We start from the raw sequence: 144,179 nt of genomic DNA, 5'->3' as shown, positions 1-144,179 counted from the left end.
GTGTTCAGCTGCATCGTCAATTACAGCCTGATCAGAGGCTTGGTCGCTGGTCTCATTTCAATTAGTGTTAATTGAGTAGGCCTATATATAGGGTACTGAAAGAGTTGTGAGAGCAAGGCTAGTACAGCTCCCTGGTTGTAGGCTACCACTTTTATAGATATGAGGCTTAAACCAAACCAGGGTGTTTTATTTTTGTGTCTCTTATGGCTTTACATTGGCCAAACATGTGGTATAAGCCTTGAAATAGTGCAAAAAGACGAGACACATCATGAGGAAAGGTCTGAGAATATTCAAACTGGGACAATTACTTTCGGCACAGGGAACATTTCACTGGGTCGAAATCTGGAATATGAGAGACGATATGTTGGAGAAAACACTACAGACGATGGCGCCGTTAACGTTCAAGCCGACGATCCAGGCCTGGTGGGTGGACAAAGCAGCACTGATGACTTTAGGGCCTGGTATCGTATGCGACCAAAGTTATTATGTACTAATGACCTCATGAAGTTCTCTGCACAAGGCCCTGGATGTTCTTCACTCCAGTTAGACAGCGGTAAGAAAAGTATTGGATAACTTGTTTTTGTTTTACAGTGTACACAATAACTCGCTGTCGACATTAGTAGCCTAATTCAGCCGATTCCTTGCAGCCCTTTCACTTGCAGTGTTTGCATCAATAGCTTGAGACCAGACATTCTTTTCTTTTTTTCTATTCAACAGGTGGCACACCTCTCTCACTACGCCAGCTACGTCGAGAGTGTGGCTACTCTGTGAAAAGGACTGCGGTGGGCCTCGTGCTTCTCGCCATTTTTGATGGTTGTGATGTTATAAAACAGGTAGGCTATGGTTTTCCTATCACATCAGAGGTTTTTTTTTTTTTATTTTAATTTTCGTCAGAGTAGGAGTAACATTAGCCCATAGAGATGCCATCAATCACTACAAAACAACTCCATATTTTCACACCTTATTAATGCCTTACTTCTGACATTACATTTCATAGTGAATCAACAACTAAACCAAGAGAATGCAAAGTTGAAATAAAATAAAGAAATGTCTCAGCCACTTGAACGTGACAAATTTGTGAAAGCAGGCCTGTTAAAATAATCCTTAGTTTGCTTGTTTATGATTTCTATTTTAACAGAAGGTATTGTTGAATAAAGTTTCCATTGCTATAGCAGGAAGTTTTAGCATTGTCTACATTGAGCAAGCTCATTTAACAGTCTCTTGATGTGTCCTGTTTTAGTATGGGTCTGTTATCCTCTTCAGGCTTTTCTGTTGGCGTACATTTCATGAATTGATTTCAGTAGCTTGAATTTACAGTTAAGCTTTCCTGGGTGACGTCCAATCAACTCACCAGAGGAATGGAGGCTAATCGTGAACATAGTAACAATTACATACAATTTGAATACCATTTGGTCCCTTGCAAACCGATATGTGAGCATAGGAGTGGCCATACTGGTTGTATATGTAAGGCGGTTCAAGAGCCTTACATATACAACCGGTATGGCCACTCCTATGTGAAGTGTTCCTGTAGTCGGGCGAAAGGACCCCCAAGCAATTATGTAGCATTTAAATTCATGTGGGACATGTTTCAGTTTTGAGCTAGTTGTATGACTGCATTATTTTATATCTTCCTCCAGGGCAATAGCCACTTGCTGCGGATGTTGTGGCACGGCAATCCAGTAACCCTCTCCTGCCCTGCATCAAGCTCAGACCAAGCCTCTCTAGTTGTATCCACTACTCCAGCTCCAACTACCAAGGCACCTTCTACAGCTGCTGAGCTTCCTCCACAGAATCAACCGTGGATGAATCCCCTCTTTGGAGGCTACTACCCTGGAATGCCTGTCAAGATTCCCCCTCAAACTACTGTTGCACCAGCTACAGAAGCACCTACCACAGCGGCTGAGCTTCCTCCACAGAATCCGTGGATGCATCCACTCTTTGGAGGCTACTACCCTGGAATGCCTGTGAAGATTCCCCCTCAAACTACTGTTGCACCTACCACAGCTGCTGAGCTTCCTCCACAGAATCAACAGTGGATGCATCCCCTCTTTGGAGGCTACTACCCTGGAATGCCTGTGAAGATTCCCCCTCAAACTACTGTTGCACCTACCACAGCGGCTGAGCTTCCTCCACAGAATCCGTGGATGAATCCCCTCTTTGGAGGCTACTACCCTGGAATGCCTGTGAAGATTCCCCCTCAAACTACTGTTGCACCTACCACAGCTGCTGAGCTTCCTCCACAGAATCAACAGTGGATGCATCCCCTCTTTGGAGGCTACTACCCTGGAATGCCTGTGAAGATTCCCCCTCAAACTACTGTTGCACCTACCACAGCTGCTGAGCTTCCTCCACAGAATCAACAGTGGATGCATCCCCTTTTTGGAGGCTACTACCCTGGAATGCCTGTGAAGATTCCCCCTCAAACTACTGTTGCACCTACCACAGCGGCTGAGCTTCCTCCACAGAATCCGTGGATGAATCCCCTCTTTGGAGGCTACTACCCTGGAATGCCTGTGAAGATTCCCCGTCAAACTACTGTTGCACCTACCACAGCTGCTGAGCTTCCTCCACAGAATCAACAGTGGATGCATCCCCTTTTTGGAGGCTACTACCCTGGAATGCCTGTGAAGATTCCCCCTCAAACTACTGTTGCACCTACCACAGCAGCTGAGCTTCCTCCACAGAATCCGTGGATGAATCCCCTCTTCGGAGGCTACTACCCTGGAATGCCTGTGAAGATTCCCCCTCAAACTACTGTTGCACCTACCACAGCGGCTGAGCTTCCTCCACAGAATCCGTGGATGGATCCCCTCTTTGGAGGCTACTACCCTGGAATGCCTGTGAAGATTCCCCCTCAAACTACTGTTGCACCTACCACAGCGGCTGAGCTTCCTCCACAGAATCCGTGGATGGATCCCCTCTTTGGAGGCTACTACCCTGGAATGCCTGTGAAGATTCCCCCTCAAATTACTGTTGCACCTACCACAGCTCCTGAGCTTCCTCCACAGAAACAGTGGATGCACCGTCCGTCTAATGGCCACTACCTCGTCAAAAATCAATGAACCACTTATTACAGGTACCGTCAGTACCATTTTCAACTGCACCCCAAAACAGTAGATGCCCTACTCCAAACCTTTTATTTTCCAACTCCTCAGTCTCTTTATTCCAATGTGTGTCATTTATTGCGTGTATTAAAAAGTGTATTTGAAATTTAAGTTGTCAGATCATTTATTCAAGCTGCTTGTCATGAGTGCTTTTGCTGAAGATTTGTCTTGATTTAGCCAGAACTGGAAGTTTAAAATTCTACTGCCAAATGACTTGAAGTATAGCCGTAATTTGATTGGTTGGTGCCGTCCGTCGATTGGCTTGATTGGCCGGTGCTGTCTGTCGGTGCAGCAACAGCTGAACTTCTCAATGCGAGCGACGGGTGAAACGCGATGCAACGGACCCACAATTCAGTTTGGCAACGGCTGACGTAAGCCCATGTTAAGTGAAGGGGATGCGTCTCCAGCACTGCAACGCATGTTGCGTGTAGAGGCCGTAAGGGTTTTGGGAGTTTGTACTCATCCTTCAAATTCTGTTTAGCTTAATTTCTCTTGAGAGTAAAAAAAAAACCAAGATGGTTCTGTACTGATGACAAATCTGCAACGCCTAAGCAAGTAAACAAAATATTTTTGTCTTGAGTGTTAGGTTAGCAATTTCTGATTTTACCAAATCTTGCTTTACATAAATTATTTGACAATTATTTAGGAAACAAGTCAATTCATCAAACTTTATATGGATTAATGCAAGGCCAGAAAATGATGACTAGCATCACCTATATGCAGGCAAATGGCTTTGGTAGGATTTTTGTGTTCTGGAAATTGCCACGTTTTGCTGGGAAAGACTAGTCTGGGAATACCTTTCAGCAAATTTGGGATTTGCTCTGCAGGTCAATCTGGCCAGGATGCCATTGAAGCCCATTTCCAATGTCTCAAACACGGGCATGCAAATGGGTGGTTGACATGACATGGCCTTTTTTTGGTCCAATGTGTCAAAAGAGTTTTTGATATATTTTTTTATAATTTACCTATGGTGATATTGTTCAGAAAATGCTGTTTTATATGAACATACAGAGCATTCATGGGATTAATCTTCCATTTTTTCACAATTTTCAGCCAAACCAGAAAAAGCTCATATCCCAGTCACATTTCACAAATTTAGATTTTGAATAAAAACAAGAAAATGAATTCATTTTCTGTTCATTCAATCATATATTGATAACCCAGATGCCTACTTGTGAGTCTGCTTGACTAAAAGTTCAGGCATAATATTGTGAAGCCACTCTTAACTAAAACGCTTTGTCCCAGAAATGGATATATGGTGTGACGCCATTTTACTTTTTTTAAACGGGCAATTGTTTGGAGACCTTCGGGGAGTAGGGGTCCTCCTTCTTTCAGGAGGAAGAACAACACCTCAAAAGGACACTGAAAGTTACAAGGTGAGTTTTCTCTCCATGTTTTCAAAAAAATCAAGTATATCCGGCACTCCTGCTTCAGTTCCCCATTTTGCATTGTCTTTTGGTGTGATGCATTTTACGCAAAAATGCCCAAATAAAATTATTATTATATTTAACATTTATTATTTAAGATGTGCAACTATTGCATGTATTGTGAATCACACACACATAAAACACAGAAATCACCCCCACACACACTCACTCTACAGCCTTGGATACAAAAGATACATATTTGACATTCTAAATATCAATAGTAGTCTGAGAAAATAAATTCTGGTGTTAAAGAAAACAGTAATATTAATGTTGTCTTTAGCACTATAAGTAATTGCAACAATTTAATCTGATTATAATGCAGGAAAACTTTTTAAATTATTTGAATAAATTGTTGAATTTGTCTTTTAACAGATATAAAGAGAATAAACTCAAAGGGGAACTACAAACATTCAGATTGAAGCCCACCATTGAGAAGAGAAACTCAGGGAACCCAAGAGCTATACAATATTTGGTGGCATTCTGTTTTGCATAGCTGTGATTTCTGAAAGTGAACCTTTACATGATCTACCTGTCTTAAACTGTCTTTTGTTGCTTGTGAAATGCATATAATACACATTTTTGTATTAACAGATTGTTTCGTGGTGTTATTTATCATATGGCGTGACACCATATCATTTGGTGTGACATCAAGAAATTATGAAAATAAAAAGGCTTTTGGGTTCTAAATCATACAAATCTCAATGGAACAGATAGAAAATAGGGTCAGCAAAAGTCACAAGCATTTTCCTTTCTTTTATATCAAGGTATGTTAAAATGAATATGACGTTTATTGAAAGATTGAGGACATATGCCTTACTCTGTGTATTGCTGAAGAAATATACTGTAAAATGTAATAAATTTGCACAAGGAAATGCTAGATCTTGATGAAGTAATGATAGAAGATTATAATACATTGCCCACATTAAAAACAAAATACCCCATTATAATTTTACAAACAATAACTTTCATGTCACACCATATGACAATTTTAGTCACTACCACAACTAATTAGTGAATAAATATGAATTTCAACACAAAATCTAAAAGACCATACATATTTTTGGGAATGGAAGGGTCAGTACAACAGGACTAAGTGATTTCCATGCCTAATATCTGAATTTGTTTTCAAAAACTTTTTTTCGGCCTAAAACGTCAACCACCCAGTGACTACAGTCACTAATCCGGCATGGCCGTGTATTTCATTGGAATGGAGTAAACGACTGCATTTGTCTACAAGATTGCTACACGTTTGAAACGATTTGCTAAGAGTTTAATGTACCAAGTTTAATTTCTCTGCTAGTTACGCCCCTGCTGGATATTGTAAGTCAATGAAGCTTTTCCAGGCTCACTCCCAATTGTAAGGTCTGGGTGTTCCCAGGCTAGGGAAAGACTAAAATGCAAACAATGGTTAAGAAAACTGGTGTTAATGGAATTTGGCAACATGTTCATAAGCAAATACAGTTTTCATCTAAATTATTTTCTTTGCAAACACCGCGCTCTCCCGTTTGTTCACAGACCCGATTTGTTCACAGAATGGTCGCACTCCAAAAATCTTTCTTTCTTGCTTTTATTCCATTTACAGTAGCAACAGGGGTCAACGAACAAACGTTTCGGCCTGATGGCCTTTGTCAGTGTGTGTTGGAATAAAAGCAAGAAGGAAACATCTAAATAATTCTGAAAGATTATCAGTGGTCTATCAGTCTAGGATCTCACAGTACCAGAGGTATTAAAATAGTGAGGCGTGTCACTGTTAATGATACTGTAAGTTTTTCCTGTCTAATATTTGTGTCTTTTTGAAAGTATGTGAAACAAGGGAGAACCGTGGAATAAATAATGTCAGATCAAAATAAAAATCAATGATTCCGTGTCATCCTTGAGGTTATCTGCCCACCAAGTTTTGTGATGTCTGGTCTTTCGGTGTCCCGGAAATCGTTGACACACAAAATGACTAAAAAAATAAAATGAATAAATCCTGAAGAAAAAAAACTCTGACTAAACCTATATGTAAATAAATAATAAACAAATTGACCTAGTTTAAATTAAAATGTACACGGAAGTAGGAGACTTTTTGTGTGTCTTAAGTCAGTTTGGGGGTTAAGAGATACTCTAGAGAGTTTAAGCATACTCCCCACAGAATGCAATAAGGCTGCTGGATGTCCTTGGGCCTTAAGTAGGAATGGGTGAAGTGTACCAACAACTATCGCTGATCACCAATCCCTCACTACCTCTGTGGTATTATCGGTTGGATGTCAGTGGTTCTGAGTTCACATTTTCAATATATTTGTTAAACAGATCCATGTGCTTAATGTAGTTGCATGGGGAGAGGTCTGACAAAATACTTAAAATAGCTCACTCTGCCTTCGTGTGCTGGGCCCTTGATAAAGAACAGGCAGCTGCAAGCCTCACCACAATGTGAAATATAGCCACACTGTAAAACATCACATATGTAATTAGCCATACCTGAACATGTACTGTAGGTTTTCCAGTGTTCTCTGAAATACACCATGAAGACATGGATAGTGCTGACTTTGCACACAGCAAAAATAATGCTATTTGTTTTCTACAGGATAAATCGGATACAACCAAATGCGCCTGTGTTTTTGTGTCATGCCCCTCTGTGTTACTCTATGGCAAAAAGTGGCATTGTTCTTTATCTAGTATACTTAGCCTACTTTTTAGAAATTCTGTTGTCAGTTGCAAATGCATGTAAAGAGCCCTCTGTTGGTAGTTTCATGTATTTCATGTTAAATCCAGTAAGATTTGAAGACCAGTAGCCTCCTACTCAAACTCTTTGAAATGAATAGGACTTCTTAGCTTCTAGTATGCAGACTTGTTACATCTACTCACACATACAGATGCCTAAACACACACACAGATATTCACAAGTACGTGCACACACACATATGCACAAGAACATGCACACATACATGCACTCACACACAAACACCTCTGCATGAAGTAAGCCCGGATCGACCATTGAGAGGCCATATAAGGCGCCTATACCCATTCACAGTTACACAGCCTGAATGTCTGATCAAACCATATCAAAATTTAGCCTATACTCCTTCACAAAAATTTTACTGAGACAGCTTGTCCACTTGTCCAGCGTAATTGATGTAGCCTTCCTAAAACCATTAGGCCAGCTGTATCTGTTCAACTGTTAATGAAATTAAAGAGTAGGCCCAGAGCCCTATAGGCCTGGACTATTTAGGTGTTCAGCTGCATCGTCAATTACAGCCTGATCAGAGGCTTGGTCGCTGGTCTCATTTCAATTAGTGTTAATTGAGTAGGCCTATATATAGGGTACTGAAAGAGTTGTGAGAGCAAGGCTAGTACAGCTCCCTGGTTGTAGGCTACCACTTTTATAGATATGAGGCTTAAACCAAACCAGGGTGTTTTATTTTTGTGTCTCTTATGGCTTTACATTGGCCAAACATGTGGTATAAGCCTTGAAATAGTGCAAAAAGACGAGACACATCATGAGGAAAGGTCTGAGAATATTCAAACTGGGACAATTACTTTCGGCACAGGGAACATTTCACTGGGTCGAAATCTGGAATATGAGAGACGATATGTTGGAGAAAACACTACAGACGATGGCGCCGTTAACGTTCAAGCCGACGATCCAGGCCTGGTGGGTGGACAAAGCAGCACTGATGACTTTAGGGCCTGGTATCGTATGCGACCAAAGTTATTATGTACTAATGACCTCATGAAGTTCTCTGCACAAGGCCCTGGATGTTCTTCACTCCAGTTAGACAGCGGTAAGAAAAGTATTGGATAACTTGTTTTTGTTTTACAGTGTACACAATAACTCGCTGTCGACATTAGTAGCCTAATTCAGCCGATTCCTTGCAGCCCTTTCACTTGCAGTGTTTGCATCAATAGCTTGAGACCAGACATTCTTTTCTTTTTTTCTATTCAACAGGTGGCACACCTCTCTCACTACGCCAGCTACGTCGAGAGTGTGGCTACTCTGTGAAAAGGACTGCGGTGGGCCTCGTGCTTCTCGCCATTTTTGATGGTTGTGATGTTATAAAACAGGTAGGCTATGGTTTTCCTATCACATCAGAGTTTTTTTTTTTTTTTTTTTTTTTTTAATTTTCGTCAGAGTAGGAGTAACATTAGCCCATAGAGATGCCATCAATCACTACAAAACAACTCCATATTTTCACACCTTATTAATGCCTTACTTCTGACATTACATTTCATAGTGAATCAACAACTAAACCAAGAGAATGCAAAGTTGAAATAAAATAAAGAAATGTCTCAGCCACTTGAACGTGACAAATTTGTGAAAGCAGGCCTGTTAAAATAATCCTTAGTTTGCTTGTTTATGATATCTATTTTAACAGAAGGTATTGTTGAATAAAGTTTCCATTGCTATAGCAGGAAGTTTTAGCATTGTCTACATTGAGCAAGCTCATTTAACAGTCTCTTGATGTGTCCTGTTTTAGTATGGGTCTGTTATCCTCTTCAGGCTTTTCTGTTGGCGTACATTTCATGAATTGATTTCAGTAGCTTGAATTTACAGTTAAGCTTTCCTGGGTGACGTCCAATCAACTCACCAGAGGAATGGAGGCTAATCGTGAACATAGTAACAATTACATACAATTTGAATACCATTTGGTCCCTTGCAAACCGATATGTGAGCATAGGAGTGGCCATACTGGTTGTATATGTAAGGCGGTTCAAGAGCCTTACATATACAACCGGTATGGCCACTCCTATGTGAAGTGTTCCTGTAGTCGGGCGAAAGGACCCCCAAGCAATTATGTAGCATTTAAATTCATGTGGGACATGTTTCAGTTTTGAGCTAGTTGTATGACTGCATTATTTTATATCTTCCTCCAGGGCAATAGCCACTTGCTGCGGATGTTGTGGCACGGCAATCCAGTAACCCTCTCCTGCCCTGCATCAAGCTCAGACCAAGCCTCTCTAGTTGTATCCACTACTCCAGCTCCAACTACCAAGGCACCTTCTACAGCTGCTGAGCTTCCTCCACAGAATCAACCGTGGATGAATCCCCTTTTTGGAGGCTACTACCCTGGAATGCCTGTCAAGATTCCCCCTCAAACTACTGTTGCACCAGCTACAGAAGCACCTACCACAGCGGCTGAGCTTCCTCCACAGAATCCGTGGATGCATCCACTCTTTGGAGGCTACTACCCTGGAATGCCTGTGAAGATTCCCCCTCAAACTACTGTTGCACCTACCACAGCTGCTGAGCTTCCTCCACAGAATCAACAGTGGATGCATCCCCTCTTTGGAGGCTACTACCCTGGAATGCCTGTGAAGATTCCCCCTCAAACTACTGTTGCACCTACCACAGCGGCTGAGCTTCCTCCACAGAATCCGTGGATGAATCCCCTCTTTGGAGGCTACTACCCTGGAATGCCTGTGAAGATTCCCCCTCAAACTACTGTTGCACCTACCACAGCTGCTGAGCTTCCTCCACAGAATCAACAGTGGATGCATCCCCTCTTTGGAGGCTACTACCCTGGAATGCCTGTGAAGATTCCCCCTCAAACTACTGTTGCACCTACCACAGCTGCTGAGCTTCCTCCACAGAATCAACAGTGGATGCATCCCCTCTTTGGAGGCTACTACCCTGGAATGCCTGTGAAGATTCCCCCTCAAACTACTGTTGCACCTACCACAGCGGCTGAGCTTCCTCCACAGAATCCGTGGATGAATCCCCTCTTTGGAGGCTACTACCCTGGAATGCCTGTGAAGATTCCCCCTCAAACTACTGTTGCACCTACCACAGCTGCTGAGCTTCCTCCACAGAATCAACAGTGGATGCATCCCCTCTTTGGAGGCTACTACCCTGGAATGCCTGTGAAGATTCCCCCTCAAACTACTGTTGCACCTACCACAGCTGCTGAGCTTCCTCCACAGAATCAACAGTGGATGCATCCCCTTTTTGGAGGCTACTACCCTGGAATGCCTGTGAAGATTCCCCCTCAAACTACTGTTGCACCTACCACAGCGGCTGAGCTTCCTCCACAGAATCCGTGGATGAATCCCCTCTTTGGAGGCTACTACCCTGGAATGCCTGTGAAGATTCCCCGTCAAACTACTGTTGCACCTACCACAGCTGCTGAGCTTCCTCCACAGAATCAACAGTGGATGCATCCCCTTTTTGGAGGCTACTACCCTGGAATGCCTGTGAAGATTCCCCCTCAAACTACTGTTGCACCTACCACAGCAGCTGAGCTTCCTCCACAGAATCCGTGGATGAATCCCCTCTTCGGAGGCTACTACCCTGGAATGCCTGTGAAGATTCCCCCTCAAACTACTGTTGCACCAACTACAGAAGCACCTACCACAGCGGCTGAGCTTCCTCCACAGAATCCGTGGATGGATCCCCTCTTTGGAGGCTACTACCCTGGAATGCCTGTGAAGATTCCCCCTCAAACTACTGTTGCACCTACCACAGCGGCTGAGCTTCCTCCACAGAATCCGTGGATGGATCCCCTCTTTGGAGGCTACTACCCTGGAATGCCTGTGAAGATTCCCCCTCAAATTACTGTTGCACCTACCACAGCTCCTGAGCTTCCTCCACAGAAACAGTGGATGCACCGTCCGTCTAATGGCCACTACCTCGTCAAAAATCAATGAACCACTTATTACAGGTACCGTCAGTACCATTTTCAACTGCACCCCAAAACAGTAGATGCCCTACTCCAAACCTTTTATTTTCCAACTCCTCAGTCTCTTTATTCCAATGTGTGTCATTTATTGCGTGTATTAAAAAGTGTATTTGAAATTTAAGTTGTCAGATCATTTATTCAAGCTGCTTGTCATGAGTGCTTTTGCTGAAGATTTGTCTTGATTTAGCCAGAACTGGAAGTTTAAAATTCTACTGCCAAATGACTTGAAGTATAGCCGTAATTTGATTGGTTGGTGCCGTCCGTCGATTGGCTTGATTGGCCGGTGCTGTCTGTCGGTGCAGCAACAGCTGAACTTCTCAATGCGAGCGACGGGTGAAACGCGATGCAACGGACCCACAATTCAGTTTGGCAACGGCTGACGTAAGCCCATGTTAAGTGAAGGGGATGCGTCTCCAGCACTGCAACGCATGTTGCGTGTAGAGGCCGTAAGGGTTTTGGGAGTTTGTACTCATCCTTCAAATTCTGTTTAGCTTAATTTCTCTTGAGAGTAAAAAAAAAACCAAGATGGTTCTGTACTGATGACAAATCTGCAACGCCTAAGCAAGTAAACAAAATATTTTTGTCTTGAGTGTTAGGTTAGCAATTTCTGATTTTACCAAATCTTGCTTTACATAAATTATTTGACAATTATTTAGGAAACAAGTCAATTCATCAAACTTTATATGGATTAATGCAAGGCCAGAAAATGATGACTAGCATCACCTATATGCAGGCAAATGGCTTTGGTAGGATTTTTGTGTTCTGGAAATTGCCACGTTTTGCTGGGAAAGACTAGTCTGGGAATACCTTTCAGCAAATTTGGGATTTGCTCTGCAGGTCAATCTGGCCAGGATGCCATTGAAGCCCATTTCCAATGTCTCAAACACGGGCATGCAAATGGGTGGTTGACATGACATGGCCTTTTTTTGGTCCAATGTGTCAAAAGAGTTTTTGATATATTTTTTTATAATTTACCTATGGTGATATTGTTCAGAAAATGCTGTTTTATATGAACATACAGAGCATTCATGGGATTAATCTTCCATTTTTTCACAATTTTCAGCCAAACCAGAAAAAGCTCATATCCCAGTCACATTTCACAAATTTAGATTTTGAATAAAAACAAGAAAATGAATTCATTTTCTGTTCATTCAATCATATATTGATAACCCAGATGCCTACTTGTGAGTCTGCTTGACTAAAAGTTCAGGCATAATATTGTGAAGCCACTCTTAACTAAAACGCTTTGTCCCAGAAATGGATATATGGTGTGACGCCATTTTACTTTTTTTAAACGGGCAATTGTTTGGAGACCTTCGGGGAGTAGGGGTCCTCCTTCTTTCAGGAGGAAGAACAACACCTCAAAAGGACACTGAAAGTTACAAGGTGAGTTTTCTCTCCATGTTTTCAAAAAAATCAAGTATATCCGGCACTCCTGCTTCAGTTCCCCATTTTGCATTGTCTTTTGGTGTGATGCATTTTACGCAAAAATGCCCAAATAAAATTATTATTATATTTAACATTTATTATTTAAGATGTGCAACTATTGCATGTATTGTGAATCACACACACATAAAACACAGAAATCACCCCCACACACACTCACTCTACAGCCTTGGATACAAAAGATACATATTTGACATTCTAAATATCAATAGTAGTCTGAGAAAATAAATTCTGGTGTTAAAGAAAACAGTAATATTAATGTTGTCTTTAGCACTATAAGTAATTGCAACAATTTAATCTGATTATAATGCAGGAAAACTTTTTAAATTATTTGAATAAATTGTTGAATTTGTCTTTTAACAGATATAAAGAGAATAAACTCAAAGGGGAACTACAAACATTCAGATTGAAGCCCACCATTGAGAAGAGAAACTCAGGGAACCCAAGAGCTATACAATATTTGGTGGCATTCTGTTTTGCATAGCTGTGATTTCTGAAAGTGAACCTTTACATGATCTACCTGTCTTAAACTGTCTTTTGTTGCTTGTGAAATGCATATAATACACATTTTTGTATTAACAGATTGTTTCGTGGTGTTATTTATCATATGGCGTGACACCATATCATTTGGTGTGACATCAAGAAATTATGAAAATAAAAAGGCTTTTGGGTTCTAAATCATACAAATCTCAATGGAACAGATAGAAAATAGGGTCAGCAAAAGTCACAAGCATTTTCCTTTCTTTTATATCAAGGTATGTTAAAATGAATATGACGTTTATTGAAAGATTGAGGACATATGCCTTACTCTGTGTATTGCTGAAGAAATATACTGTAAAATGTAATAAATTTGCACAAGGAAATGCTAGATCTTGATGAAGTAATGATAGAAGATTATAATACATTGCCCACATTAAAAACAAAATACCCCATTATAATTTTACAAACAATAACTTTCATGTCACACCATATGACAATTTTAGTCACTACCACAACTAATTAGTGAATAAATATGAATTTCAACACAAAATCTAAAAGACCATACATATTTTTGGGAATGGAAGGGTCAGTACAACAGGACTAAGTGATTTCCATGCCTAATATCTGAATTTGTTTTCAAAAACTTTTTTTCGGCCTAAAACGTCAACCACCCAGTGACTACAGTCACTAATCCGGCATGGCCGTGTATTTCATTGGAATGGAGTAAACGACTGCATTTGTCTACAAGATTGCTACACGTTTGAAACGATTTGCTAAGAGTTTAATGTACCAAGTTTAATTTCTCTGCTAGTTACGCCCCTGCTGGATATTGTAAGTCAATGAAGCTTTTCCAGGCTCACTCCCAATTGTAAGGTCTGGGTGTTCCCAGGCTAGGGAAAGACTAAAATGCAAACAATGGTTAAGAAAACTGGTGTTAATGGAATTTGGCAACATGTTAATAAGCAAATACAGTTTTCATCTAAATTATTTTCTTTGCAAACACCGCGCTCTCCCGTTTGTTCACAGACCCGATTTGTTCACAGAATGGTCGCACTCCAAAAATCTTTCTTTCTTGCTTTTATTCCATTTACAGTAGCAACAGGGGTCAACGAACAAACGTTTCGGCCTGATGGCCTTTGTCAGTGTGTGTTGGAATAAAAGCAAGAAGGAAACATCTAAATAATTCTGAAAGATTATCAGTGGTCTATCAGTCTAGGATCTCACAGTACCAGAGGTATTAAAATAGTGAGGCGTGTCACTGTTAATGATACTGTAAGTTTTTCCTGTCTAATATTTGTGTCTTTTTGAAAGTATGTGAAACAAGGGAGAACCGGGGAATAAATAATGTCAGATCAAAATAAAAATCAATGATTCCGTGTCATCCTTGAGGTTATCTGCCCACCAAGTTTTGTGATGTCTGGTCTTTCGGTGTCCCGGAAATCGTTGACACACAAAATGACTAAAAAAATAAAATGAATAAATCCTGAAGAAAAAAAACTCTGACTAAACCTATATGTAAATAAATAATAAACAAATTGACCTAGTTTAAATTAAAATGTACACGGAAGTAGGAGACTTTTTGAGTGTCTTAAGTCAGTTTGGGGGTTAAGGGATACTCTAGAGAGTTTAAGCATACTCCCCACAGAATGCAATAAGGCTGCTGGATGTCCTTGGGCCTTAAGTAGGAATGGGTGAAGTGTACCAACAACTATCGCTGATCACCAATCCCTCACTACCTCTGTGGTATTATCGGTTGGATGTCAGTGGTTCTGAGTTCACATTTTCAATATATTTGTTAAACAGATCCATGTGCTTAATGTAGTTGCATGGGGAGAGGTCTGACAAAATACTTAAAATAGCTCACTCTGCCTTCGTGTGCTGGGCCCTTGATAAAGAACAGGCAGCTGCAAGCCTCACCACAATGTGAAATATAGCCACACTGTAAAACATCACATATGTAATTAGCCATACCTGAACATGTACTGTAGGTTTTCCAGTGTTCTCTGAAATACACCATGAAGACATGGATAGTGCTGACTTTGCACACAGCAAAAATAATGCTATTTGTTTTCTACAGGATAAATCGGATACAACCAAATGCGCCTGTGTTTTTGTGTCATGCCCCTCTGTGTTACTCTATGGCAAAAAGTGGCATTGTTCTTTATCTAGTATACTTAGCCTACTTTTTAGAAATTCTGTTGTCAGTTGCAAATGCATGTAAAGAGCCCTCTGTTGGTAGTTTCATGTATTTCATGTTAAATCCAGTAAGATTTGAAGACCAGTAGCCTCCTACTCAAACTCTTTGAAATGAATAGGACTTCTTAGCTTCTAGTATGCAGACTTGTTACATCTACTCACACATACAGATGCCTAAACACACACACAGATATTCACAAGTACGTGCACACACACATATGCACAAGAACATGCACACATACATGCACTCACACACAAACACCTCTGCATGAAGTAAGCCCGGATCGACCATTGAGAGGCCATATAAGGCGCCTATACCCATTCACAGTTACACAGCCTGAATGTCTGATCAAACCATATCAAAATTTAGCCTATACTCCTTCACAAAAATTTTACTGAGACAGCTTGTCCACTTGTCCAGCGTAATTGATGTAGCCTTCCTAAAACCATTAGGCCAGCTGTATCTGTTCAACTGTTAATGAAATTAAGGAGTAGGCCCAGAGCCCTATAGGCCTAGACTATTTAGGTGTTCAGCTGCATCGTCAATTACAGCCTGATCAGAGGCTTGGTCGCTGGTCTCATTTCAATTAGTGTTAATTGAGTAGGCCTATATATAGGGTACTGAAAGAGTTGTGAGAGCAAGGCTAGTACAGCTCCCTGGTTGTAGGCTACCACTTTTATAGATATGAGGTTTAAACCAAACCAGGGTGTTTTATTTTTGTGTCTCTTATGGCTTTACATTGGCCAAACATGTGGTATGAGCCTTGAAATAGTGCAAAAAAACGAGACACATCATGAGGAAAGGTCTGAGAATATTCAAACTGGGACAATTACTTTCGGCACAGGGAACATTTCACTGGGTCGAAATCTGGAATATGAGAGACGATATGTTGGAGAAAACACTACAGACGATGGCGTCGTTAACGTTCAAGCCGACGATCCAGGCCTGGTGGGTGGACAAAGCAGCACTGATGACTTTAGGGCCTGGTATCGTATGCGACCAAAGTTATTATGTACTAATGACCTCATGAAGTTCTCTGCACAAGGCCCTGGATGATCACTCCAGTTAAACAGCGGTAAGAAAAGTATTGGATAACTTTTTTTTGTTTTACAGTGTACACAATAACTTGCTGTCGACATTAGTAGCCTAATTCAGCCGATTCCTTGCAGCCCTTTCACTTGCAGTGTTTGCATCAATAGCTTGAGACCAGACATTCTTCTTTTTTTCTATTCAACAGGTGGCACACCTCTCTCACTACGCCAGCTACGTCGAGAGTGTGGCTACTCTGTGAAAAGGACTGCGGTGGGCCTCGTGCTTCTTGCCATTTTTGATGGTTGTGATGTTATAAAACAGGTAGGCTATGGTTTTCCTGTCACATCAGAGGATTTTTTTTTATATTAATTTTTGTCAGAGTAGGAGTAACATTAGCCCATAGATTGATGCCATCAATCACTACAAAACAAAACCCCATATTTTCACACCTTATTAATGCCTTACTTCTGACATTACATTTCATAGTGTATCAACAACAAAACCAAGAGAATGCAAAGTTTAAATGAAATAAAGAAATGTCTTTCAGCCACTTGAACGTGACAAATTTGTGAAAGCAGGCCTGTTAAAATAATCCGTAGTTTGCTTGTTTATGATATCTATTTTAACAGAAGGTATTGTTGAATAAAGTTTCCATTGCTATAGCAGGAAGTTTTAGCATTGTCTGCATGGAGCAAGCTCATTTTAAGTCTCTTGATGTGTTCTGTTTTAGTATGGGTCTGTTATCCTCTTCAGGCTTTTCTGTTGGTGTACATTTCATGAATTGATTTCAGTAGCTTGAATTTACAGTTAAGCTTTCCTGGTGACGTCCCATCAACTCACCAGAGGAATGGAGGCTAATTGTGAACATAGTAACAATTACATACAATTTGAATACCATTTGGTCTCTTGCAAACCGATATGTGAGCATAGGAGTGGCCATACTGGTGGGTCATTCCACGTCAGTTCAACCAGGGCCCACGCACTTAGGTCTCAAAAAATTCTGAAAAAATTACCAGGTGTACCTATGTTACCCAGGAGACGCACTGTAAAATTACTCTTATATAAGATCAATACTTTCCAAGATACAGCCAGTTTGGGGGGTGTCGATGTTCGGCCTCTTTTTTTTTTTTTGTCAAAGTTCACAAGCCCACAGCGCAAGAACTAAACCATGTAGGAGGCCATAGCTGTCCCTCAAAGTTGATACAAATTTTATTGGAGTTTTTGGCTGGGCTTTGTTTAAGCCTTCAGAAGACATATTTGTACTCAACATAGGCTCTTGATTTTATTTTCCTTACGGAGATAAGTAGAAACACTCACAAAGCAATGAACAGAAAACAAATCCCTTCAGGGCCTGAACAGCAGACCTCACAAGTCTGGAATCATTTTGGTTATCATTTTCAGAGCACCCAAACACCTTGTGGGAATATACAAAGATTTTTTAAATATGTTTTTCTTTATTCTCCATGATTCCTTCTTTTTGAAAACACCAATTTGACTTGTCTTATGCAAATCTTTCTTTTTTATTTTCCACCCTGAACATGGGCAAAATGCCCCATTGACATCAATATGTTTTACCACACTGCCACCTGGTGGTTGTATAGAGTAACCTGTGGTAGCTCTATACAAAACATATTGATGTCAATGGTGCATTTTGCCCATGTTCAGGGTGGAAAGTGAAAAAGAAAGATTTGCATAAGACAAGTCAAATTGGTGTTTTAAAAAAGAAAAGATCATGGAGAATAAAGAGAGAAATATTTTAAAAATCTTTGTATATTCCCACAAGGTGTTTGGGTGCTCTAAAAATGAGAACAAATTATTTTTTTGACTTGTAAAGTCTGCTGTTCAGACCCTGAAGGAATTTGTTTTCTGTTCATTGTTTTTTGTGAGTTTCTACTTATCTCAGGCTCTTGATTTATTTCCCTTACTATGTTGAGTACATATGTCTTCTGAAGGCTTAAACAAAGCCCAGCCAAAAACTCCAATAAAATTTGTATCAACTTTGAGGGACAGCTATGGCCATGCAGGATTATTCAGACCAAACGTGACTATTTTGCTACATACTATTCCTATTTATGTACCAGCATGCAAAATTTGAGCCTCCCACATGGTTTAGTTCTTGCGCTGTGGGATTGTGAACTTTGACAAAAAAAAGAGGCCGAACAAAATCGACACCCCCCTCCCCCTGTAAAACTGGCCGTATCTTGGAAAGTATTGATCTTACATAAGAGTAATTTTACAGTGTGTCTCCTGGATAACATGGGTACACCTGGTAATTTTTTGAGACCTAAGTGCGTGGGCCCTGGTTGAATTGACGTGGAATGACCCTGGTTGTATATGTAAGGCGGTTCAAGAGCCTTACATATACAACCGGTATGGCCACTCCTATGTGAAGTCTTCCTGTAGTCGGGCGAAAGGACCCCCAAGCAATTATGTAGCATTTAAATTCCTGTGGGACATGTTTCAGTTTTGAGCTAGTATGACTGCATTATTTTATATCTTCCTCCAGGGCAATAGCCACTTGCTGCAGATGTTGTGGCACGGCAATCCAGTAACCCTCTCCTGCCCTGCATCAAGCTCAGACCAAGCCTCTCTAGTTGTATCCACTACTCCAGCTCCAACTACCAAGGCACCCTCTACAGCTGCTGAGCTTCCTCCACAGAATCAACAGTGGATGCATCTCCTCTTTGGCGGCTACTACCCTGTTATGCCTGTGAATATTCCCCCTCAAACTACTGTTGCACCAACTACAGAAGCACCTACCACAGCGACTGAGCTTCCTCCACAGAATCGACAGTGGATGCATCCCCTCTTTGGAGGCTACTACCCTGGAATGCCTGAAGATTCCCCCTCAAACTACTGTTGCACCTACCACAGCGGCTGAGCTTCCTCCACAGAATCCGTGGATGCATCCCCTCTTTGGAGGCTACTACCCTGGAATGCCTGAAGATTCCCCCTCAAACTACTGTTGCACCTACCACAGCTGCTGAGCTTCCTCCACAGAAACAGTGGATGCACTGTCAGTCTAGAGGCCACTGGGGTCATCCTTAAGGTCAGTGAAGAATCCCTCAAACTACTGCTCCAACTACAGAAGCACCTTCTACAGCTGCCCAACTTCGACAAAAATCAATGAACCACTTATTACAGGTACCGTCAGTACCATTTTCAACTGCACCCCAAAACAGTAGATGCCCTACTCCAAACCTTTTATTTTCCAACTCCTCAGTCTCTTTATTCCAATGTGTGTCATTTATTGCGTGTATTAAAAAGTGTATTTGAAATTTAAGTTGTCAGATCATTTATTCAAGCTGCTTGTCATGAGTGGTTTTGCTGAAGATTTGTCTTGATTTAGCCAGAACTGGAAGTTTAAAATTCTACTGCCATATTGCTGATATGAGCACAATAATGGAGATCAAGTTTTTAACACAATCCAAGTGGAAGTCTGTTTCCACTCAAAATGTGCCACAGGTGGGGGTAACTGCTTCTACACACAGTTGCGTTCCGTCAATGCATGCCAGTGGGTGTTCCTGACGGTCGCTATGCAAATGACTTGAAGTATAACCGTAATCTGATTGGTTGGTGCCGTCTGTCAATTGGCTTGATTGGCCGGTGCCGTCTGTCGGTGCAGCAACAGCTGAACTTCTCAATGCGAGCGACGGGGGAAACGCGATGCAATGGACCCACAATTCAGTTCGGCAACGGATGACTCAAGCCCATGTTAAGTGAATGGGATGCGTCTCCAGCACTGCAACGCATGTTGCGTGTAGAGGCCGTAAGGGTTTTGGGAGTTTGTACTCATCCTTCAAATTCTGTTTAGCTTAATTTCTCTTCAGAGTAAAAACAAAATAAGATGGTTCTGTACCAGGGGGTCAGGATTTGAAGGGTTAGCATCAGCCAGTCAGCATGGCATTTGGCCGCCGACATTTTTGAAAACATGGCGTTACATGGTTGCAACTTCCGGCACCAGTTTGCACATGCTGATTGGTAGATGACAGCTCATGCACGAGTTTAGTGTTGGGCACAAGCGTCCTCGCACATCCATGAAGATGACGAATAAAACAACTAACTACTTGGATTAAGCTACTGATATTTGACTTAATGCCTACATGGTTTAGTTTGTATTATACTGGACTTTGTTGTTAATAAAAGAAAAATGTAAATGTTGTCATATTAGGCTATTATTTGCCTTATGTGTGGGTTGACAAGGTAACTGACTGACCATACGTTTTAGCAGATGCAATGACCTATATCCAATTATTAGCCTACTCATTGCGTTTTGCATGAAAACTATTTTAAAACGCACAGGCTGTAGTTCCTACCTGTAGTCCATGACAACACAACATCTGGATGTAACCTATGTCTCCCCAAGTGATTTAAAACGAAACAAATGTCAATGACTTATTATAGTGGATGGAATCCACTATCTTGATCTCCTGGCTTCTTCTTCTTATTACAGTGCATGAAAATGCACTGTACTGTTCTTCCAAGGCTTTTTCTTCTAACGCATTTAATGCAGCTTCAACCGTTTAACGTAGAAACTTCATTCAAACATTGCCGCGTAGGTCTTAATTAGGACATGGGTGCTATGTATTTTTCAGCTTTGTAACTTTTATACTTTTTAAACTATTAATTAATAACTGTTCAAAATGTCCCCATAGACTTAACATGGGCTGATGACATCACAATAGAGCCGTTAAGCAATTAGAATCCTATGCCAGGTGTTCGGGCTACCTGGATCTCAACTGCCAGTCTCAGGCTTTAAGCATACAAACTGGCCCTATTAAGACTACACATCCTGTTCAACTGCTTCTTCTGCCAAAAACTGTTTCAAAATAAAAGTCCTCACTACAATATTTCACTGTTAAACAATTTAAGCCTTTAAACTACTGAACTTTTTAACTGTTCAGCCATTGTAACTGTTACTTGTCATAAACTATGACTCCTACCCACTGTAGCTAGTTAGCATGGTTAGCATAGCTAAACAAGACATACCTAGGCCTAGCCAAATTTATCCTGGCTGTAGATAAAGCAGGATATGAATTTCCCAATATTTTGCCAGATTAGGCTAATAGTGGTTTACTGAGGTTTAATATCAATTGAAATACCACTGAAATCACGTTGATCTTTAGTTTGGTTGTAATTTCAACATTGTTTCAATATTCATTTTAGTGGAAATACCATTGAAATCCCATTGATCTGTAGTTAGAATTTCAACGTTGCTTTAATATTAATGAAGGGTGCAAAAGTGATATAGAATAAATGTGGCAGTGCGACGTTGATTCAATTATTTTAACGTTGACAAAGTAATTGTTAGCTGGCTGCAGAATGAGCAGTCATCAACACCAACTGAAAGCCCCGTTTTGCAGGTACAGTAGTCTTGCATTGCATACTCTGAATGGCCAGCTTTCATGCTTGTGTCACAACTTCAGAACGGCTTGACGCACATGCTTTAAATTTGGTGTGAACATTTGTATGGATTGTATGGAATGATTAAGTCAAATGTCAAGGCCAAACCCACCTTGAGTGTGATATCTCAAGAATGCCTGATGCACAAGGTTTTTTGGTACAAGGGTTTGTATGAACTCAAAGATTAAGTGATTCAATGTTTTTTTTTTCAGGAATCTCCCCACCAACATTAACCCAGCAGCTTTCCATCCACTATTGTAATTCCTCTGGCATTACATTCTAGTTTAGTTTGCTTTCTTGCAACATTGACATGATTAGGCTATGCATTTGATTTAAATGACCAGGCTGCCAGTCGAGGCAAAAGCCAAATATCCAACAACAGTTGCAGACTCTTTGCCTGCTCGAACCACAATACCCGAGGGATGTGCGCTTATCGGTAAGTCCAACTTGCGTTGGCTTCATTTTGTCTGCCTGCAAATGTAGCCTAGGTTTAACCGGGTTTAACAAGCTGCAAATGGACACTGGGTGCAGCAAATATTTCAGCTATCCACAAGTTTCTTACATCCCATATGTCTACTTAATTTTAGTCATTTTCGTTGGCTAGCCTATTGCGTAATACAACCTGTCCAAATATAGCATTTAGGGTTCATTATTTGTGTAGCCTAAAGTGACTCAATATTGATTCGCATTGTTTATCACATATGAACATCACATTAACTAGATGTACCGCAGAGCGGTACAAAATATGACCGCCGCCCAGTCCAGCACATTTTTTCCACAAAAAGAAATCACGCTGAAAGGCCTATATGATTCTAACTGTCTCACTAAATTGCATTATCCACACTCAATTCTCACTGGTATCTGCTAGACAACAAGTACCAAAACATGATTAGTTCATAGATTTCACTAGAGCCCGACCGATAAAGGATTTTGAAGGCTGATACCGATACAAATATTTGTTGATTTAAAAACCCGATATTCCGATATATCGGCCGATATATTTTTTTTTTTTCAGAAACGCGAAACAAAACATTAACAGATTTCCCTAACATTAGTTATTTGTAGTTATTTATGAGTATTGACTAAAATAATATGATAATGCATTTTAAAAACAAACTTGTTTATTTTTAAATAATATTGTCACAGTGGAACATCGAAATATATTAAAGTTCTGATAAATAAAATGTATAAAATTAGAAACTTAAGATATTAGTCTTTTGAACAAAAACACAATAACAACAACAACCAAATCAAAGTTACCAGTATTAAAAGACTTGGTAAGCTTCATAAATATAACTTTGAACTAAGACTTAATTACAAAAAATAATGATGACATTATTACTATCATCATCATTTGTATTATCATTAAACAAGATAAAGGTCACTCCTAAATGTTTGCGTGTGTAATAATTAGTCCCTATTGCCTTATAAGCTACCTTATAATTACAATGTCAGCTTGCTTATCCCTTTACCTGCACTTTTAAAATTATTTCCATCAAGCTACATCAAACCATTTTCAATCATCAGTTGCTGCCTGCCTTCTAAAACCTACTATTTAGTGATCGAAATCCATTATGTAACTTGTTAATGCTGCGGCTGAACGACAGTCTGAAACGCACACTTGGCGTCACTGGATTTCACACACGTTTAAAAGAAAAGCTAACTTTTATGCACAAGCTACGTTTGATACTTTTTCTCTATGTCTAAATGTTCACTCCTCGCACGTCTAACTTACATTTTACAATGCAGGGACTGTAACTACAGATATACTAGTTATAAATACAGCCAGAATAAGTTCGTTGTGGTTTCCAAGCTCATTAATGTTAACGTTAGCGGTCTTCCACTGATATTCATGGCATTAGCTAGCTTGTGGTTAGCTAGTCTATGATGAGCCATAATTTAGCAATGGATAACGTCATACTGCAAATTGTAAAACATACGCTTTCAAAATAACAGGCCGGGGAGAGATGATACGTCTCACTGCTATAACTGTCACGCTATTAAAGAAATAGAGTCATATTCAGTCACATTGTCAAAAGTTAAAAGGACAGACAGTCAACTACACTGTAACAACGTAACTTAATTACTAGCTAATTCCGCTTCACTCGGCTTATTTAACAGCAGCAAAACTGGACATTGTTTTCACGAATTTTGTCATGCTTACTTGAGTTAAGAGAACTGATGGGGATGTTCTTTTCAATTGTTATACCAAATCACCATGAACACACTTAACTGATGATCTCACTCGCGGATAACTGGTTCTCTCTGCCCGACTCTGGCTGGATCAGCAGGTTGCAGGATGTGTGGCGCGTTATAAACGAGTGTTGCCAGCAGGGACGGTGTAGAGTGCCCTCTGGTGGACAAACTATACAACGCCTACACTCATGACATTGTTGAAGGGTGTTTCGTCCGTTTTTATTTTATTTTTAAAATAGTCATTTATCGGCCATTATAAATGCCGATACCGATAGTTTGGAAAATGCCTAATATCAGCCGATAATATCGGCTCGCCGATAAATCGGTCGGGCTCTAGATTTCACATGTAAAATTCATTTTATACAACCCCACCTCCATCTTGCCTGTTCATAATTCTGAGAAATTCTTGATTGTTTGTGTTATGTTTATGTTATGTGTGTGGGTGTGTGAGTGTGTGTGTGTGTGCGTGCTTGTGTCTGTGCATGGAAGCGTACATATGTCTACTGTGTGAGTATGTGTCATACGTATGACTACTGTGTGTGTGTGTGTGTGTATCTGTTTGTGCACATGTACGCACATGAAATGGGTTAACATGACCCCTGGAGGCAAATATACGGAAAAAAATGGTCATCCTAGGCCCTACAGTTCTCAAGATATTCACAGAGAACTGTGTCTGGCCTACCCTCCTTTCGGGGGGTCCAGTCCAGCGGGGGGGCTACAGATCAAAACGAAAAATGACGGTTCCATGTGGGGGTACATGCCCACCAAGTTTTGTGTACCCCGGTCTTTCAGTGTCCCGGGAATCCTTGTTGGTGTACGTCACTAAATGTACACATAAATTGTTTTATTGTAAGGCCCCCCATGAACGAAAGTACACAAAATTTGGCATGCATTCGGAGGGTGTCATAATAATCCTACACTTTCAATTTCGTGCAGTTTTGACCATGTCAGCCAGAGATATTGTGATGAAAACACCTAATTTTTTGCTTTTTAATTTTTTAACTAGGTGGCGCTATACATGAAATAAGTGGTAATGGGATGGGTTGACATGGCCCCTTGAGATCAACATACAAAAAAAAGGTGGACCTCCTAGGCCCTACGGTTCTCGAGATATTCACAGAAAACTGTCTCCGGCCACCTACAGGCCAGTTGGTGTATAGTAACATAAATTAATTTATTGTGTGGCCCCCCATGAACGGAATTCCACGAAACTTGGCGTGCATTCAGAGGGTGTCATAATGATCCTACACTTCCAATTTCGTGCAGTTCTGACTAAGTTAGGTCACAGATACCTGCGATTACAACACCTCATTTTTACTTTTTTGTGTTTAACTAGGTGGCGCTATACATGAAATGAGTGGTTATGGAATGGGTTGACATGGCCCCTTGAGATCAACATACAAAAAAAATGGTCCTCCTAAACCTTACGGTTCTCGAGATATTCACAGAAAACTGTGTCTGCCCTACCCTCCTTTCGGGGGGTGCAGTCCAGCGGGGGGGCTACAGATCAAAACGAAAAACGATGGTTCCATGCTATCCATATGGGGTTACATGCCCACCAAGTTTCGTCTACCCCGGTCTTTCAGTGTCCCGGGAATCATTGACGGAAATTTGGACATGCGAAAAATAAAAAAAAAATAAAAAAATTAAAAATCTGACTAAACCTATGACCGCCGCTTCGCTGCGCGGCGGTCATAAATAACCTAGGACTTCAGAGACAGGGCAAACTTCTACCACCATTCCCAAAATGTTATCCCAACCAATTTAATAAATTTGCGCTTATAACGAGGTGAAGCGCGTTCCCGAACAACTTCTTTTCCTCTGAGGGAATGTCCAACCTTCATCAACGACATACCGTTGTACCTTACGTTGTCTCCGTCTGTAATGTGGAATCTAATAGGCTAATTCTAGCTGGAGCCGGAAATGAACACCCATGAAACGCCATTTTTGTAAAGATGGCTGCGATCAATTTCAAACTTTTTTGGCTGAAGTAGCTAGCCTAGCATGGTCCATTGAAAGGAATGGGGGTGGGATTTAGTCACTCTCTCCAGTTATATATAATACCTCCATGTTCTGTACTGATGACAAATCTGCAACGCCTAAGCAAGTAAAAAAAATATTTTTGGCTTTTAAGTGTTAGGTTAGCATTTTCTGATTTTACCAAATCTTGCTTTACATAAAATATTTGACAATTATTTAGGAAACAAGTCAATTCATCAAACTTTATATGGATTAATGCAAGGCCAGAAAATGATGACTAGCATCACCTATATGCAGGCAAATGGCTTTGGTAGGATTTTTGCGTTCTGGAAATTGCCATGTTTTGCTGGGAAAGACTAGTCTGGGAATACCTTTCAGCAAATTTGGGATTTGCTCTGCAGGTCAATCTGGCCAGGATGCCATTGAAGCCCATTTCCAATGTCTCAAACACAGGCATGCAAATACAGTCACTAATCCGGCATGGCTGTGTATTTCATTGGAATGGAGTAAACGACTGCATTTGTCTACAAGATTGCTACACGTTTGAAATGATTTGCTAAGAGTTTAATGTACCAAGTTTAATTTCTCTGCTAGTTACGCCCCTGCTGGATATTGTAAGTCAATGAACCTTTTCCAGGCTCACTCCCAATTGTAAGGTCTGGGTGTTCCCCATATATACAACTAAAATGCAAACAATGGTTAAAAAAAATGGTATTAATGGAATTTGGCAACATGTTCATAAGCAAATACAGTTTTCATCTAAATTATTTTCTTTGCAAACACCGCACTCTCCCAGACCTGATTTGTTCACAGAATGGTCGCACTCCAAAAATCTTTTTTTCTTGCTTTTATTCCATTTAGCAACAGGGGTCAACAAACAAACGTTTCGGCCTGATGGCCTTCGTCAGTGTGTGTTGGAATAAAAGCAAGAAGGAAACATCTAAATACTTCTGAAAGATTATCAGTGGTCTATCAGTCTAGGATCTCACAGTACCAGAGGTATTAAAATAGTGAGGCGCGCCACTGTTAATGATACTGTAAGTTTTTCCTGTCTAATATTTGTGTCTTTTTGAAATTATGTGAAACAAGGGAGAACCAGGGAATAAATAATTTCAGATCAAAACAAAAATCAATGATTCCGTGTCATCCTTGAGGTTATCTGCCCACCAAGTTTTGTGATGTCCGGCCTTTCGGTGTCCCGGAAAACGTTGACACACAAAATTACTAAAAAAATAAAATGAATAAATCCTGAAGAAAAAAACTCTGACTAAACCTATATGTAAATAAATAAACATTGACCTAGTTTAAATTAAAATGTACCTGGAAGTAGGAGACTTTTTGAGTGTCTTAAGTCAGTTTGGGGGTTAAGGGATACTCTATAGAGAGTTTAAGCATACTCCCCACAGAATGCAATAAGGCTGCTGGATGTCTTGATAAAGAACAGGCAGCTGCAAGCCTCAACACAATGTGAAATATAGCCACACTGTAAAACATCACATATGTAATTAGCCATACCTGAACATATGCTGTAGGTTTTCCAGTGTTCTCTGAAATACACCATGAAGACATGGATAGTGCTGACTTTGCACACAGCAAAAATAATGCTATTTGTTTTCTACAGGATAAATCGGATACAACCAAATGCACCTGTGTTTTTGTGTCATGCCCCTCTGTGTTACTCTATGGCAGGGATTCCCAAACTGTGGTACGCGAGTTTACATTAGGGGGTACGCGAGATGAAAAGGGCAATGTCTGAAAGGTGTTGAAAATTATTATTTTTTATTCTTATAGGCTTAAAAGCCTATGTTCTCTTTGCTCTTTGAGTTTCATAATGTTGTTCTCCACACTGTTTTAGTGTGAGAGCTCATAGACCAGTTTCACGTTTTGATTTTGTTATTTGTATCATGTAGGGTGGCTAATTAAACATGATGCCTGGAATATGTCAGTAGAATGTGTTAAGTTTAATTATGTGTCGGATGGTGCGGGTACGCAAGCCAAGTCAGGATGTAGGTGGTGGGTCCATGTAACGCTTTGCAGTGCTTTGTTCTATTTGCTCCATCCATCTGATCTAAATAAAAAATGTGTTCAATAATCCAATTTTCTATTTTTTTAACTGGTCAGCAAATAGATAATTGCTGTTATTTTCTAAATGTGTCATTAGTCACGCAAGATAAAGAAAAAAAACAGAAACTGGATTGGAAACAAAAGTAAAATTCAGCGATTGATAATGTCAGCTCGAGATCAGAACTTGCAGAGGGATACATTGCTGCATCCTGACACTTATGAGTAGGCCCTACGTGTGTAGAATGTTCATGTTCTGGGAGGCTTTGGAGAGCTACATGAGCATTACCATGGACTTGAGCCGTAGCCTATAGCAATGTAGGTTATTTGCTGTTGAAATTAATAAATGGATAAACTGATAAATTAGGCATACTCATTGTTGTGTCTTCGTTTAGCCTAATGATAGTCTAGCCTTGGGTAGCCTGTATAGCCTAGACCAGCGGTTCCCAAACTTTTTTCCCCGCGGACCACCTTCTACATCCTGACTCGGCTCGCGTACCCCCACCATCCAACACATAAAAAAGTAACTCATTCTATTGACGCATTCCAGGCATCGTTGTTTAATTAGCCACCCTACATGATAACATAATCAAAATGTGCAACTGGTCTATAAGTTCAGGGCTGCCAACTTTTCAAAAAACCTTGGAGTGAGATTTGGTGGGGCCAACCCAAATTTTGCTGCTGAAATTTTTGCTTGGCTCATTCAGCATTATACCTCCCCCAGAAAATTTTTAATTTGTTTGATGTGATTTCCTGTATTCTGGTGCATTTTGGGGATGGCCAATACTAAATTAAATCAGATTCATAGCCTACATCCTGATGTGTTGATATTGAGTCAATGATTCCATGCAAAGGCTTGGGCTTCAGGGCCCCCTGACACCTTGGGCCCCTGTGTCTGGGCCCGGAAGGCCCGTGCAGTAATCCATCCCTGGGACCAGGGTCCCAGAGTTAAATTAACATTGCTATCTAAGGGATCTAGCCTACTACTAGGACCATGGGCGTCGGAGGCATTCTGAAAGTGGGTGGGACATTTTAGCAGGGGGTATGGGGGTCCTCCCCCAGAAACATTTTTTTGGACTAGATGCAATTTCCTGAATTCTGGTACATTTTAACAGGTTATTTAGATACTTCTATAACAAAATAAAGCCAGCCTACTAAATTAATAAAAAGTAAATCATGCATAATTTAAAAATAACTCAATATATAGGCTACTTGGCTACGCAATAAGGTTTCCATTATAGCACCGCGGACCTTCAATGAACGCATGGAAAGTATGCCGCTCCAAAAAACGCATGTCTCAAAATAAAACTCGCATAAGAAATAAAGGGCTGTCTCGAATACAATCCTGCCCCTAAAGGCCTGTAGTTTGTCTTAAGACCCCGGCCATAATTTGAGGATTTACACTTACAGTATCTAAGTAGACAAACTGGCTTTAGATATCCAACAGAGTGAATACGAGATTGTGCAGTCGCTGTGGTTAGTGACGTGATGCTGTTAATGGAGAGTTTTACATAGCCTAGCGTAAACCTATAGGTTATTATTTATTTGGCATACCTATAAGGCTTTTTACCTTATCAAAAGTCAGGGGGATGACTGATCTCTTCAACACTGCGGGGGATTTGGCGCTTGTCACTGTGTGTGTGACAGAAGAGGAATGGTAGAATGCGTGTAACAAAAAAAAATGTTTATGAGCGATTTGCGCGCAAATGGGAGAATCCAATGAAAATTACAATGAAGCACTAAACAGATGCTAAAAACAGCACTGGTATTTCACACGGCAAAAGTGGGGGGGGGGTCCAAACTAACAACTTTAAAAAGTGGGTGGGTGTTTTGTAAGAATTTAAGAAATGTTTGTATATTTTAACTTTTAAATGCATCAATCAGGTGCACTTTCAAAATAAATTTAGAGGTCAGACTTGCTTATTTTTATGGAAATATTTGTGCTGTAGCCTAAGCTATTTTGCACTTCAGAATTATAACCATGCACACACAGGTGGAATAGTTATGGTGATATTGCAATAAGTTCACAACCACAAAAACATATGCTACATTTCACAGTTCAGAAATGTTCAAAAATGTGTGTACATTTCCGCACTCCATAAAATTATGCAGAAGTGGTCACCTGTGTTATTCAGCTAGTTTATTTAAGATAATATATTGGTCATTGTAATGGCCATAGCCTATAGCCTACATGCTATTCCTTTTTCAGGATGTACCCATATCTGCATGATGTTAATGTTTGCATATGGCTTATGTCAGGCTTTATATCAATATTTGTGTCTCGTTATTTGATTTTCTTCATATTTTTGCATTAATGTCACTAGGAAGCATGCCAATATAAATATGTTCATTTATCTGTAATGGGATTGGCTGGAACCAGACAATATAAGAACCATAATAGTGGGATAATCTATGGCTGAGCAATTTACAAAAATGTATGTACAGTAGGCCTACTGACAAATAGTTTACATTAGAATACATTATAATTTCGCCCCAATGAGTCTATGTAGAAATGTGTTGCAATTTCAAAACCGGATTACGCAGGAACCACTTATTGCACAGAGGCATGCTTTATATCCTCATATTCGGTACGGTTTGCTGTTTATTGTGATTTGTGGTTTGCCACGTGTTGTGTGAAGGGTTAGTGAAATATTAAACAGAGAGTAATGGGTGTGCACTGTGTGCAAAATGCAAATATGATTAGCCTAAATTGCACGTCGGTTCAATGTGAATTTTCTCGCGAACCATTTATCACAGCAACTTTATAACAGTAGGCTAACAGAGATTTGCTAAATTGTGACGTTTGATTCGGTTGATATCTGTTGTATTGTGACGTTTCATGTGTAGGCTATAGGCCTACTATAAAAGGGTTTCCTGCATTTACTAGGCTACTCATTGTCGCCAATCCCAAAAAGGGTAGCCCGTTTTTCGTTGCCAAACAAAAAATATAACCTACCAGGGTATTGGTTATAACGTAGGTTATGGATTATCCCAATAGGGATGACCGGCACTGTAAACCCAGTGCTACCCTACCCCCGTCGTCCCCGGAGGAACAGGAAGAAAACACCTCCCAATCCCATGAGGAAACAACGACCCCGTCCGAAGAGGTAAGGGTAGGCCTGCCTGAGGAGCGAGAGCCTGCATCCCTAACGGAAATCTTTGTAAGGGCATCTTCATCAGATGCCACATGTGAGGGTTTGGAAAAGAAACAAGTGTCCGCACTGGAGATACAGACTGAAGCCAGTGTTGATGAGAGGTCCGCTGTTGAAAACTCTGCTTTAAATGAACCCTCGAATCCGACTAGATCTGAGAATCTTTCCATTGGGTAAGGATTTAAAGTTTCACAAACTTGTCAGTGTGTTCATTATGTGATAAACATGCACCACTAAATTAGTTTTAATTGCTGCTTTCTTTTCCAATTGAAAGGGATCATGCCAAGTGGTGGGACTGGTACCAAAATAAGTATGGATATCTCTTTAAGGATGACTATGCTGTCCAGTCTCTTGAGGTTAGGCTCCCTTCCTAGCTATGCTGATTATCTTGCCCTATTTTGACGAACAGAAACGCAGCGCATAGCATATTGTTATTAAGACGCGAAGTTTATTCCTATCTTGCACTCAAATGTTTCGCCATGCGCTTTTCTTTTATTAAACAATGCGCCCAGGGGTGTGGCAATTAACACCTAACGCGTGGCCTGGCGCACTATCTAAATTACTATCTTACACCATCTAAAAAGCGTCACACAACTGACCAAGAAAAACCTGGTCTATAGTGAAAGGTGAATGAAGCACAGCTGAAGACGCACTGTCATGAGATGTAAGCAGCAACTCCTCTGCAGAATGTCCTTAGGTTTTTTATTCAGTTATTCGGACATTATTGTGTTGCTTTTTTCAGTCTATGTTTTCAACGGTAACCCCTTGTCAGTCAATAGTGAAAGTAACTAACTGTATATAACTGTTTTGTGGTTGACTATGACACCACGGTGAAGTTAGTTTCAATTTCCTATGAGTTAAAATAATAGACTAGTGTAGATGTAAACTATACTCTGCTAGGTTTTAGTAAAGCATGGTTTAGTGGAATACCTCTTCCATATGGTCTCGCGTGCAAGCAGATTCCTTCAAATGTTCCCAAAATACCGATGTTTGAAGTTGTGCTGCTCGCTCTTAAAGGGAATGACAGATGTAATTTTCATTGGTTTAAAGGCTGTTACGTTGATGTTAAAGGATGTTATAAGAACCACCTTTCTGTGCCAAGCGCCCAACGTTTGATAACAAAACCACCCCGAATGTGGACTGGACAAACTCCTAAATGTATTTAATCTATTCGCCAGTGACCATGCGTTTAAGATCACCAAAATAGAGCCCAAGGACGTTAACATTGACAACCTACACAGCTGTTGAGAGTGACATTACTGTCCTGTGGATCTTTCAGTGGGGTGACCTGGAGTCGGAATCATCAAATGATCTCTCGGATGACAGTGATAGTGACGAGGTGGAGGATGAGTCGGTGAGTGCTGAGAGGATCACCGGATTGCACATTTTTAACAATCTCAGTTTGATTCATTTTCACACTGGTTGTCTTCATTGGATATATTTTCGTAAAAGAGAAGATTTCTTTCAGTCAGTAACAATAACACCAGTTAAAACAAGAAAGGGTACGGGGAAGTCATTTGTATAAGGTTGTTCAAAGCCTATAAGTAAAGTAAAGGTTTTTTTTTCATTCACCGGGACTATGAGCAGCAGGCCAGTGAAGAGAGCATGGTTGTGGACATCCCTGGAACTTTTGTGCCATGAGTTGTGAAACCCCTTTGTTATGGTCTTGTTTTGTCATATCCTCACTTAGTTCTATCAGTGGTGTTTTACCCAAATGCTATTGCAGCTGCAACCCTGTCGTGATGGAGGTGTATTATGTGGCCATCTTGGAGTGGAGGCGTTGTCTCCTGACGGAGAGGGTTCCAGAGAGGGACGGGCCTGGACTGAGCTGGGGGCTCCTTGCTTTAGTCTGCAAGATGGGCGGAGTAAGTCTGCTTCTCCAGAAATGCATACAGTCTTTCATGTCATTGTGTGTGTGTGTGTGTGTGTGTGGATATGGAAGGGTGTGACTAAGGAAAATATGCAATGCCATACTTATATACTTATTCAATCACAGCAATTCCATTACTTTATTCAAATAGATCATATTTCCCCACAATGTCTTTTCACATTCAACAGTACACAAAAGAGAACATTTGTAAGAAGATAATTTAAAGAATTTGATAATTTCGTTAAAAATGCATATTATTCCAGGTGGTCAGTGGCAGAGTCATTGCCGAGTTGCTGCTGCAGAAAATGAAAACCTTTGACAAGGCAGCTTCCAGAGCCACGGCAGACACCACCACCATTGCTATGGCCCTTATTGCTGGCAAGGCTGAAGTATGCCCCTAGTCCTCTATATCATAAATATACATATCACAGACCATATGTATACACATCAAGCTCAGACGTATAGTTTTTTATGTTATATATATATATATATATATTTGAGACAGAGCAGATATCATGCCTGTCTACTGTCCATATTGTATAAGTTGTCAAAGTAAACCATTACCTGTTTTATAGGAAGCTCTGGATCTAGCTATGAGCCGAGGCTTAATGCACCATGCCTTCATTCTCAGGAGCTTTATTGGAAAACAACCATCCCTTTGGGTGAAAAAGTAAGAACACTTCCACAGCATAAAACTGATCAAAACACAATCAAAAGACATTTCTGTACCTCACCTTAATGTTCCCTTTGTTGTTTTTTTTTATTTTTATTTTTTTAATAAATGCTGTATCATTTATGGTTCCTTTTCCAGATTCTTTGATAGTGTTGAGAATGCGGATCCCCTGAAGACGTACTATCAAGTCCGGTTGGGAGAGATCCCCTCTGTTGCCACTGTGAGTGGTGATATGAACTTACTCATGGACTTGGAGCACACTAAACACTGTTACTGTGGGACTGCTGTTATTCACTGTGCATACTGCAATGATTGAGATTTTCAGATAGGGTTATACATGGTTTACCAATAATTTGAACTTTTCATATTTGTTTTACCCATTTTTAATTTGTTTTACTATGTATTTCTATTTGTTATCCTTGAATATTATTATTGAATTGTACATAAAGTGAAGTGATTCAGATCTTGATGACCTGAGGTTTCAAACCTTCAAAACTGAGGTTTTGGTGTATGGATTCTTAAAGGCCTGTGGCAACGAGAGCATGGGAGACTGGCGTCTTCACCTTGCCATGGTTTTGACATCTCCACCTTGCCATGGTTTTCACGCCTCATTTGGATGTCGCCAGGAGACTGTTGCGAAGATGGGAGAAACTTTTGGTACACCCTACCTATACAAATCAAACAAAAAAACAAACAAAAAAATACAGCATTGATCTAGAAATGTGTTTTTTCTCAAATGTTTTAATTTCAGTTACATCTGTTGTCTTCCGCTGTTTCTCCTCCTCCCTCTCACCCCACAGCATCTAAAGGGCTGACACACGCTGCTCGCTTCTGTCAAATGTTGCTCGAGTTGCAGTCTGAGTACCCGGACACGATTTCTCTGATTAATCGTGTAACAGACTGGATGAACATCCTGAGGGGGACGAATGGAGAAGGAATGGTTGGGAATGTGTGCGGTGGTCAACGGGATGAACGGTCCTTTCGTGGTGATGCAGAGAGGTTCTACCAGATGCCCTCCACTGCTGCTACACTGAACTCACGCTTCACCATGACGAACACAGTTTCCTTTGATGCAACGATCCCTCGGTCTACTCGTGAGGAAAGGCTTGAACAACGTCTGCCAACTTTGGATCCAGGGATGAGGCAGCAGTTAAATGCTGCTGTGATCCCTGCAAACTCCCAGCAGTCAATGGTTGAAGAGAAGGATCGAGCAAATACTCAGACCAAGACCAAGAAGAAATCTTCCAAGAAGGTTTGCATCTACAACATTTTGCATCATAGCGTCATAATTCATCTCTAAATGTTGATGTGAGATCACTGAAAGGATTTTATTTGTCTGTTTTAGAAATCGTGGTTTAGGTGTTTTGGATGCTTTGCATGTTTTGGCAGAAAAGAGATGGACTAGGTCTATTTTTACCATTTAACATTTGAGCAGGTATGGATGTTGTTGTAAATATTAATGCAGTCTCTGATTTTCCTTTGGTGTTGTTTTGTTCTCATCATTCTCTCTGTCTCTCCCTGCAGAACCGAATTAACTTATGTCCCATCACCTCAACAATCCAACAGACTTCCTGTTTTGAAAACCAAAACAAATAAAATATTTTATTATATAAAATAAACAACCACTTGGTTTTTGTATTGTAGTCTTCTGGACACTGAAAATAGGATTATATACAGAATGTATAATTTCCTTCTGAGCGATCTGTCACCATAGTGGCAGTATGACTATGTGCTCTGACTACCATGCCAATGCCTCTCTCTTGTGCTGTAAACATGGTGCAGGTATTGAAGAGAAAACCAGAGGTCCATTTCAAAAAGAATTATGAAAATCAACATAAGAGATAAAGTGAGGCTTGACCTGTCTGAGCATTCTAGGTCAACACATTTCTGGAATACCAAGCCAGGAAGAATGGGCAACTACGTTAAGTCAGGTGTAAGTCATTTGTGGCCCACATTTGCTTTGTCGCTTTTAAAACGCGAGTTGCAGAATGTTTTCATAAAATGAATGACTCAATGCGCTTTTCCGCTTTTGAGTTCCAACTTTTTTTTTAATTTGAGGGGCAGGGACAACGGCATGATGTTTTAGGACGTTGCTGAATTATATGGGCAGGAACAGCCCTGTTCCTGTGTGAGCACAGGTGTTTCTAATTAAGTGGCAGATTCAGCCACAGTTACTTCAACCAGAGGCCTCGTTAATGTTTTAAGGAACACCTGTGGTTTGCCTGCCAACAGGAAAGTGAACAGCCCTGCTTCAGCTGCCCGTGGGCTGCCGTGATAAAGGCCTATTAGCAGGGAGGAATTTTTGTATGTGTAGGGTGTGGGGATTTCCCTCCTTCTTGGTCTTGATACACCCTATGAAGTAACATTGATTAATGCTTCATCTAAGTAAAGTGCTACAACATGAGAACAGTCTAGTAAATAATTATCTGACATCAGAAACCAGTGTTTCCCACTGAATTGAATTCTATTTGTGGTGGTAGGTTTGCAGAATTAACTTGAATGCAACAGTTTTTAACAAATTAGTGCAGCGTGGTTATGATTCTAACCAGCTTTAAGCGCAATTTAGTACAACCTGGAAAATCAATGTGTGGTGGTCAATGTTGATATTGTGGTGGGCCGCCACAAATAAGTCAATGTATGGGAAACACTTGAAACACAGAAACTGGGTCACTCTCAGCCCTCGCAGTGCTGACACAGTGGCTTCTGCGTGATGACTGGTTGGCCTTGACATAGCACGATATTTCCGGCTTTATAACCCAATCATAAATGGCTCGTTTCAGTGGTAAAGCTAGTTGGACAAATGAAAGAAAACAAAGTGCCCTCAAAAGTATTCTATTGATTTTTGTTGTACAAAATGTTTCGGTGCCCTCTATAGTGGCACTTCAAATAATACATTTGAAGAACGTGTCTTAATGAGTGCCCTTCTAGGGGTGTAAATGAAATGCAACAACCTATAAGGTGTCCCTTAAAATGGTCTATACTTGGCATTCCCTATGTGTGCTGTTATGGAGTGCCCTATACTGCCCCTACATGACAGTGTCCCAGAGGCGCACCTTGTCAACAGGTAGGGCAGGCAACTGCTTGGAGCCCCGAGCCGCTAGGGGCCCCCCCGAGACCTGGTCTCAGCGCGTTTGCCGGTGGGAGAATTTCGTCCAGATCGAATTATTGAGTCATTTTGTGTGCTCCTGTCCTGTTGTACAAACAGTGCATCTGTGAATGTATGCTATGGCCTTATAAACAGAGGATCTGTGTTCAAAAGACTACTGTGGTAAACGTCAATTGAGGGTGCAAAGTGATGACGGATAAACATCAGAGTTTGGTTATGGTAGGATAATGTTAATTGGCAGAAAGATTGAACATGGTTTGCTAAGTCTATATGACAATAAACTTGAGCTAGCTAGCTACAGTTACAACTAGTTAAACTAACGCTGCTGACTTATGCCAGCAACCATTTCACTTTGATAATAAACTACATTTTGGTATAACATATATAGAGCAGGAATAACAGAATTTTGCTTAAGCAGTGAGGAGAATTTTTATGTAAAGTGTCACTCCCTAAGACTGTGCCCATTGCCTAAATTTGTGGTCGTTTAATGTTGAATGTCGGAGTAAAAAGAAAAACACAATATATCAGATGGATTACACAAATAATTGACAAGAATGTAAGATTCGACGGTCGCTTCTTTTCTAATACAATGGGCTACATTACATATTTCAGGCCACAGATGGCGGCATTTCACTGCACTTCGGGCCTGCACTTTTTTGGATGTAAAAGCAAGCAGTGAAATGGCGTTATCTGGTGGCCGTACAGCGCAATAGCGCCATGAAATATTTAATTTAACAGGACATTACGGTAGAAATCCTGTTTATTCTTACTAATTATTCGTGTAATCCCTCTGATATAGCCTATTGTGTTTTTCTTTTTAACTTCGTTCATTTATAAATTGTAATGTAATATGAAGGTATGTTTTTGAATGTAATTAGGCTAGCTCTAAAAAGTAAGGATAACGGCCGCCAAGGTAACCTGTAACGTGACTCATGGACAAGGGGAAATGCAAAGCACTCCCCGTCACGCAGCGTCAATTTTCTTCCTCCCGAGAATTCTCCACGTTGCTTGATCCAAATTCTAAAGTGAAATGGTTGCTGGCATAAGTCAGAGGCGTTAGTTTGAGCACATAATTGAGTCGAAGCTGGGAGAAATATATAGCTGGGCCTATAAAGAGAAATGGAAAGAAAATGTTGCATTCATCTCACCCGGTTTCACAAAGGCAAAGCCTGTGTACAGTATCTGATATGCAACAACGCTGTCGCTGTTTGAAAAGAACCGCACTACGAAACGCAGCGGCACCTTCAAGGTGGCCTGTCTGCTCCAAACAGAAGCACAAAAGCGCAATATTGAAGCGCTGGCAGAGGACTTAGTGCAGGATCCAGTGCGTTCTGGTGTTCTTTCTCATATTTGTTTAAGCATCCACTCGCAGTCTGATTGAATAGCCTAGGCTATGTAAATCGATATTGTAAAATAAAAGATTTTAAAAAATTGGACTGCCAGAATAATTTGGCTGGGCCAAATGATTTCAGTGGCGCACCGCTGTCACGCTATCCGGAAAAATATTCTTTGGTCATCGCTATTTACCGATTTGCGGCTCCCATTGACTTCCATTGAACACATGTATTTCATGTAATACTTGAATTTCCCCTGGGGATCAATAAAGTATCTATCTATCTATCTATCTATGTAAACAAAACGTCAACTATGTGCTCAAACTAGCTGTTTCAATATTGCGCTTTTGCGCTCAGGGCCGGCCCAAGGCATAAGCGACCTAAGCGGCTTCTTGGGTCCCCGATCGAGTTTTTTTTTTTTTTTTGAATGAATGAATGAATGAATGAATAATTCAAGACAAGAACATTCTGACTTCATGATCTGGGCAGCCGTGGCCTACTGGTTAGCGCTTCGGACTTGTAATCGGAGGGTTCGAACCCCGACCAGGAACGGCTGAAGTGCCTTTGAGCAAGGCACCTAACCCTTCACACCTAACCCCTCACTGCTCCCAGAGCGCCGCTGTAGCAGGCAGCTCACTGCGCCGGGATTAGTGTGTGCTTCACCTCACTGTGTGCTGAGTGTGTTTCACTAATTCACGGATTGGGATAAATGCAGAGACCAAATTTCCCTCACGGGATCAAAAGAGTATATATACTTATACTATGAAGTGAGTGAGTCTGGTTAACCAGGCTAGATGAACACAAAGGCTATGACACTTTGTTAGCTTCTGCCGAAGGAGAGAGAAATCGGTAAGGACAGGAGTTCTCTTGCTGGCTGTTTAGACTTGATACCTGATATCAGGTTTAGGCCCATAGACTGATATGCAGCAGGCTAGAGTTCCATGAGTTCCTTTACAGTAACAATGAGTTGTCGGTTACTGTCAGTAATGAGTCTTTCTCTTTCTCTCTCTCACCCTTTCTCGCTCTCTCTCTCTCTCTCTCTCTCACACACACACACACACACACAGAAAACACACACACACACACACACATTCACAGGAACTCACTTGCAATAAAATTTGAATACCACAGATGATTACCATAGAGGAAACAAACATGCCATTATGTGGACCAACCATTAAACTTGTGTCCCTCTCCATCCTTTAAACAGCACCTGCAATACTCACAAAGCCCATTGAATTCATCAAGCCAGCAATGGATAAGGCTATTCTCTAGAAATACGTCATATATAATCATAATGTGGTGAGTTGGGCTTTTGCATGGATTCATTACATTTGTTTACATTTTAGTCTTATTTTCAATACCCTGTTCAAGAGTACTATGAGCCTGTTTACATTTGTTTTTAGAACGTGTCTTGGGTGATTGGATCACAAGTGGTCAGCCAAGACACATCACTGTTTACACATGTATCCAATGGGTACAGCTTGACTTGAGATGTTGCTGACTTTTGTTTAGATTTAGTTACTGCTAACTTTAGCATTAGTGAGTCATTAGTGCGTTTACACTACAAAAGATATGTTCAAATGTGTCTCAAACGAGGCAAGTGGTTTGAGTGATTGGATCACAATGCATCTTGGAGATTGTTCACACTTGTATTTAGAACTGACTTCTTGTGATCGAATAAGACACAAGTAGATGTTTTCATCAATAATTTAATTCTAACACTACATATTTCAATATGAATCTCTTAATGATCTCTTAACAGTGGTGAACTGACTTCTAAGTTCAATATGTAACATTATTTAAAGTTTACTAATATTTTAACAAAGACAGATTCATTTAGGGGCAGGGGTATTTAATAAAAAAATTATACTGCATTATTTCAGGTTAACAAATCCTAGAACATTCAACATGGAGGATGGCATTATTTACCAGTATGCTTAACAACTGGATTGTGAACTGCAAATAAACCACATTTCTGGAGAACAAATCACCATGATACAGTAACTAGGGTAGGGGAGAGCCGGGAGGAATGAAACATTCCAGTTTTCTCCGAGTGTATTGATGATAGACAGATGTCCTTTGGTCAAAACATAAACATAAAGAATGTATAATATCTTCCTGCTTCCTTTATCACTGAGTTACAGGCGATAAACGAGTTTTGATTGTCAAAAGTAAACTTCATTAGTTACATTGTGTTACATGAGTGTTTTTCATTTAAAGGTTTGACTTAATGCTTATTCAGTAGACCATTTAGTGTTCTCCACAATCCCAGACTTTCATATTGCATGCTTGTTTAAATGGGAAGCAAAACCAGCTATAGTGACATATACCAGGCTGTAACTCCATGTATTTTAAGTAAATGCACAAATATCTGTGTTTAAACAATCATTTATGGAGGTCAGACATGGAAAAACAGTTTTAGGAAGATGAAATATTTGGGCCCACCAGGTAGGGGGTCGAGTTTTCCCATGTTATCCTATGGAGACTGACGGCCTGTGGGTCGTTAAGGGTACTTATTGAGATGTGCAGTGGCCTAACCCATGTAAAAACCTGAAACGACATTTAACAATAGAAACATGATATAAACAGGAAAGTATAAATAGGAATCATCCACAGGGTATGATATTTCAAAAGCCGCTTCATACACATTTCACGATGATGGCAATGAGTTGTTAACAGACATGCACGAAGACGTATAGCCCTGCAACAATCTATCTAAAATAACACCTTTTGGGAGTACCATTCATGATATGTAGTAAAATTTTGAAGTTGTGGGAAGTTTATATGGCTTAAACTCTATGTTTCATTCGTCCCCTTATGGTGTTTCAACTGTCCCGACCAAGAAGGACGAATGAAACATTACGCATGTCCCACTTTTGCTATAATAATTCCTGAACGGTTTTGTTCAAAGCTGAAAATGCATTTGTATTTGACAGAGGACAGAAGTTGTTAGTGACCAAATATTAGCTTTCTTTGTGGTATGATGGCTTTGTAAATTATGTTTAATTAAAAAGTGTTTCAACTGTCCCGGCTCTCCCCTACTGTAGTTGTAAAACTAGTTCAGCAGAAAATATCTGCATATCCTTTCCTGTTGTACTGGTTTTACAAGTAGTTACTGCATAACATTCTGATATTTACAGTACATGCCTCAATATTCTTATTTCACTGAGGACTAATTTGCATTGAGCCATCTTTGGAAAAGAAGGTAATGTGAAGAAAAAATAAGAAAATATGTAACAATGATATTATCTCTCAGGTTAAATGGTTAATGTATGGAGTATAAAACTCATCAAAACTCTAGGCCTTCTGTCAAATAGATCTGATATACAGAAGGCTGCAATATGTGTCCTGGTTGTTTTGCATGTTTTGTTATCTGTACAGAAAGAATGCAAAATTCCATATCAGTAAAATGCAGTATCATTTGAATTACTTTATGCTGTGCACGTCCACTAGTCAAAATATGTGTGTACAGCAGGATTGGCGCAGCACCCTAGGGTGCAGTTCAGGGGTGCCACGGAAGTATTCGATTATGTTTTTAATTAACCAGTATCACTTTGAAAAAAATAATTTTATATCAGTTTTAATGTCAAGTCAATTGGTTTTAACTGAAAGAGATAGTTTTCCTTTTGTTTTCGGTTTAGTTTAAGTTAACATGGCCATGTCCTGATAATACCACTATAGGACTATGAGAAAATAGGCTCATATTCTGCTATGCTAAATGTCAAAGTAGTATTGTAAAAGATGGTAGATAAATAAGACGTACTACATAAGACGAGTGAAAAGGAAGAATTTAACTTAGGGGTGCCGTGGATAAACCAAAATATGTTATGGTTATGGTTATGAAATTTAGCAGACGCTTTTGTCCAAAGTGACTTACAGAATAAAACAATACAAAAGTTAAAACTGAACAGTAAACAGTTTTAAAAAGTTGGTAAGACTACATTAAGGAATATAGCAATAACAACAATAATGTCAATGCAATATCAATGTCTCAATATGCAATATTAAAATAAACAAATACCATATACAAACCATAACTCATAAGAACCACTTAATTAATTAAGTGTAAGCTGAACAGATGCATCTTTAGTCCCAAAACTATCGCAGGAATGCAGAGCTCTGGGTAACTCATTCCATCAACGAGGAACCACTAAGAGTCTTGAATTTGACTTAGCGTTTATGGCTGGTCGACACAACAGACGCTCATCAGAAGACCGCAGTCGGCAGTTGGGAATGTAGAGCTGGATCATAGAATCGAAATAGCAGATCCTATCCTATAGATCCTAAGTGTCCTATAGGCCAAGGTGAGAGATTTAAATTTGATGCTGGCCACTATATGAAGCCAATGAAGAGTAACTAGAGGAAGGAAGGACTATCAATGTAGCCCTCCTTTATAACTGCTATAAAAGCAAGTAATCAAGTTTTGTTCAGGCAAGTCAAGAGCCCTGATGTTCCTGCTCATTGCTTACAAAATTATGTATTACTGGGCTATGATGAGTATGAGATCATATGTTGTGATATTAGCTTCTCACAAACAATACATAATGTTTATTTCCAGTTCAAAGAAATATATTTTGTATTTTTGTGTAGAGTATATTACAACCCCAAAACAGAAAAGGTTGAGACGTTCTGTAAAATGTGAATAAAAACATTTGTTTTACTTTCATGGAAAATATATGTTGATTTTGAATTTGATACTAGCAACATGTTTCAAAAATGTTGGGACAGGGATAACAAAATGCTGGAAAAGTTGTGTAATGATAAAGAAGAGGAATGTTTGACAACTAATTAGGGTAACTGGCACTACAATTGGGTATGAAAAAGAGCATCCCAGAGATGCAGGGTCTCTTAGAAGTAAAGATGTAGGGGAGTTCATCATCATCTTCATTATCTTTTAGGTCTGCAATGATGTGTGTAGAGTTTCTTTTAGGCACATCTGGCCTGTTAACATCGGCCCATGGACAACAGATGCAAATTAGCCATTTTGACTAATTGGTGCATTTACATTTTTATGTTCATTAATGTGCACTGTCCATGTCTAAATAAACCTTAAATACAGGACATAATAATATTAAAACATTCAGAGAATCCAGAAATCTTTCCAAACAAGGGAAAGAGCTGAAAAACACATTGGATGGCCGTGGTCTTTTGGACCTCAGATGGCACTGCATAAACACGGGCTCAGGAAAACCTCTGATATTGTCTATGTGCACAGTTTGATATCCAATTCAAAAAGTGCAGCCAAAATTGTAACATCCAAAACAGCCAAAATTGTATTGAGACATGATACAGAAAATACCACCGTCTTATCTGGGTCTGAGCTTGTTTAAAAATGGACTGAGGTAACATGGAAAAAGGTCCTGTGGTTAGACCAATCAAAATGTGCAATTCTTTTTGGAAATCATGGACTCGTCTTGGATAAAGAGGAGAGGGCCTATCCAAGTATCGAACCTTTCCAACTTGTTTTAGTGCTCAGTTCCAAACCCAACATCTATGATGGTGTGGATGTACATTAGTGCCTACAGCATGGGCATCTTGCACATTTGGCAAAGCACAATCAATTCTGAATGATGTATACAGGTTTTGAGCAACACATACAGCCATCCAGACAATGTCTTTTTCAGGGACGACCTTGAATATTTCAGGGAAAATGCCAAAATGAATTCTGCACATATTTAAATAGTATTTCTCCATTGAGGAAGAGTCCAGGTGCTAACATGGCCTGTCTACAGTCCAGGTTTGTCAAATTAGGTGCATAATGGAATGTAAAACATGACTGTTGAACAAATTAAATCCTGTATCCGGGAGTAATGGGACAACATTTCATTCTCAAAACTCTAGCAACTTGTCTCTCAGTTCCTAAGCATTTACAGAATTTTGTTAAATGAAGAGGTGAAGCAGTACAGTGGTAAACATTCCCTGTCCCAACTTTTTTTAAAAACATGTTGCTGACATCATATCCGAAATTAACATATATTTTCATTTTTAACATTTGATATGTTGTCTATGTCATTTTTGCTGCTAAATATGGGTTTACAAGACTTGTATATTATCACATTCTGTTTTTATTTGCATTTTACACAACGTCCCAACTTTTTCTGTTTTGGGGTTGTACTTGGCCCTTAGGTATCCACAGTTGTGTAATCTAGATGTATATTGAGACTAGTTGTACTTTATCTCTCCAGCAGGGTCATAATGTCCTCAATGTTTGCCCCAATGTTCTACTGTCTGCTCTTCTTCCATGTACAAGTAAGGAACATGCCAAATTTATGAACCTTTAATTAAAATGTTGTTGACCTTCATCAGTAGATTAATTTGACCTTCATCAGTTGATCTTCATCAGTAGACTAATTTCTCCCTCTCTTGCAGGCAACAGTGTTTGGTAAGACACACAACCTGCTGTTGGAACTGATGCAGTTTTTTTCCATTTGTTATGGGCAGTGGTGCCTCTCATTAAATTTCTGGTTGTCTGAGCTGACTAACCAAAAACTACTTATTTATTTCTACTTAAAGGAGAATTCCGGTGTGATTTTGACCTAAAGTGTGTTGAAACATGATACCGAGTGTGAACGTATGTCTCATAGCTCACCTCAGCTTGTCTCCTGCACTCAGAAATCTGGCGCTAGTTAGCCAATGCTACCAACAGTTTTTCATTGCGGTGCCTCGGGCATCGGCCTAGCCATGCAAATAAATCACTGTTTTACACCATTTACAAGGCTCAAAGTAGCTCCATACTTCATTGGTAGACTTCTGAGGGCCTTGACATTTAAAACGAGACATTGAGAACTTTGAAAAAGCACTGGTAGTTTATTTACAAGACGATTTATACAGACAGTACCTTAAGGAATTTTACCGTTCGACACCATCTTGAATTTAGTCACGATAAGTCGAGCAACGAGTATGAACGAACAGGTATGATAAGGGATCAGATTCCAAAAATAATTCAGTGGAAATGCATGGATTCCAGTTGCTGCTACTGGAAGCAACTGAATCCATGCATTTCCACTGAATTATTTTTGGAATCTGATCCCTTATCATACCCGTTCGTACTCGTCGCTCGATGCACCGCAACGAAAAACTGTTGGTAGCATTGGCTAACTAGCGCCAGATTTCTGAGTGCAGGGCAGGGCCGTAGTCACAGGGGCGCAACTACCCATTTTTGAGGGGTATGCAACAACAATATTGGCGCCCCCCCCCCCAAAAAAAAAAAAAAAAAAAAAACACAAACTAAAGCAAAACAAAAGACCAATAATTTACACTATTACTGTGTATTAGTGTCTATTGAATATGTTTTTAAAGAAATGCTGCCAATTTGATGTTTAACTTGATGTTATACTTGATAAGTAATTTATAAATGGTGCATTGCCACTTTAAGAGAGTCTAAACGGTTCTCATAACATCCTTTTGCCAGCTAATGCTCACGTGTCCCCCCCAATATTCAAATATGACCAAAATGTCCCCCCCAATATTTGGACATAGAAAAATAAATAAAGAATAAAGCGCTATACTAGGAAACCAACACGTATCTGAAATGTAATCAAACGTAAATAACGCACAAATTAGTGACCTATGGTTCCAGAGTAACACCCCTGAGTGGTTTGTCTTTTCCATTTTTCGTTAGTGGCGTGCGCTATCAAAAGCTTCCATTTACTGCACCCTACTGTGGTAGGGCTGTCAACAATATCGTAAAAGCTACCGGTACAATTTTCACAAAACTTCTTGGAAAGGTGTAGCACAGGCTAAAGAAATCCCATACATGTCTGGACCCGATCAGACTGAAAGGGAACATTTTCCATATTATCTGCCTATTCTCGCAATGATAGCGAAAGTGAAACGTTTTATTTTAAATGATGAATTTGTGCAAGCCTGTGTCATTTCTTTCACGTCTTTCAACATAAATAATGCATTCATATGCTAGTAGTAATGCCAGAAATTACCGTGTATAGGCCTCTTAAAAATGATTGTTGCATCTTGCATATTATTTAGATGCGCACTCAATCGCGCATCCATGCAGGCAAAACGTGATCAAATGTGGCGACGTTTACAATACGTGATAGCCTACAGTTAATGTGAATCGCGGACAATAACCAAAGAAAGGAATTTGCACCTCCATTCACCAATTAAAGGCTGTAGTAGGCCTAGTGTTTCTACATGTTGGCACAAAACGTAATTTCTATCAGAAGGCAGTCTTTAATGCATACAGGGGTAACATGAGGTGAGTCAGACAGAAGAGTGGCCTGTCTTAGTAGCCTATTCCTGAATCCTGTCCCTTTCAAAATACGTTAAAATCTAAATTAAAAGACAAAATCTTATTAGGCACCAAACCTATGAGTCTAAGCCTTAGTTTAAAAAAATCTTCAGGTGTAAGTAATAAGTTAAAGAACCACATTCTGTGTAATATAGAGGTTATCATAAGATACTCTAGTTTGTAATTTCTTTTAAAGTATACATTTTGAACACAAATGGAGTCACGGGTCCAGGGATGGACCAGTGAAGTTGCTTCTTCTCCCCCCTTCTCTTTTCACAAAACTCACCAGGGGGGGGGGGGGGCATCTGTGTCCAGGGGTTCATAATCCATCCATGCCATGCCTATATCCGTCAAAAGTTTGGAATAACCTAATTGACTGACCTAACTAACGACTTGTTTGTGATTTTTAATAATAGTTTTGCATGGTAGGAAATGTATTGAAATTCTGTTTGGGGGTCCCCCCCAATGTTGACATCATGACTACGGCCTTGGTGCAGGGGACAAGCCGAGGTGAGCTATGAGACATATGTTCACACTCGGTATCATGTTTCAACACACTTTAGGTCAATATCACACCGGAATTCTCCTTTAACAACAACAACAACAATAATACAATATTTGTAATTATGACTGTATTTGTAAGTGCTGAATATCAACTTGAATGTGATTTTCAGGGTCAACTGACATTTATATTGGAGGCTTCATTGCTGAGGGTACATTTGAACCGAATATAACTTTACATAACATAGAAGACGCATATGACAATGGAACTGAAATTAAGGAAGCGGTACTTCTTGCAGGTGAGGAGAACCAAAACCAGGTTTCTGAAAGCAAACAGACCAGTACTGTCACTTGTCGCCTGCTATCACTATCACCAAACCAGTTGTCAACTTGTCAATGTTGAACATTGGTATAACAATGGTAAATAATTTGACATGAAGATGGGGAGATGTGACTTTATGCTGGCATAATAATCTGTCACACCAGGTCACAAGGTGATAATGTGTTATTCTTGGAATCAAAATCATCATGGCCCTTAACCATCACCCACTAATCTTTGCTAAATGTACTATATCCAACATCTTTTTAAAATGCAGAGTGTGAGACATTTGAAAATAAATCAACATGCCAATGCAAGGAGAGTGGGGGTGTCTGGAGTGGACAGATGTGTCAGGACTACCGATGTTGCATCCTAGCAGTCAATGGTAGGTATCATTTTTGTCTTTAGTCTTTATGCATACCTTACAAAATGTTGTGTTCATCACTGTTATGATTGTACGATTGTTGTAGGACGATAACCTTACCACACTCTTAAAATGAATCTGTTGGAAACAACACAAGTTGTATTGTTTTCAATGCATAATAGGCCTATTTACACAAACGGATAACAAACGCAATGTGTTGGAAACAACACAAACTGTTGTAAGTTGTATTGTTTTCAACGCATACTAGGCCTAATTACACAAACGGATTACAAACGCAATGTGTTGGAAACAACACAAACTGTGTTGTCGCTATCTGGACATAGATACGTGTTAAAAACAGTGCAAGTTGTGTTGTTTTCAACACATTCGTTTTAAGAGTGCATGTTGTGAAATATTTTTTTTCTGATTTTCAGGATCTGCTGTTGTTAGTGGAGAGTTTAAAATTGATAATATTACATCCAATGCAGATCTGCACAATTTGATAAACATGTATTTGTATCATTTAATGGAGCCAACTGGAAAAATTACAGATGTGGTGGAAGTGGCAGGTGAGTACAAATGAAATAAAGAAGTTCCTGGATCTCAAAATGCACCTACCTGCTCTTTAGTAGTTGTATGCATAGAATCTTGTCTGAACCCTCAAATGATTTTCAATATCTAGGCACATTGATAGGGGTAATGATAGCGTAGTGTTTAAGGAGCTGGGCTAGCATGTAGTATTCACAAAAGTTGTGGGTTCAATTCCTGGCTTCCACTTATGTGCCCTTGAGCAAAGTACTTAACCCCAAGTTGCCCCAGGGACAATGGCTCCTGCAATATAATACAAGTAAGTTGCTTTGGATAGAAGTTATGGAATGTTTTGTTTGACAAAATTAGATAAATAAATGAAATATGAAAGAAAGAAAGAAAATATTAAATAAATCAATAAAACATTATATGTAATACCACATTGACATTGACATTGGCATTGGCATTGACATTCCATATGCACGGTCTTGCAATGCGCCATGAAATACGTCAGTCACCCATCAAGGCGGGACCTAGGTGAGACCTAGCAGCTGATTGGTGGCTGCCTAAAAAACACATAGCTCTGGAAGTGTTCCAGCGCCTACTGGCTATCTGTGAACATCCCTGGACAGACTAAGGACACAGGTCAGACATACAACAACAAGGATTTCATTGTAAATTCATACTTTTGGGAAGATATCAGGCGTGAAAATGTTCTGTCATTTGATAGGACTGTTTGCTGTGAATCCCTAAGGGTTGATAGGCACAAGCTTTAGCTAGTTAGAAAGCAAACTTCTATCTATGCCAAACAACTTTTCTGTAGTTGTTATTGCTTCTGTTTATGGTTGGGTACCCAGACATCCCAGTTCACTTCACTGAGCTGAATTCACCTCATTTGTTATATGATACATAAACAATAAAACTTGGGATGCCCATGAACTCTTATTATGTGAGTGTCAGTGCCAGCTTGTATCCACAACTTTCCAGAGACTTTTTAGTTCTTAATATGAGGGTATAACTCAGCAGCCGACAAGGGTTTTCGACAGCACTAGCTATTACGTCCCAACATCTTACAGCTGAGAGTAAGCAACAGAATCTTTCTGAATGAAAATGTCTAGGTTCTCGCTGTTAGCACTAGCTTTTTGCTTCTGTCAATGTATACTTTATATGTATTTTCCAATCATAGCAACCGGCCATCACGCCTACCAAGTTTGATGTTTTTCAGGCAGCAACAAATCAGCGGCTAGGTCCCGCCTTGATGGGTGACTGACGTATTTATTTATTTCATGGTGCATTGCAAGTTTGTATGGAATGTCAATATAAAGTATTTATACTTAATCTTTTATTTATTTATTTATTTATTTATTTATTCATTCTTTTGTATTCATTTAATATTTATTTATGTATTTAATTTTGTCACAAAAAACATTCCATAAGAAGTGTGTGCTAAATTAATAAATGTAAATGTTAATATGATGGTATATTAGATTAGAGTTGGCTCTAATTTGATGATCAAAAAGGCAGTGCATAGCGTATTCTTATCACAACACAAAGTTTATTTCTATCTTACACTCAAATATTTCGCCATGCGCTTCTCTTTTATTACACAATGCGCCCAGGTGTGTGGCAATTAATGACATAAGGTGTGGTCTGGCGTGTGATCTAAAAATCGCTATCTTACACAATCTAAAAAGCACTACGCCACTGACCAAGAAAAACCTGGTCTATAGCGAAAGGCACATATAAAGCACAGCTGAACACACATTGTCACGGGATGTAAGCAGCAACTCCTCTTCAGGATAAATGTCCTTAGGGACCGTTCGTTATTTATAAACGGGGTCACCGGAGGGATTTTGAGTGCTTCAATCGAAAGTTGCATGACCCTCCCCAGCCTGCAAGAAAATTTTCAACGACCCTCCAGCAGTCTTTTTAAAAAAGCCATGACCCTCCCCGGCCAATTGTCGATATCTTCCGCCCACCCTGTAAAGCGCTATGAAAAGACATTGACTTAAGCAATCTTTCTAAACTCACCCTCTGCTTTCTGATCTTACACATCACACTTCACCAAGATGGTGGCCATTTCAGTAGATTTACTCACTAACATTGTTGTGGAAACACAATAAGCATGGAAACTAAATGCACACTTCCTGCAACTGCATTAGCCTACTTGAAATAAGTTACTCCTCTAGTAAGTATTCACATGAAATAAAACAATAAAACATTGAGACCATTCAACAAAGCACACTGGGTAATAACAAATTCCACACATGAACTTGTTGCTATGGACTCGTCTCTAGGCTTCCTCAGTCATTGTAAAGCTGCCGAAGCTGAACATTGTCCAAAACTCAATTTGGCGTCAATTTGGGAGCTTGCTACACTCCTTCCTTCTCAAATGACTTGAAAAGGCCGTTTGCACAATTTCACAAATAATCACAGGGACCGAAAAATACCAAACATGCCAACTTTTTCCGGGTTTAGGCCTATCATTTTAACTTTTCCCCGCTGTCTTGCCGTTGTAATATTTTCCCGTAGAATATCCCATATTACTGTAATAGGCCTACTCTCATAACATTAGTCCTGCATTCTGGCCTGTGTGTTGTCCTGTTGTTACCCCTTGCCCTTCCAGAGAAACAGATGTATTCAAATCATCGTTTTGCTTGCTTGAATGCGAACTCAGAGTGATGTTAACTTAGAGTAGGCCTATTTAAGTTAACGACGTGGTTGTCGTGAGAGCACGATTCATTGGCGCTTGCCAAGGTCAATTGGTAGAAATGCTTGTCAAAACGTTAGGAGCTGGATGTGTGGATGAATAAAGCACAAGTATGCTTTATAAGCATGCACACTGTTTAAAGTTAGGCTAGGCTACACGGTAAACTACAAGTAAACCAAAGTTAAATTTAGCTTTTTTAGGGCTGGATAAAGTTGACCAAATGGATATGGCTGTTAGGCGTGAATAAAGTAGGCTACTTTGTTGCACCAACCCTTCCAACGTTAATGGGGACGGATGTTGACATTTTCCGTATTTTGCGTGAGAAACCCGGGAAATCACCCTTATTTTCATTGTTCAATGTTGACAGAGCTATGGAACGAAAGAGAACGTTATATGGCGACAGAAATCAACAATCAAACAAGCCACTTTGATTTTTTGCTGTTTTCATTAGGCCTAATACAAAAGATGGGTGACCCCCCCTCCTAGACAAAAAAAAGTTTTAAAAAGAATAAAAAGACATGACCCTCCCCTATTTTCCTCCGGTGGCCCCGTTTATAAATAACGAACGGTCCCTTAGGTTTTTTATTCAGTCATTCGAACATTATTGGGGTAAGTATCTCGACGTGTCGACATTAAACTCAACATTTTGAGAATAAAGTTAGAGAGAACGACCGCTCGGGACGATTGAAAGGGAGGACGAATGAAACATTCCAGTTTTCTTCAAGTGCAACAATGATTAGACATAGGCCTATATCATGTGGACAACATATTAACCTCCATTGCTCAGCCAAATACTTTCCTGTTAGGTCCTTATCACGGAGTTACAGGCGAGTTACTTTAAAGTCAACATGTCGAGTTTAATCTCGCCATGGCAAAAATATTTTTTTTCTTAAAAGGTAGGTCTTTAACTTGGTTTTAAAACAATCTGTTGAGGGTGCAGTCTTTATGTGTTCAGGAAGCTAATTCCAGGGTTTGACTGCATCTGAGCTAAAGGCGGCTTCACCACATTTAGTTCTAGTAGTTGGTGGAAGCAGGAGTAGTCTCTGTTGCGACCTGAGTGACCTATGGGGTGTGTAGTGGTGAAGCAAATCTTTTAGATAGATGGGGCCACTGCCATTCAAAGTTTTAAAAACAAGAAGCAGTGTTTTAAAATCGATTCTGTGACTCACAGGGAGCCAGTGTAAACGTTTGAGTAGTGGTGTGATGTGATCTGTTCTTTTGGCTCTCATCAGAATCCTTGCTGCTGCATTCTGGATTAATTGGAGTTGCTTGATTGTTTTCTTGGGAAGGCCTGTAAAGAGACTATTACAGTAGTCCAGTCTGCTCGATATAAAGGCGTGAATATGTTTTTTAAGTGATAGAAACCGATTTAACTGATTTAGTAACCGTTAATGTGACTGCTGAAGGAGAGATCGCTGTCGATTTGAACGCCTAGGTTTTTTACCGTTGTTTTTACTTGAAAACCTTTGGTGTTGAGAAGTGAGGAGATGTAATGCCTCATGTCTTTATTCTCAAAGACAATCTCTTCAGTTTTGTCCTTATTCAGCTGGAGAAAATTCTGCATCCAGAACATCCAGTTGTTAAGATCACTAAGTACAGTGCCTGAGAACCCAACCCAGTGCTCTAATCTATTTAAAAGTATGGTATGGTCTACCGTATCAAATGCAGCACTGAGGTCCAAAGGGACTAGGACTGATGCCTTGCCTGCATCCAGATTGAGGCGTATATCATTTAAAACTTTATTCAGTGCCGTCTCAGTACTGTGATGAGCCCGGAAGCCTGACTGGAGACAGTGAAGACAATGATGTGATGTTAAGAAGTTAAGAAGCTGGGCGAAGACTATTTTCTCAATGATTTTGCCAGGAAAAGGCAGGTTTGAGATTGGCCTATAATTGTTATAAGCGGAGGAATCAAGGGTTCTCTTTTTTAATATGGGCTTTACTAGTGCGGTTTTTAGGGACTAAGGGAATACTCCAGACTGCAAGGATGAATTTATAATTGTGAGCAGATCTGAAGCAAGAGGTGAGGACAGATTTTAAAAAAAGTTGGTGGGAAGAGTATCAGCAGGTGGCGGAGTTAAATTTGTTTTACGGTCTAGACAGCTGATGGGCTGATCGGCTACCACGCTGATTTTCCGATGGCTGATGTCCCTTCTCCTAGCCCGGAGAACTGGCTTGGCACTATATATTTGCCTCTGAAATTCTCATTGGTGTGAGGGAGAAATCCGAACGTCTGGTTACATCATTGGAGCTTGCAGGGAACAGACATGTCATACCCAGCATCATTTCTGCCTGTTGAGCACATTGCTGGGAGTTGTGTGGTTAACACATCCACTGTGCATTTAAGCAAGACCAAAGAAAAGGTCACAGTCATACTTTTTATTAAATAAATCAATTCAAGCTAAAATTTAATAAGAGTCTATAATTAGGCTATACTGAGCTTGATCTATGTATACCAGAGCTTTTCTTAAAATGAAGTTAATACCTTTTAGAAAAATATAACCTGGGGTAAAGCTCCCCCTGCTACCCTGATTTGCATTTTCATTTACATGTTAAAGCCTTCCCTAGAATTAGGAGGAGGGGGATGACTGCCAATCAAGGCCCATGTCAATTTCCGACAATTCACAGCAGATTTAGGTTTTGCCTGCCGTATACAGTCGTATACCTGAACTTCGACAATCTACAGTGCTGCATACTGACGAAAATCCCACTTTTCATGCAGTGTGTTGTATAGAGTTTCTATGTCTACTGGAAGGAATTGGGATATTGTGCTCTTAGGACCCTTCGGTGTAGGTTATGAGTCTAGCCCGGGTTGTGAGTGAATAGGGTAAGATGTTAGATCTGATTTGTTCAATTTTGGCTTTAAAGAAAGAGGCAAACTCATTGCATGCATTAATCGAGAGAAAGTGAGATGGGAGTTTTGAGGGAGGACTTGTCAGTTTCTCAACTGTTGAGAATAGTACCCAGGGATTGTTGATGTTTCTACTGATGATGTTGGAGAAAAAGGATTGTCTTGACTTGCGGATCTCACTATTGTATGCATAGAGTTTTTCTTAATAATCAGTATAGTCAGATGGAAGTTTGTGTTTACGCCATTTTCTCTCTTTCTTTCTACAGTCCTGCTTAAGGACTTTAACAGAGGGGTTAAGTAGCCAGGGAGACCTGTTTTTGCTGGTGGGCGCCTTAGTCTTTAGGGGAGCAATGCCATCCATAATGCAGGCCACTTTAGCATTGAAATGGTCAAGTAGGTCATCTGCTGTACAGGATGACTGTTTGGTGGTGGGTGGGAGTAGTGCAGGGGAAGATATGAGGGCCTGCTTGAATTGGGTAATGGTACTGGCGTTAATCATGCGCCTCTTGGTCACCATGCGCCCATTTTGAAGTGGTGGGAGGATAGAAACAGACAATCCTGAACAATTGTTGAAATATTAAGACCTTTTGTTATTATTAGGTCAAGAGTATGGCCATGGGTATGTGTCGGCTGTGTAACATGCTGGGTTAGAGCAAAGGTGTCAAGTAAGGTAATGAAGTCTTTGGTGTAATTGTTTTTTGCTCGGGAAGTCAAAGTGGAGATTAAAGTCACCAGTTATAATGAGACAATCATATTCAGTGCAGATGACTGATAGGAGATCACTGAGTTCATCCAAGAAGATGTGAATTGACTGCTTGATGTTCTATAAATAGTCAGTAGTAGGATGTGAGGAGGGCCCCTTGATGACGATACCAAGATATTCGAAAGAGGAGACTAGGTCTAGATGCGTAAGTGAAAACAAAGTCACTCTCATTGGTTTAAAGCAGCGGTTGTCAAACTGGGGTACGCGTACCCCCAGGGGTACGTGGACTGATTTCAGGGGGTACGCGAAAAAAGATCTAAGTCATAGCCTATGCCTTTTCAAACATTTTCTCTATCCCACGTTGGTAACTTAACTTCCGCATTTGCACTGCACATTAAAAACTTATTTTCTACGCATTAACAAAATATTCGAGTGGAGACAGAGAGGGTAAAGCAGCGTTTCTCAAACTGTGGGTCGCAACCCACTACTGGGTCGCGGAGACATGCCAGGTGGGGCGCGAACTGACGTGAAAAACAGGCCCAGGTTGCACCCGATCCGCAATGGACGCACTGTGTTATTCATAGGGAAGCGCTCGTGTCAAGGCAGCTTAGTTAGTCCCGACCTGAATGAGATTTTGAACGAGGTTGTGAGAATGGTGAATTTCATCAAGACCCGGCCCTTAAAAGCGTGTCTATTCTCCGCACTTTGAGAGGAGATGGGAGCTGACCAAAAGGCTGTACTGTTTCACAGCGAGGCAAGGTGGCTTTCCCGAGGTAAAGTGCTGTCGCGTGTTTGAGCTCCGAGTCGCCTCTTCTTGGAGGAAGAGCGCATGTTTGAATCTGCAAGCACGTTCACTAATGAACATTTCTTGACGAAGCTGGCCTATCTTAGCTATATTTTTGGAAAGCTCAATGAGTTAAATCTCCAGTTACAAGGCAAAGACAAGCACCAGATAAGATCACTGCATTCAACAAGACGATTGTGTGTGAGATTAGGTGCAGATCTATTTAAAATCATTATATTCAGCACATTTGTAGGCCTATCATATGTTGACTATTGATGAGATTTGTATCATATGTTTATGATCCTATTCACTATTCTCGACAAAATTTGATAAAAAAAAATATTAATAAAACAATTAAAAAAAAACTTGTTAACAATTGGTGGTGTTGGGGGTACTCCGGAAGATCATAATGTCTCAGGGGGTACATGCCTGTTAAAAGTTTGGGAACCACTGGTTTAAAGGATGTTACACCCTAAACACACCCATGGCTGATTAAAAAACATAAGAACCGCCTTTTTGCGCCAGGCACCCGACATTTGATAACAAAACCACCCCCATTGTGGACTGGACAAACCCCTAAATTTAAGCTATTCGCCAGTGACTATGTGTTTTAGATTGCCAAGATAGGGCCCAGTATGTTATAAATGTTTGATACCGGGACCAAATACCCAAACTTTATTTTATAATGCTGACCTCCACCCTATTCTATAGTTAAGGGAATCTTTCTTTATGGAACTCTTCTGGTAACCTGAAACCTAAAACTAATACATGTTTAGAAATTATGCTAGATATATAGTTTTGATGCGAAGTGATACTTAGGGTGAGCCCAATCATGATGTGAATTCAGAAGGTGACCTGTAACAAATCCAAATCCATTTCAAAGTCACCTATCATCTGGGCAAGTATCCATGGCAAAGCATCTGGCTAATCATATTCACCATGCAAAGGTATAGGTACATCTCAAAGAATTGGACTGTCGTGGAAAAGTCCATTGCCCTGCCCAGACGGACAGATTAACTCATTGAGTGCCAAAAACGTAACATTAAGTTTTTAGCTTTTTTTAATTAGAAACTAGACACTCTAACACACCCTATATGTGATTTTGGGAACTCTGTGATGAATGGAAATGAAATATATGACGATCGAAAACTCATGAAAACGCACAATCTGGACATTTAATCTTAAAACTCTGCTTTTGATGGTTGCAGCTTTGGGTTGAATCAGTGACACATGCACGTCAGGTCAAAACCAGGCCATTTTCGTGGGTTTATCACTAGGTGGCTCGCCAGGTAGTGAGCCAGGTCTCGCCAGGTCTCGCTAGGTCACTTCCCGGAAACTTTACAGGCAACACTTCATATTTCATCAAAGACGCTACATCTCCATTTCTAGAAATAAAACAGGGATTTTGATGAAAACTAGCCACTGTTTAGCTTGGGATTTCTTAAGAACAGAGGCATGTAGAAATAAACGGTTTGTACCCACTGAGAGCTTAAAGTCTCACCTTTCAAACAAGCCATAGTATGTGTCTATAGCTATAACATAGAATACGCTGTGGCTCTACAAAAATCGTCAACAATGATCAAGATTGCTGGCACTCTGGGCCAAAGCTTCTGAAAACAGCGCGGCATTCAAAGTGTTAAAGGCTCAGGAAATCTTTGCCACTATTTTTACCTAATTAACGGATTAGAGCTCTTCTCAAGTCGACATTTCTATACTGGATTTTTGATTTCCACAATTACCTTGATTTGTAAACTGTAATAATAAAGATTAGAATAAATAAGATTAAAATAAAAAAAATAAGGCTTGAAATATTTCACTTTGGGTGTAATGAATCTAGAGCAGTGTTTCCCAAACTTTTTTTCTGGCGACCCACTTTTTAAAAATGACAGACCATCGCGACCCATTTCACTTCAAATCTACCCTGCAACCACCAACATTGTTTTAGGCCACAGGTTCTCCAACTTTTCTATGCCTCCCCCAACCATACATTGCTATAGGATCTAAATAGATAGATCCTGCTTTGAACACGGTAGTGTTGCATTTTGAGCACCATCAGCGTGAAAAGTTGGAAATGACTACTGAAAAGATACGTTTTAATGCGCATCCGAGAGTTTGGGGAAATTCTCGCATGTTTCGCATTCGTCAGCATAGTAAAGCTGTTTCTGTATTTCTAAAACAAATGTTGTAGGCTACGTTGCGTTGCAGACAAATGGGTCCATAACACTGTGGACGTCAATTCCGATGTAAACAGCAAATAACTCAAGTCGTTATATTGTATTGTTGTATTACATTATATAGTCGCTATATCAGAACAAGAGGCTTTTGGGCAATAACCGGAAGAATGCGCCTTTACTTTGGAGTTCGCGAGGTAGAAAACGAGAGAAATAGGCCTAGCCTAGTGTTTAAAATGTCTATTTAAATTGTAGCCTAATATAATGCACTGTTGTGCATTTTAAATCAGAAATAAGAATGTGAGGAGGTTGCTATTAACTTTAAAGATTGCATCTACAATCGAAACTATCTACATGCAAATTGAATATCCTTATCCGGTCTATGGATGTCTGCTTAGTTGACAGCACGGTCACTAGATTTTAATCGGTAAAGTTGAGGAACTGGTATCTGTTAATGTTCGTGCAAATAGATTAATGTCCCTTGCAGTTTGCAACTGCGAGGTACAGGTCATGGCAGGCGCCCCACAGAACGGTTTCATTTTGAGAGGTAGATGCTCTGGCTCCCCCTCTGCGATGCGTCCCCAGTTTCATGCGCCAGTTTCATGAGCTTTTATGACAAAACCGTAACTGTGGTAGTTAACAAACTACATCCTAATAGAAAACTGTTAACTTTCCTGGTATCAAATGACAAATGGTATCAGTTAGACCTATAACACAACATAAATTGTGCTGGGCTGGCGACCCAAAAAAATTATCCTGCGACCCACCCGTGGGTCGCGACCCAGACTTTGGGAAACACTGATCTAGAGTATATGAAAGTTTAACTTTTTGAAACAAAAATAGGACAATAACTTTTCCATGACACTAATTTTTTGAGATGCACCTGTATGTCCATAGAATGCGTGGGCAGCGGGAATGAAACAAAATGTGGATGCAAGTCCGATCATATCTGGAATAGCACTGTGTGTGCAGACCACCCACAATGCTGTAACAATGCCGAGTGCCAGGCAGACGTCTCGAACTACACACCTTTGTGCCTCCCCAAAGTAAACGGTAAGCATCCTTGCTCCACTGACCCAGCCACAGACTGTTTCACCTTGAAAAAGCAAAAAAGTCAAACTGTGATTTTTACCATATTCTGTGACACAGTTGAACTGACAGGGAAAATAAAATCCAAATCCAAATCCAAAAAGAGAGCAATTTCGGGATTAGACAGCAGCCTTGAAAACACGGTAGGCCCAAGTTCCTTCACCAAAATTCCAAGTACAACTTTTTTTGTGCAATGCTTGTTGAGCTCATTAACGCTAGAGTGGTTTGCTCTATTTTATATTTTAATTTTAGCTAAATAGCACCTTTCAAAAAATGAGTGGATATGGTGGTGATGTGTCCGTAAATGTGAGGTAAGAGATAACCACTACCATAACATTCATCACTGTAACTAATTATTTGACTCAAAGGTAATGGCCCCTAATGGAATTTCAATCTTTTCTATTTTTTTACATAAACATTCATGATGATGGAAGCTCTGACCGTCTGAGTGCTGTATTCAGTGTGACACTCAACGCAGTGTTTAACACTGCTCAACTTCAAAAGCTGATTTATGACCTGCAGGTCAAATTGACTGCCGACATAACGGTTGAATCAGAAGGTGAGGCTCCAACTCAAAAGCATGGCACAGATCTTTTGAGATTTGTAGAGTGTTTAGGATAAGAACATATTCCATATGCACTGTGTTACCAGTTGTAGACACGTTTGAGAATGTCAGCATTATTTAATCTGTGATTATTGCTGTATTGCTCATTATTTATTATAAAAAATATTTATAATAAAAAATATGTATTATTATTGGAATATTATTGGACAGGAATCGCTAACATATTCATATCTGAGGAAGAACCTTATCAATTGAGCTGTGATCTAGAGGACGACATGAAAGTGTGCAGCTGGTCTTTGAAGAATAAAAACAATAAGGAAATTGTTGTTGTGGAGGGAACCGAAACCAAAGTCAGATGTAGTCTCACTCAATACTCAAGCACCACCACGCTTGTGCTGGAAAAAAATGCTAGGGCAGGTACGTTCACATTTCTGCCCAAAAATTCAGACAGAGAAATGACTGCATGGCATATCTGAATGGCTTACGATGAAGTACAAGAATCCTAAATTCCATAGATCAAATATTGTGGCCATTGGCTGGGAGTGTTGTTTTTTTGTTTTCATTTTCTTTTTTTGCTGCCGACATGATTACAATAGCAAGACTTGACATGGTGCGATAGGATTTGAAATTTCTACTGTAACATGGAAGTAATGGCAGTCTTTTTCTGTAGGTTTGTACACTTGCCGTTTAATCAGTGACTCAATTTTACATAAGGCCTCTGTAAAATTGAACATATCAGAGCCCCCTGATATCATCATGGAAAGTAAACCACAGACGGCGGACTGCACAGAAGGCCTAAAGAGCATCAATGTCAGTTGTAAAATGGCAAATGATTTCAACTTTACTTTATCCTGTCCTGATAATAATGTAACAGGTAAGTAGATCTACAGTAGATGCTGCTGCTAAATGTTTAATATAGAGTAGGCTATTTAAAGAATTCCTTGTACAACCCCAAATCAGAAAAGGTTGTAATTTTAATGCTTCTTAACATGAAATTGTGAAGTATTTAGGGAGTTCATCATCTACAGGACATAATATTATGAAAACATTCAGAGAATCCATGCAAAATGAATTCTGCACATATTTAAACAGTATTTCTCCATAGAGGAAAAGTCCAGGTGCTAAAGTGCTAAATGCATCATAGAATAAAAAATATGACTAAGAATACCCCATACTGTTGAGCAACTGAAATCCTATATCGGACAGTAATGGGGCAACATTTAATTCTCAAAACTCTAGCAACTGGTCGTGGCGTAACAACTTAACACTGGGCCCAGGTGCGACGTGTCAACAGGCCCTATACCCACGTCATTTCACATGACACTATTCCTAAACCTATTAGATTACTGTAAACATACGTGACCACACAGTATTGTTTTTGTTACGATAATTGTCTCATGGTGCACATTCCTTACCGTCATAAACTGCATGCAACCATTAAAGTGAACACTGAGTTATATAATTTATTGAGGTTTACAACATTCTTTAAATGAACCGTATGTAAGAAATTTATTTCAATTAATCATAAAATGGCCCTGATATGTCACTAGACAAGTGTTGTTGTATGGCAGTGCTTCACAGTACCACCTAGCCACCTGGCATGCATACTATTTCACACACTTTTGCGTCACCGTGTGCATGCAGATTTCCACCCAAAGACGCTCGTCTAAATGCTAAATAAAAAGTGGGAACGCAACGCCAATTTTGCGGATTGTGTTCAGATCGTTGCCGTGTAAAGCTAGCCTAATTTTTCCCTACATGATTCAAATCCTATTTAGGCTTAGGCTTTTAAGACCTATTTTCTAGGCGTTTTAAACATTTGAGTCCTTAACAAAGGTTGTTAGGGACCTGAAACCGGTAGTGCTAGTTAGCCTTATAAGCTAGCCATTTCTGACTTGGGACTACTCTCACCCTCAGGGATGGATTACTGCACGGGCCTACTGGGCCCAGGCCCAGGGGCCCAAGGGGTCAGGGGGCCCTGAAGCCCAAGTCTTTGCATGGAATCATTGCCTCAATATCAACATGTAGGATGTAGGCTATGAATCTGATTCAATTAAAGTATTGGCCATCCCCAAATAGAGCAGAATACAGGAAATCACATCAAACAAATTAAACATTTTCTGGGGGAGGACCCCCAAACCCCACATACAGTATGTGACAAACATTAGGCTGACAAACATAAAGGCCGTGTTGCAGGGTTCATTTTCCAACGAATTTGCACAATTTGCTTGTTGATAATAAACATTTAAACTGTTATCCATTGTATTTGATGTTGTTGGGTATCACAAAACGGAATATAATACGAAAAAGCAGCTACTATTTCACAGCATTTGAAGTGATTTTCCTTTCCCCCACAATGCATTGCATTACATCACCTTGGGGAGACTACAGACCAAAGCCCACCTTGAGACCCTTGAGAGTAACGAGAGAGGAGTAAAGAGAGACGAGTAAGGGATTGTTCAGCAGTAGATAAGATTATAGATAAATAGATAGGCTATAGATAGCCTAGATATGTATATAGACAGGTAGCTAGATAGATCATGTCATATGCTGGTCACAGGGGAGCTCCTCGACCAGCGGCCAAAATGCACTCGCTTCCCTAGTTACTGCAGCTCTCCACCACAGTTTCCATCGGGACGGCACAGCCCACACAAGCACCTGCAAAACTGCGACTTGCCCATATTATCTCCCTCTTTGGTAAACCGTACCCTGACGATGTCAATGGCAATCAATCACGAGCAGTAGTTTTCGAAAATATTCATGCTGAAGACACGACCAGCCTAATCGGCGGCGGCTAGAAGCTAAGTAACTGGGGTGGCTCAATGCTGGGACTAAAAAGTTAGCCCAGCTAGCTATCATGATGCTTCATATTCTGATCTTCTGACTAAGTTTGCCTGGTAGCCTACTTATCTGAACTAACGACATGATCACTATCACTAGATATAAAGAAAATGTTGACTTTCATTCGGTGCTGTTCACTGACAGTAACAAAAAAAGTGTCGTAATGTTATAAGCATGTATAAGCATACATTGAACTGAATAGGTGCATTAAATGTAGCCTCATAACGAGGCCTCTCAAATTCAGAAAATTGCATTAAACTAAAATCGGAAGATATTGTTATCTTTGTTAGACCATAGGGTCGTTGTCATATAAATGCTGTAACGAAATTCGAAGTGTAAATATACAAACTTTATGTTGAAAGTGTAACCGCGACCGTTTCCTATAGGAATGAATGTAAAACATACCCTCCAAAACGAGACCTCCCGAAATTCAGAAAAATTACTAAATTGATATCAGGCACCGTTATTACCATTGGTAGATCATAGTGTAGCTGTGAAATAAATGCTGTGACGAAATTCGAAGTGTAACTATACAAACTTTATGTTGAAAGTGTAACCGCGGCCGTTTCCCATATGTAAAGCATACCATCCAAAACGAGACCTCCCGAAATTCAGAAAAAAATACTAAATTGATATCAGGCACCGTTATTACCATTGGTAGATCATAGTGTAGCTGTGATATAAATGCTGTGACGAAATTCGAAGTGTAAATATACAAACTTTATGTTGAAAGTGTAACCGCGGCCGTTTCCCATATGTAAAACATACCCTCCAAAACGAGACCTCCCGAAATTCAGAAAAAAATACTAAATTGATATCAGGCACCGTTATTACCATTGGTAGATCATAGGGTAGCTGTGATATAAATGCTGTGACGAAATTCGAAGTGTAAATATACAAACTTTATGTTGAAAGTGTAACCGCGATGTCCATTGAAATGCATTGAAATGAATGAAGCCCAGATCAAGTAGTCCCCAAAGTGACGTCATCACCGAATTGCGTACAAAAACCCTGCTAATGCTAAAAACAACAAAAACTGGCATTTAACACCATTTGGAGACATTTTTAAAAATGATATACATAGATTGAGTGCTTTATGTACCCATTAATCAACAGTGGTGGTTAACCTGCAACACAGGCTTTAAGTTCAGCAGTGCTAACGTTAGCTAGCTAATGTTAACACATTATTCAATTAGTGAATCCAAGTTAATGTTACCACCAAGAACCACCCAGTAAGTTACATGGCTATGAGGCTACCCTGAATGATTTAATACGATGTTGTTTGGCATGATTATTATCATAAGTTACGTGTTGTGAAGAGACTACTTCGACTGTGTTAGCTAGTTGACAAACGTTAGCCACGAAGCATAGCAGCTATTTAATTAGCATAACCGTTTCCAAGTCTGCTAACGTTACCAACCAGCTTCTGGTATGCTAATTGTAGTTCAGCAGTTCCTACCCAGTGAATACAGAACTATGTTTTTATGAGTCTGTATTTGTGTAGATTTAACATTAAGAGTAGCTAATATTAGTGGAATGACACCTGCTAACCTGCTTGAAGCTGAAGGAAATGGCAGGCAGAATATTCCTTGATATCACGAAGGGTAACGTTATGTCTCTGGGTGGACTTTTTAAATCTGTCTGGATAAAAAAAAAAAAATAAAAGCAGATACATAACTTCCGAAATCACCTGATTTCCATTGAATGTTATCAACCGTCTCTGGTCCCGTATTTGCAAGGAAAAAGATGTGTTCCGTATTGAACTGATACGGAACGCATTTTGTTCCGTATTATTGAGAATCAACTCGTGCAAATCCATGACAGATCAGTATTATAAGTTAGACTGAATGAAAAATTCACGATTTGTATGAGATGAAGGAAAACTTTGCTGCTGTCCTTTATCCCTCTCAGTTTGTCTGTCATCACTATCCCAACAGAGAATGCACTTTTCGTTTGAGCCACTGTGAGTCAGTCACGTATATTACGCTGATAGCCTAGGAGCATGAGATGACATGTCTTGCTCAGAGTTTTACAGTGCATCTGTGCAAGATAAACAAATAGGCTAGCCTACTTGCTGCAGAGACAGAAAAAAGCCAGAAATAAAATAAGGCTTCACCAAATTCAGAGCTTCTACAGCTGCTTGTGATGTTCAAAATTTATTTTTTTCTATGACAGCATATCTGCCAGTTCAGTTTTCAGAGTTGTTTGGTTTGAGTATAATAGGCTACAAACAGTTATTTTTTATCAAGTGTTTTAGCATCGAAATTATTCTTGTTTTGCACCAGATAGAAAATGAGTAGGCTAGTAGGTTACATTAATTCAATATGGAGCCCTGGAGGCGTCATTGCAAGATTTTTTTTTTAAATATATTATGAGAATGTGCGCTCATTTGACCAAATTGTGCACTTGTTTTACTCAATTATGATCTCATTTTACTAGATTGTGGATAAAATGTAGTGTATTATGTACGCATTTTAGTAAATAATGGCTCACAATTTTGTAAAATGATGCACTATTTAGTACAATAATACATACATAATTTCAATACCCCCCCCCCCACTAACTGAAGTAGATGCCGGTGTACTGAAGGGGGTTACCACCCCCCCCCCCCCCCCCCGTTCCTTATTTTCATATCAGAAAGTTGGTAACCCTAGCCTCAACCCAGCGTTTGTGTTGAAAAAATAACCCAGCATTTTTTAGAGTGTGTTCGAAGCGTCATCCGTAACGTTAGTCGCGTCTGCGCCCCTTACTATAAAGCCAAATGCCGCTAATTTCAGCAGCTCTGCCACCCTTTCCTCCTGCTCCCTGCGCTCTTGACGCCTTTTGCTGCCACTTTTATGTTGGTAAGGTGTTGTTCATTCAAATCGACATCGGCAGGCCATAAACCGCCCTTCGCACTCGTCAGATTTTCAGTCAGCCGTTGACAATCAACCTTTATACAGTCTATGGAACCAACACGCGCAACTAACATAAGTTATGGAATCAACAACAAACATATTACCCAGAAATCTTTGCTCCACCTCACTCACAGTATGGCCAAAGAAAATAAGAAAATATTCATTTAATTTAGTGTTTATTTTCTATTTGAGAGCTAAATTATTTAATTCTTTAAGGCTATAGTTTTGTTGAAAGTCACTAATGCCTGATGATGAAAATCAGTATGTGAGACTGAGAAGTGTTCATTATATGTTGGAATACCGGAGAAACACGTTAGGAAGCATTGCGGTCAAATACATATATTTTTAATATATTTCTGCAACATAGTTTCTTAGCGGTTTAAATTTGAGTACAATCGCACCCCCTGCATCTCCCACAGTTACGCCAGTGAGTCTCCTCAGTTCCTTAACATTTACAGAAATTTGTTAAAGGAAGAGGTGAAGCTTCACAGTCGTAAACATTCCCTGTCCCAACTTTTTTTGAAACACGAACATATTATTTTCTAAATAGTCCAACTTTTCAGTTTCAACATTTGATATGTTGTCTATGTCCTTTCTGTTGCTAAATATGGGTTTACAAGACTTGTATATTATCACATTCTGTTTTTATTCGCATTTTACAACAACTTTTTTTGATTTGTGGTTGTAAATTGTGGTATTCTGTTACTGAACCCCACAGGAAATGCAGAGGAATCCCTGATTGTGGACATCCCCTGTAAAGATAAACTTGATTCTCTTAAATGTACCTGTAATGTCACCCATTATGATGAAACATATTCTCAAAATCTAGAAGTCCCCGTCTTAAAATGTAAGTGACACTTTAGCAACCATTGTTTTTTTCATCCTCTCATCCTTGATTGAAGACTAACATTTTTTAATCAATAACAAAACCTTTCATGTATCAAGCTGGGGACAGTTTCTGTGTGAGTGAGAATGGATGGCCAAAAACAAAGGCAGGTTCGACAGCCACTCAAAGCTGTGGTCCAAAAAGAGTTGGGAAAAAAAGCCGCACATGTGATGAAAATGAAGACTGGGGGAGCGTGTTCAACTACTGTGTTAGGAAGGATGTAGATAATCTGCTCAAATCAGCAATGGTATGTCTTTGATCACATATTAAATCAAGAATATTCAATGAGTACAAAATCCTCATTATCCAGTGTGGTTATGTGCTGTGTTTGTCTGTATCTGTGTGTGTGTGTGTGTGTGTGTGTGTGTGTGTGTGTGTGTGTGTGTGTTCACTCAGGACATTGCCAAGGGATATGGAAACACCCCTGAGGAAGTTGGCAACATTTTTTCTGTTATGACTAATGTCACCAATCTTGAGAATGAAGCAACGCTGGCGGATGTGGAAGCCTTTATCAACACTCTGGGTGCATTGAACACTGCAACGTCCAACATTGAAGTAATAGGTGATTCAGTTATGACTGTAAGTATTTTCAGAAATCTGGTGCTGTTTTATAGTCTCTCTTTGATCAGACAAAAAGCATTAGTTGGTTGTAGTAGCATAGTACAAATGAAATAGATTAGTCTTAAAGGCACACTCTGTAACTCTTGTCATTTCTTTGCCAATTTCTCACTTTTGTTGTTGCATTTCTCTACTGAGCTCCCCTTGCAACGTTGGGGTGCATATTTCACAACCGTCTGGTCTTTTCGCTGGCTCTGCCATGATAAAAATCTAAAAAATGAAGCCATCGCTGCTTGTTCTTATAGCTAGCCTGCATGGCTAACTGGAACTTGAGGGGGGGTGTGTGTATGTCCAGAGAATTTTAAGCATTTTGTGTTTCTCACTCTTTCTCACTTCCCACAAGACTTACCTGAAAGCCGCCATTTTCGCCTCAACAGGTCATTTAACCATCACAATGATTTCCAAACTGTTTTATTAAGTTGAAAATGTTGCATAGGGGGCCTTTAATGAAAGAAAACAAAAAGGAGGGGGGGGGGGCGCTATGACACAACTGGTGCTTGCTTCCTGTCACTCTCTTAACTGTCCTTTCAAAATAAAGGCATACAAGGCCAAAACATTTTTTTTTAAAGAAAACAAAATTAATTCACTGCAATCTCTTTCAGGATTTTATAGAGTCAGCAACCAATGTTTTGTCTATGGATTGGAGTGGTGGCAATAAAACATACAAAGAGAATCTGTCTGCAAACTACCTGCAATCTGTTGAGGGACTGCTGCAAAACATCCAAGTGAACCAGAGCTCAGGATACAACACCACACTCATGCAATTCCAAGTTCGACAAAAAGACATCAACCACCGTAGAACCATCTTTAATGTCAGTCTGCGGCTGTCCACTTCAGCAAGCCAGGCCAAAATTTTGGCAATTAAGAACCTGAGTGAACTGCTACCCAATCGTTTTCCGGACACAGAGAGCAGTAGTATAGTGGTGACCGTTGCTCTGCAAAGCAACAAGAGCGAACCCTCAGGCATCAACCTGGAGTTTCCTCTGAAGAGGAAAAAGCCACGAAACCATGAGATAATCTGCGCGCGGTGGCAGAACAGCATGTGGGACAAAGAAGGCTGTGAGTGGAAGCCAAGGAATAACTCTCATGCAACGTGTGAGTGTTCCCTCAAGGGAGGGGAGACCGAGACTGGGGTGAACTCCAATGTGCGCACCAGGGTGAGAATGTCCCTTTCGACGCTCATGTCCAAGTCCCCCATTGAGCTGCCCGGCCTTGAAGAGATCACCTTAGCTGGGCTCGGTGCCTCAATCTGTTCCCTAGTCATCTTCGTGTTTGTGGAGTGTCTCGTATGGAAGGCTGTCACCAAGACAAACATTGCATTTTTCCGTCACACGGCACTGGTCAACATAGCCACGTTCCTTCTCCTGGCCAACGTCAGCTTCCTTGTGACCTCCTTGATACAGGATCTCACTCAGCAGCACCCAACCATGTGCCTTGTCTTGGCGTTGGCCAAGCATTTATTCTACCTGGTCATGTTCTTCTGGATGTTTTGCCTGAGCATGATACTTCTCCATCAGCTGATGTTCGTCTTCTCTCCTGTGATGAAAAAGACATTCTTCTTCGTGTCCATCTTCACTGGCTACATCTGCCCCATGGTGACTGTGTCAGTCACATACATGTATTACCATCTGACCCATGATGGCTCCTACTATGACCCACACACATGCTGGCTGAAGTACGACGCGGTGCTTCAAGGCTCGATCCACGCGTTTCTGTTACCGGTGGGAGTCATCGTTCTGATGAACCTGTTCACCATGGTGAAGGTGATTGTGACACACCTGAGGCCCCAGGTTTCGGCAGGCACAGTGGATGAGAGGGAGATAGCGAAAAGCATCCTCAAAGTGATTGCAATTCTGACCCCTGTCTTTGGCGTGTCTTGGGCCCTGGGATTTTTAGTGTTCGTGTTGGATGTCACTGATGGAATTTTACCAAAGATGGTGTCCTATGCTTTCACCATCACAACCTCACTGCAGGTGAGAACATTTTCTGCTATGTGTTCTATGGTCATTTAAATACTGATTGCATGTCACAATACAGTAGCATACTCATTGGTCATTTTGTGTGTTTATGTGCATGTTTTGACAGGGGCTCTTCATTTTGCTCACTGGAATACTAGGGGAGAGAAAGGTCATTTTGTTTTACCTAAGAATTCCAGTTTTGTCATGTAGCTTTTGTCCTACATCAATCCCTCAGTAACATTTCCTACTTATTTCATTCCTCAGGTTCAAAATGAAGTTTCGAAATGTGTCAGTTGCGTGGTGAGTTCTTCCCATTATCAGTATTCAAATCTCTCCTGTACCCAATATGTACTTGCTTCACTGTTGTAATGTTACTTCTTTTCTTTAGAAACCAGAGAGAAGTGAGAGCACAAGGAATTTTACATCATCCATCAAGAAGAATTCATCCCTGTTCTGACCAGGTGTTATGATTTTCTCTTAATTCAGTTACATCAAATGCTGCTCTATTAGGGACAACGATATTTACCATACCTCCTTTCCTCTTTCCTGTTCTTTCTATCCTCTCATCCTCCTCTTCCTCTGTCCTGCCCATGACGTCCCTCTCTCTCTCGACTCAAGGTTCGGAGGCGTTCCACAGTTGCAATACAGCAAAGCAGGAGCTGAGTCAGCTTAATTAGCAAGTTCAGCAGACACACTTTTCAAGTTAAAGAAATTGTATCTTTTTAAACTTAAATTTAATCATTTAATAATTTACTCACAATGTAGTTATTGTACTGTAGCTTGATGTGTACTTCCATGTGTTTCCTATTTGAATAAATTAATGGACAACTTTATTGATGTGCTTTTTCACATGACTACATGAGGTATGGTACCCAGCAGTGGAGTAACATTCTGTACAAAACATTGTAGAATATTTTGAGAGGTTTATCCATTTCTATATTCTACTTCTGAAAACAGGGGAATTATATAATCAGAATTATTTTTGTAAATATGGAAATTTTAGAAATGTGTAAATATTTCACACAAAAATCTTTGATTAATACAAATTGTACAATAAACATTATGGAGATATAAATATAATTTTTAATGTATCCTTCGAAGAACAGCAACACAGCATAGTTGGTAGTCATAACATTTACTGCCTGTGAGAAATAATTTGTTGGGAAATAACGTGTGACTCAATGTGAATGATAGACTGAAGTTAAGAAACACGTCTGGCATCTCCGTTTTATGTCCTCTGACGAATAACTGCAAGAATGGCCATAACTAGGGCCATGGAGCCCACTACTCCTCCAACCAGAACCCCCACAACAGATCCTGCAACTTGCCGAGTTTCACACATGTCACCTGAATAGAATGTGGACCGTCCAGATGCACACCTATGAAAGGGCAGATAGGGAGAAAGAGTGGGAACATATTTTCCATTTATGCTGCCAAGTTATTTCCATAACTAAACAAAGAGAGAGTGTCACAAAAAGCAAAGTACATCTGACAGAGTACATCTGACTGCATGCAAATGTGAGAGGTTGAGAGGACAAACACAGAAAGCAGGAAGGGAAAGGCAGGAAAAAGAAAAGGAAGAGACCATGGGAATCCATGTTTGTAATATGGATAAAGCTGACGTGTGGCCAGCACAGACGGTGACCCATGACATGTGTAGCTGTGTAGAAGACAGTACAGCACCACACAGTAGTATAATATTCTGCATATGATTGTGACCCATGACATGTGTAGCTGTGTAGAAGACAGTACAGCACCACACAGTAGTATAATATTCTGCATATGATTGTGACCCATGACATGTGTAGCTGTGTAGAAGACAGTACAGCACCACACAGTAGTATAATATTCTGCATATGATTGTGACCCATGACATGTGTAGCTGTGTAGAAGACAGTACAGCACCACACAGTAGTATAATATTCTGCATATGATTGTGACCCATGACATGTGTAGCTGTGTAGAAGACAGTACAGCACCACACAGTAGTATAATATTCTGCATATGATTGTGACCCATGACATGTGTAGCTGTGTAGAGGACAGTACAGCACCACACAGTAGTATAATATTCTGCATATGATTGCATAAGCTTGATATAGACATTTTACAGGGTGTTATAAAATGAAATAATGATTTAATGATGACAGCAATGGGTGTGTGACTGGTATAGGTGTGTGTTTGTGTCAGTGTGTTTACCTCCCTCTGGTGGTAAAATCATCATATTTGTATTGCGTGTGTGTGTGTGTGTATGTGCGTGTGTGCTGACCTGCATGTGGCCTGGCCCTGTTTCTCCACACACACTCCTCCATTTAGACAGGGGTTAGGGGAGCAGGGCTGAGTGACGGCGCGGGCCTCCCTTGGTCGGGCATCTTGGGCTGCGAGCTCATTGGGCGGGAGTGGCTCCTTCTTGTCCAGCGGTCTCTCCTCCTTGGCTGAGGCCACCACCGGCACCTCGGTCTTCAGCAAGTGGGTCAGGTCTGCAGACACACAGGAGTGACACTACTACAGACAGCAGATGACTCTTTTGCCAGGTCAGGACTTGAGGTGCGTTCAAATTCGGCCAACAGTGGCGAACGTTCGTGGCAAATAAAATGTTTTCCCTGATCAGTTAAATTTGAACGCCCCATCTAGCTCACGTCTAGCTCCACCATACGTTTGTGGGAAAACTACCTCCTCAGGCTGCGAGTTTTTGCAAATGTTCACCAAAAACTCAATGCAAACAAAAATCTGTTTGCAAACATTAGAGTATGTTTGTGAATTTGGATGCAGATCCTGTCAGTCTGGTCATTGTTACGTCTAGTCAGTCTCAACTGGATATGGCTGTTTTTCATGATACCAACAAAGGAAGGAAGTGTGTCAGGGAAGAAAACATCTCTCCAAAAACACCACATTTTCGTACAAATTTTACTCATTTTAAATGTAAATTTAATTTAGCTTTTTACTGATATCTATAGCTCTAGGAGGTGATCCTTTATGGCCAGAAAACATTCATGGAACATAAACATGCTGTCTTTTTTCTTTGACGTTTCATATTTCCCTCTGCTATTCTTTAATTCTCAATCACAAAGAACCATGCGAGCAAAGCATGTAAACGTTTCTGTAGCTCCTAATCAAAGTACCATCAAAGTCAGCCATGATGATGAGGTCGTCGTTCTTCAGGAAGCTCCTCCTCTGCAGCTGCAGGTGGGAGGTGAAGGTGCCCCAGCCCATCTCCGGTCCCCTATAGCAGGAGCAGTTTGTGTCCCACGTACCGTGCCCATCCACTGGCCTGTTCCACCTGTAGTTGGAGTCTAGAGGGAAGAAACACAAAGACACAAGCCAAGACACAGCCCAAGGGCCACAGGAGTTAATGCTGTTGTGCATCTAAACTGATAGCCAGAAGAAAAGGAGAGCAGAAACAGGGAACAGAACAGTTATGATGAGGATCATTCTGTGCGTTTTTGACTGACCAAAAGGCAGCCACACTCTTAAAACGGATGTGTTGACATGGTTGACACACAACACAACTTGCTGTTTTTTAACACATTTCTGTGTCCAGATAGGGACAACACATTCGTTTTAAGAGTGTAGACATTTTTTGAGCAGAAAACCAGGGTTGTAACCCCTGATCCCTGATGTGTTTTTGCAACCTTTAACACAGCAAGTCAGGATCTCAGTTTTACATCTTGTAAAGGTTGGTACCTACCTATCATAAAATAATCCTGTAGGGTAAGGAGAACTCAAAGATTTTAAATTAACGGTTTATTATGCAGGTTCAGGTATTGTTGGTGACTGTACAGCTCCCTCTAGAGTCGCGATACAGTATAGCCTATTTTACTCTGCCATTGTAAATAGCCTGCTTCTCATGGCTTGTTCCCCCTGTACATGATGAAAATGTTTTAGTTGTGGAGGTGAAGGATTAACAACAGGCAAAAACTCCAAAGAGCTATATCTACTGAAGGTAATGTTTCACAATTCTCACGAAAATTTCTTCGGGCCGCTGTTTTTGAAGTTACAGTACATGGCTGGTTCTCTCGTTAGCGACTCGCTATGGCTGTGTTGTATGGTGTTGTATGGGTAATACAAGTTCATTTACCATCAAATTGGCTTCGTAAAGGTTATATTAGTTGGCCATCTTGCATAGTGTACCTCAGGACAAATTTAGGACAAATTTGTATGAAATCTGATGTTTACAAGTGTTGTTAGGACAGATGAGCATTTTTTAAGGAATTGTGGCATTTGAGGCAGATTGGAGATATAGTAGGCCCTACTCCATAAAAAAAATAAACTCCATATAAATGCACACATTGAGTTAACCCACTCACCAGTGGTGAAGCTGCGGCTGTTGGACATTCGCAACGTGGCATCTGGGTCTTGGTCCATGGCAGTGATGGTGACCTGTCTGTTCATGGCTGGCCACTCCAACACGCCATCATTCTCACCACTGTAAAGGTGAAAGGTCACTCCAAGGTACTCAGCAGAGTCTGCATCTCGGCCTTTGGGGTAAACGGTGAACCCGTACCCATAGCCCTCAGAGTTGTAGAAGCGGCCGCTGTGGATGCCGGTGCCAACTGGCGTGGAGGCGAGAATGCTGCTGAAGCCGCTGATCTGCCATACGGCACCGGGGCAGGCCGTCTCTGACAGAGTGATGTCGTCGATGGAGATGCCACTCGAAGCCTGGTTCTCAACTCCCGCCATTCCCTGGAAAAAGTAACGGAACTTCTCCCCAGTGTTCAGAGGCACATGAGCGATCTTCCAGGAAGCATTTCCATCACCTAAGGCATGAAGGAATGTGAAACAAAACGTTTTTTTTTTTCAAAAGCACTGCTCCTTCAAAAGATCAGTACATCTGGAACACAGTAAATATACGTATATACATATACTATACAGTAAACTACATAATAAACTATATATAAATATAATTTGACAAAAGTGCCTCTGAAGACAACAAAACAAAATGGCTACCTGTGATGGTGTGCACTTTTATCACTTTGCGGGGGGTCCCTGTACTGTCGTCCATCCGCAGCCAGATGACAAGGCGGTCTCCAGCAGCCCCTGTCATCCTGTAGAAGAACTGCAGGCACTGGTGGCTCCTCCGGGGATACAGGATCCGAGACTCCAGCAGAGCACTGTTCCCTACTGTTGACTTTGACGTGTCGAAGTGCATAAATAGGCCAGCATCTATTACAGAAGAACGGGGGGGAAAGGTACATTTTTTTAAACCAAATATTTGTGAGCTTTTGGTTAAAACCCTGCTTTCTCAATTTTTAAGCTATAATCACACACGTTAAAATGACAACATAACATACTCTATTATTACTCTACTATTATTTGGGAATAATAGAAAGTGAGTATTTATTTATCCATGAGTGTTTCATTTAATTAAATAAACAAATAGACCATAGACAATAAATACTAGCCCCAGAGAATGTCAGTATCAAAACACTGACAAAATGTCAGTGATTGTCTTTGCCTTTGGCGTTATGTGACATCCTTTCCAAAAGCAAAGTATGTGATGAGCCCCTTTCCTTTTGCTGTATATAACATATAACATATAGATGCACTGCTGTGCTTGTTTACCTCTGCACTGGCCTCCCAGGGTGTGGTCATTACTGCCAGTGGTGCTGGGGGTCTGTACCCAGTCCCCGTTGTCCTGCTCGTTCTGAATCATCCCACAGATGTTGATCTGCTCAAAGGAGCACTGGTCCAGCAGAGTCAGAGGAGCAGCTAGAATGGCACAGGTACGCATGTTTACTAATAGTGTAACTAGGGATGTCCGATATTGGCTTTTTTGCCGATATCCGATATGCCGATATTGTCCAACTCTCAATTTTCGATTCCGATATCAGCCGATACCGATGTCGATATGTGGGTTATTTTTCCTCAAAACTAATTTAGGTAACATCACATATCTCCTGTTGTGGAATTAACACAACATTCTTAATGTTATTGTGATGCCCCACTGGATGCATTCTTGAATGCAACAAGGGATACCTTCTTATACGTGATTTCTGCAACAATGGTAGGCTAGCCTACTGAAAACGTTTGGATATTCTGTTGTTTTCTGCTGTTGGTTAAATAGATAGACACACATATAGGGAAAACACTAGATATTGAATTTATGTGCTACAATGCAGGGCCCACTTCCCCGAAAGCATCTTAAGCCTAAGAGCGTCGTAAAGTCCCTTTTAAGATTTGCCGACTGTTTCCCGAAACCATTGTAGCTTAAGAGCATCGTGAAAACACTCGTAGATCTACGAGTGCTCCAGAGTACTCGTTACCGGCTAAGAGCGTCTTAACAGTACTTCTCACTGAGGTCACCAACAGGACATACAGAGGAATTACAACTTAGAATACATAATCCAATTTACGTTCCCATTCTTTATTGTGTTTACCTGTGATGAATCAGATTTTAGCGTGCAAAATAGCCTACATTTAATGGTCATAATAATGTGATGAAAAGCGGACAAAAATGCAATCAAGTTATGAAACGAGACGTTGCCAGAATAGTTTGACATTATCTTTGCTAAGTGAATATTTTATTAGGCCTATGAGGTAAAAAGCAGAAAAAGTAACATGTGGTTTAGTCTGTAGCCTACTGCATCAAAATCTAAGCCTACACATTTCCTCTCTTTCTTACTCGACTTCTTTCTTATGTTCAAACGTTTTCATAAGTGGCACCGCGAAAAATTATTGCATGGTGCAACAATCTAATCTTAAAATAATTACAATTATTTATGTCTCTGTGTGGTATATAACCTACTTGGGATGCTTACATGCAGATGTCAAAGTGTTTCTATTTTCGTATTGATGTGAATTAATGTGTAGATCCGAAGTTTAAATGGTAGGCCTATAGCTGTGACGTGCAGTCACCTGACATCACCGTCAAATCAGAGGATATTTCAGAACTATTAACGTGGACAGCTCCCCTTAAGAGCATCTTAAGAGCAGTGCACGCGCGTTCGCTACGAGCATGTTCGGGAAACAGTCGGAAAAATCAAACGAACGATCGTAAGATGAATCGTAGAAAACCCTCTTAAGAGCGTGTCTCATTCGTTATCGGGGAAGTGGGAATCGGTGGGCTGATATTATCGGACATCTCTAAGTGTAACACATGGCTAGAATGGCACACCTACGCATGTTTACTAATAGTGTAATACATGGCTAGAATGGCACACGTACGCATGTTTACTAATAGTGTAACACATGGCTAGAATGGCACACGTACGCATGTTTACTAATAGTGTAACACATGGCTAGAATGGCACACGTACGCATGTTTACTAATAGTGTAACACATGGCTAGAATGACACACGTACGCATGTTTACTAATAGTGTAACACATGGCTAGAATGACACACGTACGCATGTTTACTAATAGTGTAACACATGGCTAGAATGACACACGTACGCATGTTTACTAATAGTGTAACACATGGCTAGAATGACACACGTACGCATGTTTACTAATAGTGTAACACATGGCTAGAATGGCACACGTACGCATGTTTACTAATAGTGTAACACATGGCTAGAATGGCACACGTACGCAGTGTAATACATGGCTAGAATGGCACACGTACGCATGTTTACTAATAGTGTAACACATGGCTAGAATGGCACACGTACGCATGTTTACTAATAGTGTAATACATGTCTAGAATGACACACATACGCATGTTTACTAATAGTGTAATACATGGATAGAATGGCACACGTACGCATGTTTTCAGACTTAGCACTTTTTTCTGACAAAAGAAGTTATGCAGACCACTTTTTCAGTTTGAAAAAAAATCTGCCAGCGTTCTTGTTCCAAAAAGCACCCGGAAGCATTTTTTTTGCGATAGGCAAAGTGACTAACGTTACGTGTGGATACAATATTTTGCAGAAGAAAAAATTGGTGTTGGCTATTGCTTTTGGTATGTTATGGTAAAGTTGTGAAGTCATGTCAAACAATTCCCTATACTCAGACACTAAAACGAGTATGCATGTTTACTAATAGTGTAAAAACATGGTAATGCTAATTTATGTTGTTTGATTTACAGGTGCATCTCAAAAAATTAGAATATCCTGGAAAAGTATTTTTTTCCCCCGTAATTTATTTCAAAAAGTTGAACTTTCATATAGTCTAGATTCATTACACATACAGAGAAATATTTCAAGCCTTTTTTTTAGTTTGTTTTAATCTTGATTATTCTAATATACGGTTACGGTTTACAGCCCAGAAAAACCCAGAATCTCAAAATATTACAATAAAGAATTTATAATACAGAAATGTCGGCCTGAGATGAGCTCTAATCACACAATTATGTCAAAACACCTGCAGCTTTTAATCTCAGTCTGTGCAGGGCAATGGACTTTTCCATAATATTCAAAAAATGTTTAGACGCTGTACTCTGATTTTATTTGATTTGACATGACTTGACATGGCAGATAATCTGGCATAATATGTGCTGAAATAATTGTTGTTAAGACCTGGTGACTTTGTTCCAATTCAATAGCACTTACCGCATTCATACTTGCGGTTCAGTCTCTCCAGGTCGACTGCACTGAAGTCTAGCCGCTGGCCAATAACATTGTTGAAAGCAGGGATCGCCGTGGTGATGGTGGGGATGTTGGGATCCTTGTTGAAGGAGAGGGGCCGGTAGTGCATGATGGACTCATAGTCGTACGGTGTGTTCAAGTCCGTGATGAAGTCATCCTCATACTTGTTAAAATTGTGCTCTTTCCCTGTGGACCCATATATATATAAGTGACAAATTTATATTGGAACACAAATCAACCACATTTTAATCAATCCCTACATTGAGAGTATGTACTGTATGCTTCCAAGATACTGACAACATGATAGCAGTCCCTACAGTATGTTTGTTACTTTTACCCTGTTTTGTACACGATAGGCCTAGTAATCTTGTTGCCAGTAGTCTTGATTAAGTTTAAATTAATTAATTAGGTCTTGATTTAATCCTTTTTGCTAAGCATGAACATTATACACTTAAACCATATGGGTTTGGAACAGGGATAGATATAAGGACTTTGTGGGGTTTGCATGGCATGCAGGCTTGAGAACCTGAGGTCTAATAAGGGACTTGGATCTGTGTGCTGGCAGCTCACCCTCCAGGATTTGGTCCCAGTGGATTTTGACGTAATCGTCACGGTCAGACCGCGACTGCTCATGGTAGAAGCCGAGGGCGTGGAGGAGCTCATGCTCAACGATGGCTCTGGTGTCACACCTGGCCCCGATGGACAGATTTTGGCCTGTCCCAAAGTCGCCCACAAAAGACCAGCACCTGCATCCAAGAGGAAAGAAAAAACAGGGCTGTCGGATTGTCACAGTAAAGAAGTGACATTGGGAAACGTTGGCACTTATTGATAAAAAATTATCTTTCAAGGCCTGGTGCTGCCATACTATATCCACGGCATTTACTACTATACATTCCAACATTTTGACATCAAGCTAGTACTATACAGCATAAAGTGACTGTTCCTCAAACAAGTGCACATTTTAAAACAGATCGTCCTCCTATTCTAATCATATCGATCTTGTTATATCCCCCTCATTATGTTGTCACCAGTGTTCACTTGCCCTCATCACAGTCATTACTGCTTTTTATCTGTTCTCCTTGAGAGACCTTGTAATTTGATGCAGTGATAAAAGATGGTCATAAAAATTGCGCAAACAGACAGCCACACGATGATCATGCAAGTTTGCTCACCCGTCCAACTTAGTGAAAGAGAGGTAAGTGCTCTCGCCCTCATAAGGCTTGAAGTCAACACAGGACTTGAGCCGATACATCTCAAATGCCTGCAGGATCACACCCTTGGCATTCAACTCTGGAAACCAGCAGACATTCGGTTTTGTACAACAAATGTTTAGTAAACTTCATAATCAGTGCTGGAGTAAATTAAGTTGAGAGAAGAAAAAGATCCCAAATACCCAAAGAATCTGTCAGGATGTAAGGGATAGGGAACTTCCAGTTGCCGTCCAGAATGGCATTTCTTCTGGGCTGAAACAAAAACGGAGATGAAAATGGAACAGGTCGACATCCCTGAACTGTTTAAAATAGATAACAGATTTCTCTTGATTAGACTGCAATACTTACATCTACGGCAATATCTCCCTGAAAGAGATCTCTTGATGATTCTGCAATATAAAAAAACACTTCAGTACTAAACTACTTCTACAATATAACAACTACTTTACTTTGTGCATGCTGATTTATTAACACATGCTTTAATTGAACATGAAAATGGCAAAGCACAGGAGAATGTGTGAGTGCAATTTCAGCCTTGCATAAGGGCTATATGTTTGTGCAATGAACTTGCAATGAGCTTGCAATGTGAAAACTCGCTGTTTGTTAAACAATATATTGCAATTATTTACAGCTTATGTCAATGATTAAAGAGTACCAAACAATGTAAAAGTATAAAACTGTTGCAAAGGTTGAAAACAGAGTTAGATTTAGGAATATTGTATTAGAGCATAATATGAAGTACATTTAGGAGCTCATAGACAAATATAAATGGCTTAGGTAACACCTACCTAAATTAATTTCGGGAATGTCTTCTCTCAACTCCCCTGCATCCACATCGCTCCCTGTTAAAAATAATTGTATAGTTATTTTAGTGTAAATCAGTGTCATACACATATACATCTGCTGGAATCAAAATATATTTATGGTAATTTAGTAAATTAAAGAAACATATACCATCATTATAATATGTCGGCACTGCTTCAGCCTGGTTGGGTGCAGAAACAGAACAACCATAATTCAACATAACATCTCAATCATATTCAACATAATATTTACTTGGTTGGTAACAATTAAAGTTAAGCAATTCTAGTTGAAAATTATCATTTTCTTTACCTTAAGAACCAACAGAAATGCTGTTAAAATTTTGACTTTCCACCTTGTATTCAAGGAGCCCATGTTAAGTCCTGTGCAATTCTGACATGTATTACTCGACTGGTGTAAACATTACAATAAAGCCGGAGCACCTGGTGGTACTTTGATCGGGGGAGGCAAGACAGTGGAGTTCTCCGTGCTCACACGTGTGACAGCTCATGGACGGCTTTCACAGAGATAGCAGCACAAATGACCCGAATGGGTCAGCACTTTGTTTTATTGCTCACACTTTTTATATTCCACACATTATGACCAAAGGCAATGCTGGTGTAAAGACAACTGCAAGGAGAAGGTTTATGATATTCAGCTGATATGAATATCTTTCAGTCACTCTCAACTATTTCTAGAGCATGTGAGTTCTGCATAGTTCTGTAACATTTCATTGAATATAATTTATCATATTTCAAACAACTTGATCGAAATACTACCACATGAAGCCACATACAATTTCATGTATTCTCTATCATGCAGTATTCAGTTCAAAAGTGCTTTTGCACACCTCTTTTTTGGGACAGGTGCGTCGGAAAAGGTAAAGGTCACCAGTGATGCGTGTTGAAAATGTGACCGAAACGTTGTGTGAAATAAAGTATTTGCATGCGTAAGGGACCGTGTGCAGGATTTCTTCAACACGTTACCATGCAGTATACCAGGGTCAGATGACTAATATTTCGAATGGTATTCTCAGGACTATAACTTGATAAATGTGAACTATGAATTGTCACACAAGCCAAAAAATAAGGATAGCAGTTCAGTAGGCCTAGGATTTGTATAATGACCAGTGTTGTCTTTATTAATATCTAAAATTTCATTCAATATTTCATTCAGTATTTTGTCATTTAGGGCCATCAGGTAACTAATAAGAAAATGTTTTACGTGTATGCTGTGTAGGTGTGGGATAATGGTTGTAAGTAAGACATGACATGTTTCATTCAGTAGATAGCACTTTAATGAGTAATGGGAGCAGTTTATACAACAGTTCATTCTCAATGGGGGGCAAGTAACATACAAACAAAGTAGAGGCAGTGATTACATTTCAACTTACATTTCATGAGATTGGGAGAAAATCAGTAATGGAGGGGATAACTGGGTTATGCTTTAACTTACACACTGTTTACATGAGTGTTAAGGACAAATCCAGGGAATTGTTCGAGACACATCCACTAATGTGTAGTAAAAGTGCCAGCTCTCTTGGTGTTAACATGTGACTACAGAATGGTGCAGTGTTTCCTTGCATCAGGAAGACTAGAGTTGGGGAGAGTTTTAGTTGGGGTGGGACTGCATGGTTACACACCTATTTATTTATGAATGTTTACTTCTAAAAGTGCAAGACATTTGGTAATGAGAGCCTAAAACACTGATTATTTACTGTGAAAGTTTCTTCTCAATCTTCTCAGACATTGCCTGCTCTTGGCTGAACAAGATTATCCAGAGGGGTGAGATCTGCAAAATGTGATCATGGTTGTTAGAGCAAAAACTAATCCAAGTGCATCCCACACACACACACACACTTTACTTCTTTATCCACAATTCAGAATAAAAAGGCTCAAGGCTCAATTGCTCAAGGTTCAGTCATGTGACACGCGCGCGCGCGCACACACACACACACACACACACACACACACACACACACACACACACACACACACACACACACACACACACACACACACACACACACACACACACACACACACACACACACACACACACACACACACACACACACACACAAAATACAAATATGACAATTTTACCACCACAGAGATGGCGAGCAAAGTAACATCGTCTGACCCGATCCCAAATCAAGTGACTTTTGCTGCTGCTGCTCATCATCAGTGCTCACCTTCAAACTCGATGAAGAGAATGAGATCATCATTTTTCAAGTAGCTCCTCCGCTGCAGCTCATAATGGGAGAAGAAACCGTTCCAACCCCAGGTCGGGCCGCGGTAGCAATCGCAGGAAGGGTCGTACGTCCCCACTAACTCAGGCTTGCCCCAGAAGTTCAGATTGGTACCTAACCATTAGAGCAACAGAACAGTTGTTGTTGTTATCAATACTCAACACAATACAATCCTGTATAGAGAAGAGACAGAAAACCAACCAAGTTCTTGATATTCTTGACTGTATTCTTATGCTAACTCCGGTCTGGTCCTGATGTCAATCTAAATCTCAGAGCAGGACTCGTTGACCTACCAGGTATGAGCTGCATGCGTTGTGTGGTGAAGCTGTAGGAGAAGGACTGGCGGCGTGTCACGTCGGGGTGCTGGTCCAGTACCGTTATGGTGACCTGTCGGTTTCCCGCTGGCCACTGAAGCACGCCGTCGTTCACCCAGCTGGTGAGGTGGAGGAAGGCGCCCATCCAGCCGGAGTACACCTCCGAGTTGGGGACGAGTTGGATGCCGAAGCCGTAGCCCTCTGGGCTGTGGAAGCGCGGGCTCTGGAGATACTCGCCCGGGGCCATGTTGGCGATGTGCTGGCTGAAGTTGGCGATGCGCCAAACGCCACTCGGGCACCGCGTCTCAGCCAAAGTGATGTCGTCGATCACGATGCCACCCCGGGAGCTAGACGGGTCTCCGCGGAGACCCTGGAAGGCATAGCGGAATTTGCCATCCATGTTGAAAGGCACGTGTGCAATTTTCCAGGAGTGGTCATCATCACCTTGAGAACCAGGAAAGTAATGAGAGACTTCATTATTTGACTTGAAAATATCAATACTGCAACCATGCCTTGTGAGATTCATTATGATCATCCTCTTTTCATCACTGTAATACAGTTTATACTGCCATTTTATATGATCAACCGTTCAAACAATATAACCCATTTAAAATGGCATTATTCAAATAAGAAAACAAAAACAGAAAGAAAATAAAGCTTCAAAACTCTGAAATCTCCCTTTCTCACCGATGAAAGTGGCAGCTGCTGTAGTGGAAAGGGTCTTCCCCTTTGAGTCCTCCTTCTTGGCCCAAATCACAAGTTTGTCCTTCGGGCTTCCAGTCATCTTGTAGAAGAACTGCAGACATTGGAGCTTCCTTTTGGGGTACAGGATCCTGGACTCTAAAAATGCTGAGTCATCAGGAAGCCCCATGTTTGTGGGAAAGTGCATGAAGAATCCAGCATCTAAGGTTGACAAGACAAATTGTTAGTATGACCAGTCAGTCATTACACATAAGAATTCACTATTGGCAACTTGAAACCAACATGGCACAGATGATGTGTTTCACACAACACAAGATGCAAGTCACATTTCATTCAACCTATAAGATCCATTTCATGCCGTTAGGCTATGTAAGGGATAATGAGCATGGATGTACAGAATTAATGGACGAGGCAGAGGCAAAGAACTCATTGTTTACATCTCAGATTCCGTGATGTCATAACACTATTCACGCCACTGTTGCTGTGCTTTCTAGTGGAGATCAAATAGGCCAATTTCTGCCAGACTTGAACAGCGATTAAATCACATTCTTTTTGCTTTTCTTTACTTTGACAGTTTTAAGGGAGTACCCACTGTTGCACTGTCCCACCAGAGTGTGGTCATGTTCCGCTGGAGAGCTGCGTGTGAGGGTCCAGTCTGCGTTGTCTTTGGCATTCTGAATCATTCCACACACACTGTTGGACTCAAAAGCACACTGGTCCAGCAGAGTCAGTGGAGCAGCTGGAGGGAATGCAGAGTTACAAGTCAAGTCCACAAGCAATCATTTGGTCAAACAAGTGAATTTAACAGTTACACAACACAATACAATCAATCAATCAATCAATCAATCAATCTATCTATCTATCTATCTATCTATCTATCTATCTATCTATCTATCTATCTATCTATCTATCTATCTATCTATCTATCTATCTATCTATCTATCTACCTATCAATCAATCAATCAATCAATCAATCAATCTATCTATCTATCTATCTATCTATCTATCTATCTATCTATCTATCTATCTATCTATCTATCTATCTATCTACCTACCTACCTACCTACCTACCTACCTACCTACCAATCAATCAATCAATCAATCAATCAATCAATCAATCTATCTATCTATCTATCTATCTATCTATCTATCTATCTATCTATCTATCTATCTATCCATCCATCCATCCATCCATCCATCCATCCCTCCCTCCCTCCATGAAGGTCTGAAGAATGCACTGTAATATTTACTAATTCAAATGCAAAATTACAATGTAAAAACAAAGAACCTTGATCACTAACTGCTTCAACCCTCTCTGGTAAAAGCCTTTATCAAAAACACTTCCTACTATCAACATTGAACACTTACAACAGTTGTACATCCTATTCAGCCTCAGCAGGTCCATATCACTGAAGTCATTGTACTGGCCGAGCAACTTGGTCATCTCAGGGTCCTTGGCTGTGATGGTGGGGTAATTTGGGTCCTTATTGAAGGAGTAGGGGCCGTAATGCATGATGGACTCATAGTCATACGGTGTGTTCTGGTCTGTTATGTAGGTGTCGACGTAATAGTCAAAGTTATGCTCCATACCTGTAAGGGACATACAGTTCAAAAGGTACATAAATACATTAGGAAGACAGACAGAACGGACATACAGTTCAAAAGGTACATAAATACATTAGGAAGACAGACAGAACGAAACACAGATAGACAGAAAGACTGACTGACATTATATTGATGCTTTTTGGGAATTATTCTTTTTGAAGGTCAAAGACAGACACAGAACACTGCAAATGTTGAAATCCAGATTAAATGGTAAAGCATAATTTTTACCTACTCAGCGGGAATGAAGCTGCATTGTGGACAGAGGTTCTCTTATGGCCTAACCAGAATTCTAGTATCCCTTTCCCGATAGCCCATGAGATCAGTGGCATTGCTATTCTTTGCCACCCTCATTTCTGTTATGATAAGAGCTCACCGGGCAGGACTTGATCCCACCAGATGTTGACATAGTCGTTCCTGTCAGTGCGGGACTGTTCATGATAGAAGCCGAGGGCATGGAGGAGTTCATGCATGATGGTGCCTTTGTAGTCACAACCCTCGCCCAGGGAGAGCTGCTGGCCCTCCTTCAAGTCTCCAACCATCGACCAGCAGCTGGGAAAACAAATGAAAGGAAGATCCAGTTGCTGCCATCATGCATAAAAAAGGCGAAACAAGACCTCAGATACCGAAATTAAAAATATTTATCTACGTGTTCCCGTCTAGAAAAAACTGAAGTGAATACACCAAGATATTTGTATTCACCACTCACACAACCCAGGGCCGTAGTCATCATAGATATTCAAATATGACCAAAATGTCCTGTCCCCCCCAATATACGGACAAAGAAAAGAAAGAAAAAAGGCTGTACTACAGGAAACCAACAAGCACCACCATCTGAAATGTAATCAAACGTAAATAACACACAAATTAGTAGCCTAGTGGTGGTTCCAGAGGGTACACCCCTGAGGGGTTTGTCCTGGTGATTTTGCATTTTTTGTTAGTGGCGTGCAAAAGCTTCCATCTGCACCATAGGCCTACTGCGGTGCGATAGGCTTGTCAACACATTGTAGCCTATTTTCTTGCAATGATAGAGAAAGTGAAACTTTGTGCCCTTTTAGTTTAAATGATGAATTTGTGCATGCATGTGTCATTAATTTCTTTCACATGTCTTACAACATAAATAATGTATTCATATGTTAGTAATAATGTCAGAAATTAACCTGTTTATAGGCCTGGTTGTTGCATCTTGCAGGTTACATTTAGATGCGCACTCAATCGCACATCCATGCAGACAAAACGTAGTACTCAAATGTGGCGACGGCACACAACTTGGGGAAAAAACGTTCATAATGCACTGGCAATGATAGCCTACATTTAATTTGAATAGCGGACAATAACCAAAGAAAGGAATTTGCATCTCCATTCACCAAATAAAGGTTGTAGTGTTTCTACATGTTGAAACAAAACGTAATTTCTGTCAGAAACCAGGCTATGCATGGGTTAATGTGAGGTGAGTCAGACAGAAGAGGGGCCTTAGTAGCCTATTCCTGAATCCTGTCCCTTTCAAACTATGTTAAAGTTGTGTGATTAACCGCCAGCACAATAAAATACAATAAAATACAGTAAAAATACAAATACAAATCATATAGGCTACAGGTTTGTAATTTATTTTAAAATATACATTTTGGAGACAAATGGAGTCAGGGCCCCCTAAGCCCAAGACTCATGAAGACATGCATGAAGATGCTTCTTCTCCACTCTTCTCTTCTCTTTCCACAAAACTCACCAGAAGTCATAATTTAAAGGGTCATTTAAAACAAAAAAATCTTACATCTTAACTTGGGGGCCTTTGTGCATCTGTGCCCATTCTTAATCCATCCATGTCTACGGGCCATATTTTGCACCCTGGCGCATGGCACAAAACTCGTTTTCCACCCAGCGCAAAGTAAATTTTCTTATTTTGAACGTTTATTTTTTAAACAATGCGCCCAGGGGTGTGGCAATTAACAACTTAGGAGTGGCTTAGCGCATTGTCTAAAATCACTCTTATACACCTGGTCAGAAGTCTATGGCGAGTTTTTTCTATGTTATTTTAAGAGCGCATTGTCAACAGTCATATTGGCGGGTGCACAACACATCCTTCTATCATCCATGAACGCACACCAGCGCACGTCCATGCAAAACATTACAAATTGACATCATGACTATGGCCTTGACACAACTAATAAACGGTGACATACCCATCCAGCTTTTCAAATTTGATGAAGCTCGCCTCTCCTTCATGAGGTTTAAAGTCCACACAGGACTTGAGTCTGTAGGTTTCAAACGCCTGATGGATCACCCCCTTAGCATTCAGATCTGAAACACCAAGGGCATTGAAGGTCAACTGATTTAGCCATCTTGGCTTAGCTCTGGGCTTACTGATGTTATGTATTCTTTCTGGGATAGCGAAGAACTCAAAGTTAGCAAAAAAAAAAAAAAAAAACCTTACCAAGGGAGTCGGTCAGGATGTATGGTATGGGGAATGTCCATCTGTAGGCCTTGTCAATCAGTGCATTGCGACCAGGCTAAAACAGCAAACATGTGAGAGTTTGAGACAGGCTACTCTCAAAAAGTGGCAACCAGAAGTGCACAACTTCCTGAATTATTCATATATAAATATTTAGATTATACAGTATATAGATACAACATAAAAACAATGTTGAGGGCACACAAATGTTTGCCCATGAGGGGAAAAATAAATGATGAGACGGTGTGGAAGTGGACATTGTCATTCACAACCTTTGCTTGATAGTTAGCAAAGAAAGACTAGGCCTACTCTACACAACCTCCCAAAGCGCTCATCACACATTGGTGATTATGGTCAAAAAGAAGGAAGCCTGCTGTGGTCGTGCACAGAGCTAAATGTGTGTTGAGGTTTCCTGATGTGTGTGTGACAGTGAGATTCATTCTACACAGTTGCATAGGGTGAGAGCATTACATGAGTGAGCATCCTGCCTACACCGTAACATGGGGGGGGGCATACTGCATATGTATTACATACAGATGAATGAAGGTCCAACTAATACGCTGTGGGTTGAGACTTTAACATCAAAATAACAAGAATTTATTTTTATTGTACAGTAGGTGAGGGGTGCCCCATGTCTATATTTTGAGAATTATTTTGAGAATTTTTCTCAATACTATAAACATATAAATAGTTTATTACCCTGAATGAGTTTAGTGCAAAACTTTGACCTTTGAGTTGGTAACCATCCAACCATTAATAAATCTGATCAATATCACTGTCGGTTCTAGTGATGTTATTTTATCATTAAAATCACCATGAGTAGCTAAAGGCAAAGTTCAGTTTTTTACATTCCAAATTGCTATTAGTAATTTTAAGCCGACTCAGCTTTTCATTTTCTCTCCTTTATGACTGAGTGTGTCTTTGGTGCAGGTATACTCACAGGTAGGGCAATGTCCCCATGCACAACCGGAGTTTTCAATCCTTTGCCAAACAAGAGAAACATTTATTAATGATAGAATTTCTGTTATTTCTGACAAGAATTTCTGTCAATATTTACCTAGTCAAAGTACTGTAAATTAATGAAGGTGATTTCATATAGAAGTACTGCATACACATATTAACCACAGTTGTTTTGTTAATTTGCACACAGTGATGATATACTGTATGTGAACATAACTGATGAACAGTCATACATAGTACAGCATACCTTTATTGATGAATGGGATATCTCTCCTGATAAGACCATCTTCATCAATGGCATGAGCTGTGATCCATGATGACATAACATTAAAACCATAGCCGCACCAGATTTATAAAAGCAGAGTATTCATCACTTCACTTAATTCATTTTTGTATAAACTAAATGAATGTAATCGTTGTCATGATATTTATCAATACACAATATTTACAATTTCTCAGCATTAAAGATTAAGCATTTATTCTTTCATCTTACATTTCTGTTTGTCCAGCCTCCTTGCCTGTGATGGAAAGAAACATTTTTTTTAATAAAAACTTGAAAACACAGTATGGAATTTTGGATGAATACTAGAAATTTGTCTCCTAACGCATAGCCTAGCCAGCTAAGTGGAACAAAAGCAATTATCGCATGTCCATATGCCATGACAAATATATCTGAAAATACTCATATGAGTTGTCAAAAAACATGCTTAAAAATGTTTGCAAATGAATGCAAAACTTGTTGCATACTGCCTCATTAAGAACTGATAATCAAATCAATTGAGCAATATAAGGACTTGCATGGATGCAGACACGGACAACAAAGGGAGAGTGAGGACAAAGACAGTCAAAGAGACAAACAGACAGACAGAGAGAGGGTTTGCTGAAAGACAATGATGAACCAACACAGACACAAGGGCAATGCCACTGATTGACTTACCCAGAGACAGACAGACAGACAGACAGAGAGAGAGAGTTTGATGAAAGACAATGATAAACAAACATAGAACAAAGGGGAAGCCACTGACTGACACAACCAGAGACAGACAGAGAGAGGGTTTGACGAAAGACAATGATAAACAAACACAGACACAAAGGGAAAGCCACTGACTGACACTCTCAGAGACAGACATAGAGACAAAGAGCAGCCCTACGGTGAAGGAGGAGGACAGGCTGAGAAGAGCCAGGCTGCAGACGATGCCCAGGAGCCTCATGTTGAAGGAGCAGACAGATCACCACACACTGGACACTGGTCTCCCAGCCTCTATCAACACCCCTCTTATTCTATCAGTGCTTTATCAGAACCTTGATCAGAACTTTGAGCCATGGTTCCAAAGCCAGGGATTTAAGAGAGTCTTTTGGAATATATGCAAGTCCTGATATGAGGACTTCGGTTAATTGTTACACAACCATATCATGGAAATTTACACACTATATGATTGTAGATAAGATTTCGGGAAATGCAAGGGTAAACAGACATTATGAGGGTACAGAAAATAGGCTTTCCTATGCCCAGCACTATTTTGTATATTGAATAGCACACTGAGTACTAATTACTAGTAATTATTAGCACAGACAATACAGTGACATATCATACGCATGTTTTACTTTCCAATAAACACAGACCACAAACCACAAGGACTCAAACATTTTTCTCAAATCTTTAATTAACATTCAAAAAACATTTAGGGAGACAACATTAATGGGCAACATAAAAACATGTGCATTAGGACGGTCATCAAAATGTGGTGTTCAGACTTCTTCAGCACTGCCTCCTGTTTTGACATAATGCAAATCTGTCATGCAAAACAGAGTAGGACAACAACAGTATGTATCCATTGACTGTATATATAGAACTACAGCTCTGGAAAAAATTGAGACCACTGCACATTTTTCTGACGTTATTCTATGGTTGCTGAGTGACATTCGAATGAGTTGACGGTCATATTCAAATTTGCAGTGGTCTCTTAACAACTCATTCGAATGTCAAATTCAGCAACCATAGGATGACATCAAAAAAATGTGCAGCGGTCTCTTCATTTTTTCTAGAGCTGTATAGTATTCAATCAATCATCTAACTTGATACTCACCTATAACATTATGGATTAGGTACAACAGGCACCTCTGTCTTAATCAACGGTGTTAGATCTAGAAATACAAAGAAAAAAATGTCAATATATTTACAAGACTATGGCAAGCTCCTTCTTAGCATGTCACAGAATTCATATTGGCATAGGCATGTAACAGCTTCACACATTTCTTCACATTAATGTCTTATTTGAGACATTAATTCAAACTCAAATATTTTGCAGTGGTGGCATTTCTGGGTCAAGACAAACAGATCGGACAAGGGCCATTGTTTTATTTGCCAAGCAACTTACCCTCAAAGTCCACAAAGATGATGAGGTCATCGTTTTTCAGATAGTTCCGTCGTTTAAGGTCAAAGTGTTTCACCATGTTTCGCCAACCCCTGGACTCACTGCGGAACCATTTGTTTTTTGCGTCCCAGGTTCCCACCGTTGAGGGGTTGTCCCACCAAACTTTGCCATCAGGCGCTGATAAAGACATTGACAGCACCAGCATTATATAAGCGTGAGTGGCAAGAGAGTCTGAATACTGCAGCATAGTGATCCTCTGTTACTACATGGCCTGCTATTGAAAACAGCCGAATTATTAGATGACAAAAAATCACACATACTCTTGATCAAGTCGGTGGTGAGGCTGCGTGCCGTGGACATGCGCAGCTTCACGTCAGGGTCCTGGTCCATCACCACCAGAGTGGCCTGACGGTTGACGGCGGGCCACTGCATCACCACGTCGTTCTCTCCGCTGAGCAGGTGGAAGTAGAGCCCTGTGTAGTTGCCTGTGTAGTCCGTGTAGTCGGACAACGGCTTGACGCGGACGCCATATGCGTAGCCCTCGGGACTGTAGAAGCGAGGACTGTCCAGGGTCGTGCTGGCGGTGGCTGTCGCCATGATCTGAGAGAAGTTCGGGATGCGCCACACGCCGGCGGGGCACCGCGTCTCGGTCAGGGTGATGTCGTCGATGAAGATACCACCGCCTGCTGCTGGATTGCCCCGCACGGCCTGGAAGGCGTAGCGGAACTTGACATTAACTTCCACTGGCACGTGCACAATTTTCCAGGAATGGTCAGCATCAGCTGCAAGAGGCACACACATACACACAATTGTCAAAACTCTAAAAACTGTTGGTAACTGTAAAATTACAGTTGCCTATACTGGGCTCCTCAGATTAGAAAGTCATATATGGTTCACATCTCTCATATTGATCTACTTTTAGCCACATACAATTAAAAAATGCATTTTTTTCTTTGTACCCACCCCAAAAAAAAAAATCATAAACATGATCAACCTGATGAACAAAAAAAGTATTAATTACTACTTGATATCATCAAGTGACTGCACAGAAATAAATTAGAATTACCATAAATTGTATGCACTTTCTTCAGCTTGCGCACTGTCCCTGTACCGTCGTCCATCTTAAGCCAGACCACCAGCCTGTCCTTCACACTGCCGGTCATCTTGTAGAAGAACTGTAGGCACTGTTGCTTCCTCTTCGGGTAGAGCAAACGAGACTGAAGCAGGGCCGAGTCCTCTGCCTTTCCAATCGAGGTGTTCACATGCATGAAGTATCCAGCATCTGAAATCCACAGATCCTTTCTTGAAACTCACTATAGATTTTAAACCCGATTGAAAAGATAATATTTGTCTATAGTTGTTTCTGCAATGCCTTACTTTTTTAACAAGTTCACTTTCAGGTCTACTAACAGCACAGGTGCTCAGGTTTGTTTAGAATCTGAACATTCAAATTTCACTTATTTCGATTGATTTGAACTTTGACCTCTGCATTGTCCAGCGAGGGTGTGGTCCTCAAAGCCCGGGCTGCTCAGCGTCTGGGTCCAGTCTGCTTCCTCTGTGGCGCTCTGGATCATCCCACAGATGTTGGTGTACTCGAAGGAGCACTGGTCCAGCAGTGTCAGAGAGGAGGCTACAGAAGAACACTCTCATGAAAAAAACACTAAAGGCATAACGAGGTGTCGAGGTGCACCATGCAAAGTTACTGGTCTGGACAAAGTCCAGTCTTTAGTTAGTCTTAGAAATGTCACAGTGACACACACGGAAAACTAAAGGTAAACATGCTGTATATTGAAAACAGCAAATAAAGCACAACTAGGGTAAATCAGCAGAAAGCTGCAGTAATACTGTATGTTGTGTAAGACAATTTTAACTCTGTAGGATACACAGTTACCACTATCTGCTATAACCGGCTGCTACCAGCTGTTAAGATACCTCAGGATCAAAGCAGGATAAAACAGGAGACAAAACGATCGTTCAGTTACAGCTAAAATACAAACACCTTTAAACATACTATTGTTTAACTAAAAGCACATACACTGCCAGTCCTTTGTATAAGATCAACATGGCCTGGCAAGCACTTTCAGGAACATGAGAAATACATCTTAGTCAACTGTCTCCATAGTAGCAAGTGTAATAGAACACATTCCCGGCAGAAACAACTATACTGACTGAGGCTTTGCTTACGGCATTTATACATCCTGTTCATCCGTAACACATCCAGTTTACTGAAGTCCAGGTACTGGCCAATGACGTTGTAGAAATCGGGAATCTTGGTGGTGATTGTGGGAATGTTGGGGTCTTTGTTAAAGGAGAAGGGACGGTAGTGCATGACAGATTCATAGTCGTAAGCCGTGTTCTGGTCGGTGATGAAGCTGTCATCGTACTTATTGAAGTTATGCTGTAACCCTGTGTGCAAAAACAAATCAGATTGTTTTGTATCGTAAGATAAAACAATTAGTTGTTATTACAAAGGAAAATCCCTATTAATAGTCTGTGCAGAAATGCTCCTCTAAAACTGAACAAACCATCAATGACTTGAGTGAGATCGATGTTGATATAGTCGTCTCGGTCCTGGCGGGACTGCTCATGGTAGAAACCTAGAGCGTGCAGCATCTCATGTTCAATCACAGCCTTATGGTCACAACCAGGACCCAGAGAGAGCAACTGACCATCCTGCTGGTCACCAACCATGGACCAACAACTGTAAAAAATATAACTCACTGTTAAAGGAGGTGTTAATTTCACATTTATAATTTTACATAATTGATGTATGTGAACTGCATATAAATGCAACATTCTCCCATTTTTTATTAGTTTAAGTAAAGGATCAGTTGTAGTAAAAAATCAGTACTAGTGAGAACTTGACAAGCAACCGTTCTGGTAGATATTCCTGCAGACAATAGACCCTTTCAAGAGAGTTCCATTATCAGCATCATAGTTGGCCCCACAAGACTTCCTTTTTAACATTCCATATGTTATCTTAATGCAGAGGAAGTAGATTGGGGCCCAAATAGAATGTTCAAGCATTGTTTTTGTTATTATTGTTGAAAGGGTCTGCAAGTTGCACGGTCCCTAAAGACTTGTGACATCAGTGGCATTGGGTTGTGTGATAAAACTACATATTCTAGAGTGCCATTTTATTGTGACAAGTCCAAGGAACATCTATGCAGTGCTTTTTAATCAGAATGCAACATGCATGTCACACGTGTCGGGTGGATAAATTATCTTGGTGACGGGGAAGTGCTAACTAACACATTTGTGAACATAATTTGAGAGAAAGCATTTTGAGTGTACAGAAGAAAAATCTTTTACTTCAAATCACGTAAAATGGAAAACAAATGTGCTGCATTTAAATTTTTGTTTAGAGGACTCACTGATGATTACAAATGAACAATTCACCTGACTGGATTAGGTTTGTGGCCTAATACAGAAGTCTATCAAGGAAGCAACAAGTAGGTATTACTATAGTCTATACAGAAGGTGACATCAAAATGACATAAATAACACTGAAGGTGCTGAGCAGTAAAAGAGTACTACCAAGCCATACCCATCTTGTTTCACAAATTTAATATAGCTCTTTTCCCCTTCATAAGGCTTGAAGTCAACACAGGATTTGAGGCGATACATCTCAAAAGCCTGGAAGATGCAGCCTTTGGCATTCAGATCTAAAAGACAATGTGAATGAATCAACACACATCATTATCATCAATGCTTACATAAATCCAAAGAAAATGTTGTCAGTCATGGTGCAATCTACCACAATCATCTCCTAAGAAAATACTTTTGTGGCATTTAAAACTTTGCAAAGGTTATTCTGGAATTACTGATACAGCACAAAACTGCTATGAGAATAACAAAGCTTAATTACAGCCATGACTTGTAGCATTAAAATAGTTATAAACTTACCAAGGTCGTCAGATAAGATATAAGGGATAGGAAATGTCCATCTGTATGTTGTGTTTAGGAGAGCATTACGGCCAAGCTGTGAATGAAAAAATAAATAAAAATAAAACAAATAATGATTAGGACTTGGAATGGTATGCTGCGGAGTCACAGGACTAACACAACGACACACAGTAACAGTGCCTTTGAAAGAGACTCACTGGTATGGCCATATCTCCTTCCATCAGAGGAGTTTTAGCTCCTGAAATGGACATAAGCCACAAAAACAATGTAATGGTGCAGCACGGTTGTCAGTTATATATATAGTATAAAATATGCATTACTATAAAATATCCATTACTATAACGTCAAAAGATCATAACTCACCATGGTTAAGATAAGGGTTCTCATTGGGCTCACTTTCCACCTCTGTAAGGGAAATTCTCATAGTAAATCTTAACTTAAAAGTCAAAATCATGTCATCTCTCTTTCAACTTGTAACATAACTTACCATGCACATCAGATGTTGCATGAACCTTCACAGCAGACAGAAAGAGAATGTACAAATCAATATAAACATCTACATCCATCGAAAAACAGCTATAATTGTCAACATAAATAATCCATAAAAAGAGAATAAGACTCAACTCACAGCAGGCAAGCAGGACACTGCGAGCAGCCCCGTTATGAGGAGAAGCCTAGAAGAGGACATAGTGGCAAATGGCTCGAACAAAAGTTAATTTGGGTTTAAATGGTAAGCAAGTCCCATAGAACTTTAGCCTTTGATCAAGATAGTCAGTTATGGGCTCACGTGTCAAAACAGGGAGGCCTTGTGGTTAAGCATTGATGACATATGTATAGTTTTACAATCTTAGGGACATGTGCATGCCCTCTTGCTCCCCCTGTCTTTCAAACACATACACACACAGTCTTAGAGCACTTGTTTATAATAGCATACTATTAGCTACATATATCTAAATGTGATGAATCAATCTAGGAATGTCATGTCAGATACATCATCAAACAGAGAAAAACGTAGACTTCAAGAGTTAGACAACACATTTCTGAAGTGCACAAGGTTTTTTAGGACAGACAGCAGCATGCTCACCAGTGTTGGTGGCAAGACCATAGACTGACTTGCAAGAAAATGGACATACAGTAGCCCTCTTTGTCACTAGAGGGCACAATAAACGAGTCTTAAAAAAGGCTGCCATTCCAGAAAACAGGTTGTTGCCAACTGCCATAAAACACAAAAGAAGAAAGCAGGTTGTGTCATGCCAGGGTTGTATCCCTACAGAAAGGAAATGTGTCCCAGGAAAATGTGACTCAGACTTTGGTGACTGAGCTGAGACTGTACAGTTCTGTTTTCAGCTGACATTTTTAAAGTTAACCTTTCAATATTTATTTGATGCCATCCTTTGAGCTGGTTAATCAGCTGAAATATACAAATCGTGTGTTACGCAGCTGTACTGTCTAGGAAGAGAAAACACTGACCCTGGAACAGTGAAGGTAAGGAATGTTGCCCTACACATGGCACGTAATAGTTCTAGCCACTCCCGAGATGAACTGAACCAGTCGGCAGGGTCATGCTGTTGTGTACGGGGCTAAGCTAACACTAGTTTGAGGCTAGTCAGTGTTGACTGCCAAACACCTTCAATGTTCACCTTTACTGGATTTGTACAGCTGGCGTTAGTCAAAAAAATATATGACTTGTCTAAATCAACAGCAGGTGAGTTGTAACAAGTGTGAGAAGATTTGCACGTTCGCACGGATTAACTGCTGTAAATTACTACTAGCTGTCAGCTTGTTATGCGAATGCAGTACGCTAATATACAGTACAGCCAGTGAGTATTGCTCAATGACAGTGAGTTAACACTTTTCCTAAGCTCTGCCAACGCATGGACGTGTCAAACAGCCGTTTTTAATTGCTAGTCACCCTAATTTATCGGATGACATTGTTTTGGTAAATGGAGTTAAGCCGAGTAGTAGACCTTGATCTTTTGCTTTAGTGCAACCATCTTGTTTACAATTCACTTGGCCATGAAATACAAATAGGCGTTAACGTTAGTAGATAATTTCTCCGTAAAAGGGCTCTGGTACTTCTTAATTGGGCGTGAACGTCAACGTTACTAGTTGACTTTAACGAGTTCACTACATTGCGTCTCTGATTTGACTGAACTGAAGCTGATGTTCGTTTGTAGATGTACATACGTGCATTAACATTTTGTTAGCCCCTGTGTGTGCTACTTTGTTGAGTTTGTTTTCGCTGTTGTCCCCTTTTGCTCTATTGTTACCGAGAATAATGTGGTACCATCAGCCACTTGATGTGTGGCGATGCTGCCGTCACTGCACAAGACTAGCAATATGTTAAACTTTGTAGAATAGAACGCTAGGGATCGACCCATCACATGACAATCAGTCAAGGTAAGAAGTGGTTTACTTCAGTTCTGCTTTTTTGTTATTTTAGTGACCAAGATTTCTGCAAAACAGAAATGGTCTCGTGCTGCGGGACTGGAGTCAGCTTATTGTTATGTACCGTTTCTGTGTATGTGTTGTTTGATTAGGCGTGATCACAGCCTCGAGGCACAAGTGGAGCTGGGCAGCGCTTGCCATGGGGAATACCGGTGGCCATACCGGCAGCATGCGCATCCCCCCGGGGAATGGCCCCCACCAGGTGGGCTGTACGGATCTCATGGTGGGCTATACCACAGAGGTAAGATATTGTGTGTGAGTAAGCGAGAGATAAATACAATGACTAGCTGAAAAATGACATGACCCTCTCCATGGAGTCCTGTCATTAGTATTACTATTTTGAGGTATGACATGAAATGTGACAGTCAATGGTGTGGCTAAAGTATCTTTCTTATTGTCTAATACTTGCCTGCAGCTCTCCTTAATTTTGCCTTTGAGTTTCAGCATGGCGCATAGCTGACATAATTATTTTATTTGAATGTTGGTGTACTACAGTACATCTTCCTGGTCAAAAATAGGAACACAAACACATTGTTTTAAAAAACAATGAATATGTATTATTACAATGTTCTGTTTGCTGTATCCAAGGGTACTTTCCTCAGGCTGTTCTATCCATGCAATACTCACGAGGACTCGGAAAGACCAGAGTGGATCCCCAGTCAGGAATATTTTAACGGCCTGGCCGACTTCATGAAGATCAACCGCTCCATCAGTGAAAGAATCTTTAACTACCTCTTTGGTGAGTACTGTGGGTACATTTGGTACCATCAGAAAGGTTTTTGCGGTCTACAGATTATATCCAATGAGATTCATTTGAGAATATGATACGGTATAACTGGTTGATATGATCATGATTATTAGAGGTGTAGCAGTACACAAAAATCACAATTTGGTACGTAACCAGATGTTTAAGTGACGGTTCGGTTAATTTTTGGTACAGTAAGCCACAGCTAGCCCAACATTCACTGGCAATATTGCTTATGCTCAACCCATGAGCTGGAATAGTATTTTGAGAAGGTGTCAAATGTTTTTTGCTGTTAATTAAGTAAACTTGACATATGGACTGCCACCTGATATGTTTGTGTGGAAACTTGAAACATGGTCTGCATGCAGAAAAAGCCTACTGTTGATTAAGGCATTTGTTAACATCTGTATTGAACCGAACGTCCTGTACCTAAGCAGTTCGGTATGAATATGTGTACTTCTACACCCCCAATGATTATGGTCTTGTAACTTTGTAAAAAATGTATGGAACTACAAGCTAGCTTCTTAGTGATGACTTGTTACTTGTTGATTCTTCTCCGGTTAATCAGGGGCATGTAAAATCCCAGCTTTTTGGAATGCTTCTTTCAAACCATGTGGAAAGTGTCCAGTGGTTGTCTTCTCACATGGACTGGGTGCTTTTAGGTAACCTCTAACTTCAGAGTATCTTAACTTGCAGACATACTGTATGTTGATATGCAGAGATGAACTGAATGAAGTCTAAAGATCTAAAAAAAGAAATAAATAAACGTCTTCTCATTTCCATAGGACTTTGTACTCAGCCATATGTTGCGAGCTGGCCTCCCAAGGGTTCATTGTTGCGGCTGTGGAGCATAGGTAATATTTCAAAGTTATCTTTGAGGGAAAAGAATCAAGTGTGGTAAATTACAAGAATGTGTGTGTATAGTGGTGATGTGATGGAGCGGACACTAAAATCACTTCCGCCCTCAATCAGTAAAAAACATTGTCATGAATACCAGACTACACACAGACGCATAGAGGAACACCCACCCTTTCCTCTAAGCTCCATGTGGTGTTTATGTTCCTGTACATATGTAGACGAGGCTGCACACAATGAGACAAACTAGGTCATCACATTTTCATTGGAGGGGGTGGTGGGGGGCAACAGAGCCTCTCTGGCAAACATAAAGGTCAGCGTGGGAATGTGTTCACTGTATATGTGTCTATAGACCGCCTAGAACACATTAGTCTAGTCTCTGAAGGGCCCCAATGCCTGAAAGTAAAGTGAAAGGTCATTTTAGGTCAAACAGAAAATTGCTATACTGGATTTGCTAAATGTTTGTTTAGGTTGACACAGCACAGAGAATGTATACATTTTATCTTGTGGTCGGGAGAGAGCTTTTTTGCTTTTGATTTTTTTGCATTAAGAATGTCTTGTGCCATGGGCCTGTATGTTTACCTCCTTGTTTAGAGTTGGGTGAAAAAAAAAAAACCTTTTCAGACATAATTTAGTTGATTGTCTATGAGTCACCAAGGGGACTTGTGATAGTTTTTCCATGGTCCAGAGAGTGGAAGACAGTAAGTAGTATCTCAGTGACTGCTGGTGATTTAACTTTTTTTTTTTCTTTTGTAAAAAAAAAAAAGGGACGAATCTGCATCTGCGACATTCTATTTCACGGAGAACGCAGAAGCAGAGCAGCAGAAGGAGCAGGCTTCGTGTAAACCGCCGAGTGTGAACCCCCCGCACCTCAACCAGCAGTGGATGTACCATAGACCTATAAAACCGGGGGAGAGTGAGTTCCCCCTCAGAAACAAACAGGTGCCATTTACACTCACCCAAGGCCACAGACAGAATAGCAAGCAGTAATCAGATACAAAGTTGCTATGATAATTTCTCTGATGCGATTTTATGTGATTATCTACCGTACAACTACAGGATGTGTACTTGTTCCAAAACCAAAAGGAAATGTATTATGACTTGTAACTATTATGTCAATACAAGGAGTAATTTAGGTTCAGATAGTTGGACTCTCGTGGTCCTGCAGTATTTTTGTTTTTCTGTAAGACCGTATTGGATAAGCCTAAAGAGCACCAAGAAAGTTTTACCAAGTAAATTTGTAAATATGTGCTTGTTTAGAGCTTTGTATCTGTTGTCGAATTATGCTCAAAAGGTCAAGCAAAGGGCAGATGAGTGCATACGGGCTTTGGACCTGCTCATCGAAATCAACTCTGGTAGCCCAGTGGAAAATGTTCTGCGCACGCAGTTCGACTTCACAACATTAGAGGCAAGTGTCACCAAAGAACGTCCTGTATGTTTATTCTGAAAAGTAATGCCTCAGAAGTGTTTTGAATTTAATTTGTACTTTCTTTGCCCCTTTCTGGACAGAACTGTATGGACCTATGTAAGATTGCCATTATGGGCCATTCATTTGGAGGAGCCACTGTCATTGAAGGTCTGTGTAAGGAAGGCAAATTCAAGTAAGCACCATACAAATTCATAAACTTTTTTGGATTGTGAAATTGGATATCTGAACAGGCCCAATTATATGGGACATGCCATTTGTGATGGTATCCAGGATGTGGCTATTAGAATCTTAAGTTGGTGACACTTACTAAGCAGTAATCAAGGATTTTTGGGGTCATATTACTCTGAAATCTGGGCAAAACAAATTGTCTGTGTATGCCAAACAAGTGTAAGTGTAGAAAATATGTACTTCGACTTAAAAGGTGTGGCGTTGCACTGGACGCGTGGATGTTCCCAATAGATGAGGAGATCTTCCCACGAGTCAAGCAACCCATCTTCTTCATAAACTCAGAGAAATTCCAGTGGGTCGGCAATATCTTACGCATCAAGAAGCTGGATTCTGCATTCATTCCCCGTAAAATGATTACGATCAGGTTTGCTAACTATATCTGTTGGTTGTGCTTAAAGATTTTCTGCGGTCCATCAATAATGTAATGGTCATCCAAATGGCTGCACCAAAAGAGGGTATTGATCAGTAAATGGGGTAATGTTTATGATTTTATTTGGATCCCATCAGCAGAAAACATCAGCTACTCTTCCTGGGGTCCACACACACACAACATATAACAAACAAGAAACCAACATACAAGACAACAGATATAAAAGCAGGAAAAGAATAGATACTTTTCCTGGGGTCCTCACTACATATAACAAACAAAACATCAACATACAAGACAACAGACATGTTACTGATTAATTGGATAAACTGACAACAGAAACTTTTCACAGAAACAAAAATTCTCTTTCGAAGAAAAACATGCCACATATCTTTAAAACTTAAGATGCGTGTTGTCTTTCGAAAATTCCAAATGCCTGCTGTGGAATTGCTGTTAATTTGATCATTGTGTTGAAATGATGCAACATCAAGAGAAAAATAATCTAACATTTATATTTGTAACGGCATGCATTTTCAAACACTGCATGTAGCATGACTGGCTCTTGTGCTCCAACAGGGGTACAGTGCATCAAAGTTTTCCTGACTTCACCTTCCTGACGGGAAATTGGCTGGGCAAGCTGCTGAAGTTGAAAGGGGACATTAACCCAAATGTGGCGATGGACCTGTGCAACAAAGCCTCTTTGGCATTCTTGCAGAGACACCTGTGTGAGTTGATTTAGAAGACGCATTCTTTGCACATTGCTAATAAATACAAAATAATGCCATACATTCCAGATCATTTAATTACTAATCAGGAGCTTAGTTCAGTTTTTGCATGCTTTATGTAGTTATGATCGAAGATGATAATTTATTAAATTAAAATGTGAAGTCTTTTTATTTTTATTTTTTTACTGCAGCTCTTGAGAGAGACTTTAATCAGTGGGACCCACTGATTGATGGGAAGGATGACAACTTAATTCAAGGCACCAACATTACTATACCACAGTCGTCTATATGAGCTGTATCCTCCAGAGGGAGATAAGAGCCTTTTGCTCGAAAAGTTGTTTCGTATTCCCAGTGGAACTGGAAATTAATGGGGAGCAAAAAAAGGCCAGCTACATCCACCCTTACTCCACTCCGTGGAATATTAACGGTCCAGCCCAAAATGTGTGATTTTTATGATCAGGATAACGTGTGATGCTTTTTACATGGATGAGTTTTAAATTACATGTATATCAGTACCACTATTTTTGTTTCTACAATTTTCAATCATACTCAAGTTTTTTTTCTAGGAAGAAAAGTATGTATTTGATGTGTACTTATATGTATATTGTGTACAATAAGGCTGAGCCAATGCTGGGAAAACGGTTGGTTTATTGCCCCGAATTACAGCCGTGCAGGTTTACCATCACGGACTGCAATATACACCTTTATAAACTGGGCCGAGAACACTGGAATATTCTGCTCATTAGTATTTCTGCTGTAATAAATGATTCATATTAATTCATTCATTTATAGAATGTGGATGAAATGTTCTGTGGGTTGAAGTGGGTTAAGGTTTTGTAAAAACATTTCACGACAGCCCTCCTTAAAAAAGGATGCAGTCTTCATAAGACAGCTAAACAAATTCAAGACGAGTCTTTAGAAAGATATCAATTTCACCAAGATTGTGATCAGTATTCACTAACCTACAACTGTGCCTTACTCTGGTTCCTCACCTTAATTCCAACCTATTTTCCATTATCATAAACATTATGCCAAATCCTATTTTAATAGTATTGTATCAGTAATCATGCGTTGTGCTATAAATACATAAACACATCTGTAGCACTTTTTCAGCTAATTGAATTCCATGTGATGAGACCTCAGATGCCATCCATATCCTTTTCCTCAATGATTACTATAACAAAACATTCACTTGTGATGCTTTTAAATAAGACATTCATTATATGTTTTCATTGTACTTTGCCATTATTGATTAAAATAAAATATTATATCTTGACTCATTTATTTGTGCATCAGAATCAAATCAAATGGATGTATTTGTAGATTGAGTTATAAACAGTTATTGTTTTGTTTATCTACATGGCTTCAAGTGACTTAAAAGTATGCAACACAAATGCAGTTAAATTTATAAACTTGCTTATTTATTTATTTATTTATTTATTTAGCCTCAAAAAGTAAATTACTCTATTATTCTATTAAACATTTCTGAATTTTCTTTAAGTTACCAAGAACAAGGCATCGTAGGAGACCTGAGTCATGCTTTGGTTCAAAATTGACATCAAAGAAGATAAAGAACAAGAAACCTTTGTACAGTAAATCACACTATATCAAAGTTAACATATTTTTTTAAGAATTAAGCACTAATTATTGTCCTTTTAAACATCCCACCAAAACATAATGTGTACTTACTTCACACATATTACTAAATTGCTGAGATATTGAAAGAAACAAAAACATTCACCATTTGCATCAGTAAAACAAATAATAATAATAATAATAAAAAAATAACGCAATCTGCGGAACTTGCAAATTTCTTCCACATCCAAAGGCGGCCCATTAATTAATTTTTTAAGAGGACTGATAAAGAAAAATCAAACTTCTGTTTGGACAGTACAGTCTCCTCCTGTTAGTCACCTCTCTGATGGCTTTATGGCAAGGGAGCCTTCAGCTCACCCACAAATATGACACTGTCATCACTGTCATCACCAGACTCTGCTCGCAGGCTGAGATGTGTTACTTCACTTAAAATGTCATCTGACAAAAGAGAAATTACAAGTTTGTTATGATGCATATTTTAACAATATCTGACAGAATATCTGACTTCTGACAGAACCATAATCCTGTAATCCACCATTTGCACATTTTCAAGAAACATATTCTCCTGGTACAGGAGAGATGGTGTTCTATATAGACCCATCACTTGAGTATTAGATATCTTAGCCTGTTAATTAAAATGTGTGCACAGGCATCAAGACCAGTTGTCAATCAGAAATCAAAAATGTTAGTTTAAACCAGTGGTTCTTAACTGGTCTGGCTTTGTGACCCACAATTTCCCATGTCCATTTAGTCACGACCCATATATTTTTTTTAGCTTTCAAGCCAATGGATATGGTGAGCTACATGGTATGACAGGCCTGTAAGCCTACTTGTTTGGAACATGCTGATGTTTTGCAGTACATTTGTGAAGTATAATCTATCTAATCTAATAAATTATCTATCCATCTTGCTTTTGACAGGGGAACTTAGTTTCCATACAGAATTTTTGTTTTGATGGTTTCATGATCTCATGTGCCAGCAATTCATTGCACACCACACACTGGGGTTTCAGTCCCATTTTGACCTCAATTTAAGTGAATCCATGTCCCACTTAAAATATTCAGGATCGTAGCCTACTTGCGTATACCACTAAACTGATGTATATCATGACCTGTCACATTAACATTGTTTATGTCCATGGCAAAAACTGATATACGAATAAAGTCTATCAAAATAAAGGTCTGAGATTAGATCTGATATAGTAGTACTTAAAATGGCATTTTTTTTTAAACCCACAAGCTCCGTGACACACCCAGAACGGTTCGGGGACCCACTTTTGGGTCCCTACCCACCAGTTAAGAAATACTGGTTTAAAACCACCTTAAAGGGGAAATCTGGTGTAAAATATGCTTAGCATGATGAGTTTGAACGTTCACTGGGGAGCAAAAAAAACACTAATCCGATGCATTCTAAACTAGCCTGTTTTTAGCCGATTATTAGAGTAAGTACTTCCGTCAAAAACACGCGAGATCTGTGATGTAGTGACTTAATTTTAAGATGCCGCCGACCGGCAAACGAATCAAGATACAGGCTAGTTTAGAATGCATCGGATTAGCAGAACTGCCAACCTTGAAGATTTTTTTTGAGTAGCATCTCGAGCCGAGAAAAAAAAAAATGCCTTCATGCATGCAGCCAAAAACAGACATAGCCATACTCGCAAGACACGTTTTGGATAGCGACCCATCTTTAATGTTGAATATCTATCTAAACGGGATCCAATTTGTTCCTGAAAGTGCAAACTGAATCTTTTACAGTAGCTCTATAATGTTGACAATCTGTTTCAGAGCCTAATAATCCTGACCTATGAAAACCACACGTTTGGATAGGCACTGATGTGGTATGTTGTCCATTTTCTTTTATGTGGGCCCTATTCGATCATGCCTGGTATTATACCTCTTTTCAATCCATTATTATTAAAGATTTATTTTTTAAAGAAATACATCTATCGTCCATGTTATGCCAACATATCTAACTCACCTGGATGTAGGCTACAGTAGAGGCTTGGACATCTGCTATTGTCAGTGTGTAGTCTATCCCTTTACTCACAATAACCTACTTTTTTTTTTTACAAATTAACAAAACATTAATTGTTCAATTATTACCTGCTGACTAATGCAAACTACTGATTGCTTTTAAAGAATTTCACTTGCATGTGCACTCAAGTTTTTTTTAGGTCGCGGTGTCTTTCTGCCATCTGTGAGGCTGCAATGATTAGGCCTACATTATCCCAACTACAGTGGTAGGTGCGCGAATTCCGTCTTAAGCATTTTATTTGTTCTCACTTGTTTTCACGCTAATAATCAAGGATCCATATGCTCCAAAGAAAAAAACTAATTGAACACTCATTAATGAGCAGCTCAAAATATTTCGCCTTGGTCCACTTGCAGACTCGTTGTTAACTCGTTGCATTTTGCCTCGGAAAGGTCCACGCTCCATTAGCGCCTTAGTTATGAAAACTTTAACCATCAGCGACACATTGAAAATATGCTAACTGAAACAACTCGTGAGCAACCAAGACATAGTCAAACTATTAGGCCTAGGTGAATTTACAATCACACTCAGTGGAACATTTTTAGTTTCACAGCAAAACGGTAGCTAGGGGAACGGGAATTTGCGAGTGAACATTTGTTAAACTCACCTCATCAAGTCTTTCATTTAACCCACCCTTGGCTGAAGAAAAAATAACATAAAGAGAGGCCACTATGCTTTGCCTCTCATTCTCACTTGTCACTTTCTCTCTGTATCTCATCCTCGCATGAAATATATTAGCGGGAGATTTACATGCTCAAGAAGTTTTCCGGAGAATTGGATGTCTGCTCGTTTTGCGTAGTTTTAAGTAAAAAATCGTAGCGGCGTATTTTGATGTGAAAATGCGTTGTTGCTACGCAAAATGCGTACAGGTTGGCAGGTCTGGATTAGCGTTTTTTTGCTCCCCAATGAACGTTCAAACTCGTTATCATGCTAAGCATATACAAAATTCATTTTACATCGGATTTCCCCTTTAATCCATGTTCAGGTCAAGGGAACTCACCTACTATTCTTTGAGTATTTCCAATTATAAAACCACAGTGCAAATTGTGATTAAATACTGAAACACTTAAATAGGCACTAAAAATGAAGTGACCGGTTATTACCTAAGGTGTGGCCTTCTTCAGCACTCCTCCTCTCTAACTCTTCACTGCGGTCTTTCACCTGTAAGGACACCAGCACCGACTTATTTTGAAAATATTTAGATTTTTTTGTTTATGGATTGAATTTCCCCCCTGCTATGGCTATATGCAAGCCTGTGGGGAATGTCCAGTATGGTTATCTGTGATACATTTTTCTTGTTTTTCTTATTTTATATTTCATATGGAGTATTTCTCAAAACATGTCATTAAACATGCATAAGTTACTTTAGGTTTCCTTATAAATAATGACAAAGAAGTGATGATAAATGCAAGTTACCGTATCATCTGAAGCAGTGTCTGAGTCTTCAGTATCAGAGGTTAGGTCAATCAGATCCACCTCCACAGGAAGATCTGTTCAGGACAAAGGCCATTAAGAAAACATTACATACTCTGATAGAAAATGCTAAAAACAGTAATTCTTCTGAACACTCCCAACAACTTCCATGGAGTAACTATATAACAGAATCATGGACTGGATTAATGCATTACTGTATAAATGATTTGCTTTGGAGGGATGCTGGTTATCTGTTGGCCTTTTTTTTTTTTTTTTGTGAAAGCACGTTAACGACAACCAGTTAGACAGCAGACAGCAGTTACAAGTCTGCATTTCAGGCTGACTTACCATCTGATTTCTCGATAACATCTGCATCCCCAGTCTGATTATCACAGTCACCATCACTTTCAACTGTTGTCTGCCGAGAACAACAACACATCTTCAACTTAGCTCCGATATGTGTCGCATGGCTGAACTAAGTATAAGTATATATACACTCTTTTGATCCCGTGAGGGAAATTTGGTCTCTGAGTGTGTTTCACTAATTCACGGATTGGAATAAATGCAGAGACAGTTAACACACAGTGAGGTGAAGCACACACTAATCCCGGCGCAGTGAGCTGCCTACACAACAGCGGCGCTCGGGGAGCAGTGAGGGGTTAGGTGCCTTGCTCAAGGGCACTTCAGCCATGCCTACTGGTCGGGGTTCGAACCGGAAACCCTCCGGTTACAAGTCCAAAGCGCTAACCAGTAGGCCACGGCTGCCCCAGGTCAACTACAGGTCATTTGTGCTTTTCAAAAGAACACAAGGGACATTGCATCTTCTCTCAGGTACCTTCTCATTCGAAGAAAAGTTTAAAAGTTCCAATACTGCAGTGGCTCTCTCTTGGAATTCTGGACTCTGCTCTGTAATCAAACAGTGTCAGACTGTTGACACCATGCAAAACAAAACAACAGTTTTGCTGTAACAAATAATCAGTTGTAGTAGACGTTCTGTTGTGATTGCTGACCAGTGCTTCCAGTCTCTTTGGCTGAAGAACTCTCTGACTGGACTTCCTGCTGTAGGACCTGTGGGTAAATTGTGAGTATTGAAATCAGAACACATGTTTAATAATGCTTTCTATATTGATAGGTGGATTATGTTGTTTTGCTTCCTACAGTCAGAATTATGATTGAAGAACTCAACCAAGTCAGTTGTTTACCTGTTGTGTTCTTCTACATCATCTACTTTGACTTTTACATATCCTGTTTCTGTACTGGCCCCGAGTACATAATTATAATTGTGTGACCATGTCTTTAGCAATAAGGGAGAACAATATGCTTTTTACAGTATGTCACTCTTCTGCATGAGCGCATCCTCATCATCAGTAGCTGCTCTGAATTGCCAAGTTGGTACTAACCTCGCTATAAACCTGTACAAGAATGCTTTGTTTGTAAAATGTAGCTGATCTTCCCATTCATATCGAAACATTAACATTTAGGTTAACTAAAGGTGCTCTAAGTGATGTTGGATTACGTCACTTCTGTTGACATTCAAACAAAACAGAAAGCTAGCTAGTCCCCTCCCACCCCCTCCCTCCCATGCAACTGAAACTCTCCTGAACGTGCATCTCGTTGGTGATTGGCTGGAACAGTTTATGTTTCATGTTCCAGGCCGGACCAGGCTGTGTTTGTAGCCTGGGCTGTCCACATAAGCCGAGTTTGTTTTACAGTGTATGTGCCGTATGTGACAAAAAATGTTTTAGCTGAGAAACCACGTAACTGGACTTGGATAAGAGCCTTTCCCCATGGGCCTGTGCTACAATTACTTAAAGCCTTGTAAATGTTGAGCAAATAAATTACATAATTTCTGTCACCTGGACAAATAGAAAAGATTGATAAACATTTATGCACGCCCTAGATATTGAATGACATGAATTACTCATTACACTAAGGTAGCCTATATTAAAGAGGTCTAAACCACATCTGTGCAAAGAATTATGATATATTTGAAATACAGTTCAAGTTGTTACCCAATGTTTCAGTATGTGAGTGGTGAAACCACATTGCATGGTTTGCTCAACACATACCTCTTCCTCTAAAGTAGATCCTTGGAGATTAGCATGCAAAGCATTTTCATGATGTTGTTCCTGGTCCTGCTCTGCTGGCAAGTAGATAAAAACAACTAGGCTTGATCACACCATATATATTCAAACTTTATTTTGAGACTTTGGGAGTGAAATTAAATTACTAATTGGATAATTAAACCTGAGCATTACCACTGGCTATTCAACAAGCATCAAAATTGACTAAAAAGTAGTCGTACCTGCCAGAAACGATTTGTAACTGCAGGTTAGAGTTGTATGTGATACTGATTTGTAAGATGTTGTAAGATTTCTTTAATTGTAAGTCCTGTGAGTGTAGGATAAATGCTTTGTAGATTTAGGATAGATCTGTACCCGCAGAATAAATTTTTTTGTGTGCAAATGATTTTCAGTTACAAATAATTTCTACAGTTTCAATTTGTGATAACACGCATACAAAACTTAGACTGAATAGAACAGAACTCTATAAAGTAACAAAATCACAGCTACATATCTCATAACTTGAATAACCAACCAGCAGTCTCAGGCTCTTCCAGGGGGGCCCCCTCAACTGCAAGAGGAACCACTTCACCTGGAGCTTCCAAAGCAGTTAGGCACTCCTCAATCTACAGCAAGTTGACAAACACACACACATACAATATGTTGGCAAAACACACACACACACACGTATAATATGTTGGCAAAACGGCAAATATTTTCTTTGGGACTCTCCATCCAGGAGGGGTCCACGACCATGGCAGTGATCATCCTCAGCTGCACACTGAATTAGTCTTAGTCCCTGGCTTAGTCCCTGCCCTGTCATGCTTGATCATCCTTAAGCACACCATGTTGATATTTGATATATTTGATTTAGTTTATATAGTATTTTAGTATCATGTTTATCTTCTACTGTCTATTGTACAGTGGAGTTTTGTTATATGTATATTTCTTTTTTGCTGTAAGTGCATGTTGAGTGTGATGTCTGTATGCTACTGAGACCTTGAATTTCCCCATCTATCCATCTATGATTCTATCTATCTATCTATGATTCACAAATTCACCTGTTCCTCAGCAACAGGTGGATCCACTGCATCGCCAACACCATGAGGGTCCTCATCCAGATCTATAAAACAATAAAAGTATTCATTCAATACTTAAATTTCAAAACTACTACTTAATCTGAAAACTAAGCAGACAAAATCTAAACTGCTGTCCAAATCTGATTAATGACTACAGAAAATTCTCGGGATGTTTGAACATGGACTGAGGCCCAGATGTACTAAGAAATACCACCTGTTTCTGATGCTGTTTGCGCCTCAAAACATGGTTGAGGGGAAAGTGGGAGTATCACACAGAAACATGGGAGGAGTGTTAACCCTTTAGCCGCCAGGGTTTAAAAAACCAACATTGGATTTTCACATAAAAAATTTCAAATGGCCATGGCTTGAAAGTGGTCAGAGATAAAGTCCTACTGTAAATGTGAAAATCATTGAGTATGAATGAGTTGAGTTTATGAACGTGGTAAATTTACTAATCTAATTTGCATATTATGACGTCACTGGATAGCAACCACCTCAAATTATGCACATTTCAGTAAATACTAGATGTTGGAACATATTTAGGTAGTTTTACTTAATTTCTTTGTCATTTCACCCACATAACAAATGAACAGGAAAACAGTCACATAGGGCTGAACGATTTATTGCATTTGCGATGATATCGCGATATGATGAAACACGATTTTCAAAAAGCAAAGGCTGCGATTTGTAATATGTGACGTCACCAAAACGCATTTATACTTGCGCTTGCCGACGCGCCACCGTCTCTTCTCACCGACCACTGAAGAAGCAAAAAACGTAAACAAGAGGACCAGCTAACAGTGTCAAGAAAGGTCTGATCAGTAGAGCTACTTTGGTTAAACATAAACCTCTTCATTAACTTTTTGCTCGAACCTGCCATGTCCCTGGTTCTAGTTCATAATTCCCCTGTGCTGCTACTCTGGCTGGTAACTTCGTTCACTTGTCCAGCTGACGATTAAAACTCCACGACTGTTTAGGCTGCACAGCAGCCATTCACCTGTGCACTGGGGGGGCATTTGCGATATCCAAGGGGGTTGGTGGCACAAACATTTCATCTCACAGGTAATGAATTGATGCATACTGTTATCCGCAAGTAGTTGACACAGCTAACCACCAAAAACCCAGCTGTTCTAACATTAGCTTACCAGCCTAGGCTCTAGGCTACATACATGCTGCTAACTGCTGATAACTTTGCCTGTTTAAAGAGTTTTGTCTCCGCGATTGGCTTTGTTGTGATATGAACAAACTAGTTAATTTGCATGCATGTATTGCGCTGCGGTGTTGATGATGCTAACCTTTAGTTAACACCGAGCCGAACGGTCATTCGGCCGCATTTATTTGCGCTACAACAATCTACAATAGTTTGTTCCGATTCACGTGCAAGTAGCCTACAGAGGAGAGGAGCGGGTCTGTGTGTGTGTGTGTGTGCGTGTGTATGGAGAGCACAGGACAAGGAGAAGCCGTGTCAGTGCCACTACATGTAGACCTATTTGTTAACTAACGAAAGGTCATATCTACATGAAATAGAAACAAAATAGAAACGAATCAGAATCATTAAATGTTTACAAGGCTGGAAGTTCAACAAATATATGTCTACTAATGTGATTAAAATAGTTAAATAAAAAAATATTTCATTCATCAATCTTATTCAATGACCTAATGCCATCATAACATAGGCCTGGGCTCCAGGAAAGAACAGTTTATGTTTAACTTATCTAATTTTGTGTTGGTCATACTATAGAATAATAAGACAGAAGATAAAGAGCTTAAAAATAATCGCATATCGCATCGCAATCGCAATATTGGTGAGAAAAATTGCAATTAGATTTTTTTCCAAAATCGTTCACCCCTACAGTCACATTTAAACCAACAATAGTACTATTACTACTACTAAAAACCCTATGCTACTATCCAGAAAGCAACCTGGCCAAATCAGTTCCTATCCCGGGTGACTTTGTAGTTCTTCAGAGCCCTATTTTTACAATCCCTGCTGTCTATACCACGTCAATTACGGACACTACTGCGTTACGGAGGAAATGCACGTCTTCACGTGTTTCTCGCGTACTTCCTAAAAAACCTTCACAAACAAATCTGAGCTTGAATCGAAGCTCTGGATGTCTGCCAACTAGTGGTAAAGAGTACACACCCTTCCAGTGGACACGCGCGATTCAGCCTGCACAATCCAAATACAACATTCACAATCGTGAAAGCAAGGACGCATAAAAAAATGACTAGCTAAATTACTATTAAATCCGCTTGGCCTCATTAGCATGCTGCACATATTTGTTTAAAACTCTTTGCATTCAAGTTGACTGATCATCCCAATACCAATGTTTCCCAAAAGTGCCTGTCCCAAGGAGAACAAGTATTACCTTGAAACACACATGGGGAAACTGAACAGTCTAATCAATAGACTATGATAAGCTAGCCAACTATGCTACTTTATTTACAATATTTCCCGGCTTCAACCAGACAGCTGAATTAAAGAGGTAGAGTTGTAATAGAAATAGTAAGCCTAGGCTATAGACTAATCTGCATAAAGTGTGCGGTCATATCAGAAATTCATTCATATATTATAATCCTCTGGTGTTCCAATGTAGTAGCCTAGAAATCTAGACGCACCCTAGCGGCAGCAAATTACATTAAAAAATACATATTTATGTAATATGCACTTTCATGGCTAAGCTACGAAACTTATATAATTGACCATATGTGCAAACTGGTCAGTCTGTTTGCCAATATTGTGATGGAAATACACAAACAAACTGAAGATTTCTGAAGGCATGATTTCTGCTAGGTTAACTACTTGGGGGTGAAATGTCACTCAGCTAGCCTAATCTCCCCTACAATTAACAAGGATGTGATTTAGTTAAGTGTATTGATATTGATGCATAACCTCAAATCACCTCCAAATGTGATCAACAATCACATCAGCCAGATCCTTTGGAATATAACAATAACAGAATAGAATCCGAATAAGTACTAAGAAATACCTGCTGTTCCTGATACGTCATCTAAGGCAACATCATCCTGGCATTCGGGCAACTGATCCTGAAATATAGCATAAATTATACTGTCAAAGGGTTGGACATGCAGTAAGCGTTCTTCAGGAAGATCAGGATGTCTTTCTCCAACCTTAGATGTTTTCAGTTTATCCCTGAGTTGCTTTACCTACCTCTTCCACTTGGGGAGGAGGCACAGAATCTGCTTGTTCTGATACGACGACTGTAACATCTAGATCAATCTGGCATTTATGCAACAGATCCTGAAATAAAGTGCAAGTTATATTTTCAAAAGGTAGGACATGCAGTAAGCATTCTTCAGGAGGAGTAGGATGATATAATTTCAACCATTCATTTCATAAAGTTGCCATGCCTTTCTTTCAAGTTTATACGTTTTTAGTTTATTGCCGAGTTGCTTCACATACCTCTTCCTGTTGGGGTGAAGGCACAGAATCTGTCTGCACATCATACGACGGAAGTGCCTCCACAAAGGAACTGTGTTCCTCTGTCATAACAATTTAAACACCGATTAAACAATCCCCCATCAGATGAGACTTCAGTTGCCCAGCATTACATCTTAACTAGAGATAATTACAACCAACCAACATGCCTATGATCATCAGATGAAGAGTCTTCTAATTCCCCAGTCTATGGACATTCATGTAATTTATTTAGGTAATCAAAAATGTTTGGATACTGAAGTATATCTATACATGTCTTAAACATCTGAAATGCACCTCAAATTGCCTCCAATCTGTCCATCCCTAAGGGTAGTATGGGTCATAATAACAACAGAATAGTATACAAATAACTACTAACCTGCTGTTCCTGATAAGACGACTGTAGCATCTACATCAGCCTGGCATTTATGCAACAGATCCTGAAATATAGTGCAAGTTATATTTTCATATACATGCAGTAAGCGTTCTTCAGGAGGAGCAGGATAATCTAAATTCAATGTTATTCATTTCTAAAGGCTACCACGTCTTTCTTTCAAGTTTAGATGTTTTCAGTTTATTGTCAAGTTACTTCACATACCTGTTCCTGTTGGGGTGAAGGCAAAGAATCTATCTGCACATCATAAGACTCAAGTCCCTCCCCAATGGAACTGGGTTCCTCTGTCATAACAATTCAAACATAGATTAAACACACAGCCCTCCCTCCATCAGGTAACTTCAGCTGCCGAGCACTACATCTGAACTACAGAGAAAATTATAACCAACCGATAGACCTACGATCATCAGATGAAGTATCTTCTGATCCTCCAGTTTATGGACATTGATGCAATTTATTTAGGTAATCAAAAACGTTTGGATACTGAAGAATGTCTTAAACATCTGAAATGCACCTCAAACCTCCTCCAATCTGTCCGTACCTAAGTAAGAGTAGTATGGGTCATAATAACAGTAGAATAATATCCAAATAACTACTAACCTTCTGTTCCTGATACCACAAATGTAGCCTCTGCATCAGCCTGGCATTCATGCAACAGATCCTGAAATATAGTGCAAGTTATATTTTCAATAAGGCATGCATTAAGCGTTCTTCAGGAAGAGCAGGATAATCTAATTTCAACATTATTAATTTCTAAAAGCTGCTATGTCTTTCTTTCAAGTTTAGATGTTTATTGCAGAGTTGCTTCACCTACAGTACCTGTTTCTGTTGGGGTGAAGGCACATCATAAGACGCAACTGCCTCCCCAATGGAACTGGGTTCCTCTGTCATAACAATTCAAACACAGATGAAACACACAGTTCAGCTGCCCAGCACTACATCTGAACTACAGAAATAATTACAACCAGCTACCAGGCCTATGATCATCAGATGCAGTATCTTCTGATGCCCCAGTCTATGGACATTGATGTCATTTATTTAGGTTATCAGAAATATTTGAATTTCTTAAACATCTGAAATGCACCTCTACCCATCTCCAAATGTGATTTCAACAATATCACAGCAATCTGTTCAAACCTAAATGTTCATTTCTGATTATGATAATTAAGACCATATTTTGCATCCTTCAAAAAGTGCTTGTACAAGGCTCATATTATACTAGTATCTCATGCTAATAGGATATTAATTGTTCTTTATTAAAGGTACTCTAAGCGATGCCACACGTTTTTTAGGCTAAAACATTTTATGTCACTTACTGCAAACATCACCTAAACAACCGCTAGCTGTCTGTGTCCTACACTGTAAAAAAAATGTGATCTCTGGACAGCCCAGGCTCCAAAGACAGCAACAAAAACAACCTGGGCAAACCTAGCCCATAAAAACATAAACTGTTCCAGCAAATCACAGACGAGATGCGCATTTAGGAGAGTTTCAATTGCATGGGAGCAGCACGGGAGGGAGGGGGAGGGAGGAAGTAGCGAGCTAGCTCTCTGTTTTGTTTGAAAGTCAACAGAAGTGCCGTTACCCAGCATCGCTTAGAGCACCTTTAATTATATTAATGGAAACAATTTATTTATGATATACAGGTCAATTAATACTTCAAACTGACGTATTCAAGTAAAAAAAAAAAGGAAAACACTTCACCACCAGTGCAAGTAATAATCAATGCTCAGAGTTACGTTGATTCTGTCTGAATTTCACAGAACATACTCCCCCCATAACCCACAATTGTCGCTATTTGAACAAGATGGCGAGCAGGGTATTGAGGAGCAATGTGCGGCGGTCACTGTTGAGCTCTATAGGGATCCAGCAGCTTCACTGTTTGGACCCCTAAAGAATTACCAACCTGCTGTTCCTGATTCATCAGCTGTGGCATCCACATCGGTCTGGCATTCATGCAAGAGACCCTAAAATACAGCGTAAATTACAGTTTGAAAGAGTACTAGTGCAGTGCCCGTTCAAACATGTCACTCCTGTAGAAATCCCCTAGCCCAATTACATGCCCGCAGGTATGCCTGCTTTGAAAATAGGATGATCGGGATAAACATCATTCCAGCTAAGCATTCAATAATGAATACTGACTATTACATTATAATATAGTGGCCTATAATTAATGTGCAGTAAGCAGAATTTAGGCATGGCTGCATGTGACATTTTTACAGATCAAAATGACTAACCAGGGTATATGCAGGAATCATAGAGTTGAATTTACTACTTTTTACTACCTTTTTTACTACCTCCACAATATTTTTTACTACCAACACGACATCAAGCAGCAGCCCTTTTTTTTGGGGGGGAGGGGGGGTATGCAAAGCACCACTTACTACTTGCTTTAAGGTATACATCATAAATATTAGGTACACTAATAATTTCTAATTGTGATCATTAAGTATGGTAATTGTCAATGACAATGTTTTTTTGTAGTGTCGAGTTCAGTTTCAGTTGTCCTTACCTTAACCCTAGCCCTTGAGTTATCCTAACCAGCCCTTAGCCTTATTAAGGTGAATGATAACCTTGGCACAAATTACGCTAAAACACCAAACATGTGTGGTGAAAAATGAAGAACAAACACCACCGACAACCCCCCCCCGCCAAAAAAAAAAAACAATAAAAAAAACCAACTCCAGTCTAAGGATAGGCCCAGAAATCTATTTCTATGGATATATAAAGCCATTATTATTGGTATGGTATTGTTGTTGCACATTTGACACTAAAGCAGTCCGTGAAAACATGCACATCAGTGGACTGCTTTACTAATGCAAAATTGAAAACTATGATTTCATTGCATTACTCAGCATGGATGCACGATGCTTGCATGATAAATACTTCCCAAAACAACAGTTAGGTAGGTAGGTAAGGATGCCATTTAGGAGTGTAAATCAAGTTTAATCACTTGCGATCGCGATTCGATGCGCTACTGGGGTCTGTTGTCGATAGGAAATGATAGATTTTGGATTCAAATGCCAATATTATAGGCTAAATTATAGGCCAAATACTGAACATTGACTGTGGAATCAAGTAGGTTACAGTTTTTCTTTTCCCCCCTAAGCCCTCCTGTCACTAGCTAGATGCTTTCAAATTTAACATGGTTTTAAAACTCATATGTTGCAGTTTTCCGTCACTGCAATAAAACTAGCCTATTTGGAATATTTTGTAGGCCTGCTGTTCCTTTTATGAGAACAATTTAACTGATCAAGTTTTCATAGGCTATTGAATGATTTAAATGTGAATGCCATAAACTTAATTCGCCATTAACTAGATTAGCGTAGTTCTTCACGCAGTTGTCATCTAAATGCAGTGTTTTATAGGCTATTCAAAGAATTTCACGTTCATCACTCAGTTGTGGTGTAGGTCTGTCTTGAGTGATCGATCGCTGTCCCTTTAAATGTCTGGGACTTTAAATAACGGGACTTTTAAACTCCATGTGTACGGTGTACATTTTAGGACATCCTCAGCTGTCAGACTCAAGTGTCAGACATCAGATGAAAAGGCATCAGGTCTCAGGAAAACCTCTGTCAAGTTTACGGAATTACACAGTCATGTCTCAGACATCAGATGAAAAGGAGTCAGGTCTCAGGAAAAGCGGAGTCAGACAAAAAGTTCTCAGATGAAAAGTTATCAGAGTCAGGTCTCAGAAAAAGGGGAGTCAGACAAAAAGTTCTCAGATGAAAAGTTATCAGAGTCAGGTCTCAGAAAAAGGGGAGTCAGACAAAAAGTTCTCAGATGAAAAGTTATCAGAGTCAGGTCTCAGAAAAATGAGAGTCAGACAAAGAGTTCTCAGATGAGAAGTTATCAGTCAGGTCTCAGAAAAAGCGGAGTCAGACGAAAAGTTCTCAGATGAAAAGTTATCAGAGTCAGGTTTCAGACATCAGATGAAAAAGAGTCAGGTCTCAGGAAAAGCGCTGTCAGGAGAAGCGGAGTCAGACGAAAAGTTATCAGATGAAAAGTTATCAGAGTCAGGTCTCAGGAAAACCGCTGTCAGAAGAAAAGGAGTCAGACGAAAAGTTCTCAGAGGAAAAGTTATCAGAGTCAGGTTTCAGAAAAACAGCTATTTCTGTTAACTGGTACAACAAGCAAACTCATTAGTGATATAGGCTACGAAATAAAATGCTAGTTGTTTTCTGAAAGCTAGTTCACTCGTGTAGGCCACGTTTAGTCCTCCAGTTGCCATGGATACTACAAACAAATCTGAAGAATCATAACGTGAACTAGCTTGCAGAAAACAAGAATTCTATTTCGTATTACAGGGAAGCCAAAAACAATCTTTGGGGAAGCTACACAACTGAAGCGTTGCATCTGCTGCAACAAAGCTTCCACTATAATCAATGGAAATAGCTACACCAGACGTGATAGCGGTGCATACGTTCGAAAAAAATAGACCACTCTTAAATGTTTTTATGCGCTGCAAAAGGAACGCTCCTGGTGTAGCTTCCCTTACAGTAGTCTAGGCTATTATATCACAAATACGTTTGGTTTGGTACAGCAAGCAAACTGGTACAGCAAGCAAACATATTTGTGATATAATCATAGACAGTATGGATATAATACTAAATAGTTTCTTTCTGCAAGCTAGTTTGAGCACTGCTCAAGTTCACGTGATGTATGATTCTTCAGCCAAGTTTGTTTGTAGTATCCATGGCAACGTGGGTTTATTTTAGCCTACACACGAGTGAACTAGCTTTCAGAAAACAACTATTTCGTAGCCTATTATATCACAAATAAGTTTGCTTGTTGTACCAGTTAACAGAAATCTGAGAAAGAGTCTGAGAACTTTTCATCCGAGAACTCTTTGTCTGACTCCCCTTTTTCTGAGACCTGACTCTGATAACTTTTCATCTGAGAACTTTTTGTCTGACTCCGCTTTTCCTGAGACCTGACTCTTTTTCATCTGATGTCTGAAACCTGACTCTGATAACTTTTCATCTGAGAACTTTTTGTCTGACTCCGCTTTTCCTGAGACCTGACTCCTTTTCATCTGATGTCTGAGACATGACTGTGTAATTCCGTAAACTTGACAGCGGTTTTCCTGAGACCTGATGCCTTTTCATCTGATGTCTGACACCTGAGTCTGACAGCTGAGGATGTCCTAAAATGTACACCGTACATGTGCCTAGTATAACATCTTGCCAATGGACTACAGTTGAAAATTAGCCTGCTGGCTAACACTGGCACATTTACAGAAATGTTGATCAATGTGCACTGTCCTTTAAATAAATAAATGAAATGAAACTGCATGCTGTTTTTGTTGATGGACAGTGCCGTCTTTGATTCAGTTTTCTACCGTTTTAATAAATGACACGCGCACTTGCGTGGTTAAAAGTAAGGAATTGTTTTCACTTGTTTTCTTGCAATTCCGTAATATTAGATACTAGGTCTAGGTTACGGGAAAAAAAATGTTGTCGGTTACTATGTCAGTGACTAGTTCGAACTTTGTTACTGATGGGCTAGGTGGAATTTTATTGCACGGTTCTGGATGATCACAGTCAGATGGCAGCGCTACCATCAGCTGAACGAAAGCTTACACTAGTCAAGTCCACAGTTGTTAAAACTTCCAGCTGAAGTAGCCTAGTGTAAACTGAGAGAGTTGCCTCCTAACGGAGTGAGAGTAGCTGCTAGCCTATATTTTCTTAGCTGCTATCAGAGTGATAGGCTAGCCTAGGCCTACATCTACCGCTCCTTTGCTACATGAACAAATATTATCAGATGAGTGACAGAAGCACCGGACAAGCAGGCCCATATGATAAACGCTGCTCTGGTAGCCTGCGGTAGGGCCTAGATGACGTGAAAACGCGAGAGTCCCCGAAAAGCATCCCTGCATCCCCGGCCCCTAAAAAACTCTTCGGATCTGCACGATTCATATAAGTCGCCCAAAGCAACGTGAAGGAGACACCGAAAATCGCGTTGTTTGTATCCCTGTAAAACAACTGAAAAGGCGAAAATGTTGTTTGTTGGCGTCGCTGATAGGCGGTCAACCACGGAACTCTACACAGTTTACTTCTATGTCATTGCTATCGACTCCGACTCACTCAGGTCCTGTTAGCACGTATATATTTTTTAATTAGGCAAGATGAAGTTAAACCATGTAGACACAAATATTAAGCAAAAAATGTAAACTCATTATATATTGAGGTGGTGATGAAAAATTTACTACCAAGTCAAATTGCATTTATTACCTTTTACTACCTTTCAAGGGCCTTAATTTTGGTAGATTCTATTTACTACCTTTTACTACCTTTTACTACCGCGCGGACACCCTGCTAACAGCTGTTTTGAGTTAAGGCTATATGTTTATCGTTAAGCTTACTGAATAACTTCCTGATAGAGGAGACAAGCCATTTTGTGGAATGATGAATCATCATATGAAATTTGCAACAATGTGACTCAACAATCTTTGGTAGCCTATAAGTGACATTACGCCCTGTCTGCTTCTTTTACAGATATATTTAACAATATCTTTTGCATTACTTTTTTTTCCAAACACTGTCAAACTTGGCACTGCAATTACTAATGCCCGTAGAGACACTGGTCAAGTTTGAAATCAATTTGACTAACGGTTGGACAAATATGCAAGCCTACAGTGCTGTGTGAGAGGGGGAATGGATACAGTAGAGCGGGAAAGATTGTGTGTGCTTCTTTTACTGATATATTGATATATTTTGCATTACTTATCCAAACAACGTCAAACTTAGGACTGCACTTATTCGTTCCTGTAGCAAGACACCTGCCACATTTGAAATCAATCGGAGGAACGGTTCGAGAGATATGCGAACAACAGACACACAGACAAATAGACAGACGTTCCTGTAATTAATAGATAGAGGAAGCAAGCGTTTTTCAGGACTTACAGTTCCGAACTCTTCAAAAAGTTGCAACTTCTTTCTTTTCAAGTTTAGATGTTTTCAGTTTATTCTCAAGTTGCTTTACCTACCTCTTCCTGTTGGGGTGAAGGCACTGAATCTGTCTGTACATCATAAGCCGCAAGTCCCTCATCAATAGAATTGGGTTCCTCTGTCATAATAATTCAAACATAAATTAAACACAAATTCTTCCTATCAGATAACTTCAGTTGTCAAGCACTACATCTGAATAACAGTCAAAAGTCAAGCTTCAGTTTGAAGTTCACTATACAATGTATCATATAATATAATACATTTAAAAGATGTAATGAAGCATTACCAATTAACGGTAAGTTTCTACACAGCGAAACACCTCAGGAATTTCTCCCTACCAAATGTTGCCTTGGGGGCGTAGACCTAGCCGTTTAGCTGTAGTGGTCAGTAAGCAGTGGCAAGCGAGCTAGTTAGGCCATCAGCTAGTTCAAAAGTTTGTCTACTAAATGAAGATATAACAGGGTCTTCATTAGGGCTGTAACGATATGCGATTCGAAACCGAAATCGCGACACTTATATCCACGATACTGTGTCGCGGTGTGAAAAGTCAGAACCGCGACACACCCTTTCTAGTGTTTCATGCAGTGCTTTGCAGCTTACACGGCTGCATAAACAACACACATCTCCCGCTTTACTTACCGGTAGCCTACGTTGTCCAAAAATAATTAAATAAATAATTTCATACCTCTCGTTGCTTTCATTGTAGACTGTGTGTTCAACTTTACCAAACAGTATAGAAGTAAACCCCCTCTCCTTGCCCGGCTCTCTGTCGCGCTCCCTCCCTCTCACTCTCCCTCACACGCGACTTGGCCAACACAATCCAAATAAAACAGTCACAATCATGAAAGCAAGGACGCATAGAAGACGGCTAGCTAAATTACTATTAAATCCGCTTAGCATCATTAGCATGCTGCACATATTTGTTTAAAACTCTTACAATCAAGTTGACTGATCGATCATCTCAATACCAACGTTTCCCAAAAGGGCCTGTCCCAAGGAGAACAAGTATTAGGCTACCTTGAAACTTAAACACACATGGGGAAACTGAACAGTACAATCAGTAGACTATGATAAGCTAGCCAACTATGCTACTTTGTTTACAATATTTCCAGGCTTCCAGACAGCTGAATTAAAGAGGTAGAGTTGTAATGAAAAAAATAGTAGGTCTAGGCTAATCTGCATAACATGTGCCGTCATAAATATCAGACATTCAGTAAAATGTTTTTATATCAGGATATAAAATACAGATATATTATAGCCTACTATATATTATTCACCCCTTGCAAGTGACGTCACGTTTTGTTCGCGCCACAGCAAAATAGCCTAGTGGACGGCAAGAACACGAATCAAATCAATGGGTTGTAATGGGACATATCGCACAGCTAGGAGATTATAGTGAGATTTAACCGTAGTAATGCCCTTCCACACTGTTGGCTTATTGTTTGGAATACAACAACATCCCATGTTCTTGCATAGATATATTTTGGTTTGTTTTCTTTGTGTTTCGGGAGTATTTCAACCACAATTGCATGCTTATCTTCTCAGTGTATGAAGCACAGCAGCGGTTGCTATAGCAACCATAGACTCAAGTCTTTGGCAAGATCTGAATGTAAACAGATAATACCGTTCAAGTTTTTTTTTTTATTTCCTATTTCTTTCAATTCTTTAACTTAAGACATGTAAGAAGTAAGTTTATTCGCTGGGCAACGTACAAACTGACGAGTTACATTAGCCCTAGCACTATGAGCTACGATTAACGTTAGCTAGAATAGCTAGAAGCTAGCTTCTAAGTGTGGCAGCTAAGTTATTATTTCATGTTCTGATATGACATTCTTAACGTTTTGACTATGTTACAACTGATAAAAGCAAGACAAATAAAGTAACCAAATCGCTTTGCAATATTTTAGTCCAGAAATACTTATTCATTTACCATAATGTTAATTACAGTAGCCTAACGTAACGTTATCTCCCCTTGCTGTTACCACCAGTTTTAATAACTTTACATTTGCGATCATGACCCATTTCATCTAACACCACTGGCATCTTCTTTGACTATCAGACCCCAAACAGCAATACATTGAACTACAAAGATGTTATAGTAATGGTGTTCAGTTCATCATAATCTTTATGACATAATGTAATTTGCCGTCCGTGGGTCAAAAATCGTGATACAAACCGAATCGTGAGGTTGGTGTATCGTTACAGCCCTAGTCTTCATGCCTCAGATGCCTCAATTTATGTTTGTAAACCCCTTAAACATTTGTCTGTAATCTGCCTCAAACCACCTCCAAATGTGGTTTCACCGCTCTCATAGCAATCTGTTAGTACCGAAGAGTAATAAAATTGGGTCATAATAATAGAATTGAATCAGAATAACTAATACTAACCAGCTGTTACTGACACATCAACCAAGACATCCACATCAGCCTGGCATTCTTGCACCAGATCCTGAAATATAGTGTAAATTACATTTTCATAGGGTACAACATACAGTAACCACATTTCAGTATGAGCAGGATGATCTCATTTAACTTCAATCACCTACCTCTTCCTGTTGGTGTGAAGGCACACAATCTGTCTGCACATCATAAGATGCAAGTCCCTCCACAAAGGAACTGGGATCCCCTGTCATAAATCAAACAGAGATTAAACACACATTCCTCCCATCAAATAACTTAAATAAAATAATCAAATGTCCAGCATTACATCTGAATAACAGAAATAACTACCAGGTCTATGATTGACAGATGAAGCATTTTCATCACTCAGGATATCTTCTGGCAGACCCTATGAAGAACATTGTTTGCTTTAAATGAAGGCCTAGAAATCATTCTGGCATTTGTATATTTGGGGTCTTGCTCCCAGACAGGTAAACCTGGTTAACCTTGGGTCAATCAATTGACATCTATAGTCAAAGCTGTGTGCGCATCTCGTCTGTGATTTGCTGGAACAGTTTGTTATGTTTTTATGGGCTAGGTTTGCCCAGGTTGTTTGCTGCCATAAATAAAAATCTGTTCTCCATCGGACATCCTTACCTCGTCATCTGAAACACACTCAAGAGGATCAACTAGTACTTCAATTTTCCCTTTAGTGTCTTTGCTCCTCACTGGAAACAGATTGCATCAAGTTTAGCATCAATTATTCCTCAATGAGAAATTTCTGGAACTATATTTACAAAAAAACTTACCTTGTGTAAGATCATCTGAAGAGGGGGAATCTGTGTCTGCTGGTGCACTCTAAAAAATCATTGATTTAGTTTTAGGCTCTATATTCTTTTTGAAAACCTTATGCAATACTGTTAAGAGGACAAGATATACCTGGGTTTTCTCCTCTGGAATGGCTTCGAAGAGGTTTTGTGGATCAACTGCCATTTGAGAATCTTGCTCCAGTAACAATACCTGCACGCAAGAAATTGACAGTGACTACACAAAGTACACCAGAAAATACATCTGATGACTGCTACAATAGTTTTTAGGCAGGAGAGAAAAATGCTTACCAGTAAAGTTTCTTTGGAAATGCTTAACACTTTAGCATGGCACCAGTTCTGGTTAGCTTGGGACCAGACAACACACTCTGCTCCAACAGTGGCATTTCCTGTAGCTCTTCTAAGTTTGCCAAAATCTTTTTTGAGGATCAAATAGAAAGACACAGACACATTACAAACACTATTTTGAATAACAGGCAGCAATAACATCTAAAATGACAAAACAGTTTAAAATGTTAGTTACTGTTTACTCATTACTTACTGGATGCAAAAACTTCACTGGCATTTCCCTCCTCAAGAGCATCTTCTCCAGTTTCAGGGTTTGCAGCAGTTGCCTCTATAGACTGTTCAAGTACATTTTCACATGCCAGACTGTCCACATACCTATTTACTCCCTGATCATGTGAGGTTGAAGACTCATAGCTTTCATCAATGCAGAGTATATGGGTGCTTTCATTTAAATCCTGCTCCAAGATGAACACAGTGCTACTGGCAAATTGGTCCAACTCTACATTTTCCTCAGGGGCTTGTGCTGAACTTGTGCTTATCATTTCTATAACATCACTGATGACTTTTTGAACAACATCTTTCATAAGGTGATCACCCGTGTCTGGCAAAAGCATAGTTGAGTCTTCTTGGTTGCCGGAAGATGCCATAGCTACTGGTTCATTTTCCTCTTCTGTGTGTACATTGAGATCTTCAACAACAGGCAATGCAGGGATGGTAGAATCTATGGTTACTGAGAAGTTCTGTAGATTATCCTGCTCTTCTGGGCTGGTTACAGGGCCATCAAAAACTTTCAGTGATAAGCGATCCAGATTACAAGTCTGCACTTCCTGGCTAGATGCTTCAAATGTCTCCAACTCCGAGGCAAGAAGGGTAGACTGGAGAGGAACTACTGGCTCAGTTGAAACTGTTTCTGCTGTGGTTTCAGGAACCTCACCACTGCCAGAGGATGGACACCAGTACTTTTTCATGATGTCATTGATGATTTGGTCCTCATATTCAACCTTGACTATGTATGATGCCCTTCCATCCTCAAGCTGTGTAGGCTTTACAATTGTCACTTTCAGGAGTTTATCATTTAACAGCTCAAAAAACTGGTCAGCTGCATCATCTTTCCAGGAACCCTGAGAGCAGTCAAAACCATCCAGTTGACACAGAAAAGCTTGAGGGGGAATATTGTATAGCTGCAGAGGGAGCTCTCTCACTTTGTCAACATTGATGTATGATTCATTGCCATAGTCTACAAAGAGAATGGAGAGCGTGTCTCCCTCATTTGACAGGATTTCACCTCGATACCATTGTTCGTCATCAGCAAAGAGACCCAAGCAGGCTCTCCCAACATGGAGTGATCCTAAGTTAACAGCTTTGAATTCTAGAGCATTTCCAACATGTTGAGCAAGATCAGAAATCTCCAGGAGCGTGTCTGCATCGGAGTACTGACACCAAAAGAACTCAGGCCCATTTATGGTAGAAGCAAAAACATCTATAGACTGTCCTTCAGATAAATCAACCTTCTTGTACAAAACTACAACTTCGTCCAAGGCTTGACTCTCAGACGATGAACTATATTGTTTCAAACTTACTTCCTTGCCTGCTGGCAGATCAGTTGTTACAGTTGAGTTTCTTGTGTGCAAGTCATCTCCGAGTCTTTTGCCATTTGCCACTAGGGTCACTTCCCAACTACTTTCTTTTTCTCGAATAAACGTACAATGTATAACTCCATCAATTCCATCTATTTCATTCTTGAAGTCATCTGAATATCCTTCATTGCCTGTGGTCATGGAACCACTCAGGAAACAATGAATGCTCAGCCTGGGATAGCCCAAATGGGGCTGAGAAAGCCTGCAGATTTTCGAAGAGGGCACTACTGCCATGTTTCCGAAGTCAATAAACTCCACATTGTAAGAGTCACTTTCAACTTGTGTTTTTATGACAGCACGATACCAAGATTCGTCCTCTGGAAATTGAGCATTAACCAAATGTCCTTGTCGGATGTCTTTCACAGACAGGGGTGTAGTATCGCTGTCATTATTCAACTTTTCTACAACATCGAAGATATCATCTTCATCTGAGACGAGCTGGACAAAGAAACTTGAAGGACCGTTGCAGTGTGACACATAAATGTCTGACTCCGTTCTAGGCATGATGGACTTTGGTGCAAGATCAGACAATTTTGGAATGACCTGTGGAGCTGTGTCTTCACTCGAGGAGACGGCAGAAGTTTTAATGGGTCGTGCAGGACAGACCTCAGGGATGCCGTGTTGTGCAGGTTTAGCTGACGTTACTCTGGACTCTGCGGACACAGACCCAGATACATCACTGAAAGAGGCTCTTGCTGGTTCCGTCACACTTTTGTTTTTCTCATTTCCTGAGCCGAGTGACCTTGGTTTTGGTGTTGGATCTCGCTCTTGGCAGACATCTGCTTGCGGTCTTGAATAAGTGCTACCCAGATTTTGACCATCACCTCTGTTAAAAGACACTTGTGTGTTGCTGACTGGTGTTTTTGACTCAAACATGGTTGATTTCCCTACATCTCCTTTGTTGAACGGGATGGGTGTGGAGTTGTATTGCTTTCGCCAGACTTCATTTACTTGAGATTTTGAGTCTAGGTTTGATCCATTTCTCATATCAATATCTCTGTAGGAAGTGTTGTGAGTGTGTTTCTTCCGCCAGTCATAATCCACTTCTGCTTTTGACTCAAACCTGGTAATGTCCCTCCACAGTGGGTTTTGGGGAATCCTGGCGTCTTGCTCCAAGGCAGAATCCTGTCTTTTTGTCTGCAGCTCGGCAGCAAACTTTTCTTTAAGAATACGATTAATTTGTGTTTTTCCATCATACAGTTCAACCAATAGCTTTCCACTTGGTTCTTTTGCCACAATGACTGCTTTCAGAAAATGATCAATCACATACTTTTCAAACCAGGTGTTTACCTCACTTGGGACATCCACACAAATATCAGAAAGTCCACACTCAATAGCTTGAACAGGCATAGACATGATCTCACCAGCTTCAATGGGGATTGGAAGCAAATCTGACTTCTGCACTTCTATCGTGTCTCCATAATCCACAAAGTTAACCACAATGGATGGGTCGATAGATTTTATTTGCCCTCTGTACCATTCGCCATCTGTGTATTTCGCAAAGCAGACAGTTCCAAATGTCTTTGGACATTGCACAGACTCAAGCTGGTGGCAAAGGAAGTTGACTTTGTCTGCTAGCTCTTGAATCACTTCAGTGTTCCTACTGAGCTGGCAGTAGAACTGAGTCACACTCTTCACTGTGGTCACTATTACTTGTTCTTCAGACCCCATTTTGAGATTGTGGTTTGAGTAGTAATAGGTGTCCAAACGAAATGGTGGGACAGGAGCCTTCTTCGGGGGAGCACTTAAAGCCAGCCCTTTCTTCACTAGCAGACTGCACACACTCTGGAATGGCGTTTCCAAGTCCACCACATTGAAAACCACTTTCTGCATGTCATACATTACAGCATATATGGTGCATTTCAGAGTAATGTGCATGGATGATGCTTCATTTACAAACTCTTTGAACAGATGTGTAGCATTAGAATCCCATTCATGAGAAGTATGCGATAGTGGATGAATGAGGTTGTACAAGCTGCATCGAAATGCTTGACCATTCAGTTTCAAAAAGGGCGGGTTGATGGGACGGAGTTCCTGCACAGCAACTTTCCTGGTTTGTCCATAATCAATGAAAAGTACATCAACATGAGGTGTCTGGTGTTTGTGAATGACCAAAGCTCTGTACCACATTCCATTTTCAGGATGACGGGCTACACATGCTGCTTCAGCAAGTTCCTGGTATTCACTGTCTGCATAGTGAGTCTGCATATCTTGCATAAGCAACTTCAGGTGCCCTATATTTCTGGCAATCTGGCACCAAAAGTCATTTGGGCTGTCAATATGAGACACAAAAACCTCTACTGAGCTTCCAATTTGAAACAAGTACTCTTTGAAAGCAGATCTGGTAGCCTTAGGCATTGCTGCCCCACTTTCTGACAATGCTTCACTCTTGGTTTTGCAGGAATCAATGACTCTCACCTGTGGAACTTGAGACAAGGTCTGCGGTTTGTGGGCATATTTGATAACAGGCTTGGTAATTGCCTCTACCCTCCTGGCCAATCCAGCACTGCACATCAGGTGGCACAGGTCCTTCTCACCATCTAATGCTGGATCAGACAATTGAACAATATGTTTGTCCTCTATCTTGCCAGCAACATGAAGGTCAAGAACTTTGTCCATGACTGAGTCCGAGAAGAAATTCAGTGCCTTTACGCTCCATCCATCACACACAGGTTTGATCCCAGCTAAAGCACATTTCAGCGCAAGAGGTGGCAACACTTGGTATTTGGAAGGTAAATGACGGACACTTTGACTGTCCACCATCTCTGTATTTCCATAGTCAACAAAATAAACCAACAACTGTTTGCCGTTCACTTCACGAACATTAGCTCTGTAGTAAGAACCATCTTTAGACAATGCAGCACAGTAGAGACCAATTGTTGGGTTTCTTACAAATCCATCTGCAGATGCTGGATCATAGTACAAATCTGTCAGTTCATCCATCATCTGGTCAAATTCATCTGCATACTTCTGAGTTTGAACCCAAAACTCTGATGGACTTTCAACATACTGCACAACAACTTTCTGTGTTGTGTTCATTGGAAGGTTTTCTTTGGGCATATTTAACTTGCTTTCCACTTCCTCGCCATGGTTAGGTGGATGCAATCTGTGAGATGTGCTCTTGTTAATGCTGTAATCTTGAAGGATTTTCTCTGATTCCAAGAGACACTCTGCAGATGTGCCAAATTCTTTATTGAGGTTCCTGCTTCCAGCCCCAATAAGAGTGACATAATGAACCCCCTCTGACAGGCTTTGGTACTCAAATTTAGCAATCAAGGTCTTGTTTAACAGCAGAGACCTCAAATAGTCAATCTGAGAAGCAGTCCATCCAACACCTTTGTCAATAACACCATGCAGGGAGCACACATAGGTCACTACAGGCATTCGGAAGAATTCTGCTGCCAGGTGCCTTATGCTGTCAATTTGAGTAAAGTGTTTCTTGCCATAATCAACTTGCAATACCTCTGCTATGTTACTAGATGGCATGACCAGCTGCAAGACTGCTCGATACCACTTGCCATCTGGTCCTCTAGCTGCACATGGAGACCCCAATGTTTCAGGCGGTGGACACATTCCCACTCTACCCTCATAATGCTTGGTGATCTGCTCTGTTAATTTCATCAGCTCCTGAGCGAAAACTTTCAGCTGACAAAATATGCGTGAGGGGTTTGTGACCTCCGTCACAACCACCGTCTCTACCATTTCAGGTTGCAGCTCCGGGTACATATAGTTCAGTTGCGTCTCTGGGTGCCTGACCTCTGTAGATTTGTCACTGGTGGACTGATTGGCTGGAAGCTTTGTGGGTGAGCCTCTGCTCGAGGGCTGCAAATGATGAGATACAAACTCTCTGAACCTCTCTGGCAGAAGCTTCTTGGCAAAACCCATTTCCAAAATCTGCTGTGAAAGACTTGGGATGTCAAGGAGAAGAGTCCGATGAGGCACAAAGACTTCCTGAACACATGCATTCACTATCTTACCACTTAGAGATCTCAGGAACTCCAAGGCCATAGGAGACCATTTGTTATCAGGAGACAATGGTAAAACATTGGCAAGAACACACAACTCCACCTCCGGAGGTAGAAGGAAATGCTCTCTTTTGCCCCAGGCCAACATGTTAGTCTTGACATTCAGTGTCTTCCCCTCATCAAAAAGAAACACATTGTAATTGGATGACATACGTGAAACTACACGTGCTCTATACCATGTTTCACATATCTGGACCAAGCATTGGTCTCCTGGGCTCCCGTCTGCCTCTCGAAATCTCTCTCCATAACACTGAATCTCTTTTCGCATCTGCTCATAAACATGCTTACTCTCTTTGCAAAAATTTCCCCAAAATTCCACCATAACACAGAGTGGATTTGAGTTCACTCGGGTTATCAGTACAGTAACATTTGAACCTGCCGATGGGAGTCCCGCAATGGAACACATGGTGGTGTCTTCCCAAGTTGGGTTCATCCATCAATTCCAGATATCCAGATGTGACATTACATTCAATGCCTGTAAGGACCAAACAGAAAAACAACAAACAGATGCACTCAGTCAATTATTCAAATCTAATTTGAAGGCCTAACATTTGAATTAAATACAAAACACACTAGACTGGTATTAATTCAAATCTGAAAATCAATTTCCACATCATTGTTAAGGCGAGACACGGCAGGTGAAAACATCGTTTTTTCATGCACTGGTCAATTTCGAGATTTTGGGCTAATTTGCTACCTTAGCATGTATTCTTTCACACTACTACAACAACAAAGCCCGATTTACACATTTAGGTGTTTATTTCATTACATTTTGTCTACTCGCGCCTGTATATTTCTCCTAAATTCACCAAAAGTTAGTCTTCTAACGTTTCATGCTCTACCGCGAACGTGATACAAAACATAACATGTGTAGTACCGTTGGAAAGCTCTGTTTTTCCTGCATGACGTTGTGCTATCCAAATATGGACACTTCCTTTGTAACCGCAACCAATCGCGAAAGTTCAAAGGCGAGTCTAGGCTGAGAACGGAATCTCTTGGCTGTGTTCCAAGGCTGTTTTCTCAAATTGAGTTTTTATCATTTTCCAGTAGAAACATCTCAGCCTATGTAGCACCTATGTACACCAAACTTTCCAGATATACACTTAGCAGTATTCTGAAGATATTTACAGAGGGATTTGTTAATAAATCATTCCTGGCCTGATTTATGTGACATTTTAATCAAAAATATAAGGCAAAAATCGATTTTTTAAGGCTATGGACAGTATATTCTGATTTCCTAGGTAATGAAAGCAGATATCCTGAAATCCCTCTGTAATTTTATTTTTATCTTGTATGCAAACAAAATGAAAGAATAATTTTGTACCAGGCTTTATCATATGTTCAGATCTATCTACCGAAAATATATGCAAATTTGCGCATATTTAATGAGATAATGACTAATTTGCATAATTAAACATTCGAATTTCAAAAACTTTTAATACATTTTTTGTTCATACTTGTGTAAGTAATCAACTGAGGAAGTTTCATGGTGATGTCTATTATTTAAAATTTTTACCCTATTCACCTGTAGTGTCTCGCCTTAAATAATGGTAAGAGAATCTGTATTCATGTGTTCTTGAATTCTTGAATTTCCCCTTGGGGATCAATAAAGTATCTATCTATCTATCTATCTATCTATCTATCTATCTATGGGTTGTCACACACAGTAATGAAAAATACTGACATTTCATTATATTATTTTTCTGCGATAGGCTTATGTTGTGATATGGAGAATAACTAGATGTATCGCATAGAGGTACAAAATATGACAGCCGCTCAGTCCTGTACATCCTTTCCGCGAAAATAAATCACGCTTGTCAATTTGTCTCCATCTCCTACTAGGGCTTTAACTCCGAACTTCGTTATTCGAATATAATTCGATTATTTTAAACATTAAAGATATTCGAACGAATTTTAGGGATCTGTTAATATTCCAACCTGTAGCCTATGGAGATAATTTCTATAAATGTATTTGGTTGTAAACGTTGTTTTCAATTCAGATTCCGAGGTTTTTTTCACGCCTGGTGAAGTAAAATCGCGAGCTCATTAGCAAGGCTATTATTGGTCATCTGGGCTCCTGTAGGTGACGTTAGCATCCTGGCTGGTTCGCGCTTAGTGAGCTCACACAGGCACTTTTATTTTAAACTTCCTAAACCTTCCTCTGATTTTAATCACCTCCGTTATCAATCAAAGCAAACAGGGAAAAGAAATGGCAACACAATCATGAAAAACACTCAAATAAATAAATGTGCAGATAAGTCTGAATGAAAAGCAGCACTGGTTGAAGCCTGGAAATATTGTAAACAAAGTAACGTTAGCTTAATTTGCTAGTTTATCATAGTTTGGTTAGACTGTTCAGTTTCCCTATGTGTGTTTCAAATGAATAATTTTACTCCTTGGGACAGGCCCGTTTGAGTCTTGGAAAATACTCTTCCATTTGCATCAGGATTTGAGATGATTAGAACTTAGCAGTCAATTTGAATGCAACAGTTTTCAACAAATTCGTGCAGCGTGCTAATGATGCTAACCGGATTTAATAGCAATTTAGCCAGTCGTCTTGCACGATTAATGTTTGGATTACATGTGCATGCTGAAGAGGGATGCGCCTGTTAAGCAGGTAGGCCTACTTCTATCGCCTACTCTGGTAGAGTTTGACATACTACAATGCAAGATATATTTAGCCTATTTATTTATGGATAACGTAAGGCAGGAGGTGTGTGTTGCTTTTAATTATGAATGTTCTATCGAACATATTTTTTATTGATATCGATTACATGTCTATTGCGATACATATCGCTATCGTTTTATCGCCCAGCCCTATGCTCAATAATAACAATTTTAACACACACATAAATACTCAGCCTTTCGTGAACGTAGTCTATTGACATAGACTGACACACTGCCCTCTGGTGGAAAGAACATATATAACTTAAGATTGATACCAATATCGGTCTTACTGAAGACATTTAATGGTTAAAATATTATTGATACATATATTTGAATATATTCGAATTTTAATATTAATAAACAGTGTTGGGCAAGTTACTTCAAAATCGTAATGTACTATGCATTACTTATTACTGTCATTTCAAAGTAATTTGTTACATTATAATATTACTGTCTCTGAATTGTAAGGCATTACACTACTATTGCATTACTTTTAAGTTACTTTCACCAAAATATCTAAATATGGATTTGCCATTCTAAATGCAGTTTATTACGCTCAATGCAGCTTGCTCTTCCAAGGGAGGGAGGAGATGTGGTATAGCATAATGACTGAGCTAGGCTTAAGGCAACAGTAGAATGCAATAGGCGCAGTGCTCATAATGCAATACAAGGAACAATCATAGTCAGAATTTTGTTAAAAACCGACAAAAGGTCAAAGTCTGGTAAATTGTGATAGAAATACTGTAACTTTAAGGCCTAGGCCTACTCATTAAAATCAATAGAGAGCCTACTATATTGTAAATCAAAGCTTAAAGGAACCGTATGTAAGATTGTGGCCAAAACGGGTACTACACTACTTTCTTAATGTCTAGTGACATATCAGGGCAATTTTATGATTAATTGAAATAAATTTTTTACATACGGTTCCTTTAATAAAGACATGTCAAGATGGTGGCCTGCTGGCCATTTCGGTGCCCTAAGTGAGTGGCTTTGAGTGAGTGACATTTAAATGATAACTCAAACACCTAAAGTAAAATAAAAGGCCTATTATTTACAGACCATTACTGTGTATTTTTAAACATTAATTTCTGAAGAAATGCTGTTTTACTTATAAATGGTGCACTGTCACTTTAAGAGCATTGATCTTTATGTTGTCATAATGCCCTTTTGCCAGCTCTTGTTTACAAGCCTTATTTGTTTGAGTTACATTGATAGCACAAAATTAACAATAATATGCACATGTTGTGATAAGACCTTAACAGAGTTTTCTTTAACTTTAATGCAGCGGTTTTGAACAAATTTGTGCAGCATGGTCACGATGCTAAGCGGATTTAATAGCAATTTAGCCCACTGTGTTCTATGCAGTGCTTCTATGTGGCAACAACAATCCTTCAACAATCGTGAATGTTTTGTTAAATGCACATGCAGAGGAGGAGCAGCGGGCTCGTTACGAGAGAGAGCGGGCGGGGCGAGGAAAGGCTGTGTGAGTAAAAAGTGCAGCTCATTGAAATAATTTTATCTTATCTTTAATTTAAATAGCAGGCTTACAACATAGAACATCAATGTGTGGTGGCCGGTTTTGATTTCGTGGTGCCCAGCCACAGATTAGTCAACGTATGGAAAACACTGAAGGTGTAAAATTAAAAATATTTAGCAGCACACGTTATGCTTGACGAATCGACGCTCATATTTTGCGTCGACGTATTTTTTGCGTCGACGTCATCGATTACGTCGACGCGTTGTCCCAGCCCTAATGGTGGTCCAAGAGCTGACCATGCACCGGTCCAACTGAGCAGTGATGACAGCATAGGATGACAGTCAGGTATGAAGCACTGCACCATGTTGCTAATGTTAACGTTAACCGCTTTCACACACACGATATAAAATACACGATGATAAATATAAAATTCAATATCAAAACACTATTATTTACACGATTACTCCTGAAATAACTGCTATTAACTGCACATTCACTATATAAAAATAACTGTTTGGAGGAAAGGGTTTGCATGCTGTCGCCGGTTGGAAATTGTTCAAATGGCAATTTGTGCCGGTTCGTCCTTTTGGTTTATGGGATGAGTAGTTCCTTCGCTCGGAAATGAAAATATGTACGTCTTGTACCTTTGACTTTTTTTGGATTTTGTCTTTGTTTTTTCACTCGAAACGATATGTTGTATGCTTATGAGTTATGCCGTAGCTGGTTAGCCTAAGACATGCTGTAAAACTCTTTAGATACGGATTTTTCCAAAACATCAATGGGACAAATGAATGGGAATCTTACTTCCGGCACCTAACCGCATTTCGGCTGTGGGCGGGACTGTGATGCTTTATTGATCTACGACTCCATGCGCGCCCATCTCACCGATGCTGTCAAAAACCAAGTGAAGCTAATTCGGAGCTTGCAGTCATTCCGGGTGGATTAACTAAACTCCAGCCGCTAGATATTGGTGTCAACAGGTCGTTCAAAGTTAAACTGCGAGCTTCATGGGAGCAGTGGATGACAGAAGGCGAACACACATTCACCAAGACAGGGAAATGGCGCTGGGCGACTTACGCCACTATCTGCCAATGGATCGTGGATGCCTGGGCTAAGGTATCAGTCTCAACTGTGGTCCAAGCTTTCACGAAAGCCGGAATCATCACTGAACTGCCAGGTAACAGCGGCGACACTGACACAGACTCGGATAATGAAGAGAGGGATCCGGGCATGCTGGATGCCGTAATCGCCTAACTGTTAAACTCGGACACTGAAGAGGGATATGTGGACGAGGAATGAACTGAAAAAGTGAGTGTATTGTGTTGTATTTTACGTGTTATAACTGAACAATTTTGAGAGTTATTGTGAATACGATAACGTTTGATTTAGCAGTATCAGAGTGTGTTTTTTTTACGTGTTACAACTGAACAAGGTTGGGAGTTATTGTGAATACGCTAACGTTAGATTTAGCGATGTGTTTTTTTGACGTGTTAGGCTACAACTGAACAAGGTTGGGAGTTATTGTGAATAGCCTGCGGTACGCTCATTAACATTTGAACAATGTTGATAGTTATTGTGAACGTGTTTAATAAAGTTTGACTGACTGACTTATGTGACTGTTTTGTTTTGCTTAGCTTAATGCGCCTTATAGGCCGGTGCGCTTTATATATGAAAAAAGTTCGAAAATAGACCATTCATTGACAGTGCGCCTTATAAAATCCCCATGGTAACTTATGTGCCATCTCTTTTGTGAAACCATGTCAAGGCTAAATTCTTCCAGGATAACCAAAAAATCCCAGCTTAAGGCGAGACACTACAGGTGAATAGGGTAACATTTAAAAATAATAGACATCACCATGAAACTTCCTCAGTTGATTACTTACACAAGTATGAACAAAAAATGTATTACAAGTTTTTGAAATTCAAATGTTGAATTATGCAAATTAGGCAGTATCTCATTAAATATGCGCAAATTTGCATATATTTTCGGTAGATAGATCTGGACATATGATAAAGCCAATTATTTTTTCATTTTGTTTGCATACAAGATGAAAATAAAATTACAGAGGGATTTCAGGATATCTGCTTTCATTACCTAGGAAATCAGAATATACTGTCTATAGCCTTAAAAAAAAACGATTTTTGCCATATATTTTTGATTAAAATGTCACATAAATCAGGCCAGGAATGATTTATTAACAAATCCCTCTGTAAATATCTTCAGAATACTGCTAAGTGTATATCTGGAAAGTTTGGTGTACATAGGTGCTACACAGGCTGAGATGTTTCTACTGGAAAAAAAGAAAAACTCAAATTCAGAAAACAGCCTTGGAACACAGCCAAGAGATTCCGTTCTCAGCCTAGACTCGCCTTTGAACTTTCGCGATTGGTTGCGGTTACAAAGGAAGTGTCCATATTTAGATAGCACAACGTCATGCAGGAAAAACAGAGCTTTCCAACGGTACTACACATGTTAAGTTTTGTATTCCAGTCGCGGTAGAGCATGACACGTTAGAAGACTAACTTTTGGTGAATTTAGGAGAAATATAGAGGCGCGAGTAGACAAAATGTAATGAAACTAGATGTACCGCAGAGCGGTACAAAATATGACCGCCGCCCAGTCCAGCACATTTTTTCCACAAAAAGAAATCACGCTGAAAGGCCTATATGATTCTAACTGTCTCACTAAATTGCATTATCCACACTCAATTCTCACTGGTATCTGCTAGACAACAAGTACCAAAACATGATTAGTTCATAGATTTCACATGTAAAATTCATTTTATACAACCCCACCTCCATCTTGCCTGTTCATAATTATGAGAAATTCTTGATTGTTTGTGTTATGTTTATGTTATGTGTGTGGGTGTGTGTGTGTGTGTGTGAGTGTGTGTGTGTGTGTGTGTGTGTGTGTGTGCGTGCCTGTGTATGTGCCTGTGCATGGAAGCGTACATATGTCTACTGTGTGAGTATGTGTCATGATTACTGTGAATGTGTGTGTGTGTGTGTATCTGTTTGTGCACATGTGTGCACATGAACTGGGCTAACATGACCCCTGGAGGCAAATATACGGAAAAAATGGTCATCCTAGGCCCTACAGTTCAAGATATTCACAGAGAACTGTGTCTGGCCTACCCTCCTTTCGGGGGGTCCAGTCCAGCGGGGGGGCTACAGATCAAAACGAAAAATGACAGTTCCATGCTATCCATGTGGGGGTACATGCCCACCAAGTTTTGTGTACCCCGGTCTTTCAGTGTCCCGGGAATCCTTGTTGGTGTACGTCACTAAATGTACACATAAATTGTTTTATTGTAAGGCCCCCCATGAACGAAAGTACACAAAACTTGGCATGCATTCGGAGGGTGTCATAATGATCCTACACTTTCAATTTCGTGCAGTTTTGACCATGTCAGCCAGAGATATTGTGATGAAAACACCTAATTTTTTGCTTTTTAATTTTTAACTAGGTGGCGCTATACATGAAATAAGTGGTAATGGGATGGGTTGACATGGCCCCTTGAGATCAACATACAAAAAAAAGGTGGACCTCCTAGGCCCTACGGTTCTCGAGATATTCACAGAAAACTGTCTCCGGCCACCTACAGGCCAGTTGGTGTATAGTAACATAAATGAATTTATTGTGTGGCCCCCCATGAACGGAATTCCACGAAACTTGGCGTGCATTCAGAGGGTGTCATAATGATCCTACACTTCCAATTTCGTGCAGTTTTGACTATGTTAGGTCACAGATACCTGCGATTACAACACCTCATTTTTACTTTTTTGTGTTTAACTAGGTGGCGCTATACATGAAATGAGTGGTTATGGAATGGGTTGACATGGCCCCTTGAGATCAACATACAAAAAAAAAATGGTCCTCCTAAACCTTACGGTTCTCGAGATATTCACAGAAAACTGTGTCTGCCCTACCCTCCTTTCGGGGGGTGCAGTCCAGCGGGGGGGCTACAGATCAAAACGAAAAACGATGGTTCCATGCTATCCATATGGGGTTACATGCCCACCAAGTTTCGTCTACCCCGGTCTTTCAGTGTCCCGGGAATCATTGACAGAAATTTGGACATGCGAAAAAATAAATAAATAAATAAATAAAAAAAAAAAAAAAAAAAAAAATCTGACTAAACCTATATGACCGCCGCTTCGCTGCGCGGCGGTCATAATAAACACCTAAATGTGTAAATCGGGCTTTGTTGTTGTAGTAGTGTGAAAGAATACATGCTAAGGTAGCAAATTAGCCCAAAATCTCGAAATTGACCAGTGCATGAAAAAACTATGTTTTCACCTGCCGTGTCTCGCCTTAATCCCTTATCTAGGTTTTGTGAAATACCCCTCCAGTCAAAAAACCAAAACAAACGTCCTAATTAGTGTCGTCACGATACCAAAATTATGACTTCGCTACGATACCTGCCATAAATATCTCGATGCTCGATACTGAAACAATACCACGGCGAAATCCTAAAATATCTGGAAAAGAATGGACGCAGACCTCCAAGTGTATTGAGTCATTTGTGTTGAATTTGGTGCACTTTTGTAGTGTGCAGGTCAATTCTGGGTTCTAAACTTCTAAACTTCCAACATAATTATTTTTTATAGACAGTAAAATAGTAATTTTTGTGTGATTAAGTCCTTTATTGTTTGTTATAATTCATTTACATGGTGTTTTGGCAATAAAGTACCTTTAAATAGCCAAAGTAGGCTAGATCAAGGTTAGTGTTGAAATTACTGCATGCAAATCACTGAATGCTATGCGGAGGGGCCTAATCTTTAGGCCATCTGATGTAGGCTACCCTAGGCCTTCCCGTGTTTATGGGATTTCTTTGACAGTTGCAAAGGGGAAAAAGTGAAGATAGTCTTCTTTGCTCCCAGTGTACAAGTACAACGTTCCAACCAGGTCTTGGTCAGATAGGCCTACACCATTACCTGTTGCAATATATCTGTGTCGGTTACATTACGTCTATTTATTTGATAACATTATTTGCTACCACGTAAAAGCCACTATTATTAGTAGGACTCCACACGCTTCAGTGGTATAGCCTATGCTGTGGGCTTTAATTAGCGCATTTCGGGTAGCCTACCCTACATCTGGGCAATAATTATTGAACAAATTGCAGTCTACATGCCATGACAAACATAACCAGTAGTACTGACCGAATATTAAATAGATCGTTTGCAAGTTATGGCAATGTTATACTAGCGTGAACATTGCGTTTTCATCACAGCACACTATGATCAGTCATTATGTCTTGTCAAAATTCACTGATGAAGGAAGGTTCGCTTTATCTCAGAAAACCATACTCGTTTCAGTTAGGCTAGACTACAACTGAAGATGAACTTGGCACTAATCATGTAGTGGTGTTTTCTATAGCCTATTCCAGTGGTTCTTAACTGGTCTGGCTTTGGGACCCACAATTTCCATGATCATGAAGTCAAGACCCATATATATTTTATAGCGTTCAAGACAACAGATTTGGTGAGCTACGTGCTAAGAAAGGTGAAGTGCCTGTAGGCCTATTTGTTTGGAACATGCTGTTTGGCATTACATTTGTGAAGTCTCCAACTCCTGATGTCACCTTAAAGTACTTGACAGGTCTGTCTTTGACGGGTGTACTTTATTATGAGGCATTTTCACTCATGTTCCAGCAATTGTGAACATCGCACACTGTGGATTCTGCACCATTTCGTCTCAATTTAAGTCTATTTGAAATGGGCGATTTCTTCTCTTTTTTTAACCACAAGCTCCGCGACCCACCCAGAATGGTTCCGCGACCCAATTTTGGGTCCCGACCCACCAGTTAAGAACCACTGGCCTATTCGTTAACCTGTCGTTCTTTGAACTCTTTAAAAATTTTGGGATATGTCTGCAAGGTGCCAAGTTCTATGCGTACCCTACTGCTTTTGAATGACTTTGAAACATATTTTACAAACGGGCCTCTGTGTACCTGATGGCTTGTCTTCACTATCCGCGCGATGTATCCGTAGTAGTTCCAGATTTCACTTCACCTTTTGTTTTATCCACAAGCCGAGGACTGTCTTCAAAGAACTAGTTGACGTTGGCTGCGCTCTCACTCACTCAGAGATGCCTGCTTCACACGCCCATTTGCCTAGATGCTTGCAAGGAGCATGGAGAGTGGGAGCGGTCCACACAGACACAGAACACTATTATTTTAACTAGACTGCATTTCCGGCGGGAACTGCGAAAGTGTGCTTGCCCTGGTCCGGTCAGCAAAGTGAGCAGACAGTGGCATACGCTATGCTGAACCTGGCTTGATCCAAGCATTCTAACAGTGCCTTTCAGTATTGGAGCAGTGGCAATATCTCAAAAGCTCTAGGAGAGGGCTATTCAACTATTGGCTTGCGGGGTGAATGCGGTTCGTTGGATTTTACCTGTGGCCTGCCTTCGAATTTAGCTTCTATGACTAAGATCAAATGAATAAAATAAAACGACAGCAGTGATTGGCTGCAAAAATAAATAATGTCACGCATCTTGCGCCTCTCAAACTGGGCTATCAGGTAACCTACAGAAGAATTGAAATTATGAAATATGACCAAGACATTAAAATGCTGCTTGTTTGTCAGGATACTTTTTCACTGATTTATTAAAAAAAAAAATATGAGCTATGAGTGTGAATGTTATATATTCCATCCCCTAAATATGTTTTACTGGTTTATTTGACAAATAATCTATATGGATTTGCTCTAAAAAAGACCTTATGTCTGTCTGGGATTGTTTTGAGAGCCTATGTATCTCAGATGTATATCAGAATAAAGGAATACTTCATATTACTCTAAACCACCTTCTGTAAATCAACTGTAAGCTTATACTACTGTCTACATTGCACTATATTTCTTGACCTATGTCTATTTCATCCCCTTTCTATACTTTGCCAGTCGTTCTAAATGGATGGTTGCTATGGCCAAAGTTCAGTTCTATCTCTGCCATTTTCAAGCGGGCATATCCTAGAATTCTGATTAACCTTATCTTATTTGAAACATCTCTATTTTACTTCCATACAGTGGGTCCCATTAAGAAGTGGCCACTTCATTCGCGCTTACTGTGATTCATGCAGCAACATTATTAAATTAATGTCACCATATGCCTATGCCTACGTTTGCAAAGAGAACATTTTAATTTGATTCACAATGAAACGTTACATTTAATGTACACGTCATTGACAATAGGTTAGTTTTGGTTGTTGTTGGTGGTGTTTCTTAGAGCCCGACCGATTTATCAGCGGGCCGATATTAGCCATTTTCCAAACTATCGGTATCGGCATTTATAATGCCCGATAAATGAATATTTTAAAAATAAAATAAAAACGGACGAAACACCCTTCAACCATGTCATGAGTGTTGGCGTTGTATAGTTTGTCCACCAGAGGGCACTCCGTCCCTGCTGGCAACACTGGTGTCTAACGCGCCACACATCCTGCAACCTGCTGAGAACCAGTTATCCGGGAGTGAGATCAGTGAAGTGTGTTCATGGTGATTTGGTCACGAGACATACATTGCTTGAATAACAATTAAAAGAACATCCCCTTATTAGACATTCTCTGTCTTAACTCAAATAAGCATGACAAAATTCATGACAACAGTGTCCAGTTTTGCTGCTGTTAAATAAGTTGAGAGTGAAGTGGAATTAGCTAGTAATTACGTTACGTTGTTACAGTGTAGTTGACTGTCTGTCCTTTTAACTTTTGACAATGTGACTGAAGATGTATTTCTTTAATAGCGTGACAGTTATAGCAGTGAGACTTCTCTTTCCCCGGCCTGTTATTTTGAAAGCGTATGTTTTACAATTTGCAGTATGACGTTATCCATTGCTAAATTATGGCTCATCATAGACTAGCTAACCACAAAGCTAGCTAATGCCATGAATATCAGTGGAAGACCGTTAACGTTAACATTAATGAGCTTGGAAACCACAACGAACTTATTCTGCCTAAATAAAGTAATGATTACTGTATTTATAACTAGTATATCTGTAGTTCCAGTCCCTGCATTGTAAAATGTAAATTAGACGTGCGAGGAGGAGTGAACATTTAGACATAGAGGAAAAGTATCAAACGTAGCTTGTGCAAAACGTAGCTTGTGCATAAAAGTTAGCTTTTCTTTTACATGTGTGAAATCCAATGACGCCAAGTGTGCGTTTCAGACTGTCGTTCAGCCGCAGCATTAACGAGTTACATAATGGATTTAGATGACTAAATAGTAGCTTTTAGAAGGCAGGCAGCAACTGATGATTGAAAATGGTTTGATGTCTGTTTCGGAATCAGAGTTGCTAGGGGCAACATCAAATAAACGAAATGAGAGTCTTTCAGTATTAAAATGTGTACGTGTGATTACGAAATGGATGTGTGTGGTTTGCAATTAGAGTAAACAAGAAATAACATTTCCAATAATTTCCCATTATAAATTGCATAATATTTGCACCTTCCTTACTTGTGAAGCTCACATAATTCTAATGATGTCACCGTATTTATGTGAAATGTAATACAACATTTCCACCTAGCGTTCAGATGTATTTAACCTTAGGTGACATTTCCTGCTTGTGTAGTCAACTCCATGCTTTAAGGAAAACAATCTAGTTTCCTCTTCAGAAAGCAATTACCAGGTCGTTTTTGTAACAGAGATGGCTGTTTATCGATTAATCTAACGTTTTTTTTTTATCAGTCCGATTCGATTTTGATTCGATTATCTCCCCATTAATTCACTAATAGCAACTTCTACATGTTTATTTACATATCTGAATGAAAAAACATGAATTCTTTAACATTGCAATATATGTTTATTGCTTTTAAGATTACAAAATAAAAGACTATACAAGTGCAAAGTAATGCATTCTTAGTCAGAGGTAGCAGTAGTTCAGTAGTGTATGTCTAATTGAGTACCTGTCATTTTAAGACGTTTGTGTGGGAATCCTTGCAATTAACATTAACACAGTTAAAAGGCTGCTGATGTGTGGATGCAATTCATAACGTAGTTAGTTCAAATAATGGTTCGTAATTCTCCTTATGACAAGCACTTTTAAGTCTTGGAAAACACTTTTCCATTTACATCGGGATTTTGCAAACATTCAGAGTCAATAAAATGAGCCCTGCATGAATAACGAAAACAAGCAGCTGCAAGTAAGCATGCTAAACTTGACATCCAAACAGTATTCTAACGTTAGCTTTGAGATACTGCTTGATTGCATACTGTAACTTAACTTGGTACATTGAGGAGACTAAACTATGCTGTGATAAGACCTTGGGCATAAAAAAAAAAATTCTTGGGTTCCGGTTTCCGACCGACCCTGTCAATTTATGTGCGACCCAAATTTATTTTATGAGCTTGGGGAAGAAATAACACTAAATAGTCTAGGCTACATTAAATAAATCCACAAATAAAAGGCAAACTATAATTACATTAATTACCCCTTGGTATGTATAGGGATGAGCATATATGTCCTTTTAGCTTATGTCATGTTTGCTAGCTTGTGGGCTTAGTTTGAGTAGTGCTAAAATCATAGAAATTAATAAAATTGCAAGACATTTACCTCTTCTATGATCCAAGAATGATTTCATTAGAGTTGTTTTTTTAACATTTATTTTAACCCTTAGAACCCTAAGCTGTTTTTAGGGCATTTTCACTACCTTTATTCATAAGGATTTATTCTGGTCATTGTAAGTGACACACACACATATTATATATTGTTTTTTTCAGCAGAGTCTAGGCTATCCATCATTTCATGTATTAGTACTGGCATGATTTTTAAAGAATTAAAATACAAAATGCGTATTATAAAAAATCTTATATTTTGACATGTATCTCACCACAGCAAGCTCATAGCTCTACATGCATTCCATTTGTGTGTAGGGCAGACGGTCCTGAATCTGGCAATATAATTGCCATGTTGGAGGGATACTCTGGGGCTGAGTAATTTACAGAAATATGTGGTGTGTGATTTACGGAAATAAATGCCATTTTTTATTTAGTGATTAAAAATGACCTTTCTGCACTCCATATCTTTGACACGAACTGATCTGACCTGACTTGACCAGAGTTTGCGTGTTAGCCTGCGTGTGAATGCACTCAATGATTCTCAACTTTATACTGCATTGCCATAAACAAAGTAAAGGCAAAAAGGTGTTTCTTTGTTGAACAAATTGGGATGCAATGTGCGCCTTGAATTGGATGCCATGCAAGAATTTGCTAGGATCTCAAAACCGGATTATGAACATGCTTTGCCATAGAGAAACACACGATGGCGTTGGATTATAAACATGCTTTGCCACAAAAACAGCCAAAAACGTGGGTAAGTCCAGCTATATGAAGTTATTATTTTGCTGTCACTTCGTCTGTTTTATAACCCAGAAGGATGTACTTGGTATCAAATGATAGCTCTGTGTCTCCTCTTTCATCTGACATGCGTGGCATATCTATCCGATCACGGGTCCGCGAGTAATTCAAACGAGAGTAATGGGAGTGCAGCGTTGGTTTGTGTACATGACGTTATTATTTTGCTGTCACTTCGTCTGTTTTTATAAGGCAGAAAGATCGATAAACATGGTACCAATGGATAGCCCTGTGCCTCCTCTTTCATCAGATATGCTTGCCATATCGATGCGATCACGGGTTCGCGAGTAATTCAAACGAGAGTAATGGGTGCGCAGGTGAACGCAGAGAAGTATAGACTGTAAATATGATGCAATTTGATTTAATTTCATGATTTTTTTAAATGTTCATACTTGATCGTACAGACAAGTGTGTAGTCTCTTTGGAAAGCCCCACTTCTGGTCTGTCATGCAATAAAGGTTTCATCTCGCTGCGACGAACAGTCCCGGAGCAGTGTAACAGAGAAGAAAGGGTGTGTTTTTTGACGCACTTTACGTCAATTGGGTTCTAAGGGTTAACTAATGACATAGAAGACATTCCCAATTGCATCCACATATAGTAATGCACTATGCAAAAAGTGATTTACACTCGTAGCCAAACACAGTGACATGCAAGCATTCCAATCCACTCAGAAATGTAATTAGGTTACTCTCACGTCCTTAAAGGGGCAGGCAGTCAATTAGACGTACACCACCAATGTAATGACATTAAACAGAAGTGTAGTCAAATAGTTTAAATCAATATGAAATTACTAGATACTTACTTGGCTATTAGTAATTATGCAGGCCACAGACTATGAATTATTAAAAAGATATGAACTTAATATGAATTACAAAATATAGGAATGTATTGAAACATATGACATGATGCCATCTCTTTAGGTGACTGTCTTTTTTGGACAGTTCTACGAAAGGTTATACTTTGTGAATTACCTCTGTCAAAGCATTTTCACAAATAAAGTAGGCCTACTTTGATTTTCTGTAATCCTTACTGTTTACCTTTGATTATCCTTTTTTAATAAGCATCAAGATTATCAGTGTGATTTTGGTCTTACTAACCTTAATTGCCCTAAATTTAAAAAAATCGCAACTATTTTTGCAATTTTCACTTCATCCCGCAATTTCTCCACAAGAAACAGCTAAAAACACCACAACTTCCATCCAGGCATTTTAGGTCGCAACAGTCTCAAAAAACCTCGCGAAATCCTGGAGGGACTGATTTTCTACCTATAAAAAAACGAAAAAAAAAATAAAAAAATCCCTACCGACCCATGGCCTCAACTGAAAACCAACAGGAACCAAACCTTTTTTTTTTTTTATGCCTTAACAAAGTTTACTTTAACTTTAATGCAGCAGTTTTGAACAAATTTGCACAGCATGGTCACGATGCTAAGCGGATTTAATAGCAATTTAGCCCACTGTGTTGTATGCAGTGCTTCTATGTGTCAACAACAATCCTTCAACAATCGTGAATA

The 144,179-nt window shown here is 39.9% G+C and overlaps 6 protein-coding genes and 2 long non-coding RNA genes across 10 annotated transcripts; 4 read left to right on the top strand and 4 right to left on the bottom strand.

Moving 5' to 3' along the window:
• The first annotated feature begins 500 nt into the window (after positions 1-500).
• Positions 501-1,710, top strand: LOC143110424 (uncharacterized). Its single transcript, XR_012984152.1, has 3 exons — positions 501-553; positions 718-833; positions 1,638-1,710. It is a non-coding gene; the product is annotated as an uncharacterized LOC143110424 (long non-coding RNA).
• Positions 1,711-8,242: 6,532 nt separating this feature from the next.
• On the top strand, positions 8,243-9,458 carry LOC143110423 (uncharacterized). Its single transcript, XR_012984151.1, has 3 exons — positions 8,243-8,295; positions 8,460-8,575; positions 9,386-9,458. It is a non-coding gene; the product is annotated as an uncharacterized LOC143110423 (long non-coding RNA).
• A 35,038-nt stretch (positions 9,459-44,496) lies between these two features.
• Positions 44,497-68,985, top strand: adgrf3b (adhesion G protein-coupled receptor F3b). Its single transcript, XM_076272700.1, has 18 exons — positions 44,497-44,502; positions 47,043-47,168; positions 47,466-47,573; positions 47,987-48,121; positions 58,196-58,351; positions 58,448-58,530; positions 58,640-58,698; positions 58,822-58,946; positions 59,163-59,369; positions 59,623-59,826; positions 65,409-65,537; positions 65,636-65,823; positions 65,973-66,155; positions 66,797-68,167; positions 68,280-68,321; positions 68,417-68,452; positions 68,541-68,613; positions 68,771-68,985. Exons 3-17 carry the CDS (start codon positions 47,534-47,536, stop codon positions 68,607-68,609), a joined length of 3,027 nt encoding a protein of 1,008 aa, XP_076128815.1. The 5' UTR covers positions 44,497-44,502; positions 47,043-47,168; positions 47,466-47,533; the 3' UTR covers positions 68,610-68,613; positions 68,771-68,985.
• Positions 68,986-69,380: 395 nt separating this feature from the next.
• Positions 69,381-79,201, bottom strand: mep1a.2 (meprin A, alpha (PABA peptide hydrolase), tandem duplicate 2). The gene is made up of 13 exons (XM_076271911.1): positions 79,144-79,201; positions 78,678-78,731; positions 78,238-78,278; positions 78,072-78,141; positions 77,851-77,968; positions 77,249-77,424; positions 76,643-76,864; positions 73,714-73,860; positions 73,099-73,314; positions 72,438-72,908; positions 71,274-71,444; positions 70,421-70,631; positions 69,381-69,531 (listed from the first exon to the last, which is right to left on the bottom strand). Exons 1-13 carry the CDS (start codon positions 79,199-79,201, stop codon positions 69,381-69,383), a joined length of 2,106 nt encoding a protein of 701 aa, XP_076128026.1.
• Positions 79,202-80,431: 1,230 nt separating this feature from the next.
• LOC143109253 (meprin A subunit alpha-like) lies at positions 80,432-88,179 on the bottom strand. Its single transcript, XM_076271910.1, has 11 exons — positions 88,077-88,179; positions 86,949-86,989; positions 85,991-86,066; positions 85,740-85,857; positions 83,936-84,111; positions 83,326-83,547; positions 82,550-82,696; positions 81,943-82,158; positions 81,235-81,699; positions 80,885-81,055; positions 80,432-80,481 (listed from the first exon to the last, which is right to left on the bottom strand). Exons 1-11 carry the CDS (start codon positions 88,177-88,179, stop codon positions 80,432-80,434), a joined length of 1,785 nt encoding a protein of 594 aa, XP_076128025.1.
• A 446-nt stretch (positions 88,180-88,625) lies between these two features.
• Positions 88,626-94,385, bottom strand: mep1a.1 (meprin A, alpha (PABA peptide hydrolase), tandem duplicate 1). The gene is made up of 14 exons (XM_076271721.1): positions 93,878-94,385; positions 93,737-93,761; positions 93,613-93,654; positions 93,447-93,487; positions 93,250-93,325; positions 92,891-93,008; positions 91,869-92,044; positions 91,528-91,749; positions 90,827-90,973; positions 90,410-90,625; positions 89,664-90,125; positions 89,347-89,520; positions 89,056-89,113; positions 88,626-88,740 (listed from the first exon to the last, which is right to left on the bottom strand). The coding sequence occupies exons 1-13, from the start codon at positions 93,935-93,937 to the stop codon at positions 89,064-89,066; spliced, it is 1,809 nt and encodes a 602-aa protein (XP_076127836.1). The 5' UTR covers positions 93,938-94,385; the 3' UTR covers positions 88,626-88,740; positions 89,056-89,063.
• A 178-nt stretch (positions 94,386-94,563) lies between these two features.
• On the top strand, positions 94,564-101,322 carry pla2g7 (phospholipase A2, group VII (platelet-activating factor acetylhydrolase, plasma)). 3 transcript variants are annotated; one of them, XM_076271724.1, is made up of 11 exons: positions 94,564-94,734; positions 95,790-95,938; positions 96,286-96,436; positions 97,011-97,104; positions 97,228-97,296; positions 98,065-98,239; positions 98,592-98,705; positions 98,807-98,898; positions 99,148-99,318; positions 99,898-100,046; positions 100,238-101,322. In XM_076271724.1, the coding sequence occupies exons 2-11, from the start codon at positions 95,837-95,839 to the stop codon at positions 100,336-100,338; spliced, it is 1,218 nt and encodes a 405-aa protein (XP_076127839.1). In that variant the 5' UTR covers positions 94,564-94,734; positions 95,790-95,836; the 3' UTR covers positions 100,339-101,322. The 3 variants fall into 3 exon arrangements, with proteins under 3 accessions (XP_076127839.1, XP_076127837.1, XP_076127838.1); XM_076271722.1 differs by lacking the exon at positions 94,564-94,734 and adding an exon at positions 94,789-94,954; XM_076271723.1 differs by lacking the exon at positions 94,564-94,734 and adding an exon at positions 94,994-95,649.
• Positions 101,323-101,509: 187 nt separating this feature from the next.
• Positions 101,510-128,575, bottom strand: tdrd6a (tudor domain containing 6a). The gene is made up of 26 exons (XM_076271909.1): positions 122,761-128,575; positions 122,511-122,635; positions 122,332-122,412; positions 122,202-122,250; positions 122,050-122,120; positions 121,744-121,801; positions 121,560-121,639; positions 121,402-121,462; positions 119,053-119,132; positions 113,971-114,031; positions 112,884-112,948; positions 112,665-112,725; positions 112,269-112,348; positions 112,050-112,110; positions 111,656-111,735; positions 111,404-111,493; positions 111,222-111,279; positions 108,211-108,272; positions 107,685-107,775; positions 107,156-107,226; positions 106,097-106,154; positions 105,922-105,992; positions 105,435-105,504; positions 105,090-105,163; positions 104,777-104,834; positions 101,510-102,080 (listed from the first exon to the last, which is right to left on the bottom strand). The coding sequence occupies exons 1-26, from the start codon at positions 128,573-128,575 to the stop codon at positions 101,974-101,976; spliced, it is 7,638 nt and encodes a 2,545-aa protein (XP_076128024.1). The 3' UTR covers positions 101,510-101,973.
• Between the last annotated feature and the right edge of the window lie 15,604 nt (positions 128,576-144,179).

This window comes from Alosa pseudoharengus, unplaced genomic scaffold (genome assembly GCF_046254945.1).
Source record: "Alosa pseudoharengus isolate Yale_2024_CS ecotype anadromous, Long Island Sound unplaced genomic scaffold, YU_APseudo_1.1 YU_APseudo_1.1_scf_7, whole genome shotgun sequence".
NCBI classification, from domain to species: Eukaryota; Metazoa; Chordata; class Actinopteri; order Clupeiformes; family Clupeidae; genus Alosa; species Alosa pseudoharengus.
This window is presented reverse-complemented; position numbering and strand designations above follow the sequence as displayed.

Coding starts and splice junctions, on each gene's coding strand:
- adgrf3b (XM_076272700.1), top strand. CDS start 47,534: ATGTGTCAGGACTACCGATGTTGCATCCTAGCAGTCAATG. Junction 59,827..65,408: donor TCCTGATAATAATGTAACAG/GTAAGTAGATCT, acceptor TGAACCCCACAG/GAAATGCAGAGGAATCCCTG. Junction 65,824..65,972: donor ATCTGCTCAAATCAGCAATG/GTATGTCTTTGA, acceptor GTGTTCACTCAG/GACATTGCCAAGGGATATGG.
- mep1a.2 (XM_076271911.1), bottom strand. CDS start 79,201: ATGAGCTGTCACACGTGTGAGCACGGAGAACTCCACTGTCTTGCCTCC. Junction 73,861..76,642: donor GAACCGCAAGTATGAATGCG/GTAAGTGCTATT, acceptor GTGCCATTCTAG/CTGCTCCTCTGACTCTGCTG. Junction 73,315..73,713: donor CCTGGGAGGCCAGTGCAGAG/GTAAACAAGCAC, acceptor CTTCTGTAATAG/ATGCTGGCCTATTTATGCAC.
- LOC143109253 (XM_076271910.1), bottom strand. CDS start 88,179: ATGAGGCTCCTGGGCATCGTCTGCAGCCTGGCTCTTCTCAGCCTGTCC. Junction 81,056..81,234: donor ACGCATGCAGCTCATACCTG/GTAGGTCAACGA, acceptor TCTAATGGTTAG/GTACCAATCTGAACTTCTGG. Junction 80,482..80,884: donor TCTCTTCATCGAGTTTGAAG/GTGAGCACTGAT, acceptor CACATTTTGCAG/ATCTCACCCCTCTGGATAAT.
- mep1a.1 (XM_076271721.1), bottom strand. CDS start 93,937: ATGTCCTCTTCTAGGCTTCTCCTCATAACGGGGCTGCTCGCAGTGTCC. Junction 93,488..93,612: donor GAACCCTTATCTTAACCATG/GTGAGTTATGAT, acceptor TGTCCATTTCAG/GAGCTAAAACTCCTCTGATG. Junction 90,974..91,527: donor GAACAGGATGTATAAATGCC/GTAAGCAAAGCC, acceptor GTTCTTCTGTAG/CCTCCTCTCTGACACTGCTG.
- pla2g7 (XM_076271722.1), top strand. CDS start 94,882: ATGTTCACCTTTACTGGATTTGTACAGCTGGCGTTAGTCAAAAAAATA. Junction 95,939..96,285: donor TGGTGGGCTATACCACAGAG/GTAAGATATTGT, acceptor GCTGTATCCAAG/GGTACTTTCCTCAGGCTGTT. Junction 97,297..98,064: donor GTTGCGGCTGTGGAGCATAG/GTAATATTTCAA, acceptor AAAAAAAAAAAG/GGACGAATCTGCATCTGCGA.
- tdrd6a (XM_076271909.1), bottom strand. CDS start 128,575: ATGTGTTCCATTGCGGGACTCCCATCGGCAGGTTCAAATGTTACTGTA. Junction 112,949..113,970: donor TGATGAATCAGGAACAGCAG/GTTGGTAATTCT, acceptor TTGTTATGACAG/AGGAACCCAGTTCCATTGGG. Junction 107,227..107,684: donor GGAAGAGCCTGAGACTGCTG/GTTGGTTATTCA, acceptor ACTTGCCAGCAG/AGCAGGACCAGGAACAACAT.